At 40.2% G+C, this 117,777-nt stretch overlaps 7 protein-coding genes across 8 annotated transcripts; 2 read left to right on the top strand and 5 right to left on the bottom strand.

Moving 5' to 3' along the window:
- Positions 1–8,436: 8,436 nt before the first annotated feature.
- Positions 8,437–14,247, top strand: LOC114547305 (interleukin-6 receptor subunit beta). Its single transcript, XM_028566610.1, has 10 exons — positions 8,437–8,534; positions 8,973–9,055; positions 9,417–9,648; positions 9,893–10,081; positions 10,225–10,329; positions 11,501–11,647; positions 12,290–12,421; positions 12,573–12,669; positions 12,851–12,932; positions 13,445–14,247. Exons 1-10 carry the CDS (start codon positions 8,471–8,473, stop codon positions 14,195–14,197), a joined length of 1,884 nt encoding a protein of 627 aa, XP_028422411.1. The 5' UTR covers positions 8,437–8,470; the 3' UTR covers positions 14,198–14,247.
- Positions 14,248–17,734: 3,487 nt separating this feature from the next.
- plpp2a (phospholipid phosphatase 2a) lies at positions 17,735–40,444 on the top strand. Its single transcript, XM_028566006.1, has 6 exons — positions 17,735–18,085; positions 31,783–31,934; positions 32,093–32,355; positions 33,376–33,433; positions 38,585–38,761; positions 39,585–40,444. Exons 1-6 carry the CDS (start codon positions 18,025–18,027, stop codon positions 39,732–39,734), a joined length of 861 nt encoding a protein of 286 aa, XP_028421807.1. The 5' UTR covers positions 17,735–18,024; the 3' UTR covers positions 39,735–40,444.
- A 4,151-nt stretch (positions 40,445–44,595) lies between these two features.
- LOC114546732 (amino-terminal enhancer of split) lies at positions 44,596–52,864 on the bottom strand. The gene is made up of 7 exons (XM_028565741.1): positions 52,435–52,864; positions 48,313–48,410; positions 47,695–47,758; positions 47,156–47,200; positions 46,988–47,050; positions 46,645–46,719; positions 44,596–45,464 (listed from the first exon to the last, which is right to left on the bottom strand). Exons 1-7 carry the CDS (start codon positions 52,459–52,461, stop codon positions 45,225–45,227), a joined length of 612 nt encoding a protein of 203 aa, XP_028421542.1. The 5' UTR covers positions 52,462–52,864; the 3' UTR covers positions 44,596–45,224.
- Positions 52,865–54,568: 1,704 nt separating this feature from the next.
- Positions 54,569–83,771, bottom strand: gna11b (guanine nucleotide binding protein (G protein), alpha 11b (Gq class)). 2 transcript variants are annotated; one of them, XM_028566847.1, is made up of 7 exons: positions 82,582–83,771; positions 70,954–71,138; positions 68,571–68,725; positions 66,928–67,056; positions 62,585–62,714; positions 62,249–62,402; positions 54,569–59,799 (listed from the first exon to the last, which is right to left on the bottom strand). In XM_028566847.1, the coding sequence occupies exons 1-7, from the start codon at positions 82,715–82,717 to the stop codon at positions 59,609–59,611; spliced, it is 1,080 nt and encodes a 359-aa protein (XP_028422648.1). In that variant the 5' UTR covers positions 82,718–83,771; the 3' UTR covers positions 54,569–59,608. The 2 variants fall into 2 exon arrangements, with proteins under 2 accessions (XP_028422648.1, XP_028422647.1); XM_028566846.1 differs by lacking the exon at positions 66,928–67,056 and adding an exon at positions 65,723–65,851 and having other exon boundaries at positions 82,582–83,767.
- Positions 83,772–84,304: 533 nt separating this feature from the next.
- Positions 84,305–87,803, bottom strand: LOC114547078 (protein ANTAGONIST OF LIKE HETEROCHROMATIN PROTEIN 1). Its single transcript, XM_028566309.1, has 4 exons — positions 87,502–87,803; positions 85,783–86,331; positions 85,537–85,697; positions 84,305–85,064 (listed from the first exon to the last, which is right to left on the bottom strand). Exons 1-4 carry the CDS (start codon positions 87,664–87,666, stop codon positions 84,635–84,637), a joined length of 1,305 nt encoding a protein of 434 aa, XP_028422110.1. The 5' UTR covers positions 87,667–87,803; the 3' UTR covers positions 84,305–84,634.
- Positions 87,804–90,976: 3,173 nt separating this feature from the next.
- Positions 90,977–98,496, bottom strand: tpgs1 (tubulin polyglutamylase complex subunit 1). The gene is made up of 3 exons (XM_028566352.1): positions 98,465–98,496; positions 93,425–93,773; positions 90,977–92,195 (listed from the first exon to the last, which is right to left on the bottom strand). Exons 1-3 carry the CDS (start codon positions 98,481–98,483, stop codon positions 91,544–91,546), a joined length of 1,020 nt encoding a protein of 339 aa, XP_028422153.1. The 5' UTR covers positions 98,484–98,496; the 3' UTR covers positions 90,977–91,543.
- Positions 98,497–103,076: 4,580 nt separating this feature from the next.
- LOC114547386 (inositol-3-phosphate synthase 1-A) lies at positions 103,077–111,610 on the bottom strand. The gene is given in 13 exon segments (XM_028566725.1): positions 103,077–103,904; positions 104,097–104,314; positions 105,070–105,183; positions 105,282–105,446; positions 106,184–106,399; positions 108,081–108,230; positions 108,358–108,551; positions 109,166–109,295; positions 110,055–110,164; positions 110,167–110,215; positions 110,311–110,426; positions 110,921–110,989; positions 111,179–111,610. Coding segments are annotated over 12 exon segments (1,626 nt in total). The 5' UTR covers positions 110,958–110,989; positions 111,179–111,610; the 3' UTR covers positions 103,077–103,777.
- Positions 111,611–117,777: the final 6,167 nt, after the last annotated feature.

The following is a 117,777-nucleotide window of genomic DNA, read 5'->3' as shown; positions in this document are numbered from 1 at the left end:
TGAAAATAGGTTGTGTATAACTTATATATACATATAGGCCTAAACAGCTCACTCTCAGCGTGAAATGTAGTTCTTAAATTTAAGTTGCACAACTTAATGTATGGCAACTATTTTATTCTATGTCATAATTTGTTGTAATTCATAATTAATGTAATGACACCTGACAATAACGCCATTGCTGATGTTCAGCTCTACATCTCCACCAAACTCACTCCACTTTGACCATTGGCCTCAGTGAAATTAAATCATGGATGCAAACCAACTTTCTCAAACTTAACTGTGACAAATTGACACGATCATCATCGGTCCCAAATTCCTCTTCAAAACATCGCACAACTTTTGCTTCACCATCTATAGCTGCACTCCGTCACCCTCCTCACACATCTACACCATCAGGATGCTTCACCATCTATAGCTGCACTCCGTCACCCTCCTCACACATCCATCAGGAGTTATTTTTGACAGCAACCTCTTCTTCAAAAAGCATGTCATCAAAATCACCACAACTGCCTTCTTCCACCTTAAAATCTGTATCAGTATTATCTTATGGTTTATATGTTTGTATATTTGCACACTTTACATTTTAGAGAAAGAAGTATAGCCTACTTTATTTATCATTTTTGTATTGCATTATCTGCAGAAATTATTATATTTGGTGGTGACAAAACCCGTATTAAATATGTAGACCTACAGTTAGGTGATTTTGGCGTTGCAGAGATGCCTGCTCGCTGTCCGATTGTGATATGAATGACCACGTTCTGTCTTACACAGCAAACTAATTCTTCACTGGTAAGACCAACAGACTGTAATAACATGCAAATAAAAAAACATAACATCCTGTGAATAGGCCTAAGTGATTTAATCAGCGGAAGGTTCTAAAAATATTAAAAACAACAAAGCTATACCTCACCGATTCTCTGCAGTGAACTGACGGAGAAAGACAAAAGATACAGGCTACTTTTAAAATATTAGGTGAAATATGAGGTGAAAGTACCCTCAACTAGAGAATGACTCGCTGAAAGTAGAGAAAGTGAAACATACCTCCTTATTTTATAGATATATTCTCATTGTTTAGTTCTTTCAATTTCATGTGGATTAAATAATCGTGGAATTCAAATCCTCATTTCGGACCTCCGCGGAAAGATTTCCACGCTCGTCCAGGGGACCCCGAACCCCAGTTTTGTAACCGCACGAAACCCGGGGCACTGACGTGCAGCGGGGAGGAACAGATGTCTTACTACAAGCTGGCAGGCTACGGCTGTTGCATAATCGCTGCTGATGGACTCGGGGAGACGCGCGTGCTGTCCGAACTCCCAGCGGTAAGTGAACCAGATTTTGGCTCCAACCTTTCCCAGCCATGGGTTCATTTATCTCTCGTGTCTTTGAACTTCACCGGGAAAGTCTCACGTTCGGTAGTTCAACGACAAATGCATTTAACTCTTCAGCAAATAGACAAAGGTGAATGGTTTCACTTAAGATCTTAATAACTTAGAGAATTAATGTCATATTGCTTTTAAAATAAATGTATTCAAGTGTAATGAAGTTTGTGTATTAGTCGGATACTGATCATTTTTCAAGCAATTTCAAATTAAAAGCTTGCGGGTTCAAGCTTCTAAAAGGTGGAGACTTTTAGCTTTTTTATGTTTTATATCCTTGCAAATTAAATATATAATTGTTTTTGGACTGCTGGTCGAAAGACGCTTGAAGATATCTTGGAATAAAGGAGCTTGTAAAGGGCATGTTCACCCTTTCTGACATTTTAAAGACTAAACAATGTATTTGTTTAGGATTTATTGCGGAAACACTTGTAGCCCTAATTTCAATTATTATAAATTGAAAAGACAATGGACAAAACTGAGTAATCCGTTTATTAGGCACACCGTGACAATGTAATGCAGTTTAAACCAGCTGTCCTGCAGAAAGTCAGTGATGGAAAGTAACTTTTTTTTTTTCTGTCGATTTAAGGATTTTATAAAATGATGTAACCGTCATCTCGACCAGCTGCAACATTAAAATGCTGCTATGAACAGTTATAATAATCCAATAATATAATGAAGGGGTCATTCTGCTGTGAGTGTTTTGTATTTCTACTTGTCAAATTATGAATATAAGATACATATTTGTAAAGCTTGTGTTCAGTTATGTGGACACTGGGTCAAAGAGGTGTTGATTCAACTCTCTTTAAATATTGCTTATACATGTTAAATAGAGAGACTTAAATTGAAGTGTTTCCATGCCGTCCAGTACAGTGCCACCCCAACCAACAGCCCCAGAATGAGGGGAAGTCAACACCTCTCACTCAGTGTCATCACAATCTGAGTGTTATATGCTGTACAAAAGTGGGATTTGTTGCAGAGCTTTTACTTTAGATTGAACAGGTGTACCTGATAATATACCTGATCCTGATTTGTTCCTAATCTGGGTCTGTCCCTCATGTTTGTAGCACCAACATGATGACTGAGCTCTTACACGCAGGCTGGGTAGAAAATGAACACCTTCCAACAGCCAAACGCTGGTAAAATATGCAAGTGGCTCGTAGATTTGCTTCACTCATCAGGCCAAAAAAACAACAACAATGGTATGGTCTATTGAGTGGCTGGTAAAATTTGAACATTCGCTAGCCATTTGCCTGGTGGACAATAAAAAATTGATTTTGCACCCAGGTGAGGTTGACATACTGTTAATGGTAAAAAGTCAGACCTGACATTGTTTATTTATTTTGATTAAAGAACCCAAGACATTTACACACTCAAACCCAACACACCAACTTCAAGTCAAATTGTCTACTCGGACAAACTGCTTTTCATATTGTGCGACACATTTTCTATGTGGCAAGAGGAAAAGGTAGTGAAACTTGTTTTACTATGTTGTTCCTTTTTGTTTAGCTGTTCAGTGTGGCTGGTAGTGTGATGGAGGAAAGTGAGTGAGCCAGGCTGCACTGCCAGGAGAGACCCGTTGGTGTTATGGAGCAGAGCTGGGCTGTGGTGTGGACCTGCCTGCTGGGGGTCGGACTCACCCTGGGTAACATCCTTTCCTTTTTTAAATCCAGAGTAGACTGACTTAGTTATACCCAGTGTCGTGACGTTAGAGCTGGGCGATATGGAGAAAATCAAATATCCGGAAGTTTTTTGACCAAATACCTCGTTATCGATATTGCTACTATATTGTAAAGTTGACAATTGGTGCTTTCACAAAATATGCACACAATGAGATTTTTGATAAATAATAATCAGTTATGTTGATATAATGACTATGTGGGTAAAGGCAAATAACAGAACAGCTAGAAAAGTCTAGTGTGTTCAGAAAATGACATCACTCTACTGTAATGCGGCTTTTAAAACCAGGAAAAGACAACACTTATCGTCATATCAGGATATTACGATATCCAAAATTTAAGACGATATCCAGCCTCATATATCGATATATCGAGGATACAAATCCTGATTGGAGAGTGATGATGATTCGTTATGTAAATTAGATCATGTCACCAAGCAGGAAGTATGTTATTACCACAACCAATCCTAGTGGGATTTAACCGGTTTGGACAGCTACAATGTATTAATAGGTCTGATAATTATTATCTACTTGTTTATTTGGTTCTGACAGACAATGCATCAGGAAGTCTGGTAAATAGAAACTTGACAGTTAGCAGTTGGCCTTATTGTGAAGTTCTGTCCACAAGTTGTCCCAAACAAAACTAATAAGGGCCGCTTCAAAGAGACAGTAAAATGTTGTGAGGCAAAATTAGCAGCTCATCAAAAAAGATATATTAAAAAGGTAAATAATAGTGAAGATTGACCACCATGAACAAATGAAACACTGATCCAGCAGCATTGTGACACTAAAGTTAAGTCAACTGGAAAGGTTTCTCCAACTTAAAATGGTGTCAACGTATATTAAAAAAGTATGCGCTCAATCTACTGGTATGTAAGACATAATATGATCATGTTGATCATCCCCACACATACTCTACCTAGGTGCACGCTGAGCCTGTAAGGCCAGTTGTGAAAGTTAGATCAGGGCGAACTTCTTGTACAATCTTGTCTGAACTTCTGTTTAAACCTCAGGCCAAATAGCAAGTGAAGCACATTCATAAATATTTGACAGAAGATGAATCATGTGCATCCTACATGGTTTAATTAACCTGAGGAGCCAGAACCAACTCAGAAGCCGTCATTGGAAACAGTTTGGAAAAGGGCAGGTACTTTCAAAAAAATACTTGGCAGGTGATTGGATGAACCATCTGCCCATTACGTCCGCCCTTGTTGTTTTGAATGATCAGTCACGGCCGTCACACACACCTAAACCAAGCTGTCTGTAGCTCCTCGCCAGACACTGATTGGTTCTACCAATAATGGTTGAATTGGACTGAGATAATAATTATTAAGTTTGTCAAGGCAGATTTAAGTGCTGACGTTTGGCAACAGTTGGCTCATGGAACAGATTCACTAACAGCTAATCTATCCCACGTTACTCTTTTTTTCTTTCATTAAATCTATCTCAAAATTTCTTTCCTTTCCTAAAAGCCTGCTCTGCTTGATGCTGTTTTTCCAAACCACTGCTTGTGCATTTAATAAAATATACTACAAGCTTTATGACAAACCCAAATCTCCAAACTTCATGGAGGATTTTCAGTATCTGCCCCTCCATGCTGTTAACTCCAACCTCTCTCCATCTTCAGTCTTGCCTCCAGCCTGCCCTTTTAACTCTTCCAAGGCTGACCCCCGACTCCCTCAGCTGATTGGCTGTGTGTTCCTGCATCGAGATAAAGTCACCTGCTGCTGGGAGGCTGGAGACACCCCAACGACGGACTACACTCTGCAAGTTCATTTGATGTTACCGTAAGGCAAAACATTCCTTTAATATGTTAGAAGTCTGTGAAACTGTGTGAAACTGTGGACACAATACTTTACTTCATGCATATTCCATGCAGAGTGATCTAACAGTCTATGTATGTCTGTGTACTGTATGTATGTATGCATGCATGTATGTCTGTATGCACTATGTTGTGTTGAATTCTTTAAACAGCAGATACTATTGTCCAAGACAAATTTCCTTCGGGAAAATAAAAAACGATCTTATCTTATCTTACTGAAAAAAATACTTTTTTATTCATGTAGTCAATGTTTGACTTTGATTTAGTAACAATAGTGTTTTTTCTTCAACCTGAATGATATTCAGATACATTTACAGATGGGAGAAAAATTAAAGGGAAAAACAATGTAAAGTGTCTTGTAAGGCCAACACAAACCTCCATAACAGCTGTAGTGTTCCTGGTCACGTATTTGGTACTCTTAGGGCTGAACGCCATTCTTCAAAGAGTAAAAGTAAGTATATGATAGTATTTTAATTGTTTTTGGAGGTAGAGATGTTGTCAAACCCTTAAGTAGGTCAACTGGGATATGGTGTCTGTGAAGGCCATAGTGTATGATCATTTTCATACTTGTCACCCATTCAGTCAGCCATTGTGCCCTGTATGGAAGCATTTGCATCTTTTGTTTCGCCACACATTTATTCCGTTATTTTCTCTAAAGGACAAGGCTAGTGTTCTTTAATTTCCATATTCATATATCCAACAATATAGAATAATACCAACCTTATCCTTTAATTTGTCACCTGCCTATCCCTTATAAAGTCCCTTAATGTGTTTAAAATTTGTGCGACCAATCAATTTGTAGAGAGTTTGTGTAACAAGTGCTTAAACGGTAACTACTGTTCTTTTTCAACCTGGACCCTATTTTCCTATGTTTTTGTGTGTAAGTGACTGATATGAACAACAATCTTTAAAGTTGGTCCAGTATTAATCTGTATCCGGCAGCCACGGACCGGGCTGCAATGTAACCCTGTGGGGCAAATGTGCATCATCAATTTGGTCCACTAAAAGGATAAAAAAGATAGGCCTTTTTAAAATCTCTCTAAGACCTTTCTGTTTAACCAGAAACAGCTCTGAAGTCGCTAGCCATAAACCCACCAGACTCCATATAAAAAAAACAATACTTTTAGCGTGTATATAGCCAACATATTTTCACATGTAAATCGGTAAACTATGTTTCAACCAAAACTAGAGTTGTGATGGTTGGAAAAGACGACCCAAAGCGACTTTTAATTTTGTTTCTGTCGACTTTGAATGAGGTGTATTTAACGATGCTAAAATTACTGTTTATTTACATGGAGTCTGGTGGCTTTAGCGAACGCAATTTTGCGGATGTGTTTAAAAAAAGGATCTTACTCTTTAACAGAAAGGTCGACCTCCTTAAAAATCCTTTCTATAATGTTGTCAGACACTTAGAATATTAATCCGAGCCTGTCAGTAGCAAAACGAGCCGTTTTTGTGAACGTAAATTGCCCTATTGCACTATTAAGTTACATTCTAGCTTGTTTTTGCGCTGCCAACTGCAGCAATCTTGCTTAATACTGGACCAGGTTGAAAAAAAACAACCTTGGCTTTTAATCAATTATTGTTAAGTTTACCAAGAGAGGGTGACAAACAGTTTTTATTTACTCTTTTTATGATAGTACAATCCAACTTGAAAACTGCTTCCATTGTACATGTCTACAGCCTGTGAAGTTAAGACTTTCTGTAGAGCTGAAATAAGCATACAGTATCAACTGAGTGGCTGGTAATCAGGAAACAGACTGATAGTGTCTTAGATGTAGGCCTACCTTTGATATCTGATATAATATGTTCAGTTATTTTACACTTGGAAAGCTGAGCCTTTTCACACATTTCTTCTGATTGCTTGGTAGTATTCTACCCTATACACCTAACCTTTTCTGCACTTGGTATGGTTATTTTATCTCAAGATAACATGCAGTTAAGTTAACAACTTTTCATTCCAACATGCTGCTCGCTAGCCAAACATTTAACTGCTTTGTGTGTTCCAGGCTACAGAGGCTACTCATCTCATCCTCCATATTTTTTTATTTTTAGAAGAAAGGGCTATAACTTGCATTTTGTTGTGCAACCCTGTGCTGTAGAATAACAATAAGTGAACATTGAATCTTGATCCTTTCATCAGTGTTTATGACAGATTTCAAATTAAGCGGCCAAATTTGATAAGCCATGTCCCCCTTCATCTGTAGCAAGCTGTTGTGTTTTTGCATCTTTGCAAGTTTGTGCCAGCATTTTGGTTGATAACAATTCTGTATGCTGTATGCAAATGCTTGAGTTTGTAATCAGATTTGAATCTCCCATTCGTGTGAGTCGTCAACGATGGGTTTGATGCATTTAGATGATAAAAGTCCCACAACATGCACCTCTCGATCGTTGGGTTGGTTGGGTAATATTATAGTCTGCTCTTTTTTTGTGCACAAAATTAGTTGTGACATCGTATTTCAAATGGAGATGAGATCCCAGACATTTCTGCACAGCATGAAATAACAGTAATAACAGTATTGTGAAGTGGTTATGGGTGTGTGTGTGTGGCAGCACATGCAAATGTGAACATCTGAAACATGCTCACACATATCTCTTTGTGTGACAGAGTATGCCTTTATTATAGCCTTGTGGTTTTATACCTGTTGTGTGTTATGTCTCCTTGTTGACTATTGTGCCTAGAGAAGGACACAGATAAACATTGGTTGTTGTTTTTTTTTACATTTGTGAATGTGTTTTTCTCTGTTTATGTGTATTTGGGAATGCACAGACAAAAACACACGTTCACATGCACCACGTCTGACACCAGCTGCACGGCGAGGTTGGACGGCACATCCGTGAACTTCTGCTTTTGCATCACCATCACAGCACACGGTCACAACCAGAACATAACGTCACATCCTCGGTGTCAGTCTGGTCGGACCGAAGGTGAGGCTTCCCCTACCTGCATTCTTATTATTCCTCTATTACTTCTTTCTCACTCTTCTCTCCCTGTCTTTCTCAGTGATGCTGTCTCCAGTGACATTGAAGAGCAGCCAATCAGTCAGTGGGAGACCTCGGTGTCTGAATGTAACCTGGAGCTACATCTTCTCTGACTTTCCTTTGTCTGACACTGAAATCAAAGCTGGAGACCTGAAATCACAAATAGAATTCACAGCACAGGGACAGGTCTGCCACTCCTAATCATGCCCAAACACAAAACCACACACTACATATCACAAGATATCAAAACATCCCACATCAAGAACATAATTACATCCCATCACAGCCTGATTTCTCTGTCCTCACTTGCCCTTTTAATGTTTTGTAATTTTAAAAACAGTTGTCTCGATAAATTTGAGCAAATGTCACACAATGTAAAAAGCTGCCTGGCTTCCTTGCCTGGTTAATAAATACACCGTAAAGATGTATTATTATTATTATTATTATTATTAAAATGCTTCATGTAGCACCTTTGAGTTAATCCTCATCCTATTTGTTCATCCTATACAGTTCAATGCTCAGGTCGAAACTGTCAATGTGACAGACAACAGCTTCCTGGTTTGTCTCTTCAAGCCTGACACTTTATACACTGTCAGGCTTCGTCACCGCTACATGGGCCCACAGAGTCCCTGGAGCCCGTGGAGCAATGCCTGCCAGGGAAGGACAGGAGAGGATGGTGAGAAGAAATAGAGTTGACCAACTTGTGTTTTGTGTTTGTTGAAACTCTCAATCACTGTAGTCCTACTTAATACTGAAACCAGTGCTGGATATTATGGTTAAATGGTTTTTCAGGGAAAGCCTAGGGTGTTTTAACAAGAGTCTACGATAATGCTTGCAGCTCTAAGAGGCTGAACTTGCGCACAGTGGTGCTTTGAGTTAAAGGTCAGCATGAGATACATCACTGGAAAAGTAACACATTTGACCTGCTGGTGGCTCTAGAGGAATTTGTCACACATTCACTGAAATATCTTTACCTTGTAGAAGGCAGAATGTTTTTCTGTTTTTTACTGCTGGCAAAAGCATGCACACCACCCCCTTGTCATTGTATTCCCTTAACACTTTCTGCTGTATCTCCCTCAAATTATCTTTTAAATACCCTCCTTCCATTTACCAGCTCCATCTGCAGCACCAGCCTTCTGGATGCGAGTGAAACAAACAGACAAAAATGGTTGGAGGTTCATCTCACTGCTCTGGAAGGTGTGTGTGTGTGAATGTGTTTGTGTGCATGCGTGCGTGCCTGCATGCGTGCATTTGCGTCATGAGTGACTCCTTTTATCACTTTGAGTTTAAGAGTTTTATGGTTTAATAACTTTTGGATCTGATTAGTTTTTAATCACCATCTTCTCAATGAATATCCCTTATTTGTTTTTATGTCTCTCTGAAATGACTAATTTATCATTTTATAGTTTGATTCAAGTTGAACTGAAAAAAACTGAGATAGCTGGAGAAAGAGAGAATTTAATTTCATACAATGTTATATAACAGGATATTTTAATTTAAACCTCCATCTCACAGCAGCTCACTTTTACTTCTCGCTTTCTTTTTCCATGGTTTTCAGCCCTTGCCTCGCTTTCTATCCAATGGCAGAGTCCTCTTCTTCAGTGTGACTTGTCAGACAGAAAGCACTCAGGTCCTGATTGATTATGGAAGCTGCAAAGATTTGCACCACACGAATACATCCTGTAGCCTGCTCTTGCCTGCTGGACGATGGTCCTGTGCTTTGACGGCTTCCAACTCCGCAGGGACCTCGCCAGAAGCCCGAATATGGCTCCGTGGAGCTTCTGAGACAGGTTGGGTCTCACTTAAATTCCTCCATGGATCATGACATCAATGTTTGAATGAAGTGTTCCAGTGTTCCACTGGAACAGTTTCAGTGCTCTTTTGCATGGATTCTCCAAGTCTTTGAAACAATACTGGATGGGTGAATAATTTCAAAGAAATACTGAGATCAGAATATTCAACTTCTCAAATCAGGCATTTGTTTTTGCTGTACAAAATCCCATGCCTACAAACTTCTCTCTTCTCTTCCTTCAGAGCCACCAGCCCCAAGGCAAGTGACTGCAAATCCACTGGATGACAGTGGCTCGGATGTTCGCTGGACGGCTCCAGTTGATTGGTCAACGAGCGGCTTTGTGGTGGAGTGGTTTGCTGTCAGAGAGAAAAACAGCAGCATCCTACACTGGGAAAGGCTGAATAGTTCCTGTACAGCACTGGTCATCACAGGTAATCCAACAACACACACAACAGCTTAATGTGTAAAATATGTTCTGCCAATTTAGAAATTATGATGCACATAGTCATGAAACATATTTCTTTGCAATTCAAAAAGTAGACATACCAATACAAATAGCACTTTCATCTTTTAGAGGGAATAAAGCCAATGGAGCGTTATGCTGTTTCTGTCAAAGCGCTGTATGGTGAACGAGGGGCGGGGCAGAACACGACGGTTCACATCTATACACGCCAAGGAGGTACGTGATCTACATGGCATGGCATGGCATGTATTGTCTCATGCCAAGCTGTAAAAATAGATTCAGACCAGGACATACCTACTGAAGGTGTGGGTAGGTAAATGTAGGATAAACAGGTCACAGTTATTCTTCTCTTTAATTACTCTGTGTTTTCCTAACCAAGCTGGTGACTGTAGTTTTGGGCAAACATTCAAACAGGAGAGCATTTTTGGGGGACTATTTGTTGCTGCTGATGAACACATTTGATCATATTCACAGCAGCAGAATAGTGTATCGACTCAAAATGAACTATAGTGCCCATGTTCATCATGATGAAGTAACACGTCACCCAGAGCAATTAATCTGTTTTGGACAACAATGGACATCTATTGCACAGATAAATAAGGGTAATATTTGTTTGTATGATCAATTTATTGTTGTTGCTGTCTTTTCTTTGTCAATAAGAAGTAAATAAGACTTAGTATCAGTGACCTATACTATTTTCTCTGTTGGGTCCTTGCTTTATTTCTTTTCTCTTTATGTATTATCCAGAGTAGGACAAGGTTTTCTTCTCCTGTGCAGCAGCTTGTATAGAGTGCACCATTACAGGTTCTTTATATGTATACTTGATAAATGGTAGTCCATTCTAAATGGAACAATCAATTAGAGCTTGTTGGTCCAATATAAAAGCTGATGACTTCATGTTGTACCTTGTGTGATTAGATAATCATGAGGTGACTCTATTGCTGCCAAACATCTGTCTTTATTTGATCTAATGGGGTTGTATCAGTCATGGATACTAAGATTCGATAAAAACATCTACCAGATGTCAAATCTGATTGATTTTTTAAGTTGCAACAAGCATACGACAGATGCAGAAAACAAAAACAAGCATAAAATGGCGGGAAATCAATTCCAGCTGCTTCCAGTTTTCATTTCAATTTGGGTCATTTACCCCTCTGCTGGTATGCTGATAAAGTCATGACGGTGATCCAGACCAGGACATCTTGTTTGTGAGAAAACAATTTTGTTTAATTGTAAGCCAATATTGACAGAGCAAATGAGATCTGCTTAGCTTGTTGAAGCAAAAAGTGAATCAGATCAGTTGTTGTGAAATACAGATAGAAATCCAGCCTCTGTCTCCCAACATGTCCTGTGGTTGATCTTCATCACCCTCCCTGCTCTAATATAGCGCCCTCAGCTGGTCCTCAAGTAGTGGTGCAGCAGATCTCTGGCAGCAGAGTGGAGCTCATATGGAGTCCTGTACCTGTGGAGCTGCTTCATGGTTTCATCCGCAATTACACCATCTACTCCACAACAGCAAACCAACCAGCCAGGAGTGAGTGAAACACACACATTCAAGCCAGCTGAGGCTAAGCAGGCCGGCACTTTACGCAGAGTAGTGTTTGATTTCACGGAATGGAGTTGCATTTGTTTCAAAATCCAATATTCAACATGGAAAACCCTTTTAAGTCGGTCATCCATATTTCTTGACACTTAAATTGTAGTTCTGTGAGAACAAGTTTGTAGTTTGCTTCCTTTCTCTTTGCAGATGAGTTTAAAGATATATCACCCTTGATTGGTCTGTTGCATAAACGTGTATTGGTCTGTGAGGCATTCAATACATAAGCCTTACCTTAATCCTAAAATAAAACCTCTCCCATTTGCCTGATTAGTCTTAATCTCCATCTAATAGTCAATTCTCACCTTCAAACGTACAACAAAATATAAAACTTTGTCACAAAAAACAACCACAGAAACAGATCAGTTACAAATCATTAAGCAAATGTTTTGAAACCCATCCTTGTGAAGGTAGAATGAACACTTACAGAGAGCATATAGATATTATTTGCATCATTTTATTTTACTTCAACTGCTCATTATATTTAGTTTTTTGTATTTTTTTCTTTGTTTCCATCCATATTATTCATTACCTTGTTAAAATGTTGTCCATGTTGTACCTTTTTTTGTGTTTATTCAGGAGTGACTGTGCCTGGCCACGTTCTCCGTTACTCTCTAGAGGACCTGTCACCTGGTAACTACGACATCTTCATGCAGGCCAACACTGACGCTGGAGCCGGAGCAGCTGGGCCCATCGCTAATGTGCACATAGGTGAAGACTGGACACACACACTCACACAAAACAATACAGTATATTGCTATATCTTTAACCTAACTGTGTGTGTGTGTGTGTGTGTGTGTGTGTGTGTGTGTGTGTGTGTGTGTGTGTGTGTGTGTGTGTGTGTGTGCCTGTGCGTGTGAAGGCTCTGAGGAAATCTGGATCGTGATCTATGTCATCCTTCCTCTTATTCTGACTTCCCTGGTGCTGGTGCTGATGGCCTGCCTGGCACAGAATAAGATGTAAGATATCTGTCTTGCACCAATGAAATCACACTTTATGACACATAAACACACGCCTACTCAAAGTTCAGTGTCCTACTTTTACTGTTTTACCTTCTTTGCACACCTGTTTATCATTTTATGAAATGTGGTTTTTTTCCTTCTCATTCTGTAATCTTTATCCTAACAAATAACCTTGTAGGGTGAAACAGAAGCTGTGTCAAGACATCCCCGATCCTTCCAATAGCAGCTTGGCCCACTGGATCCCAAAAGTCACTTTGGAGGTAACCTTTTAAGTCCGGAGCCTTCTCCTATATCAACCTTCTCCTAAATCCTAACATACTGTATTTCCACACATTAAGAACTACCTATTCAGCACCAAACTGAAGACAGACACAGTTAGCGACTCGCTGGGGAGTACAGTGGAGCATATTGCAGCTAAAAAGACAGATATTTCCCTCAGGAGTTGGTAGAGACCAAAAACAGAACTTAAAGATATATATATACAGCGCGAGCGATATAGATATTGATTGGGTTCGCCAGGTGGCCAGCAACACGACTCCAAATGAATGAATAATGTTTCTCTGTAACTGCTGTATGTGTAAATAAGCAACTGTTTGCTAACAAATTCGCCATAGATACGTCAATGTTATGTTCACTTGCTGTCCGAAAGTGGCCAAAAAAATAAATAAATCAATTATTTCAGTTTTAAAGGGGGGGGAGGGGAAAACTGTATGTTACTTAAAAACATATCCTCAAACTAAATTTTACAATTTGATTTTTTTTTTCATCTCAGAGTATGAGGCGGCCTGCATTGGCAGAGAAGACCGAAATCAAATACTCTGAGGTTATTTTGCTTGGTGAAAGAGAGCTGCTGAACGCCGACCCAGATCAGGACATCAGCTATCAGAGTAATCTCCAAACATATTCCTCTGACCGCTACTCTCCGCTCCCGGTTCCAGGGGATCAGACACCTCAAGATACCAGAAAATCTGAGAAGAAGTGCATCGAAAGCTCAAGCAGAGCCAAGACGACCTCCAACACTGATCTCTCATCCTGCCCCTCCATCTACTCCAGTGTCCTCATCTCTCAGACGCTCAAATGTCCCCCTACAGCCCTCCTATCCCTCTCCAACCGCCTATCCAGTGACTGGCAGCACAGCACTGTCAGTGTTAATGACAGTAAGCTCCAGCTAGGTGGAGACAGTGAGCCGTCCGTGTCTCTGCAGGGCAGGAGCACCACCAAATCTGACTCACCTCTTTCTCAAACAGATGAACTGAAAACCTTCCGTCTTTTTCTGAAACGGCATCAAAGCACTCTCTCTTCTCATTCGTCGTCCGTCCTGCTTTCTCACCCAACTGAGGTCACATCTCCACAACACCCTTTTTCTCCTAGCCTGTATAACTTGTTACCTTCGCTGCAGCCCGACACCTTCACTCGCTCCGATGATACTTTCAATCCGTCGTTTTCACCTTTTCCTCACTCTGTTTTTGTGGATTTCTCCTACTGTCCGGTGGAGTGTGATCCTTACATCTCCCCTGCTGTTTAATTTCATGCCAGGGAAATATAAGTTCAAACATTTTTTTTACAGTGTCCATAAAAAAAATATGTACATCCCTTTTGACTTTTTATTAAAACTTTAATTCTTTTTATTTGTAAGTTTGTCTATCAGTAACGCATATTAGGCATGTTTATAATTGAACATGTTTATAATTGTTTTAAATCTGTCTGATCAAGATATTTCTTTTTCTCTGACATTTTTCAATGCTGATGTCCAATTTTCCTTTAAAGTAATAGTAAGATATTTTGGGTAATACACTTATTTGCTTTCTTGACCGAGGGTTATACAAGAAGATCGATGACACTTATATGTCTGTCTGTTCAATGTGAAGCTGGAGCCAGCAGCCAGTTAGCTTAGCTTAGCATAAAGACTTGAAACAAGGGAAACACCGGGCTCTGTCCAAAGTTAACAAAATGTCAAAACTGTGATTTGTGTTTGTACTAATTTGCTTACCTTCAAACAGAGGCTAGCTGTTTCCCCCTGCTTCCAGTCTTTATGCTAGGCTAAGCTAACCGTCTTTGTATTTATCGTACAGTCATGAATGACAGTGGTATCGATCTTTTCATAGGCAAGAAAGCTAATAAGCATATATCTCAAAACATCAAACTATTACATTAATTACACTCACTTTGTTTGAATTTGACAAGACAAAATATGAATTTATTATATTTGTGTACATGTTTGAGCCACTGTGAAGGCTTTATACTGTGTTGTGACGTTGTGCTATATGCAATGGATACATTATGTTTGACTGAGGAATGTAAATAACACGATGCTGCTTGCAACACTGTCTTCTGTACATATAGTATACTATACTGATTGCTTTATTGATGAATGTGCTATCATACAGCTAAAATCAATTCAAGATGCTCCTGAAAGCATTCCCTTTGGGTTGTCTGATATGTGAAAAACCAAAGCATTTTATGAAAAGAGGACTTAACTTTGAAGTAACTAAAACACTGCAAACAAAGACTCGATAGTGTGCCAGTTAACAGCATGTCATGTCCTGTGTACTTTAGATCCATCCTATCCCTGCTGGTCAGTTTCTCCTGGAAGCAGCTTTCTCTTTGCTGGTGCATTTTGTCTCAACTCTTCCCTCAACATATGACACCTTTTTTCTGTTACCTACCTTCAGTTTGACCTCTTCAGAGTTCTGTCAGTTATCTCATGTTGATTTGAAAACTCACATCAGATTTTGACCTTTTTAAAGCTGAAATGCTGCTGACTGGAATTCAATCTTACAATGAGCCACTTTTGCAGTGTTTGTAACTGTGATTACTTCAGAATTTAATGTATTTTTGGTTTATATTTGTACAGTAAGTTTGAAGATTAAAATTTGCAGTCAATGCGCATGAACCATATCCTTTTAGACTGGAATGTTTATTTAGTATTTTGACTTGTAGAAAAAGCACAAGCGTTAGTAATAACATTAACAATGGCTCGGCTCTATTCATGTGTCCCAGTAAGCATGACAGTGAGCCAGCATGAACAGTACCAGGCCCCTGAAACTGAAGCAGCTAAATGGATTTTAGTCACCATTAATTTTATTATTTACATTGCATTTCCATCTGTGAAGGAATGTTAAAATGTCTTCCATGGAAAAAAGCCTTTAAGTATGAAATTCTATTTCTATTTATTTTCTATTACAAAATTTTAATTGTTAACTATGGAGTCAAAACTTCTTAGTAAAAGCACACTGGGTCAGATTAAAGAGTTGAATTCCTACTATGAAGACTATACACTGTATTTAACTTGGATTAACTTTTTCCTCAACTAATGAGCAGTATGCCTCTTTAGATATAAAGCTATCACCCTTTGTATTATTATATCATGGAAGCCTTTTGTCGGCCAAGAAAAGAAAAGTTAGGAGTGATACAAAATTAATTAATAATTAAAAATTAAGACAATAAGTCAAACTCGTCACTTTTTACTTGTGTGTGTGTGTGTGTGTGTGTGTGTGATATAGTTTTTACATTTTAAGTCAAAACTGTGAGATACTAAGTCAGAATCATGAGGGGCCAGTTCAAAGGTAAACTGATCGGATTTTGGTTATCGGATTGGATCAAATCTTAAAAATGGGTTGTTCAAAAGGGAAAGAAGGAATCTGAAATCCGATTAGATCACGGAATCCAATCCTAGTTTTAATCTGGATCAAACCTTCAGTTTGTGTTGTTCAAAACTTGTCAGTAGGATTTGGATAACTTTGAGCCCAAAAAACAGGATTATCCTGATCCCAACAGGGGGTAGGATTTCAAGGTGGATTCCAGGAAGAAAATGTAGTAAAACTTTAAAATTGGTCAAATAATACATTTGTATCATTTAGTGTATACTTTTATTTATATTTTGCACTTGACTTGTGTAACCGTTGTAACAGTGATAAAGTAGATAAAGTAGACATAGGCTATCAATTAAGCTATTCAGTATAATAAAGTAAAAATAAAATAAAAATAAAAATGATCTTGTCCCCATGTCTAAACGAGAAACTGAAAGAGCAGAAGCACAGATACTCCTGGCAGAGGAACAAACAAAGCTGACCAAACTGCAGCAAACCAAAGCCAAACTTCAGATCCGCCTCGTAAAAGCAGGGCTTGGAAATGCTGCTCTCTCCTTCTCAGATGAAGAAGAACCCTGAACATTCTTTATTTTGGTAACTATTGGACATTTAGCCTTTTGTTTTGTTTTTAAGACATTTTCAAAATATCCACGATGTATTTGTTAATGTATATATTTTTTTATTTGTTGGGGCTCAGATGAGGGGTCATAAAAGAAATTATGAATGGAAGTGGATGTTTATGTTATTTTTGTGTTTTGTCTCAAAATAAGAAACACTTACAGTGACCCCATGTTGGCTCTTCTACCTGTTCTTTACATAGCTGGTAGCCCACATTGTGATATGTTTTCCCATTTAAAGCACTGGTAATCTGGATTTGGTAATCTTGAAAACTGTATCTGGATCAGGGTGATCCAGTCCAATGTTGCTTTGAAAAACCGGCATAAAAGTAAGACGGATTACTTGATCCTGAATAGCAAAAAATGGGATTTCCAAATCCGGATCATTTTGATCCAGGTTAAATGTTTTGAACAACTGGCCCCAGATGGTAAAAAATCTAAGGTTTAAATCCAAATTTGGGATTGAAAGTAAACATTTTGATTAATGTCATTTAAGCGTTTTCACCTTTATATAATTTTTCTATTCATTTCTAATCTAATTTCTAACTTGATCTGTTTTTTTTCTCACATAAATAAGTAATAGCTGTCTATCTAAAAAGTAATATACTGTTCATCAGTTGCCAACGACTTTAATCGCAAATCAATGAAGAAGTGAGTATCCTTTTTTGGCCCCGGTGGAAGTCAAACTCTTTAATCTGGCAATGTTAGCAAGGCCTCTGCTGTTAACATACTATTATACCATAGGAGCCCAAAACCTGAAGGCGAAGCAGAGAAAGTAGAGACAGAAAGTAGGGATTTTCCCTCCAACCCACGGGGAGGATTACGGGAAGTGAAATCCTTTGTGATCCTGTTTTTAGTGCGCTGTTTGTGCGGAAAGACGCGCCCCCTGTGCGTAAAAAGGCAGGACAGACAGGACGCAGCGCGACGCTTCCTCTGCTGCTTACCTGAAACAGCGCAGTTTACAGACAGGCGGGCAGGTACACAGAGGAGCGGAGCCGGAAGAACGAGCAGGTCGACTTTTCCTCATAGTATTTTTTCCCCCATTCCACTCCAGGCTTTTCTTAGATAATTCTGCCCCCTGCTTCTCCTTTTTAAAAGCGATTTATTATTTATTTTGTATTAAGTGACGCGGCCCCGGGCGAAACATGACAGAGCACAGAAAGAAGCTGATTCTTATCGTAGTGGATATTCTTTGTGTCTTTGTTGGTGAGTGACTACCCTTGTTATTCCCTACTTATGACAATATGGCTACAAATATGATTAGTTTCAGTCTGTACATGTGCTCATCTGATGTGCGTTAATGTGTGATCTTTGTGCGGCTGAATTCGAAAAAAAGACAAACGATAATAAAAAAAACAACTTATTGAAAAGTTTGCACGCGTGACGCACGGGATTGCCTAACGCACACATGATTTATAGCTCTATTATAGATAGGCCTCTCCACTTGTTGATTCGTGGCTTTCTGCAAGCTCAGAAGAAGTTACTGAGTCATGTTTAAAAGGTATCCTGCACAATTTTCTGTTGCAAAAAGATGCAAAATAGAAGTATGAATTGGAATTGATTGTACACTGCAGTACAATTCAACTTTACAAGTCATCAGTGGTCTCTATCTTGTTCAAACAGGCCAAACTGTGTGTTTCACAACAGTGAGTAAAAATGCTGCTGTTGGTCTCTGGCATGTCACATTACTGACTTCTCTGAAATCATTGGGGTTGAGATAGGACGCATCCTATCTTACCTCACTAAACTCACTATCCGGCTTTCATAGTGCTGAGCCGATGATGCACTCACAATCTGAGTTTGTTGTGTTTTCAATGCCTATTAGGTCATCTTAGTTGTGTGAAAGTAACCACAAATTGCAGTTTGGCTGTGTATGCATATTCAGCTGTCTCTTTTGTGTCTTTGATGAATCATTTCCAAGCTTCCTTTTCTGCACATTTTTTATTTTTTCTTACTGCACCCTGGGCCCCTTTCTTTTTTAAACATTAGGAGGAAGAACAGGGATCATTGTCAATGAATCTCTCTCTGTGACAGTTAAAATCCTGTTTTTGAAACTGTGTGCACAGCAGCATGCGTGCACATGTGTGTGAGACCGAACGCCTTGTTGCGACTTGCTTCTGGACTCCAGAGACAACACAAAAGCCATTTACAGAATTGACATCTTCAGCTGTTTGTGTTATCTGCTCCCATCTCTGACACCATGACGCTGACAAAGGTTGTAGTTAAGTGTGTTCCTTTCACACTGAGCTTTTTTTCTTTAGAGGTTTAAATTAGATGACCTTAGGTGTTCATGTGTCTAAGGTTCACTGTCCATGCCCTGTGTGTCCATTTAGAAGGGGAAAAAAGAGTTTTAAAGGGATAGTTTGGATTTTTGGAAGTGGGGTTGTATGATGTGCTTATCCAAAGTCAGTGTATAATTTACTGTAGATAGTGGTTGGCACACCCCCAGTTTGGAGAAGCAGGTAGGAGTACCGACACGGAAGCTTAGCAAAGCCTCGCAGAACACCGGAGTTGCTGGTCTACCATTACCTCAATAGGTTAGTTTGTTTGTGTTATTGTGTGACTTTTGTGAATCCAAACTAACCCTTTTAAAACACCAAAGTCACACAATAGCACATACAAACTAACCGATCGAGGCAGTGGTAAACCAGCAACTCCTGTGTTCTACGAGGTAAAATGAACGAAAGGAGTCTAGAGTCTTTGAAGAGAGCATCGATGGATATAATAGCGTCAGTCCCCACCGGAAATGGCTGCTGATGGCAAGGGAAAGCAGTGAAAATGTTCTAAATATAGCATACACTTAAACTGATAAAGGTCCTTTAGGTTGCTAAAATACGTTTTACATAGCTTAGCTTCCCTGTTGCTACTTTTGCCTGCTTCTCCAAACTAAGGACGTGCCGACCGCCATCTACTGTAGGCTGACTATGGATAAGTCCCTAATACAAGCCCACTTCAAAAGATCCAAACTATCCCTTTAAGCTTTAGGGATGTACTCAATGAAAGAAATGATTGGCCTTGCTGGGGTTAAGGCTGGCATAAAGGTGAGGTAAGAATCTCTCGGAAATGATTAGCTGATTTACAGTATAGAAAAAAATAGTCCTAGTTTTTCCTAGTTAGCCAGAACAAAAAAAAATCTTAAAATGAAGTGATTGTTCAACATTAAAGAATACAGTTGTGAAATCCGAGGTGTGATGATTAACGACTCGTCAACTAAAGATTTCTCGGTCCACAGTTCCTTTGGCTGACTAAGCTTCAGTTATCACCTCACAATCGAGGTGTTTCAAGCCAAGTGTGTGTCAGTCATAGGGTTAAGTTAGTCATCAGCCTTTAAAAAGGAGAAAGTTTGATTTGTGAATCACTTTGTATGAGTCTCTTAGTGGAGGGTTATAAGTATCAAATGTATATTTCCTGTTAATTCAAATGAGAAATGTTTTCTAGATGAAACTAACAGATTAAAATCAGCACTAATAAACTTAAATATTATAGTATTTTCAAAGAGATATACCTCCATATGAGTACACATAACAATATAATGTAGGGATCACTATCTGTGCTTAAGGAAACACTTTAAAGATATTTTGTAATGTAATGAACAACAACAAGCTGCAACAAGTAATCAATTGCAAGAAAATAACAATTTAGATTTTTTATTTTCAAGCAAAAAAGTGAAATATTTGATTTCAGCTTCTACAATTATAGAGTTTTCTGCTTTTCCTTGTCTTACATTATAGTAAATTGAATATCTTGGCATTTTAGACTGTTTGGTTTGACAAAATATCTTTGATTCACAGAGCCCAAAGTTAAGTCGTCAAATTTCTTTTATTTTTGTCCGATCAACAGTCCAAACCCCAAAGATATTCAGTTTACTATGATTTACACACAGAAGTAGCTATTCTTAACATTTGAGAAGCTGAAACCATCTCGTATTTTACAGACCTGGAAAATACCTTTTAAAAAAAACGTATTTATTAATAATACAAAAAATGATATATTAGTATTGTGATATAAGATTAATTTGGTTTATTTGCCAGCTCTAGTGTCATTTTTATCAGAAGATGTTACTGCTTTGCCTGCATGTGTTTTCATAAGGTTTATCATAACGGGCCAATCTAATCATAACTCATAACAGTACAAACTTTATTCATCATTTTTTTATTTCCTTCTTTTAAATACTGTGTGTGTGTGTGTCCAGATTGTAACTGATTCTGTGATTTGCTCAGTGTTTTATTTCTCCCTCTTCCCCTCAGCAGTCAAACCTCCATCCTGCCATTATCTGTTATCACTGCACACCAATACATTATCAAGAGTGTTTACACACATTATTGCACATCCAGATCTCACTTTGACACAGGCAGATGCCACCCAGCAGAATGTCTGTTGTTACACTATCAGTTATGAAATGTAGGCTATAGTTACATTTTAAATTATCAAGATTACAAGTCTCCATCTTCATCTTCTTTGTGTCTTACATGCAGTGTGTCTCGACACCACGTTATATACATTTCTGACACTTTCAAAGGCAACAACAGTATATAAATTAGTTTTTGTGATACGGATCTTGTTATTATTGTTTCCTGTTTAAAGGAATAGTTTAACATTTGGGGAAATTAGCTTATTTGCTTTTTTGGTGTGAGTTAGATGATGAGATGGAGACAACTCAATGTCTGTGTGATAAATGTGAGGCTAAAGCCAGCAGCCGGTTAGCTCAGCTTAGCATGAAGACTGGAAACAGGAGGAAATGGCTAACCTAGACCTGTCTAAAGATGACAAAATCCTCCTATCAGCACCTCTAAATCTCACTAATGAACAGGTTATATTTAGTTTAATTCTTACAAAAACCAAAGTGTAAAAACCACATGGTTTTCCAGAGGGTTGTGATCTGGACTATGAGTACGTATGTTTATGAGTATGTTTATGAGTACCGATTAGCAAGCATAAAGCCGGAAACAGTGAAATGGCTAGCCTGGCTCTCTGGCCAAGAAACAGTCCGGCACATAATGACCCAATAAGTGTTGTTTTTTTTTGTCCATATTAAACAAAAGAAAAATAAGGTGTTAATGAGCTTTAGAGATGCTAGTAAGAACATTTTGCTACTTTTAACGCCAAACTAATTGTTTCCCACTGTTTTTAGTATCTGTGCTGGGCTAAGCTAACTTTCCTCTGACCGTAGCTTCATATTTAGCTGACAGACGTGAGAGTGGTATTGGCAAGAAGGCAAATTAGTGTATTTTGTCTTAATTTGAATGCTGTTTGTACAGTATATCATGAGACACTGAAGAGCTGTTGTCTTTCCAGCTGCTTGTCGGCAAGATCGAGCCCAGCTGTTGCTGCACTCAAGGTTACTGGGATCATAGTTTCAAACTCAGTTTACTACTATTCATGACTCCGGTAATATAATGGTAATAATATAATGGATGCACAATAACTTTTTGTCCTAGGTTTGGTGTCAGCAGCCAAACTCCTATTGATGAGCTGTAGTAAGAAATATGGAAGGTGCAGGTCAGCAACAAACAAACAAATGGATCATTTACTGTCCCTTCTTTGAGCGTTATTTATTTATTTTCACCTAATATACACTACTGGTCAAAAGTTTTAGAACACCCCAATTTTTCCAGGTTTTTATTGAAATTCATGCAGTTCAATGTCTTATTGTACTCTGAAATTAAAGTATAGAACAAATAAATAATTTAAGTTAAAAAAAGATTTTTTTTTTTGGTTTATAAACCAAAATGTATTCTAAATTTTTGACTCATCAAAGTAGCCCTCTTTGGCAGATATAACAGCTGAACACACTCGTGGCATTCTTTCTACAATGGAAATCAAATATTCTTCAGAAAGTTCTTCCCAACTCTGTTGCAGAAGTTCCCATGAATGTGTGGCACTTGTAGGTTGCTTTGCTTTCTCTTTTCTGTCCAGTTCATCCCAAACCAGCTCAATGGGGTTTAAGTCTGGTGACTGTGCTGGCCACTCCATGTTTTTAAGCTTACCATCTTGTTCTTTTTTCCTAAGGTAGTTCTGGCATAGCTTGGACTTATGTTTTGGGTCATTATCTTGCTGTAGGATGAACCCCTGACCAAGTAGGCGCATACCAGAGCAGTGTTTCCTCTAGGATTTTTTTTTAGCAGTGGGGGCAGATCTGTCGGGTTAGGGTTAGGGTTTGCCTCAGTGGCAAAGTTGGCGGCCTTTCAGTGTGCATTTGATTTTTCTTGGCTTTTGGAAAAATACTCCAAGGCTCGGTTACACCAGAACGGCCAGGACGGTCATTTTGACCGTTTTGAAATTTATGTGTAATAACTTTGCTAAATAAAAAAAATACAATCCTGCTGGTACCTGACTTTAACAAAAATAGTCTGTATTTTCATTTAAAATAGTTTTTATATACTGTACATTACACAAAAGGCAAAGAAAATCCAATCACTTTTACCTATTTTGGCCATACTGTCATATTGACCGCTCGGATTTTCGCGGTTTTGTTATTAATCTTTTGCGTGGTTGAAGATGCATCTTGGTTGTTTAGTAATAATCAGAGAAACGTAAACTAGCGGTCTCGAGTAACAAGTGTGGGCAATGCATCACCGATGGGCCGAAGGCAAAGCCAGAGTCGGTAACGTAGGCTACGGCGTGGATGGTTCTGAATCAGAAGAAAAGCACCGGGCGATCGCTCTGTGAAAGGCGCGGTACACGTAGACGGTAGCTGTCTACGTGTTCATATAACTTTATACATGCTACAACTGGCTGGAATCATTGCACACATTCTCTCCAAGGAGCGCACCAGCTGTAAAATGTCCCAGAGGAAGTTCATGCAGCAACTGGCAGAGGAGCTGAGAGCGGAGTTTATCGGAGGCAGTGCCTGCCAGGTTAGGTTATAAATGTTCAAATAACATACTTTTAATTGTTATTTGGCTGTGAATTATGTTGAATGAATTTCCCCCAATATGTTTCATGAATGTATGAAATAATCACGGTTTAGCCTACTATGCCATGATATGATATCAAGGGCGTTGTATTGAATCAACAGCCACGTGCAATTTAGCTAGCAGGTGAAGGTGAAACTAAAAATGTGCAAGAACTATAGACTAATAATACAGGCTTAAATTAACTGACAATATAAGTTATACGACTTACAGTTGTCAAGAATGCACACATGCCATCTCAACCGTGTCCTCCGGACAGCCTGTCTCTTTTTTTCTTTCTCCCTTTTTTCGTGCCCACTGCCGTTGTGAAGCACGTGTACAAATCACTGACCCTGGATCCAGCGAAACAGCCCCAGACCATCACGCTTCCTCCTCCATGTTTGACAGTTGATGTCACACACTGAGGAACCATCCTTTCGCCTACTCGACGGCGTACAAAAATCCTGCGTGATGAACCGAAGATTTCAAATTTTGATTCATCAGTCCATAACACCTTCTTCCAGTCTTCAATAGTCCATTGATGAGGTTTCTTGGCCCAGGCAAGCCTCTTTTTCATATTCTGACTTCTCTTAGCAATGGCTTTCTTGCTGCAACTCGACCTGTCAAACCTGCAGCTCGAAGTCTTCTCTTTACAGTTGAAACTGAGACTTGCTTATTACGACCACTATTAAGCTGTGCTTGAAGCTGTTGTCCTGTGAGCCGCCTATCACGCAAGTTGTTGACTCTCAGAAACTTGTCTTCTGATTCTGTTGTGGCTTTGGGTCTGCCAGACATCTTCCTGTCAGAGTTTCCCCCAGTTTCTAAATGCCTTTTGATGGTGAAGAATACTGTACTCACTGACACCTTGACTTTCTTCGCAATTTCTCTGTAGGAAGGACCAACATTCTTAAGTATTATGATGGTCTGTCTCTTTTCCATTGTTAATTGCCTTTTTCCAGCCATTTTTATGGCAACACACTACTTTCTGCAGTACAATACTGTTCAAATAATGCTCATGAGGGTACAGTACCACAGTGTGTTCCATCAATACTTTTATACAAACAGAGGGGTTTGTAAGTAGGGGAGAACCTGGACGAATGAAACAGTTTTTAATCAAATGTCATTTACAAAGACTGAAAAAAAACACTGAAAGCTAATATTTAGTCACTAGCAACCTGCATCTGTCTTCTGTCAAATACAGTTGCATTTTCAGCTCTGAACCAAACCGTTGGTGAGTTATTTAAGCAGTAGTCTGACGCGTGTTTTGTTTCATTTGTCCCTCCTGGCCTGTACAAATGACACAGGCATGGGGGATGAAAGAAACCTACAGTTTAAGCTATGTACACTTTCCACAACTTCAATATTTGGCAACATATCATGAATGGTACTTCAGATAGGTGTTATTTCAGATTGATTGCTGCAGGGCTATACATCTTGGTGAATGTCTGTTAACAACTCATTGCTTTCATCGTGAAGCGCGGATCTCGCAGTTATGGAAATACCATGCACTATGCCATTTATATAGCTAGAATAATACATGTTTCCAATTATATAATGTTTCTATAGTACAAAATGTTATTTCACTCTGTTCTTATGTGGGTAAGGCCACCGTACATCTAAATAAGTTCCCTTAACGACCCCGAGGTCGAGGCCGTCAGTCTCCATAAGATAACATGGCAAAACTCGACGCCCTACCTGATAGCCCCAAATATATTTACATCGTTCTAAAACCACTTTTCCATGTCTCACCTGCATAAGATATAGTATAAACACAGATATGTGTGCAATTACTTAGAATACATGGGGTTTACTGCCTGGTCGGGACGAAAGAAACAGCTGTTTCATTCGTCCCGACAGCAACAATTGACATTTAAACCTATTTTGCTCCTAAACTAAAAATCTCTTGTGTGCTGTACGTGCTGACGAAATTTGACATTTGCAACATGTATGGTTTTCAGGATAACTGCAATGTTTCATTCGTCCTCCGTTTCAATCGTCCCGGTTGTACCCTAATCCAGACAAGTTGGAACACCTGTGGGAATTGGTAGCACCAACTTTCAAAGCTTGATCAACCTCCATTGCTGCAGAACAGCTTTACATTGTTTACCCATTTCTTGTTTTTCAGTTTTGGGTAACCTTACTTTTTTTTTAACCTCAGGCAGTTCACCATTTACCTTTTTGTACCATTTCAAGCTATTCATTGGACTTGAACTACTAAAATTTCAATAAAAAACTAGAAAAATTGGGGTGTTCTAAAACTTTTGACCAGTAGTGTACATTTTAACCATTTTATTTTCTAGATTATAAAATGACATAATGCATTGGCAATAACAAAGTGTTTTGAAAGCTTCTTTCATATGATGTATTTCTAAATCTGGATGTTGGTGCAAGACAAAGTGGGGTGAGATGGTTCAAAACTGTTGATGTGAAACAGTGTGTGTGGGTTGCCCCTTTTTTTATTTATACCGTTTCAAATGAACACTTTCTAAACTATTATCTACAGTTTCAGAGTTGTTTTTAAATCCAGTTGGGTTATAAGCTTGAATTTTTATATTAACCTACTGTTGGTACTGTTGGATGGTGGGTAAACATACCATGAAAAATGGTTTAGTAAATTTTGTTCTAAAATATAGAAGTAGAGTATATAGGACCTTCATGATTATTTTGTCATTTAAAAGAATAGTTGTTCCATCTAATGCAGTACAGGGAAAATGCCTAAGTTCCCAGAGTCCAAGGTGTCTTTAAAAATGTCTTCTTTTATCAAACCAAAAGTCCAAAACCCCAAACTATTCAGTTCACTATTATCAAAGACTAAAAAAACAGAGTCAAATAACTGAAACTGTTTTTGCTTTAAAAAATGACTTCTCCATCCAAAAAGGCGCGGATTCATTTTCAGTCGATCAACTAGTGGATTAATCTAATCATTGCAGCTCTTGTTGTGTTTTGGATGAGAATCAGCAGTGTTGCTTGTGAAACTACAAATTCAGCCACTCGTACAAGTCATTACAAGCTTTAGGATTTAACTGAACCATCTGGACAGTTTAAATTTTTTTATAGAGGTGTTGTGGTGCAGAGGCGATACAACGAGTGAGTGACTGACAACAGCTGCTGTAGTTTGTCTCTGCTGAATGTCCTTTATGTGCCATTTTAACATGTTGCTGACATGTTTAAGATTCTCCTCCCCCCACAACTGTTTGATTGACACATGCACAGACACATGCACACAGTATCTGCTTCTGCCATATACAGTATGTGTCCAAGTCAAGTGGGAAGTGTTGACTTCTGCTCCCTGGTGTGTGTGTGTGTGTGTGTGTGTGTGTGTGTGTGTGTGTGTGTGTGTGTGTGTGTGTGTGTGTGTGTGTGTGTGTGTGTGTGTGTGTGTGTGTGTGTGTGTGTGTGTGTGTGTGTGTGTGTGTGTGTGTGTGTGTGTGTGTGTGTGTGTGTGTGTGTGTGTGTGTCTTGTAAGACACGTATAGTTGAATGTATTGCGTGCAGTGGTTTCAGAAAGTCTTTTCAGTACTGTGGTGGTTTCATGTGAGAGAGGAACAAATATTTCTGTTTTCTTTGATTAAAGGTCGAAGTCCGTTTTCATTGCAACTTTGCACACCATAGTAAAATATGAGCTTCTGCAGGATTGATTGTTTAAATTAGAGACTGCTTGAACATAATGCAAACTAGAAAGTTCTCAGGGAGAACACTGAAGACAATCACACAGTCCTTTTTTAAACGTACATTAATAGCAGAAGGTGTTTAGAAATCCACCTGCATTAAGGTAATCACGCAATTCCCTTTCTCTGGTATTTAACACATTGACACATGAGATTTACTGCTAACTAAAAAGCCCACAAACACATCAAAAATATAACATCCTCCTTGGCAAAGCAGTTCAGAATACCAAGAAAAAGCTTTTTTTTCATCCATTGTCACGTTGGACTTTCCCAGGAAAAATCCCCAGCCTCACAGGAAATTGTGTGCTTTCTTCCCAACAACAGTTTTTTTTTTTTTTTTTTTTTTTTTTTTGGGATTTAATAGAAGATTAACCCCCCCAAAAAATAAAGAACAATGATAGCCATTGTAGACGGAACAGACAAAAAACAGTAACTAGGAAATGCAGTGCTGAAATCCCACAGCAATGAGCACCAACGATAAAGCCAAAATAAACAAAAGGAGTTAAATATTGGTTTTCTGAGCACCTCAGTGTGATGTGGAACACTAGTTGCGAATCCCTGTTAGCTAACAAACTGCAGATGCACAGATCTTCACAGTCCTCTGTTGAGATTCGAACCTCAAACTAATGCTCACCTACAACACGGTTACCTGTTTCTATTTCCACAAAGTTCTCAGTTATTCAGATGACTCATCTTTATTGCTGAATAACAGGAACACTTCCCCCCCCCCTTCCTGCTGGGTCAGAGGTCAAGGGGAAGTTGTACTTGTGTCTGATTCTAAATTCCATCATGTTTATTTTCTCAAAGTGCAATCGGGGGTGCGCTCTTGCCAGAAGAGATTGTGAAAGCGTAAGAGAATACTTTCTCTTTTTTCCTTTTTTATCTCTCCTGTTGATGTTATGTTACTAAAGACAAAACTCAGCAGAAACTTTTGTGCGTGCGTGCCTCTTCTGAAAAAGAGGTTTGAACTCCTTTCTACATTGTTTGCAGCTGTAAAAGTTCATCGGGGAAAAGAAACTCAACAGCTACATGTAAAATGTCAGAGTAGGATGATACATGCTGTTTTTCAGTAATACTCAACTGCTTTACTGTATTCAAAGTACAATACCAACAATTCCACACAATAAAAATATTCTGTTAGAAGGAAGGATGTAGGTAAGAAGATAAGTAAAGAGAGTCTGCACAGGTAGAGTATATTCTCTAAAACATATAATGCATGTTGTCACAAAGTCACTATAGACTTTTATTGTTTCAAATCTCATGTTTAAACTAAAGTAAAATCTCCAACCTGCACAGCAACAAGTAACTAAACTAAATTGCGTGGTCATATGCAGTAAATAGAACGAAAACAACTACTTAATGATAAAACAGAAAGTTCTGGGCAGAGAGAGAAACTGAAATAATTTCCTATGTAACTCCCTTTTCAAAACCACACATTGCTGTGTTTCTCTTTATGTATAGATTAAACAAACAAGACACATAATGTATAGGTGATGGCAATGGAGGTGTCATCTTTCACTTTGGACAGAGCTAGTGTAGACGTTTTCCACTGCCCTTCCACCTTTATGCTAAGCTAGGCTAACCACATCCTGACTCCTGCTCCAACAGTAACCTACAGACACAAGAGAGGCCTAAATCTTCTCATCTGGCTTTCGCCACTAAAGCAAATAAACATATTTATCAAAATGTCAAACTGTTCCTTAAGGCCAGATCACGGAGTAAAAATTTGTCCTTTCCCAATAATGCATCTCAGAATGGTGAGCTCTATTGTGTGTTCTTATCAGAAAACATGTTGCTAAAGCATGTACACCATTGACAAATACATTCAAACATACTAATACACAGTATGGAAGAAAAAAAAGACTAGTTACTGATATAGAATATATTCCCTATATTCCAAGAAATACTCTGATCTAAAAAAATAAAAAAATAAATAAAAAAATCTCTTTCTCACTAAATTTGGGGAATGAACCTCTGCCCCCCCCCCCCAAGCTCGACCCAGCCCCCAGGAGGGGTGGCCGCCCCACCAGTACAGGCCTATAAAAACATACCAAGCCTTCTATAATAATAGAGCAGATAAAAAATAGTTAGTTCCACTCAGATAATAGAAACTCTCCATGGGCTCGGCTCCCAGAGGCTGTTGGAGCATGTTTGATACAAATGGGAATTGACTACACACTGTCCACTCACATCTCCATCCTGGCAGTGTGTATCCACCAGAGACTTGTGTCAAACAAGCAGCAGCCTCTTATCTAAATGTTATCCTTGCACCCTACAGAATAAACAATGGTTGTGCCTCTCTTCAAAGAGAAGCTGAGAGCATGCTTGACCTGCTGGAATAATGACCTCTGAGATGGGAAAAGCAAAGGGAGGGCTTTCTTTCATGAAGATAAATTATTCTAAATGAGGAAACTGCTTGTCATTAGTGACACTTAGTGGCGCACATATTACATTAGGCAATGTTCTGTGTGATGGTTGCTTAAAGAGAGACAGTTAATAGGAAATAATAAAAACATGGCAACTGTAAAATGTTATGTTTAGCGGTGTAACGCCATTTAATATGGCCGCTTTTTTCAATACGACTGCATTAGATTGTGCAGGTGTTGCTTTATGGAGCTCATTTTTTAGCTGTCCGGCCTGCAACTTTACTGTTTTGGTTCACTCTTATCACTCTCACAACATGGCGTTGTTTTCAGCCACAGCAGGTAGCTGTTTTCACAGAAAAAGCAATAACCGTACACTGCCCGGCACCAAATCAAGAGTTTAAGAGGTGATGGTTTATTTCCTTTTTAATGCAAGAAAGCCCCCCCTTTTTATTTAGTGAGTGTGCTACCAGTATTTAAACTTATTTTTGATTATTCATACTTGTGTATGCATACTAGTGTTACTTACATTAATATTCCCGTCTGTAGTAGGAACTAGAGAAGAGCGAACACGGACTGTAAAATTCACACCTGACAGGCTACCACAGTGTTTAGGACCCCAGACTTAATTCACAATCTTGAGACGGCCACATTTGTACACATGACCTCATGTTAAAATTACCTTCCCAAAATGACCTGTCTGGAACATGTTATCCTTTCTGTGTTTATGTGTCTTCATCTGGTTTCATTTAGTCCTGCCTGTCACACACTCTGGAGGAAGGAAACAATATGTTAGTGGACATGGCCCAGTAAATATACTGTACGGTACAGCTCCAGTTTGCAAAAACAAACATTCCTCGCTCTCATTCCGGAGTTCAGTGCAACACTCTTGAAAACAGGAAAAGTATTTAAGAGTTGTAGTCTGGAAGGCTCCTGACATCATCGCTGTAGATTGGACTATTGTCACTGCTCAGATTTATGAGACCGGTTTATGTGCTTCTGATGCTGCTGTGCAACTCTGAACTCCTGAGTCTTTTGTTTGCACTTGCAGAGAAACTGTTAAACCAAATTTAACAAGGACACAACTATTTGTCACTACAAACTTATAAATACATTCTGTTTTTTGGGGGTTTTTTTTGTTTTAAAAACCTTTTTTAGAGCCCCTTTTATCTGTCATGGATGTGTTTTATGAGTGTGTGTCCCAGATGAAGCCTCAGCTCCCATGCCCTTCATTGTGTAAACCGTGCTCTGATGGCAAAGGTCATGGCTGTCCTGTCCCGCGTTTCCATGGTGACACTGCGTAGAGAGCCCGTAGAGGGGAAGTTGTTGCCACCGAGCTCGACCAACGACAAATTCATTTACTTGGCAGAGTCGGGCCAAAGCAGAAAGATTAGTCCATCAGTGTGTTCTTAGCTGTTTCCTGAGCTGCACCTCATTGTGTTGCAGCTGAAGGGTCGAAGCTGCTCTCAGGATGGACCTGAGACCTTAACTTAACACAGTCTGGCTCCCAAAGACTATAGTATCACTGTTTAAATGCCTGCATTCACTTATAAAAGTTGCATTAGCTCAACTCAAATACAAATAAATGAAGTATTTCACTTTAAATCCAGGCTGCAGCTAATTACCTAAATAATATTTTAGAATGACCATTTTCAATATAGAGCTTCTGCAACTATGTACTGTACCGGCGATTCCCAAACCTTTTTAGGCCACACAACCCCTACATCCCAACCAGGTTGACTCCCCCCAATCCTTACACCTTAATAGACATCGCAACATAGCCAACACTCTACCGGGTGAGCTACAGATCGTCCCTGTTTATGACATTTCCATGTCTTTTTCATGATGTACTGAACTATGACTCCCAACATTTACTTTAGGAAGGTTTGATTAGGTCATTGTATTATTTTAAGTTGATACTACTTGATCAGTAGAGTGGATCTAGGCCTCCATAATACAGTCGTCTCTTTTTCCTCCAGCGGCCCTGCCCTCAGCCATCCTGACGCTGATGTTTAAACCGTACCAAAGAGGAATCTACTGTGATGATCAGAGCATCAGCTATCCCTACAGGAGAGACACCATCTCCCATGGAGCCATGGCTGCCGTCACCATCACCTGCTCCATTGTCATTGTGAGTCCCAACATCTCCTCTGTCTGACTAGTGTTGTCACATTCATACATCCGTAAATCTGACGCAAAAGCTACCTTTGTTTCAGTACAAACCCATTACCAAAAGTATGCTTTCCCATATTACCTGAAAACTCTTCATTATGTCTCTTCTATCCACAGATCACCACGGGAGAGGCCTACCTTGTGCACACAAATCGCCTGCACTCCAACTCCCAGTTCAACAATTACTTGTCAGCTCTTTATAAGGTGGTGGGAACCTTCCTGTTTGGAGGAGCTGTCAGCCAATCACTGACTGACCTGGCCAAGTTCACCATAGGTCGTCCTCGTCCAAACTTCTTGGCCGTGTGCGCTCCGGTCAGCTGTAACGGATACATGCTGCAGATCAACTGCACCGGCTACCATCGCAATGTGACTGAATCCAGGTGGGATTACTCAACACTCTCCCACTGTCTTTATAATCCTTTTTATTATGAAGTAAAGTTTGATACTGTGAAGGCAGAAACTAATATTTTTGGATTCAAGTTTGAGTTCAAGCGGATGGCTCATATTTGAATTGATGACCATTTTAAGTCATTCAAATGAACTGCTTTCAACCCAGAAATAATATTTTTTTACTTTTGGCAGAGTGAGAAAATATTATATAGACATGAGCTGTGCAAGGTATTGAAATATTGAAGTTAGGAACCACATTTCTATAAGTACCCAGAGCGCAAGGGAATGTCTTGAAATTGCTTCTTTTGTCTGACAAAACCCCCATAATATAAAATGTGCAATTATTATATAAATCGCATGAAAGCAGCAAATCCTCAAATTTGAGGAGCTGGAATCAGGAAACATCATGCCTTTTTGATGGACAAATTACTAAAATAAGGAATATTTATAAAAAAAAAAAAAAAAGGTTTTGCTTGTTCTTCCTGTTTATTGTTTTCACACTTATAAGCTTTAAATATGAGAGTAGATAACCCCATTTATGAATCATAAAATAGTTTTTGTTTATTTACTGGATCAATTATCTGAACTTATTCTCACTGATCCAGCTGAGCAAGATCAACAGTTGACGTCAAGCCATTTGGATAAAATATCCACAAAAAGTCTGTGTGCGATGTAGAAAACAAACAAATCTTCACATTTAACGAGCAGCTTCAAGTTTTCAATTACTGATTGTTCAGCATTAAACTAAGTATTTAATTTTGTCAGTATGGCTCAGTTTGGATCATTATTAACTAAATCCTACTGGAACCCAGGACAGTAATACATTTTATGTTAATGCACAAGTGGAATCCCATCAAATCTCCTTTTGGAATCAATTCAGAATTGGTGTATTGGTTCTATCATAAATATGTAATTAATTTCTTTGTACATACATTATCATATTTATAAACTGGAACAAACTGTTAAATTTTTGTGCATGAATTGTATTTTCTTGCTGTGTTGCTCCTCAGGTTGTCGTTTTACTCCGGCCACTCGTCCTTTGGGATGTACTGCATGCTCTTTCTGTCGGTGAGTGTGTCATCGTCGTTGTTTGCGACTTTCTGTAGCTGTGAAATGTCTGTTTACCAAAGACACACACAAGTGACTCAAGACAGACGTAGGGCTGATGGTTGGATTGAAAAGATTCAACGGTTTAATCCCGGTTAGTGTTTAGGAGAGGGATACTGGTGAGATACCTGGGGTCCGTTTCAGGAAGGAGGTTTAACAAACTGAGTGTAACCCTGATGTCAGAGTTGATTTACCCTGAGATGGGAAACTCTGAGTTTTCAGTTTCAGAACAGCTGATATGATTTGGTTCAATCAACTCGGAGTATGTTCACGCGCGTGCACCACCACAATAAAAAGGCAGCATGAATGGAGCCATGATTCTACGATTCACCATGGTAACAACCACAAACAAATGGGTCGGCGGAAATACTCACGCGCACAAACAGCGAGTTTGAACATGTATTTCGTTAAAAAAGCAAGACAGCGGCGTTGGTGTAGGAGAAAATTGCTGCTTGAGTCAATGCGTAAGCATTAACCGTATCAATTTCATATTTAATCACAGTTAACTTATAATATTACTGGTGAAAACTGGAATTGTATTACACCTATGATTTCATTTAGGTGCAATCCTGCGGGTGAAAAAGTAAGCTACTACTAATCCCATTCTGAGGCTGCAGCACAATGATCATTAACAGAACTATAATGTATAATAATGTATTTCTTTTTAATGGTTTGTGTCCAGGGAACACTACAAAAACGTTTAAAAAATGTTTCAGAGCACTTTTCTGACGGCTCTGCATACAGTGGCTTTACTATTACAGTAGGCTATGATCCGCGTGACCAATATTCTAAAGAAAACTGCTGTTTGCAAAAAACGTAATGCGACACAAAGAATCTGCTTGGATGTTAAAGCCTGTCCACGATGGTTGATGTTAGTGATATGAGGAGGACGGATAAGGTATCTACATATCTAATGGACTGTGATTAAAAAAAATACCTCTCAAATCGGTTATGTGGAAATGAAAATGCATATAGTCGGGACTCAATATCATCTCCCGACGTAAATTCTCTGTGAAGTAATACAGCTTTTTCATCAACGGAATTGTCGACAAAAGGACATGACATGTTTGAGAAAAAAGCGTTTTATAATCTGCCTGACCTAAATCAATACGTTTTTTTTTTATTCATGCTGATAACAAACTGCATTGATGAATTTCATTTCATTTCATTTTTTATTTATTAAACAGGAAAAGATTAAAGACAATCGGGCCTGACTCAGTGTAAAACTGATTTTCAGCAGGTTCCTGCTCTGCAGAACATAAACACCATATACACAACAAAAACTCCTAGACAAAAACAGTAACAAACACACAGACCAGGAGAATGAGCAAACAGGGCAAAGCCATAAAGCTGACTTAATGGTCGCAGGTAAACCTCTCCATTAAATAGCGAGCAAATGTTAATTTAAAGGATGTTATTGACGTTAAAGTTCTGATGTGCTGTGGAATGTCATTCCAGACTTTAGTGAGCACATAGAAAAAAGATCTCTGTCCATAACAATTTCTAAAAGCCGGTAAAGGCAAAAGTCCATTTGTTGCAGATCTCGTAATACGCTCGGACCTTGAACTAGGTTTTGGAACCAACGTAGACAGAGCAGCTACAGTGTAACCATTTCAAATTTGATATAGTTACATTTGATACAGTTTTATCCCAAGGCTTAATTTAAAATTCTCAAGTGTCAAGGCATTACACAAAGATAGTGCCGTACAGTGGTGAGTCCATCCAGGAATGAATGAGGAAATGAGTGAGAGGAAACCTGCTCCCGACCAGGTTAGGTTCACAGGCTCAGTTACCATAGTAACTGACTCTGAGGTTAAGTTACCTCTCTTTCTGAAACGGAAAACCCAGAGTTTCCCTCATCTCAGGGTTAACAAATTCAGAGTTTTCACTAAACCTGCTTTCTGAAATGGACCCCAGGTCTGAACAGGCTAAAAAAAGAATCTTTATTTCTCAGGCCACCAAACTGTTTATGCTCACTGTGACTCAACTGATGATTAGTTTCCCATTTTAACTACGGGGACTGATGGTTTTAGCGGTTGCATGCTCTAGGTTTCCTGTTGTCACTTGATGTATTCATGTATTGTATTATGTTTTTTGTACCTCATTCCGTGTGCATACGTCTCTGTGTGTTCTATGTTTTACCTGGCTGCAAGACTAATTTAAGCTCGGAGACAATAAAGTTTAATTTATTACAAAGACATGACGACAACAGTTTTTTATGTACAGCATTGTTCTGTATCCTTTACAGTTTTTGTGTTCTCGCTGTTTTAAGTTTAGGGCTTCTTTCAGGCTTTTTCTGCGTTTATAATGGGTGACTTTTTTTGTGGAGTTTGCATGTTCTTCCAGACTTTCTTTGACTAGCACCAGCAGTGACTTTTTTTATCACTTTTTTCAACATGCTATACTATGACTTTTTTTGACATACTATGACTTTTTTTTATCACTTTTTTCGACATACTATACTATGACATTTTTTATGTCTTTCTTTACCTCTTACTATACTATGACTTTTGTATGACTTTATTCAACATACTAGAATTTTACTTTGTGTGAGGTCAGATAGCTTAGAGTGATAAGAGAATGATTGGAGGACAGAAGGTTGAGTCTTCAAATCTTATATTCTTCATTGAGTTTTGAGGTCCAATATACTAAGTGAAAGAGACAAATATGCCAAAAATGTAAACTTGTGTGTCCGGTCAGTTAGCTTAGGGAGGTAAGAGAATGATTGGGAGACAAAAGGTTGGGTCTTTAATCCTATGAGGTGCAATTAGTTTCAAGACCTGCTTTGCAGGAATGAAGAATACAAATAGATGAAGAGGAAAGTTGTGTTGCTGTCAGTCTCTGTCCCAACCTCTTGTTTTGTAGAGATGAATGCACTTTTCGACCTACTATACTAAGACTCTTGTTCTACTTTTTTCGACTTTCTATACAATGACTTTTTTCAGTTTTTTGACATACTATAGTATGACTTTTCATCACTTTTTCAGACCTACTATACTATGACTTTTTCAACATACTATAACTTTTTTTTTTAATAATTTTTTCGACATACTATACTATGACTTTTTTATCACTTTTTTTGATATACTATACTATGACTTTTAATCACTTTTTCGACATACGATGCTATGACTGTTTAATGAAAACATAAACCTCGGGTGAGGTCCTTTAGCTTAGGGAGATAGGATTATGATTGGCAAACACAAGGTTGAGTGTTTAAATCTTGTTTCAGGAAGTTTTGAGGTCCAACAGACTAAGTGAAAGAGACAAATATGCTGAAAACACAAATTCTTGTATCAGGTCAGTTGGTTTAGGGAGATCAGAGAATGATTGCAAGATTGGTGTTCAAATCCTATGAAGTGCAAATTATTTCTAGACATATTTTGCAGAGAATACAAATAGATGAAGAGCAACGTTGTGTTCCTGTCAGTCTCTGTCCCAAGCTGTTGTTTTGAATGCACTTTTCGACTCTTGTCCCACTTTTTTCAACTTACTATACTATGACTTTTTATCACTTTTTCTGACATACTATACTATGACTTTTTTCAACATGCTATAATATGACTTTTTTTTTTTTTAATCACTCTTTTTGACATACTATACTATAACTGTAAGTAAAAGAGACAAATGTGCTGAAAACACCAAGTGGCATGTCTGCTCAGTTAGCTTAGGGAGATAAGAGAATTATTGGAATGTAGAATGTTGCGTGTTCAAATCCTGAAAGGTGCAATTAATTTAAAGATGTAGTTTGTCAAATGTAGTTACTTTTTTTGACATGCTAAACTATGACTTTGTCGACATACTATACACTGACTTTTTTCACTTTTTTCTACATAGTATACTATGACTTTTTTAGACATATTATACTATAACTTTTAATCACGTTTTTCAACATACTATACTATGACTTTTTCGACTAACTATACTATGACTTTATCACTTTTTTCGATATACTATACCAGAGATCTTTAACACGGGGTCTGCGACCCCTAAGGGGTCCTCAGAATCATTGCAGGGAGGCCTCAATATTAAAAAAATACATTTTTTAAATTTGAATTTTGAAAGTTTTTTTCCCCCCAAATTAAAATATGTCTGAAAATATTAACATGAATCCAACATATTATAAGCAAAGGTAGCCATCAGTTAAGCTTATGTATTCACTGATGTGTTTGACAATAAGACATGATTATTGTTTTAATAGTGTAGAGCACCATAATAAGCTATGTGTAGTAGGTTTCAGGCCTACGCGTTATTGTAGGTCCAGTGTAATATGTTTTATACTCAGTTTTATACAATATGTGGTAGGGGGTACCTGCTCTGCCTCTCTTTCAGGTAAGGCATCCTTGGCCTAAAAAACGTTAGACCCCTGTACTATACTATCACTTTTCTCGACATACTATTTCCAACTATTCTCATTACTTCACCTCCCTCTTATGCATTTAAGCCACCGATCCAGTTTAGCTTTAGCAAATCAGATATTCAGTATTCACACACACATGCATTTTCTAGTTTATTATTCCCCAACAAAAGAACACATTTTCATGGTATATGCAGGAATTGTAAAGTTAAATGTAATACTTCTTAAGACCCTTTCCATTCATTTTAATACTATATAGCCTATCACAAAAAAGACATTAAAAGTTATAGTATAGTATGTCATACAAATATATAATAAAAATCATAGTATAGTATGTTATTTATTCACAGTATAGTTTGTCATAAAGTCACAAAAAGGTCATTGTATATTATGTCATAAAAAAGGTTGTAGTATAATATGTCATAAAAAAAACATGTCAAAAAAGATGTCAACCAAATACAAGATACATTTTTGTTTTATGAGGCTCTTATTCTTAGTAAAACATTTTCTTTGTAGTTTTACAATTGACTAAATATAAAAAACTAACTTAGTTGGGTCCTTATTGTTTCGTACAAATACGTACTAAAACTGACCCTTCTTTATGTAGAATTAAATGATTTCCAATGGGAAGAAGCTCATTAAAAACATAAATTACATGACCTAGACCCAAAAACCTGTTCACATGGGACCAGAATTAAAAGAAAATAAATTTGCATATTAGCTGATTTTAAACAAGAATGTTCTTGTGTGTGCAGCTCTACGTCCAGGCCCGAATGCAGGGGAAGTGGACGCGCCTGGTTCGACCGACCATCCAGTTCTTCCTGGTGGCGTTTTCTCTGTATGTAGGATACACCCGTGTGTCTGACTACAAACATCACTGGAGTGACGTGCTGGTGGGGCTGCTGCAGGGAGCTCTTATCGCTGTGCTCACTGTGAGTACGACAATGATTATAGTAGCATACATACATGCGTACATAAGGTTTAGAAAACTCAAAATTGTCTCAAGACTGTTTTTGTCTACTTGTGAAGTCCAAAACATTCTAGTTTACCAGCAGCCTGTTTCCCCAAAAAGCAGACAGAAGTTGTAAACACCAGTGGGAAACTGGTATTTGTCAGTTCCATGTTACATAAGTTTCCAGTTACCAGTATGAGTTTACCACACACGTTTATGGTAAACATATCCATTAACTTCTATCAATCGTCTTGTGATTCCATCCAAGCTACTAACAAAGACAAAGAATGTGGAGTTTATACTTAATTTTATTATTCACATTCTGCTCCTTTTCTCTAAGGTATAATTCATGTGATGTAGTTACCAGTGACAAGCTGGATGTAAATAGTCGATTTAATGTGCTCACATAATATTTCCTGACTTTATGATTTGAGAAAGATTGCCTTAAAAATGAGTTTGCATGCAACAGATAATTGGTTATGAAATGCAGACTATGAATGATGCAGCTGCTGCATGGATGGATGTTGGATGCAACAGCACAATCTAATTTAAGAATTTAGAAATGTGTACAAAGTGACCTGAAAAATAGAAACACCTCGGTTTTCTTTTTTTTGATTGTGCATCATTTCAAAGCAAGACATCTAAAAAGCTAACCCTAACCTGCTACAGATAACATTCAAAAACAAAATAAGTAGCTTTTCTATATGAAATAGCTGTTGATCAATGCAGTACGTAGCATAACTACCAGCACATCATTTTGACTTTTAAAAACACTGACATTTACTCTTCTTCTGTTCTTTAAGGTCCGATACGTGTCCGACTTCTTCAAGCAGCGCCCCCCTCGCTGCACACACACAGACGCGGCAGAGATCGAACACCTTGAACGCAAACCAAGCCCACAGCCTCCTGACTCGCAGCACGGAAACCACTACAACTACTCTGGACCTGTATGAGCTCTTTCCAGCAGCTACTCTTACTAACCTGGGCCTACAAGCTCACTAACAGCAGCTCCATTACCAAAGGACATGTGACTTATACAGAAAAAAAAAAAAACACAATGAATGCAGTAACCACTACCTAATAATCCAGACTAGACCTGCTACACTCTGCAACGACTTCCCTGTTGGAACAGAAGCTCAACCGTCTGTGTCTTTTTAGTTAGGGTGTGTGTGCTGCGAAAATATGTGCGATTGTGTTTTTTGTGTACACGTGTAGCGTGTTGTTTTGTTCGAAAGTGTGCAATGATATTGATTTTATGATCGTTTGTCTTAATTTTGTGCTGCGTTGATAAGATTTGTGGGAGAGAATTTAGGCTGTGAGTAACACCGAAAAGTGAAGCAAAAACTGGCTGGTGTTTTTGAAATTTACAGATGTCTTCAGCAAAGGTTTTTCTGTCTCATGGACAGACAAAACCTTGGAGGATGAATGTTTTTCTACTTTGTTGCTTACTTACTGCAATCAGAGAACACATATTTTACACTGGAGCAAGACTATATCTGCCTGTCCCTGCCACTTTTGTAATTTTTCTCTGCAGACATCTATATTGAACTGTCTTTAGAAGATATACATGTGTAATGATGGACTATATACATGATTTTGTATAGTGCTAACATTTTTATTTTGTTTATTACTACTGTATCTAATAAATTGTGTAGCTTTTTAAGAACGCATTACCACTACTTTACTGTGACGTTACACAGCAACTTTGTGAGCTGGCAACATTGTTCTGGATGTTTTTCTTCTGTTTATATAGACAAACCTTACTGAAATGATTGAAAAAAAGACAGCATAACCATTCCATAAACACTTTTTTTTTCAGTTTTCTTGAACCTCTGGTGCTTGTGGAACAAATTGTGAATCTGCACATAATGTAATCATTTCTTTCCTTCAGCCTGTTGGTTGTTTAGTGTAGCTTTCTCCATAAATATTAGCCAGCATGTCGTCCACGGGTTCTTACTTCGACAGCAAGAAAAAAAAAAATGTAAAAGGAGTCTTTTTGAGGTGAAGAAAGTTAATACTCCTTTCTTTCATTGAGCTATTCTCTGCTGTGTTCTTGTTGAAATGCAGGGTTCATGTCTGGACCTGCTGCTGATGGCTGTGGATTCCTCACAGCAAAAGGAATGAGGCTGTTAGGCCACGTCAGAGGTGTTCCCACACTTGATGAATATTTTATGATCTCTCGTCATCAGTATGATCTTCACTATAGGGGGCTATGTATTGCAGAATCATGCCAAGATCTGCTTTAAAGGGTTAGTTCATAGAAATGACTAAATATTTTCCCACGTCCCACTGCTACCGTCTAGTCACGTAAGTAATTTGGGTTGTTTTAAACCAGGTTTTGAGATATTTGCCCCCACCCCCAAAACTTTGGAGGTGAATTTAATTTGTGGCGCTCATGTCAATGAAAAAAATACATATTTTTCCCGGTTACTTTGAATTATCCACACAACTTGCTAGACACACTGATAAATCAGCCAGGTCAAGATTGATTAGAGAAACAATGTTGCCGTTTAATGATTTGTCCACCAGAGAGAACTGACAGGTTCATTTATCAACTGTAATATGACCTGCTTAGTGCGTGTCTTAATTACAGTTCAATCGGTGTGGCGGTGATTTAGCCTCTGGGGGCTAAAGGCCAATATTTTCAGCTAACTTTGTCTGCTGTTTGGTGCTGGAAACAAGGTGGATAAGAGATAAACCAAAATGTGCTGAAAGACACTAAAACACTGAAGAACTGAGGGGAAATGACAGCAACCGATGATAATTCTCTGTGGGTTCGTCACTATGAGCAACACCTTTCACATTACGCAGTCATTTGATCCATTCCTATAAAAGAAATATCGATTAGAGCAGCTTTGAAGCCAAACTTTTAATGCACTCATTAAATCTGACAAGATGGTTAGGTGCTGACTCATAGATTAAGATGTTACTAATCCAGAGGTAATTTTTATTTTTTTAATTACACTGTGACTCTGCATGTCCCTGTAATGAAATTCATCCCTCAAAACGCTAACTTGTATCTGAGTCAACCAAAGCTCATACCACAAATTATTGCATCTAGCTGCAGAGGAGTTGACTATCCATCTAAACATTTGTTCTCAGGCTCCCAAAAGCTACATTTCATGACTCTAAGCATCAATGAGTCAGTGAAGTGATTTTGATGTTGCCTTTGTGTCCTTCTGATTGCTTCACTTTTTTTTCTCCCACAGACAGTTACCAACCAAAGATAAATGACCACTCTCAATCACATCTTTTATTTGTAAGGCACCAGAGAAGCTTCCTTACTGCTAAAAGGTTGATTCATTCTCATCAGAGTACACAGTTGCTTGTTTACATCTTTGTATTTTTTTTTGCCCCAGGTATCTTAAAATGAGACTGTGTTCATAAACACATTAAACTGTTTTTTGTTGCACAAAAAAAAAAAAAAAAAAAAAAAAAAACTTACAAACCTAGAAAACAATGTTAAGTGTTACTGCCTACTGAGCGAATGGGAGGGGAAAAAAAAAAACAGGAAAAACGACATGGTATACAACATTGTGCCTCTCTTAACTGTAGGCTTGTAATGCACACATACAACACCAAAGTCTTCCATGATACACACACGTTAAAAAGCAGCTTTGAAACATACAAAAATGCTTTAAAAAATATGTATATTGATATATTCATATGTATACAAATTGGCCCTTCACAGCAAAAACAAACACACATACCATTCATATGTCTGAGTTTTGCCAAAGGAGGTTTTCTACAGAGACGGACGTCAGCATAAAGAGTGCAAATGACTAACTGATCGGTTTTCGCACTCGATACATTGAGGTCAATTCTCCAGGGAGAGAAAATCATCAGCTCCCTAACACTAGCACAGACAGGAAGAAGAAGAAGAAAAAAAAAAAAAGCACTGAGCCACAACTTGAGCGGCTTTCAAAATTAAAAACAGAAGAAAAGTTTAAGCTCTGATCTTGGACGCGCTCAGACGTTAAATGGGGAGTTGTCAAAGCTCTGGAAAGCACTCACATTACAGGGGAATAACAGCTAACACCAGCAGGGTAACGGTGCTCGTCCCACAGTCAGGAAATGACGACGAGAAGAGAACAGTGAGAACAAGGTGACTGGCCCGGACCACTTTAGACACTAAGTAGACATCTGTCTTGTGAATGTAGCTTCATACTAATGATCAATGAGAGTGCACTGCTGCCCTCTGTTGCCTTTAATATGAACATTACCATTCCTCGCCTCAGCCGTGTCCCAATTCCATACTACATACTAACTGCAAAAACTTGTTTTGTTTATAAAAAAAAAAAAAAAAAATCAAGCTGTGCTTTATACTCAGAAGAAATTATACAACACCCGCTCCATTGGAGTTCAATTGAACCACGACTTTAAAAAAGCCACTGCCAATTCAAATGAACATCAAAATCTAGTTTTTTTTTGTCTGCACACAGATGATTTTGAGCATACTTTATTTTATCACTTTTTAAGTGTGAACACACTGCTTAGTCTAAAAGCTGGGCTACGCTGGAAAAGAACTAGTTTGTATGAAAGTGTTACCCGATCGTGTCAGAAGGCTAAAGTGTTTATAGCGGTTTGGAATGGCCGCACTTTAAAGTGGGGTGACAAGCCGTCATAGAGGAGGGGCGGATGGTGTTTGCTTGCTGTGCTACGGTGATGATGGGGGGGCCTTTAGTGGATTTCAAAACCAAACAACATACACATTTTTGAGAAGGTTCACACTAGCCTGTTTCCAGACCTCTATATCACCATCTACAAAAAACAAAACAAAAAAAAAAGTAGATAGTATATACTACAATTAGCATGGAGTGTGGAATTGGGAAAATGCTCTAAATATAGCTGGAGTTTCTTTGCAACAGGCCACAACAAATTTGGTCACCCGGACAAATTCTAACTGTGAGAATCTCGTTTAGATATGGTTTTTTTTTTTTTTAGGGAACGCTTGTTTGACGTTGCTTACAGAGCTTTAGCAAATCACCCTGGACACATTCTTCATTAAAACAATGTGAGAATTAAAAAAAGGGGAGATCTTTCCCTGACAATCACACACAAGTTAAACAAGACAGGAAAAGACAGGTGCTTGATACAGTCTCAGTATAAACTGAAGTGCTCTTCTAACTTACAGAAATACAGTACTCGTATGTCTCTTACGACCGTCTGGTTCTGAAGTTTAGATCCTGTTCAAGTTTGTCTTGGTCAGTTAAAGAGTGGACCAGTACGAGGAAGGGGCAGGTATAAGGGTGGTGTGAGAAAAAAAAAAAAAAAAAGGTGCTTTAAGAAAAAAATAAAGTTAAATTAAACAAGTGTTTTCTCCTTTCCGATCACAGTCACTCGAGCACACGCAGACACATTTTGAATGTTTAATTAGCTTGACTTGAACTTCACGAAAACAACATGTCAAAATAAAGTCAATTTTTTTCAGAGCTTAAATTCTTGTCATTTAAAGACGAGTCATGGTCCATGCCACGAAGCGCGCGTAGCGGCAGCGGCAGCTAGGCCTATGAAACACAAGTTAACCCCCAAGACTACCATTTGTACAAACTATAGGTTTTTATTGGAATAAAATCCCATTTATTGGGGATTGAGGTACACAGCTAATGCATCCAGTGGTTGGTCGTATGAAAATGCAAAACAAACGGTAAAAAGGTCAGTTGGTTGATGTGTGAAGGGTTTTGAATTCACCAGACAAGTGTAATGTCCCTTTAAAAACATCCCATTTAATGTCAGACTAAGATTTAATTTGGTTCCAAATACAGAAATGAATGGTATCACTCTCCAAGCAGCTCCAGCCAATATTTCATTTTTGGGGGAAAAAAAAAAAAAAAAAAAAAAAAAAAAAAAGGTAATGGAGCTGGACGTTGTGAGTGGAGGGACAGGAGTTAGAGGGAACTTAGAGGTTGTAAAACTGCTTACTGTGACTTGCAGACGGGACAGTAAGAAACAATCTGAAGGACTGCAGAGCACGTAAACAAAAAACACTGGATCTGATAACAAAAAGAATTAAGAAATTTAAACCAGTGAGAGGCAGATCTGTGTAAGGGACACTGCTGTTAGCTTTCATCCTCAGCTCTCACTCCAAATCGGAAAACATTTATCTTGGTTAAGCCTAACAACAATGGCTTACACAAAAAAAAAAAAAAAAAAAAAAAAAGCATCTATTTAAAGTCTAGAAGCCTGAACTGAGTCTATTACCACTAAATAATAACATTTAACTCTCACTCTCAGCCATTCAGCAGTTTCTCTCTCTGCACATCCAAAAATCTGTCCTCTCTGCTTGTCATCATCCCTGCAGTTACTCTTCTACATCAACACTCAGCAGACAGGCAGACAGACTTACATCAATCTCCATTTACATTTATATTTTTTTTTTTTTCTTTTTTTAAAGACACCTCACCTCACAACCACCCCCTCCAAACCTCCTGGCTGTGTCTGATCTAGTCTGACTTGTCCCCGTCCTCTCCTCGGGGTGCTCTCTCCGCCGCTTCCCGGGCCTTGTCCTCCTTCACCGCCTGGGCCTGGCCGTGGGAGTAGTTGGCCAGGATGGAAGAGAGGGAGAGCAGGCCGGAGCTGGAGGAGACGGCAGGCAGGGTGGGAGGGGTGAGGCCCAGGGGCAACGGGGCCACAGGCAGGGCCAGGCCCTGGAGCTGGGACAGGTGTTGCACCTGGAGCTGTTGCTGAAAACACACACACACGGTACAGACACGGTGAGCTCATAAGTTACGATTAGTGCTTAACAATGCAGTACAATGTTCTCATTTAGTGCACATTTATATAAACATTAATATTCCAGATTATTTTGCTTAGCATGTGTTACGTTATGTGCTTCTGTGTTTTAATTAGGACCTGACAATGCAGTGTAACTATGTCCTATGTTTGTATAGTCATATCGACAATGTTTCATTTCCTGGACTGTTCCGGTGCCGCTGGAAATTCCGCCGAATGTCCCTCATTACGGCCGGAAGTCCGTCACCTTCCGGTTTTCTGTTGCACAACTAAAACAACTTTTGAACCTAGACGTTCCACCAAAACAAGTTCTTTCATAAGGCTATTTTGCAGTGCCACCGTGGCTCCGTGCGGCGTATTGCGCCACCCAAGCCCGACTGTGATAGGTTTAAAAAAATAAATAAAAAAAATAAGGCCAATAAACCAGAGCACGTTTTTCTCCCATCCCGGAATGCTGTGTGGACTAGCCAGACCCTCCTATGCAGCGCCGTGGAGGAAGATCTTGCAATGCGAGATTAATGTTTGTAGGAAACACACAGAGAAAGACAGTTCCTGACAGAAAAGGACTCCGCCTTTCTTGTTTTTCCCCACAACACGACATCTTTTAAAACCTGAACTACAACACACCAAGGAGCAGGCTCGCAGAAAAGTCAACGAGAGCACACGAGGAGGCCGTCCCTCCCGATGACTGACGCCAGCAGGCTTCATTGTGTCTGGGCGAGTCAGTTTAACACAGCTCAAACCCCTCTAGAAGTAGGAGAGACGTGCACTCATGCAGGCAAGTTTAGTCTCATTCTCACAATGAACGCAACACGCAGGAAAAACAAAACACGGGGGGTAATGCTACGAGCTAAGTTAGCCTTTAGTAGCTGTGTGTCTTCGGTATACGAGCCCAAAGCTTTTCACAAACATTAATAATCTTTTTATTATTGCTCTGCATGCTTATACATTATTTCAATACTTTTTGTAATTTTTATCTTATATTCTTTTTTAGGATAACTGATGATGGAAAGCCTTTTGGCTTGACAATGACTGGTTTTATGTATTGTTTGATTTAGTTTAGTCATGTTTGGGTTGAGACACAATCCCCCCAATCATCTATACCCACTTACAGGGTGGAAAAAAGCTCACCCGTATAATGGAGTTCATCTCAGGGGGTGTGACTTGCTTGGCTCTCTCTATGGCGCCCATGACTTGCTGTTGATGCTATAAACAAAGACAACACATGGTCATGAACAAGTTGACATCTAAGTGCATTAACATGGCTGAAAATCCTAAAACAAAAAAGGGGACAGCTGACAAGATTGGACACTTTTTGTAGAAAAGTCAGTCACTTCAGATGTGCTAGTTATTTATAAAATTAAAAGAATAAATAGTAAAATATGAGGCTTGTTAAAAACCATTGATCATTACAACTAGAATGTAGATTACATAAGAAAAAAGGTTTGAGAAATGCACATGGGAGAGTTCTTACCTCTTGTGACAGGTAAGGCAGCACCTGCGCACAGATGCCATTCAGTCTCTTCACTATTTCGGCCTGAAAAGATAAAAAAAAAAAGGAGGGAAAAAAAAATTGTGAGACCAGCAAACTACCAGATCTGAGCTGCTATAAGAAGTATTCATTACAGGAAACAGTGATTACCTGTTTGTGCATTTCAATGTTCAGCCCGTAGGACATTTCATAGTACTAAAAAAAGAGGCAGAAAAAGACACATTATAATGAACTGAAGCTTTGTACTTTCTGTACATTTTTATACACATATAGGCTACACAAAGTAAGAATCCTTCTATATACAGCACACAGTGCTGGAAAAAAAGCATACACATGTAATTTTTTGATTTGTGTACATTTATTATACTGTATATGTGGATTACGTACTGAGAAATTTAGATGGTTTTGTTGTGTGATCTGTAATTGCTCATTGGCTATTAGAGAAGCTTTAAAAGCATGACTCTGTTACTCATATGATGAGGGAACCCGACTAAGACACTAAGTGAAACGCAATCTGCGATTATGTATGACTGAACCAATAAATGGAGTCGATCTAGACATTCCTGCCGTGTGCTGGATTTTCTCTGCTTATACTGCAACACTAAGTGACTATGGCCTATATATTAGGAGGGAAAAAATATCAAGATAAACTGCCACATCTCACTGACAAGAGTTAGTGCAACACTTACCATGATATAGTGACGCTGCATCTCTGACTTTTCAGAAGCCAGTTTATCACACTCCAACTTTAAACTGGACAGAGAGAATATAACTATTAAACAGAAGGTCAGTTTGGAAACCTACGTATCTCTTTGAAGGAACAGTTTGAGATTTTGGGATATATAATAATCTAAGACACAATGATCCCTCCCTGGCTCTAGCATCATCTAACTCTCAGAAAAGAAGGAGTGAGCGTATTTCCCACAATGTCTAACTATTTGTTTAAATGTCGTTGCACTATGCTGAACCTCCTAATGCCAGCAAACAAACGTATTCAGATATGGTTTATTTGCTAGATTATAAAAGCATTTAAGGCTGGGTTGAACAATATGGCTTTTTTTTTTTTAAAAGCCAGTAACAATAACCAACATTTTTCTACCCAATACAGGAAAATGCCAATACAGACATGCAATTGTAAAAAGAATTTGAAGTCATACCTACGTTAAGGCACATGTTAATCTTTTAAAGTCATTGAAAAGAGCTATTCCACCAAAGTCAATTGCATTTGCCATAATAATTAACTATGGGAAGATGTTTCAAACACTAATTATATGAAGTGTGTGTGTATGGTTGCATTAACCACATACCTGTGGTACTGTGCTTGGAGGAACTGGAACTCATCCTTGATGCGATCACAGGAGTCAGAAGTGGTGAACTTGAGAGGTTGACTGGACTGAGAGGATGCCTGGAAAACAGAATATGATCCGTCTTTATAAATTACATTCACAAAGATCCCTGCATTCAGGTCGAGACTCACAGTCTGAAACTGTACTTTGGATGCTTAATAGACACGATTCACTTCTTTCACGATGCATAGGTGCCGATTCGATTTGTATTGCGATTTTCATTTGTGATTTTCTTCTTGTTCTTTTCTTCTTTGACAACAAAAGTTGAATAATACACTTCTAGAGACATTATATCATGAGACCTTTCTAAAAACTAATTGTTTTCTAAGAAGAAGTACATAACATGCATTTTATAAACGGATATGATGTAGTCGCCGTCAGCGGTAACGTATAAACAGAATATATTTTAGGTGAATCATTGGTAAAAATAAATCGAGATACATTCGTGAATGGATTTTTTCTCCCAGCCCTAATGCTAAAACATTTCCCAATCAGTCAAGCAATAAAGGAATTAGACGCGTCCTTTGCAGATACTGGTTCCAGTTGTTTAGAGGCCGTAGTTTGACCTCAACACTTTGTGAGGATAGCTAAACGGATGTCAGCCTAAACTGGGCTTCATGTCGGAGTGTGAGTGTACAGTATACATTGAGATAAACAAGGAGACACTGTGTTTAATTTGCTGACAAACTGATATGCAACATCTGCTTTTAGAAAACCACAGGTCCACCACAGAGTGGTGATTGAGGAAATGTGTTTAAAGAAGGCGAGATTAAAACGTGCCTGTGCTGACCATATGCGAGACGTACTTAAAGGCTGCATTAGAAGTTTGGTTATGTATAGACTACACTTAAACCATTAATCCAAAGCTTTAATCCAGAGTTTATCCAGTTCCCTAAACCTCATTACTCTCTAAATAAGTGGCACAAGGGCAAGAGGTTTCCAGTGGGATTATGGGAGTGAACAGAGAGGATAGAGTCACCCGGTTACATGGTCAAAACCTTGCATCCAAAATACACAGTGCACAAAAATATATTGTACTGCCGACACTATTATTCTCTAACATTTTAGATACTGAACAATGAATTGAGTAATTAAAAGAAGTCAGCTTAATCGATAATAATAAAACATAACCACTAGTCATAGGTAGAGCTTAAAAAATAATTGTAAAACCTTTTATTTAAAAAAAAAAAAAAAAAAAGAAAGAAAATGAATGAACAATTTTGGCAATCAATTGTTTGAGTTTTTTTAATCAAAAAAAAGCTAAATATTCACCCTTTCCTGCTTCTCAAAATGTCAGAATAAGTTAGGCTATACGTCATTTTAAATCACTAACTTTATGTTTTGAAATGTTGGTTGGGTAAAACTAGTTGTTTGAAGATGTCACCTTGGGAAATGTGTCAGGTTTTTCACTATCTTTTTAGACTTAAACGTTAATCATAATAATGAGAAAGAAAAATGTTCTTTGTTGCTCTATAAAATGATCATCATTCATAGCTCTCCAAAAACACATCAAGTATGTTTGGAGAGCAACAATGACATTACAGTGGTTCAGATTCTGTCCTATAAAAGCCACCAACAGTTGAAACTGGTCTTGACTTGACTGAAACTGCCTTGACATGTTTCTTTAGGAAGATCTTTGATACAGGCTTGCTTTAAGAAAGAGGAACAGCGATCACATGTTGAAACCAACCAACAAGAATATACATGTGCTTTCTTTTAACCAAATATTCTACCTGTAACCTTATATGACCGTGATGGGTGTTTGAGTTGGGGCTTAGGCCAGTGGTCTGTGTTATTGCGTGCATGCTCGTGCAGCGCTTCCCGAACCCGCGGGTCATTTCCTGCAGTTTGTCTGGTTAGTAATTAAATTCTTACATTAGAAATAACAAAATAAAAAAGGCCTGCAATTAGAGGTTGACGGAAATAAGTGTATAGAAAGTACTAGCCCTACAGTATGAAAACTATACCGTGCTGACAGGTAGAGCCCTCAGAAGGATGCCAGTGCCGCGGCAGAACGCAATGACATTACGCACAACTGTTCGCTGTTTACCTTGATAAAATCGCCTGAAAACGACGCCAGAAAGGTGCCCATTTTTATGAAACAGAGCAGCTAATATTGGTAGCGAGAGTAACAAGTCAGCGGACTGCAGAGTTGTCACTGCTGCGCACCGGGTGCATTTGACAGTAAATGACAGCATAACGCAGTAAAGACTCTCACACTTGGCAGAAATCGCAGCACTGTGTTGCAACATGCGTCTTTCAATTTCATTAAAAAAAGGTATTCATTTTTAAGAGATTCTGTTATTTTACAGTATTGAACAAAAAAAAACTAGTATACCAGTGTTTTACCCAGAAGCATTCATGTTGAAATTTTAAGAAAAACAAAAACATGGATGGTAACGGTGATATATAGCGTTACCACCCAAGCTTCAAATTATACCATGGAATAAATTTAAAGCCATACCGCCCAGCCATACCTGCAACAAAACAATTATTTTCATTATGGGTTACTTTCCTCAATTAGTAGTGTAGAGAGTAGTCCGATTGTTCGGTCTAACCAACAGTCAACACCCGAAAGATATTCAGTTTACCATCATGGTAGTCTCGTTTTGCCAGACCTATCTCCACAGCGCTGTGTGGAGTAAGGTCTGGCTACATCACAGATGCGTTCTAATTTCTTTAAACCAATCACAAATCGCCTTAGGCGCTATGTTCCCGACGCAGCGAAGGTGGCTCTGCTAAATGTTCTCAGGAAGGAACATTTGCACCCGCAAAAGAAACCACATACAATATTAAATGTAGTTTCAGTAACGTGAGCTATTTAGATTTGCTTGATACAGGCTTAAATTTATTAATTAATTAAGCTTAATTTGCTCTTGTACTTCGTCCATCAGTACCATAACGTCCTACTTAGATAGTAAATGGCGGACAGATATTCTTTGTATATCTTTAAAATCATCCACCGAAAGAACCAAGCAGGCCTGCCTTATTGCACGATCCAAATTTTCTTCAAAACTTGCTCTTTACAGAGTGCGGTTTGCTAACTCGAAGTTTGTTGTCGTTTCCCGAATCGAAGGGCTTTAGATTACCGCAACATACAAAGAGCAGAAGAGGAGGGTGAGGGAGTCTGACATCTGGCACGTGATGTCAGGCTTTATCCTGGAAATGTACTTCCGTTGATCCAGACTTGATGGTGAACAAAGAAAACTAGCATTCACATTTAAGAACCTGGAACCAGTGAATTTTTTGCATTTTGAAAGTTGACTCAAATAATTAAGCAATATTTCAAAAACAGCTGCACGTTTTTGTTGATTGTTTAGAGCTACCGGGGCTAATCGGGAAGTAGCCGAGTCTGCCGGTGGAAGTCTCTAGTGCGCCTGTTCTATGGGCCACACTATGCGGAAAGCAGTGCCGATTTTAGATGCCGCAGTTGAACTTTTTTTTTGCCACTGATCAACTCTCATAGAAATGAATGGGGCCCCGCCTCCAACACTGTATACAGCTCCTATTATACATCCATGTTCTATAGTCTTTGTGTCCGTATGCGGAAGTACCATCTGTAGTTCGAGCAGCAGCCTTATATATGTCAATGGCAGCAGCCCTAGAGCCAGCAGAAAACCACCGTATGATGCGTTTTGCGTCATCCAGCGTTTATCTGCTGGCCTGTGAGTAGGGAGAGATGGAGGGTAGTTTAACATAGTTCATTTACACATACTACCAACATTATATTATAAAGTTAATTTAATATCGTTAAAGTATCCCTTTAAATTAGCTATTTTGACTAACAGCTAACCTTAGCTAACGGCAGACTGTTTGCAGCCAAATACAGGAAATAAAGTGCTATAGCTAGTTTTATATAGATTAATTTGAAGTGTTCATGCAATCTCTCTCCACTGTAGAGGTTCAAACGTCGTGAGGAGATAATATGTAGAAAGGTCTGGCATTGTGAGCTGACAGCGACCTGCAGCCATAGACTGTTAAAACTAGCCAGCAGAGCTATTATTATCAGCTGTCGGTTGCTAGCTAGCTGCTAGCTCAGCTTGCTTAGTTTGCTACTGGGACAAGTTCAACTAGGCAACTTACCGAGTGCCTTGATTGAGGAAACATCATGTCAGCAGTGAGTTTCGCCGTGTTCCCTTGGTCTAATCGAATTACCGGGCTAGCTGGCTAAGCTAACAGGTCCCCAGATATTATTAAAAGATTGGAGACGCTATTCGCACTTTGTACTCTGTCATCGTTTAAAATAACGTTAGCTAACGCGAAAGCAGCAGGAGCCGGAGATCGTTTTCTGGTCTTCGCAGTTAGGAAAACAGCTGCCTCCGAAGGATGAATAGGCGAACAAAAAAAATAAAAAGGTCTTCAAAGGAACAGCAGGTTTTTTTGGAATAACGTTAACGATACACCTCCCCGGGGAAACCCTGGATGTTGACACATGAGCCCCCGACTTTCCTCTGCTTTGAAGAGAAGAGCAGCATCACCCGGAAAACAAACCGAGCGGCGGAGGAGCGGGCGCCCCGTGTGACACAGAGCTGAACTGAAGCGCTCATCACTGCAGCCAGCAGGGCCGCAGCGACAGTTTCTGACTGGGGCCCTGACGCACAGTCTGATACACAGGGATGGATGGATCATCCACTGGGCTGAGCAGGCATCTCAGATGGGCCCCAATTGTCCCAGATTCACTGTGCATCAGTTGCTTTTAGTAATTTGATCAATTACAAATGTGTTAGGGAAGGGAATTAGCACCACAAGAGTTGTGTATTAAGTGCCTAAAGAAAGGCCATGTATTGAACTGGGGCCCTTTGTCAAAATGTAGTTTAAAGAATGATAATAATAATAATAATAATAATAATAATAATAATAATAATTAATAATAATAACAATAATAATTTTACTTTATATTATACTTCACAACTTTACCTAGGAGCCAGTGTAGTAAAGTTATGTTTATTCCACTTATCACAAACTAATTGACACACGGAATATCTCTGGTATTATTCTTACTGGTGGGACTCTGGTTTCTCTGCCCTGTGTATACTGTAGACTGAATGGGAACTTGGAGTGAACAGGGTAAACATGCAATGCACAGAAGATGTGAGATCAATAGCTGCGCCCCGCATCAAATTGGCACCCCCAACCCTTACATGCACCCCTTATGCCAAGGCACAGCAACAATCAAATACAATTTAGCCTACAACATTTGACTGCAGTCCAAGACGGAAAACACGCACAAGAAACAAGATATTATAACTTAGGATTTTGATTTGATTTGATTAGACATTTCAAAATTTACTTATAGAATTTGTTTTGGTTTATTGAAACAGTGACAGGCGGTGCAGTTTATGGTGTTCTTGGTCCTTAATTTCAAGGGGGGCATCGCCATGCATATTTGCCGTTAGGACAACTAAGAGTTGCCTAAGTCAGACATTTTCCAATCCTACACATAGCGACTATTTTGTTATACCATCTTCAAATCCCAAAATGTAATAGTGCCCCAAAAACTAATTTGTTTTGTCATCCCAAACTATTTTATAGCCCCTCACAAATCCTGCACGTCTCGATAGGTCCATCCAGCTGACAGCCAAGAGCTGGGAGAGTACCCAATATAGCACCATCAAATGTTCTGTTCTTCCAGTTGCTATTGGGTAATATAACTAAACCTGAAGAGTTTACATTTTAAATTCCTTTGAGGGCCCCTGGTGGCTGCTTTATTTGCTTACACCAGGCCAGCTGTACTGCAGCCATACAAATATGACATATTTAAAAAGAGAAAACAGTATGATGACCAACCAATCTTCACCATCAGAAAAGCTTGGTTATATATATATATATATATATATATATATATATATATATATATATATATATATATATATATATATATATATCTCAGAAGTCAGGATAATCTGAACACGGTCATACCTATAGCCTTAGAAATGCAGCTATAGCAGGACAACCAGACCTTGTGATATCTGATAAATTACGCAAATGAAATCACAGAAGCCAATAGAGGTGGCCACGCAGGAGCAAACAAGAAAACCATATGCTCCCATTGGAAATGGGTTTTTTGTTAAATGTGAAACTTCAATAACATCACAATACCGGATACTCGTTTCTGATATGAATAAAAAAAAGAAATACATATTGCAAGATAATCTCAGACTTCTACAACTTAAAACCTACACAAATCATGAAACCCACTCAATACACACACACCATGAGCAAGTATAGGAACAAATTTATTTCAATTTAAAACAGATACCTTGTCATTATGTTTCTCTCTTAGAAGGCGGCAATGATCGTAAGTCATGTTCATGTTTGAATGAGGATCAGGCAACAGTGGTTGAAACAAACACATGAAACACATAAAAAAATATGGCAAGTTATGTAAATCAATAATCGATAATAACCAACTGATTGAACTCCCCTTCATCAAGAGCTCTGCTTCAATGAATACATCAAAGCCCTCACTTCAAACACAAAATAAACAGCACATGCAATTATAATTACAGTTTCTTAAAAAAAAACAGTAGATTATCTTTTGAATCTTCAATCTTAAATACAGAATAAAGTCTTTGTGTGTACTTAATCATCTACCCTTTTAGTCTCTGGTGTGTTTTATTTAAAAAGGGGGGGGAGAACCATCTCAGGTGGTGGGGTCCTTTGATGATGACCACAGCGTTGGCACTTAGAGAGCCTGGCTCTAGAGAGAGTGGGGTTGGCACACTCAGTATATTACATCATTTACATTTGGTTTACATACAAAATAAAGAAAACAGCATTTTATACACCACTACACAATTGACCTTCAGGTTTCATTGGAGTGAGGAACAATAAATCAAGTGGTCCTAAATAATAGAGTTCTGGTAATGTTTTTATACAGGAAATGGAAAAACACACACACACAAAAAAAAAAGGGAACAAGATTTACATTTTGAATATGCACTGACTCCATACTGATGTCCAAAAGATAAGTTTGATTCCACTTATTCTGAAACGCCCACAGAAAGGAAAAAAAAAAAAGAAAATCACACAACCACGGTCCCCCCCCCTCCCCCCCACATAGTCACAGAGCATGCTCAGACACCGTAGAAGGACCGGCAACACCATCTTTCATTATTCAAGGCAATGAAAGGCAATAAATAAGAGTGTGTTGTAGTGAAAAACTAATCCAGTCTTTCCACTGGTCATTGCTCAAAACAGACAAGAATGAAAGAATGAGGAGGAGATTTAAGTTTCATACAGACCTGCCTTCCCTCTCTCCTGCTCACATATGGTTGAGATAAAATGTGTCAAAAGCACACTGTGCAACACTGGGCTGCTAAAACACTACCAAACCCACACTAACAGCCAGTCAGCCCTTCACCATGTGCCAGAGTTGTAGTGTCAAGTTTAAAAATACAACATGGTTCATCACCATTAAAGTGAGCTGCACTCAACACACAGTAAATTTTAACACAACTACTGATAAAATACTTGGGTATCCATATACTGGTATATCGTTCCACTGAAATACTGACAGCAGTCTAACGCTTGGCTGTCTGCTTTCTTACGCTCAAGGTTAGGGTCATTTTCAGCAGACAAAAAATGGCAATTAAGGACCACACTGGCGTTTTGAAAAAATATATATTTTAGCCCCATTAACTTAGTGTTGAAACTTTACATCACTGCTTCTCATTTTTTAAGCACGCCTTAAGTTTTTAAATTGATTCTCTAACTTTTCAGCGATTAGCGATTGAGACTGGCCAGGCATAACCGATAGTTTATTTGTCAGTGTCATACAATTTAGTGTTACAATGTTATTCTGACTGTTTGTTTTTTTTTTACCTTAAAAATAATATATTTCCAATAACAATTTCAAATTTTCAAAGAAAAAAAAAAAAAAAAAAAAAAAAAAAAAAGAGCACTAGTATTGGATAAGTACTCTGTATCAGGAAAATAACATTTTGATTGGTGCATTCCCACTTAGTTGATCAGAGCTTCTTTGATTGCAACAAGAGTGTTAATGCACTATTGCACATTAATGCAAAAAAAAGTGACTAAATGTCAACCGTGGTATGGATTCTCTCTCAAAATCAAGTTTAAAGTTAATTTTCAAACCTTACTTGCACGAACGGAAGCTAATAGCAACGTAGTAAATCAATTTAGAAACCGGAGAAATGGTCATCAATAAAGTATGCGATTTGTAGTTAATGGGTTAAAACATGCCAAGCCACAAGCATGGTCATTAAGTCAAATACTTGGGGGAAACATGCAATACTTGTCCTGGTAGTAGTGTCTTTAGGGATAAGTGTTTCTATACTGCATGAGGTATTACAAATAACACTGTGATACCGATGCAAACAAATAAGTAGTAGTAAAAAGTTGGAGAGCCAGATACTGGGTCCACTTAATTCACCAAAGGGCCAGATACATAAAGAAAACTGATTAGTGTTGGTAAACTCTCTACACATACACCGTATGTTTGCATTAACACCCTGCCTATACCAAGTAATCTCCATTCATAAACAAGGATTAGTAGTGGATGACTTGGTACACTGTGGTCCTGTACTCCACTCCACACTGTCCACACTGATGCACTGTGATAGCCCTTAATGAGGATGAAGGATAAGTCACCTGTAGAAAAGGTCAAAGACCAAAAAAGTATTTCTGCACTTCACTGGCACTATCAAAGCAAGCCTCAAAAAACTGGAAATTAACAATGCAAAAACCGACAACGTGTTGTGTTAAAATTACAAATAGCAAGCATGGACCGCGTGGGTCTTCAATCACGGATAAAAAAGTCCACCTACGTTCGTACTGTACATTTTTTCTAGGTATGCATTACAGCGCTGCATCTATAAATCGAGAGAAAATACAAGTTTCTTTTTTTCTTTTTAAAATCAAACAAATGTGAGGGCTCCTAAAAAAACACTATTATCATGGATGGAGATGTGATGGAGAAGTACAACTGGAAATGTCTCAATAAGAAATAGAAAGCAGAGATAAAGTCCTTACTATACCAGACATTCAGTTTTTTTTTTGTTTTTTTGTTTTTTTACAGCAGTTCAGACTCAAGTAGGCTCCGCCATGAGAAAAGGAGCACTTCAACATGACAGAATCAAAAGCAGTCAAATTATCAAACACCTTCAAACCTGGTCCATAAATTAGATAAATTAAAAAAAAAAAAAAAAAAAAAAAGAAATCTTTAATTACTCTTAAAATCATCTGGTCACCACACTGTGAAGATTTTATACCAGCCCTAGTTAGTATACTCTGGAGCCAGAGCTGTAGCAGTAGTTCGGAGTCATGAGGCTGGTTGGGAAGACCCTCTTTTCTCTGACCATTGCTCCTTGCCGATCATTTCCTCAACACCACTCAGCTCTGTGTAGTCCTATTAGTCAAGTTAACAAAATCCATAATCACAGCATAACTACTACCATAAATTCATAGGAAAAAAAACTGTATGCTAATGAAAGAAGTTGATACTTTTTTTTTTTTTTTTTTTTTTTTTTTTTTTGCCAAAGATGGTGTACCACAGAGCGTTTTTGTACAGGAGTGTTTTGTGTATATGTATTTACAAACGAATATACACAAACAACATTTGCAAGACTTTAGAGTGTCTTCTGTGAAAGGTTCATAGCCCCCCCCACCCCTTCCTCTCACCACTCAACAGCAAGCAATCTTTATATAAACAAAGTGACTATACAGTTAAAAAAAAAAAAAAAAAAAAAAAAAAAGTAAACAAAAGCACATCCTGATGTGTCACCATCAGGAAGTGTGTCTGATTGGACGGCTGAGTGACGCAGGTGTGACGCCATCAGAGATGTTACCGCATGGATTCCATTTACACCCCGGGGTGCGGGCGTGTTTAATTTACAGCTTTTATTTCGCTAAATAAGCTACTTTGCAGCCCGAGCTGCAGATGTGCTCTGTGGGCTGATAAACACTGATGACATCACGCTCCCCTCCACATCCGCTTCCACCAATCAAGGAGGAGCCTGTATCGCAAGCAGGGTCCTCTCACCCGCTACTAGCGTTTTGTAATAAGGGTGTGGGGGTGTATCAGTGGAGCCAGATGCTGTGAACGTCACATGGAAGATTGTCCCTGTGAATCCATACAGAACACATCTGGAGGAGGGAAGCGATGTGATTAACTTAAAACAAACAAAAAAAAAAATCCCACAGAAATCTTTAAAGGATACTTATGTCAAGTTAATTTCTGGTTGCTTCTTTTCTTTAGATGCCTTTGTTTTGCAAAGTTTTTATACATTTTCTCACCACTTCTTATCACCATTCCTTTTAGCCATTATTTGTTAAATAGAAGTAGACGCAGCAACAAATTTCTATCATTAAAAATATTTTAAAAATCTCAGCAATGAACAGATTTTGATTAGCTATGTCTTGCCCTCTCGTGCTGTTTGTCCTAAGTTTGTTTACTTCGTAATATATAATTCTATTATTTTTTTTTTTTTTTTTTTTTTTTTTTGTGATTGCGATGCTCACACTGGTGGGTACATTCATAGATGCGAGATGGACAGAGTCCTCAGCCAGTCCCCTTGTGTCCAGCGTGCAACCTCACTTCCTGACTGAGTCACTCTGTCCCAAAAAAACATGATGCCGCTGGCTGCTTTCTTAGGTGGTTTCAGGAGATACAGTATTTACTTCCTTCCACACCGATAGGAGCTCAGAAAGGATCTGATCTCACACTGCTGAGGGTTACTCCGGGAGGGCCAAAGAGGTTTGATGCCGCGATTCACCAAAACACAGCTCCTCGCTAGTCAATGCTGCCCCAAATACACACACACACCCACACACACACACAACACACAAACACCAAAGTCCTCTTCAGTCACTGTACAGTCCGTGTGAAAGGTTTGTGTGCCAGATACAATGTGCCAGAGCCAGCAGTCAGGGCCAAATCTAAACCACGGAGCAGCGTGGGGAGGAGCAGGGACTCCGACACAACAAGCTGCCGAGCGACAGAGAAAAAGGTCGAGCTTTGGTGAAAGAGGAGGGGCGGGGTTTGCAGGTGGAAGGACTTGTGAATGTCCTGTACTGGAGGGGAAAAAAAGGGTTCCGTCAGGGTGTGTGGGGGTGGGTGTGTGTGTGATGTATGTGTGTGTGTGTGTGTGTGTGTGTGTGTGTGTGCGTGTGTGTGATGTGTGCGTGCCGGCATGGTGTGCTGTGTAATTCATGTGAACTTGAGTGCACAATCCCAAAGAGGTGTGCATTGTGCAATGGGGGCGGGGGGGAAGAGATGTGCGTCGTACATGGGCCCTCACACCAGATTGTACTCTTTGAGATTGAGCTGTAGGATGGTGTCTTTGACAGCTGCAAACACAAAGCGGATGTTCTCAGTGTCCGTGGCACAAGTGAAATGAGAGTAGATGATCTTGTCGCTGTCTGGGTTTAAGTCCACAAACATCTTGAGAATGAACTCTCGCGCTGCCTGTGCATCTCTCTGGGGGCCTGAGAAAGAGAAACAGACAAGCCCATGCAAACAATGATTATATTATTACATAAATTGACCATAAAAACTGTAATTTAAAAAAGGAGCGGGTCAGCAATTTGGGAAATATGCTTTTTTGCAATTGATATAACTGTCATGTCTGTCCACAGTATGGAGCTGGAGAAGCTTATTTTAGAATAAATACTGGTGGGAGGGGAGGGGGGGACACAGCTAGCCTGGCTCAATCTTAAACTGTAAAACTCAACTTATTGTGGATGGATAAAATGATGTTTGTAAAGAAATAGTTACAACCTCAAACTGACAGATTTCATTCTTAGGCAGTGTCCACATTTAGAGAGTAGCTGCTCCTCCAGAGCCTCTCAGTGCTGGCCTGGCGTATCCGGTACCTTCTACCCGACCTCAACAGGGACAAAAGGCTGTTAGCCAGGCGGTTTGGATCTTTCATGATTCTCCTAGCATTTTTTTCATGCAACATCTGGTGTAAATATCCTTTAGGCAGGGTAGGGCACCGCCTATTGTATGTTCAGATGATCAAACCACTTTCTGCAGGGCCTTGAGGTCCTGTTCAGTGCCGTTTCCGTACCAAGCAGTCCCCGTCAGGACGCTCTCAATTATGCAAAAGTAGAAATTCCTCTGTATTTAAGGGGATACCCGAAATTTCCTCAGGCGTCTGAGGTGAGACAGTCTCTGGCTTGCCTTTCTCACCACTCAGTAGAGAGTTTCGGTGCCTCATTTTGATGCCTGACTTTACACTACACCTGACAGCATGTAACGTTAGCCTACCTTTAGCTAGCAGCTGGATTAATCACGGTTAAAATGCTGACAGCTAACGTTAAACAGTGTAAAGTGTGACTGTATTTCACTGTGGAGGACTTCAACAGCGGGATGTAACAGTCTGCACTGCAGCGCAGCAGCTGCCGTTGTCGCAATTCATAGATATACAGTATGTTTATATGGTCGGAATTAAACAACACAGACGGTGCGTTCACTTGCAGCTGCCATTGTCGGAATTAAACAACACAGATTCACTTAAAACAGGTAGCCTCGTGGTGCATTGACAGTAATTGTAAAATACCCTTTTCCCATCTGGGGTTCAACAGCAATTTACTGGTGAAATAAGTTATTGTTATAACGTTATTACGTTATTATTAAATCTTTAATTTTGACCATGGCCTTAGCAATAAACAAGTCACTGACTGTTGTTTACTACCCTTATTTTTTTTCTTCTTCTTCTTCTTTTTTTTTTTACTTTATTGAAAAGTACCGGTTCAGGCACCGTTTAGGCACCGGCACCATTTTAAAAGTATCGATTTAGCACCGGAATCGAAAAAAAACCAAACGATACCCAACCCTATTCATAAGTAGGTTGCTGTCTTGATACCAGCGGGTCAGGGCCTCTACTTCTGTTAGGTAGGCCTTTCCATTGTTGTCTGTGATCAGGCCCACCACAGCTGTGTCGTCAGCAAACCTGATGATGGTGATGGAGTCAAAAGTGGCTACTAAGTCATGTGTGTGCAAGGGACTCAAAACACAGGCCTGGGGTGCTCCGGTGTTAAGGATTAGGGTGGAATAGGTGGGTCTGCCCACCTTCACCACCTGGGGTTGGCCTGTCAGGAAGTCAAGGATCTACATGCACAGCGAGGGGCTTAATCCCAGGTCCTTGAGCTTTGTGACGAGCCTGGACGGAACTATTGTGTTAAACACTATCTTTAGTCAATGAACAGCAAAAGCACATAGCTTCCTTTCTTTTCCAGGTGAGATAGGGTGGTGTGATGTGTGCTATGGCGTCTTTTCTTGACAAAAGCTCCGTACTTAAGACGCAGGTATGAAAGACAGTGATATAAATCTCCTACTCCTAAATAGCAAATAAGTGTATTTCCCAAAATGTTGAGCTACTTCTTTAAAATGCATGCCATCACTCTGTACCCATATTACACACCCTTTGTTATAGACGGACAAATAAATTGATTGACATAACAGATAATCGACAGATTGGTTAAAAGTGGTAGCATCAACGTAACCAATTTCAGAGTGGTGTTTTAACTGCGTTTTTGAGACGCGAGCTTGTGACCAGGAGGTTGTCGGTTCAATCCCCAGATCGACAGGATAAAATCTGGGTGGGGAAAGTGAAAGAGCAGCGCTTGTCCCCTCCCTCATTACCACCACTGAGGTGCCCTTGAGCAAGACCCTTAACCCCAACTGCTCCAGTGGAGCTGCTCAGTGGCCAGCAGATCAGACTGTGGTTGTACTGGGCAGCTTCCAGGTATGAATGTGGAACTGTGTGAATGTGATCAGGACGTTCCTGCAAACGAGAGGCTGGCTCTCAGTGTACCTTCCCTGAAAAAATAAAGGTTAAATAAAAAAAATAAAAAAATTACATTAATTTATCTAAGGGGGTGGGAGGTGACTTCCAACTGTACACTGCTAGACACACACACACACTCTCACCATCAAACTCTGGGAAATAGTCCACCAAGTGTGAGTAGGAGATCTTCTCCTCCAGCAGGTCCTTCTTGTTGAGGAAGAGGATGACAGAGGAGTTTTGAAACCAGGGGTAGGTAATGATGGTCCTGAACAGAGCTTTACTCTCCTCCATACGGTTCTGTTGCAGAGAGAAGGTGAGTAGTGAGCAGAGTCATGTTGTTTAGTTCCAATTCTTGACACAGCTAGTTAATACTGCTTTTGTGTATGTGAAGATACATGCGTTTTTTAGCAACATAGTGTTTGTTTTTTTTTCTTCGTTTTTTTTTAATGAATTGTCAAGGTGTTTTTACGTCCACCTACCTCGTTGTCGGACTCCACCAGGACTTGGTCGTACTCACTCAGCGCCACCAGAAACATAATTGAAGTGACATTCTCAAAGCAGTGAATCCACTTCCTTCTCTCTGACCTCTGACCCCCTACATCCACCATCCTGACAGCAGGAGGAAGGTGAAGAGGAGGATAATAGAATCAAAAAGGGGGGAAAACAAACAAAAAAAAAAAAAAAAAAACGTTAGCATATATCTCTTGGTGGCCTAGATCACGTTCAGTGATCCATTTTTTTTTTTTTCCCCCAACAGGACAGAAGTTCAAATTCTCAATATCTTGGAATGGCTTTAACGACAGTACTTTGTTCACTTATGAATCAGGCTTTGAATCCATCAAGATAGTTACATTACAAAAACTGAATTATGGGTGTATAGCAGAATAACTATAAAAAGAGGAACAGATTTGTTTCAGGTCCAGCAGTCCTAAAGACATTCTCTGGTGTACGTCTTCCTTAAACATTTTCAGCACATGACCCAAATAAAGATATAGCCGCTCACCCTGGGACCCATTAAATCATATTTTTTTACTATCCTTTATTTTTGGATTCTGCAGCCCTATTAACTTCATTTTAAGCAAACTCGTTGAGGAAAAAACTAAAAACAACACCTGATGGATTCAACACCTTAAGAAAAGGATCAATAAAAGTCACAAAATCTGGTCTCAGAGCAAACGTGTGCAAGTTTCTATCTTTGGCAAGAAACTAAAACAAACTAGAAAGGGCGTGAATAGGCTTTTGTTCTTGTACAATAGGTGAGTCATGCATGCCACCACAAATCATGAAAGCGTCCTGTTTGAGAAAGATCTAGGATCAGTTTTTAAATCAATGCCACTCATTTTAGGTAATTGTGTTATTTTCATTGTTTGTCAAAAGTCCAGTCACAATGGCTGAGCAGAAGCAGCTCTATTGCAAGACCAGAAACTACACATTTGTTTTAATATTATTATTATTAATGAATATGTATTAATTATTTGAATCTTCGCCACAAATAATGAATGAGAATCTGATTTGTATGCAGACAAAAAAAAATAATTTCATAGCTAAAATGGGTATTTTCTGTCAATGTTTGCAGAACACGCACTACTCCTGCCCCCATCTTAGAATATGATATATGTATAAAACCAATTATTCTCAACCAATATACAAAAAGAATTACAAGTGTGGTTCAACTTTGGATTTTATAGCGAAGACAGAAGGTGTTGAAAAATCTAAAAACCTGCCGAGCAGCACTGAAATACACAGGTAGCTGTGTATCAGATTGTCGGGTTATGCATCCGACCTATGCAGGAAGCGTATATTCTTGAAAGTAATATATTCCCAGAATTAATCAATGAGCGGCATTCATGTGGTCACACACTACATCTGATACTAGATCAGTCTGTACTTCTGTTGCTTTGTGTGCTACAGTGAAAGTAAAGGGTCACAACACATTCATTTATCTGCTGGACAGCTTTCTCAACCTTCCCTGGTGTGTGTGATAAAGCACCACACACAAACAATTTGTGAAGTTCTGAAACACACTTTGAGAAGACAAATGGGGGAACAAGGGGGACATAAAATGAAGGGACAATAGAATGAGATGGAGAGGGGCACAGGAAGAAAAGATAGAGTACAGACGAAGGACAGGAGGCAGAGTTGAAATGTTGATGAAAGATACAGGGGGGGCACCTCTGATGGTGAGATCCTTTTCCTGGTAGAAGGACGCCTCCTATGTAACCGAACGAGAAGCTACAATCTGAGAAAATTGCATCACAAGAAGACTAAGGAAATATAAGAGACAAACTAATACAACTAACAAAGAATTGGCAGGAAAACTTTAACTTCAGCACATGGGGCTGTAGGTAGACAGGCCGGCATTCGCTAAAGCCATTGACAGCAATCGTGGCAGAAATACTGACTGATGGATGTGTGAATCCTCATAAGGTCTCAGCTTCCCTGAGCTTCTCTTCGACAAGGTCACCCTTCACTCGTCAGGGAGTTGAGGTCCCAGTTTCATTAAGCCTTCATTTGTGACAGCAGATTCAGTAAAATCTTTTCGGTCAAGAACCTTTGAAGTCAGGTCATTAGTAGGGTTGGGTACCGAAACCCCGGTGCCAACACGGCACCGGTGCCTTAACGACCGGTATCTACCGGACCGCATAGCAACGCAGATTTCGGATTTCGGTGCCTCATTTCGGTGACAATTAAATGCGTTTAGCGCTGCTCTCTGAAGCTCTGAAACAGACGTTCGAGGCAACATGAGTATCGCTGCACGTGACGCTAGTTAACACTTCACTTGACAGCAGGTAACGTTAGCCGTTCGCTAGCAGCTGGATTAAACACTGTTAAAGTGCTGACAGCTAAACGGTGTAAAGTGGGACTGCATTTCACTTAGGAGGATTCCGACAGCGGGACGTTAAGCAGTGTGCAGCTGCCGTTGTCGGAAAAACAACGCAGACGGTGCATTCGCTTAAAACTAGTAAGCTTCGTGGTGCATTCAGAGTTACTGTAAAATACCCTATTCTGCTATTTTTTTAAGTATTGGTTCAGGCACCGGCACCGTTTTAAAACATCCTGTATTTTGTTGCCCCTCTGGACGCGCAGGTGCATGCCTCAAGACCAGGTGCAACATGGTCTCTGAGAGAGCTGCACAAATCTAATCTAATGCACAATGCAAGGGTGCCCCCTTGTGGTGGCCCAGTCCACTGTGGTCCACAGAGACCCAGGGCCAATATAGGCCCTGCAGGACCTGCTGCCCAAAATAACATTCCTCCACCGGAGAGGACGACCTCGTTTCTTCTGCCAGCCGGAGAGGAAAGGAGGAGAGGAGGAGGAAGAGAGGAGGTGACCCATTTACAGAGACCGGGCACCAGAATGTAGGACTTTGTGTTCATCAGGGGGATTGTGTTATGTGTGGTACAATTGCTGTTGGTGGCAGGAGGTAAAAAGAAAGTGTAGGACTAGGAGGAGACCGTAAAATGGTAATGACTTTCATTTCTATGATTGGAGGGCAGGGTTAAAGGAATAAGAATGGGAAACATGGTTTGCTTGGCGCTTTGGATAAAAACACATCAGATAGCGTATGGGTTAATGATGAACAAGGAGGGACTGAGCCAAAACAGGCATCTTTCTACCTGAAAATGATGCTTTGCAAGTCGAATGGGTACTCTATGATTCCTGTAGTGGGGATGCGCACCCTGAGCACATCCTGTTGAGTGGGAAGATAGCTGGAATCTGCAATACGATCCAGATCGGAAAGATAACTACAGGCAGGCCAGTTGAGGAAAAGAGAGATAAAGAGAAAAAAAAGAGACAGAAAAACAGTTATATAAAGCGTGAGCAATTACCGCAACCCCCTGCCATTCCAGGAAGTGTGGATCAGTCCTGTTGAGGAAGCTTCAGAAAAAATGGCTACATCTCAGAAACATAAGGGTGTTAGTACGTGTCACTGGTCAACAAACACTCTCTATCCAAAAACTACCATAAGACTTCTGGGATTAGCTCGCAACTGCAGCTTTGAGTTTACTTTACTCTCTTAAATTGACAATTATAGTCAGGTCAAGTAGTTTGTGGATTATGTTGCAGACAGTGAGGTGGCATCAATGACAATAGTAGCAGTGACTTCAGCAGCAGCAGCAACTGCATTAGAAAAAGAAGGTTCAGGCAAATAGGATATCAAGGATAGCAGGAAGCATAATCCATACTTTCCCCCCCTCCCCCACACACAAAAAGATGTGTAAGAAAGCCATTTCAAATTTTAAATTTAATTTCATAAAATTTCAATTCTTCTGCATTTCAAATTGTGCCCAATTGTTTCACTGGTTGTATAAAAACTTCCTGGAGAATCTTTGACATCGCTAATCCTTCTTCATCTGTTATTGAGTGGCTGCTACAGTGCAGCATGTCTGGCCTTAGTTTTGATCCTGGAGCCAGAACATTAGCACAATTCTGAACACAAACCACTGATATCTATCCGATATCTAATGTAGACCTCAGGCTCATTTGTTCTAAACATGATATTGTTCTCTGTAGGACAACTGTATCTATTCAGACAAATGGGCTCTTGCCAAGTAACAGGCCTTGACCATAGTAATGTGAGTGCATTTGCAGGTTTGTAATTGGGTAGTAATTGCACTGACTATTGGGATGGTACCCTTGTATACAAATCATTAAGAATTCTTTCCAATTTTTGGCCCATTTGTTTTATCCATTTTTAAAAAGGGTACAATTGTTAAAAATGTAGCCCCTGCTCAACTAATGTGTTGTTAATCCTGGTGACATCAGTGGTTTCTGTCCTTCTAGCCGCGGTGATACTGCAGTCCTGGTGCCATGGGGGTACCTGAAGATGACGTTCTCCAGGTCAAACGGGTATTCTATAATACCCGTGGTGGGAACACGGACCCTCAGCACATCCTGCTGGGTGGGAACGTATCCCTCCGTAGTCACACGGTCTATATCGCTAAGGTAACTGGAGATATACATGAACAGTGTGGATAACACTGAAATAAAAGACATATTTAAGGATTTTCTGATCTCTCTCTCCCTCACTCATACAAAAACAAATACATAGCTTACATATTTACCACAGCAAGCACATCTATATGTACATGCCTGCTGACTTGAAGCAGCATTAAACTGAAGTACAAAAGTCCACAACCAGGGGGCGCTACAAAGCGAATCAGGTGCCTTTAGAATCAGGTGCCTTTAGCCGTTTAACCTGGGGTCACATTATTACAATGTAATTATGGCAAACACACACAACCACAGAAGAGGAGGCTGACACATTTGGCTACAAATCTGTGGCTAGGAGTATATATCTTGTACCACTGGCATGCAGACATTAAACACAAAGCCATTAAATTAAATCATGGTGAAATGACAGGCAGGACTCCGGGCCTTTCCACCCAGTCCCCTCAGTTGTACGGAACCCCAGTGACACATGCACTATTATCTAACAATCATCATATACGGTTGATAAACATCCATGTTGGACAATAATCAACAATTACAGCCCAATAGTGGCCATCGTACCTGTGGCTTGTAGATTTTTCATACCAAATTGTTAATGGTAGGCTGCTGATTATTCAAATTTGTCAGCCAATACCATGTGTAGACAAAAGACTAATGTGCTGCCCTGCCCAGTACACATTCCAAAACTCACAAGGAATTATACACAGGTAGTTACACACAGAACATACACACACGCACAACCTGCCACCAACAACACATCCAAACACACCCTAATTATCATCATTACTCTAAAAACCGTAAACAACTGTCTCACTGCCACACGTGACATTAAAAAGGGGAAAAAAAAAAAAAAAAGTGATTAGGCTTTTTTTTTTTTACATACATAACTAAAACAGGTATTTGAAAAATGTCAACCGCTACATGTCTGTACATAATCATTGTGGGGGGGAAAGGTTTTATTTATTTTCCTGAATTTGGTGAACTGCCCTTTTTAATATTATCCATATGCATGCAAAAGTTGACTGTCCCATTAATTTAAGCACAGACACACGTACATTCAAATCCTGGATGCATATATGGTTGCTACAAACACACACAGCTTTTCCACATAATCCATTATTGTACAGTTAAACCAGACACAGGTTTGGGAACTGAGACAGTATTCTTCATTATTAGGCACCAATTACTTTTATTTACTGTTGTCATTTTGGATTTGCAAAATGATCCCAATCAAATCATTGCAAATTACTCTACAAAACGCTTATATCTACAAACAACGATCCAATAAGAGAATATCCCAGGATTGTTCAGAATCAATAGTTACTTTAACACTGATAAATCTGTTATCAGTTCCCAAACCAGCACCACAGACATACGCTGACAAAAATTACATAACTCACTCACACATTGTGTCCCAGTCACGCAAATAACATTCTTTAATCCTAGACAAACATTATACCTGAAGTCTACACAGAGAGACACAAACACACACAGACAGAGAAACAGACGTACTATTTAGTGGAGTCAGAGAGCTGGTACTCTCGGCGGCGGTCATAGGCCTCCTGGATCCCTGGGTCGGACCACAGACATTTGATAGCTGCAATGTAGGGATAGTCAAACCCATTGATCTTCTCAATGTCCACCTCCTTCACGAGCATAGCATTAGACTGGAAAAACACAGGCAAGAGGAAAAAAAGAGGAGATAAATCGAGATGTGGAATAATGATGAATGGGGAGGAGCAGTGCAAAAAAAGCAACAAGATGTATCAAGTTGTTACTTAAGATATTTGAGATGTATGTACAGTAGGTAACTTCCTCCACTGTCCGTCTGGACCTGGGGGCTGATCCTAACCACCCACATATTCTACTTATTCCAAAGACACAGTTGGTCTAACTGGGGGGGGAAAAAAAACAGATGAAGAGGTTGTAGGATGATATAAAAAGGGCAAAATTCATTGACATGAAAATGAAAAAATTGTGCCAATTTATCAAGACTGCCTTAAGAAGAAAGGATTCTCAACCCATACATGATAGAAATTAGATTAGGAGTCTAGATTAGAAGTCTCTCTGTCTGTCCTCTGATATTCTTGACACTTGCATTACGTACACACTGTGTAGTGTATTAAGAGGGGACACCTATTAACGGTTACACCACAGAAACAGCACGCTGGGTACAGGTTACGCTCCATCACTCCCTACAGTTGAGGAACAGATGAAGAAAGAGAGACCTCAAACATTTCAAGTATCAGCGATGTAACTTTCAGAATAGCCCGGTCCAAAATGGTTAGCCGTTTGCAAAGAACTGTATATATTTTAGCACTGCTAGGGGGCGCAACTATATCCATATAATATCAAATATATGCGTGCATGGCATTGTGTATTGCTCAGGTCCCAAGGAAGCACAGTGTCGAGTGTGAAGATGTTGTCGAGAAAGCTGCCAACACCGGAGGCCAAGCAAGTGGCCCGCTCCGAACAGAAACTTTTGAATGGGCACTGCACTAGTTGAGACAAATATGGTTTTACTTCATGGTTTTGATTTTCATTTTGAAAAAGGAATAACAACCCAATTACGCAAGGAACAAAGCTAAATGAAAAGAAGCTTCCACAGGGCTTTAGTTGGGAAAAAAAAAAAAAAAGTTTGTCTTCTAAAATATAACCAATGTTCTGATACAATATTGCAACACAGTAACATATAGGACAAACCAAAAATGTAATTGATGTTCCACTACAACCACCTGTGTTACTCTAGACCATTTTGTAGTTTTATGTGTGTTTTGAACTCATTCAACATATTTCTTTAACAAAATTAAATAAGTAACGTCTCTTTACATAACATATTTGTGCCACTAAATTATCTGTGGATGGCAACAGTGGAAAGCATCCTAGGATCTTCTTATGGAACATGACATCCGTTTACTCTTTTAATTTGCAATATTGACTATACTGTTCATACATAATGTAGACCAGTATTTTTAAATACTGATCCTTGTGAAGGAGTGCACTGGTGGATTTTTGTCCTACTGAATAGCAGACTACATTCACCTTGCATTCCAGATGTAAATCAGACCTCAATTATAGAGGTTCACAAAAAAACATCAGCAAAGCTCTAAGGACTAGAACTGAGAACCACTGTAGAATATAATAATAGACTTTAATTACGTAGTCGTTACCGGAAAGGTAATGCAAATAAAAGTGAGTTTTTGTTTAACTACATTTTAGTGTCGTCTTTTTCGTCAACAATATTGCATGTTACGTAGACATTCTGTGTTTAATGACGGTGGTGCTGTCTCGTCATTATTATCATTAATGAATTTAAACACGTTCATTTCCAAACAGGATTAGTGGCTTGACGGTTAACGTTGAAGTAGGAATTTGATTTGTGGTGGTATTTTGCGGACGGTAATATTATTAGTGTTATAGCCTAAGTTAGCAGCACACTTAAAGAACCGGACCCAGGGTGAGTCTGAGAGCTCTCTTTGCCCGTCAGCTCCAAGATGATGTTATGTTCTGCTGTGTGCTTAGAAGTGGTGAATTTACAGCTCAAAGCAACTTAATACAACATTGTTTGATATCTAGTGTTGGCAAAAATGCCTTTTTAATGACTTTGCTCTTAGTGAATTTAAGCTGGGCTTTTATTGTGAAGGGTAGACATGGAAGAGCCAGCATTATTAGTCCTGAGGCTTGCTTAAAATTAAGCCAATTTCTGATTGTGCATATAGCCTATGGTGTTTACCAAAATATATTCTCATGGCATATAAAACACTGTGCCGTGAAGAAGATACCAAATCCAGTAATGACACCTTTAAAATAATCAAAAGGGGACTCTGGAACAAATGAGCATTAGGTCATAACACAAAGCACATTCTATATTTTCTTTTTGTTGGTCAGTCCTTACCCGATTCTGTTCAAATTTGTAGGGGATCTTAAGGGTCTCAGTGGCGCGGATCATGGACTGCATGGAGGTGAAGATGTTTTGGTAAACAAGCCGGATGAAGCCTCTCTTATCTTCGTCTGAGTACCCGGCTCCATGAATGATCCTCATCTGCTTGATGAAGGTGCTCTTGCCACTTTCTCCCGTTCCTGAAAAGGGAGGCATATAGTTAGAGAGTACAACAAACTTATGTTGTGGGATGCACAGCTCAGTTAGTAGAGCAGGCGCACATATATAGAGGTTTACTCCTCGACACAGCGGCCGCGGGTTCAACTCCGACCTGCAGCCCTTTGCTGCATGTCATTCCCCCTCTCTCTCCTCTTTCATGTCTTCATCTGTCCTGTGGAAATAAAGGCCTAAAAAGCACAAAAACTTATCTTTAAAAAAAGAAGAAGAAAAATAAACTTATGTTGTGGGAACAGTGAGATGGCATGGCAAAGACCTGTAATCACATCCAGAATGCAAACTGTCAGACAAAAAGACAAAGAAAAAGGAAGCAAGGGGTGTAACATTGCATATAAGCATTTCAAACCATTCTGTTAAGATGTGCAGTCTTGTTTCTGACAGTTTTCAGTAATATTAGCAAAATACACTCTACACTACATTTATTTATCAAGGAGACCAAGATAATGGGAGGAGAGTAAGACAAAAGGTGTGGTAGGAGACATCCTAAGAATAATATTCTTCATAAACCTACAGATTCAAGTCCTTGGCCACTTTCCAAGAAGTCTAGGATCTATGCATCAAGTGTTAATTTTTTTGAGGTAGTAGAACTTATAAAAAATCAATTCAGATCGATATTTGGTACTAAAATTAATTGAAATGAAGTACTTTGTACTGTAGACTCATGCCATTTTTCAGGTAGTGCTGCTAGCCTTAAAGAGCCCCTATTATACTCATTTTTACCATCATATTTGTACTCTTGGGTCTTCTAGATTAGGTATACATGCTTTGATGTTCAAAACACATATCGGGTTTCTCATACTGCCCATTACTGCAGTGCGTCCACCTGAAACACTGTCTGAGCTCTTGGCCCATCTTCCTGAAAAGCCCTGCTCTGATTGGTCGGCTGGACCACTCTGTTGTGATTGGTCAACCAAATTCAAACAAGCCAGTGGGCGGCCTGAGCTGGCATTCTCAATTGATGCCATCACTAATTGAGGAACTTCAAACAGGAATGTGGGCGAGACGTTTTCAGACAGTTGAGAAAACGTGCTGTCTGTGGGAGATAGCGCTCCATTTCTGATTTATATCTCTAATAAACACAACAGTTAGAGCCCAACATTAGACACTGGGGTTGGGTGATGTCAGATATACTGTGAGACAATAAAATGTGTCAACTGGTAGAGACCATGCCATACAGTTTATATCCATCCCGTAAATATCTATGGATGTGTTAGACCATTTGCGGATAAAGTAGCAAACCAATGACCAGGACTGCTTTATTGTAGTGTCTGAATTTTTTTTTTCAGACAGACATTCTGTTAATTAAATACAAGAAACTGAGCCTGACATACATTGTGATCAGGATTTCATTCATATTGCCCACTCCAATTAGGCGCAAACCCCCCGTCCTCTCCAATCAGTGGTTAACTCATTTTGAAACTAGGCTCCCCATTTGTGCAAAGATGATGACAACAAGCCAAATCTGTTACCCAATACAGATGCTCCATGAAAGGCAAAATGACCAAAAACTTTGATGCCAGTTGAAGAGATCCAAGACATGTTGCAGCCTGTTTGTGTATCTGATGTTTAATCAGTGTGCATTTGGTTCTGTTAACAGGATTTTCCCAATCATTATAAGGCTTAGGCGCAGCACCAAAGCCTTTTTGGGCAACACCTAAGTCAAATGAATGTAAAATCAATGTGAGCATTAAAAATAACAAATACTTTCTTCAGATCTAATGATTGTAGTTGGTCCCCAGTGGACTTCTTCAGCAAGTTGTGTCTTTAAGCTTTTGGAGTGTTATTTATTTATTATGTTAATATAATATAATCAAATAGTAAGGTAATGAGGTAATAATAATTGTAAAAATTATGTGAAATTGCATTCATTTTTATTGAAAAGTGTAAAATTTTCATGGGAGGAAGCCTAAACCCCCCCCCCGATCAAATACATGCACCTAAGTCTTCGACAAACCTAGGGAAATCATTAGTAAGGCAAATCAGCATAAGTTGGTTAAAATTAAGCCAGTAATTGTCCAATACTTCTTTCAAAACTCGATTAACGTGGGATGTCCATCTAATCAGTTTTACGCTTTATGAAATCCTTCTACTGAAATTCCAAGTTGATTAACTAAACTGGTTAGGACTGCTGATTTGTCAAAGTGTCCTTGTCTGGCATCTGGATGTTGCCACACAGTTTGGAGAGAGAACAAATAAAAACAATTTCCAGAAAGAAGAGGAGAGAGATGTGTGTGTGTGTGTGTGTGTGCGTGCGTGTGCGTGGCTACTACAAGCTAATTTAATAAAGATTATTAAGACAACTTGCCCTACATTCAGGATCTAACACTAAACTGCCTCTGCCAAACGGTGACAGCAGGGGTCGTTGTCAAAAGGCTGCATTCCTTCAGTGATCCTCCCGAGTCCATATCTGGCTGTAAGATCATCATTTCAAGTGGTGTCAGGTTTCCAGATTTTACACATATGGTATGGAGCCCAAGAAAAGGCTTTGGAGTACAGGCCTACGCTAAAATATTTATTCTGCTTCTATTCACCAAAACCCCATTGATTCAAGTGGAAAAATCACAACCTCAGCATTGAGAAAAACGCACGTTTCAAAGCTTTTCAAGACTGACAGTGGTTGCCAAATAAACCCCCACTTGGCTTGGGGGTCTGTTGGGTCTAACCCACATTTCACACTAGTCCTCTATGTTCTACATGCCCAGGAACAACACCTTCAGGCCACACACAAAAAAGAAAAAAAAAGAAAAGCTGATGGCATTTTAGTCCTCCGTTAAATCAAAAGAGATCCAGCACATCCATAATATCTGATGAACTGAAAGGGAAAGACGAGGAGGAAAAAAAAACACACACATATACACTCATCTCACCACCACCTACATTCAAGGTTTTTGAAGAGCAGCCATATTTCTGTTACCATAGCAACCCCTCCTCTGTGTCCCTCTCTTTTTCGTTCCTGTGTTTTTTTTCCCTCCTTCTCCTTTTTCTAAACCCCTCCCATCCACCCCTTCTCTCTCCTCTCTTTTGTAGCAGACAGTAAATATAACTGCAAGCCCCTCAGGCTTGCTCTGTGCTCTTCATCTTTTGGTGTACCACAGAGAAGAAGGGCCTCGGCTCCACAGACACTTTGGGGAGAAAAAGCTTGTCTGAGGTCAGAACACCAGAACAGGACTGTGAAAATGTTGGGAAAGACATCAGTTTCTCCGCTGATGCAGGAAGAAATGCCTTAATCTCCGATATAAAATTTGGATTTCAACACTGTGTCCATAAGGGGAAATGACCCTCCTCCATCTTCTCATCCAACAAAATGCCCAATTTCGGAGAACAGAGAATAGATAGACTATGATTCACTAAAACGATCTTTATCTTTTCTCCATGGATGAATCAATGTTTTGCGGTGAAAGCTACAGACTAGCGCCAATAAGTTAGTCTGCCTAATAAGAACTGTGACTGACCAGCTAACAAAAAGGAGTCAAGAACAGAGAGCATATTCTTTGTATTGGGCTGCGGCAGTAATGTCCTGGTAGGGACTGCTTTAGCAAAAAAGGAGCCTAGGATCACTCTCCAGCTTGATGTCTGATTTACTTCTCGTGACCCCGTCACAAGATCTCCCTCCGCTGTGTTCTCTTAACTGTTGTGTCCCTCCTCTCACCAGACAACACACTACGAGCCTCTGTCTTCCCCTTTTCCACCCCAGATTGTACAAGCACCAGCCACAGCCATTGACATGCCCCCAACAGCTCTACCCCACAAATACACTCTCTCTCCCCTCCCCTTCTTCACAACCCCTTCTAACCTCCCTGAGGCTAGAAATATGCCTCTCCATTTTCATCCCTCTCCGTCAAGAATTTTGGATATTCATAACTAGAATCCATCCATTCTTTTTCGGTAATGACCTAGAAAAAGGAGGTCACCTTTTAATAGCTCACACACTACTTGGGTTTGATAACGCTTTCTGTCCCAGGTAGCTACAGAGCGTGTGAGAGGAAAAGACAAGAGAGCTCGGAATCAGATTATGCCCCAATGCAACAGCGCAAGGTACACTACACATCCCACACACAGACACTGGTCTTTTGTGGAGCGGATGCGTTTCTTGGAACAGAGCGAGAAGTCTCAATCAGGGGTAACCAGACAATAATGAGCATGAAATTAAGACAGCCTAATGAAGAAGAACTAGTGAAATGAAAACGGTATGTAAATAGTGACAGCTATCTATCATGTTAAGTCGCCAAACGCTGTAGCTGCATCCTCCGTTGCCAGGCTAGCTTTCATAAGCCTTTACATAACTGACACACCGCTGTCTTAGTGCAGCAGTTTTGGTTGAGTCCCAGGTTGTCAGTCTATCAGGTTATGTCCGTGTGTGTGTGGATGGCCGGTTTTGTTAATACTGTCTGCTCATATCCTATAATTTCTTTCATTGTGCTTCACATGCAGGCCACTAAAGGCCTGCCAACCCCAGCTTTCCATGAACAAGAGATTATCAGCATCATGGCTAGCCTGCATGCAAATACACACATAAATATAATGGTCCATTGGTATGAATAGCGTTGGCTTATCTGGGTTTATGAACTGTCCTTTCAGGCAGCGCTTGACAATCCAATCTCAGCAGGGAGAAGACATTTGCATTGACACAACAGAGGTTTAATATTATCGAAACCTCAGAACTGACATCAGCCAGATGTTAGTCTTTTTATCAGAGCCCTGAAAAGATACTGTATGAATCAGGCAGTCACAAGGCAAACCAAAATGTAGCGTGGGTCTCAATCTTTCACTAAATTCATCTTGGAAACTGGGCTCTGGCATACAAAGGAAAGGGATTGAGCCAAGGCAGCCTGGAGCTACACAACACACACACCAGCTGCCTAACCAACTGTAGACACACATGGATCCTGTGGTCAACCTCAAGGCATGGCTGTTACCTTCACTGTGATGGCCCATTTTCTTTCATTTTTCCTGCAATGACCTGAGCAACACACACAGTGCAGGACTCCACCAGCGAACACACGCAAGCATGAAGACAAAAGAAAGATGACTCTCTCTCTCAGCTCTAATGCAGCCTTCCAACATGTGTTGCTTGCTGTCAGGATATGGGGACAACACTACTGCTTTGTGCGGATGTCTCTGCATTTGCTGAGTGCTCCACGTGTGTGGGTGTCAGAGAATATAAATGCTAAAGCATGCACTGCACATTATACACACACTTGCAAACTTACACACCTTCATTTGACCACCTTAGGATGGCTTTGTCTGTTCACTAGCAAGTATGCGCTGAGTGTCGTTCTGGTCGAGTGGGTGTGGGTGAGCAAACGAACAAAAAAAAAAAATATCCAATACAGGCTTTACAAAAGATTTGGAGCAAGCAGCAGTATTTTTGTCTGCAATACGCACTCTGTGCACGCCTGCTACAAACTACAAAACAGACAAATCCTAGATGTTGACATTATTTCTTAAGCCATAGCACTTATTTTAGAGAATCTCATCATGGAGATCTCTATGACAAAACATCACTCCATGTCCACACATGGGCATAACATGTTTATTACACATCTCTGGTGCATTGATTTAGATGTATCCACACCACACAAATTTCCAACTACACTGAAACTGAAAGATGAAGTGTGGGGTTTACTGTACGCAGCAGCTGGTGGAAGTAAACAGGAATGAACATGCCACCCTGTCAGCACAGAGAGGGCTGAAGATACTGGCAGTGAACTTAGAGGCAGGCTATGTCACCGTCCTGTCTGGGGACCGAGGTAGCAGCAGTATGTGGGACAGTCACCATCTAGCCTCATTCACCCCCATATCTCCAGAGAACTAGCCAAGACCCCATTTAAGTGTGAGTGAGTGTGTGTGTGTGTGTGTACGTGTATATGTATGTATGTATGTATGTGTGTGTACTGGTGAGCAATATGATGAGCAATATGAGCAACCATGTAATAGACACCATGTTGTAGAGAGAGAAAGCGTGTGTGCGAGGCTGGCTGAGGTGAGGTTGACTGCCTGAACATTTACTGGAATGTTCTGTGTTGGAGAACATACCGTTCGGGCTGGGCGATATGGCTTATTATTAATATCTGAATATTTTTCATAGCTCATGACATTTTAAAGTGTTTATTTTTAATCAATATCAAAATGTCCTCGTATTGTCAAAATGACACTCTGAGGTGGCCTGCTATGATTTTGAAGTGAAATTGGTCTGTGGAAACAGGAAGTGTCTCAATTACATTGATATGTTATTATTTTGTTTTATACATTTATTTATGTATTTTGATCTTTTTATTATTGACAGACGTCTCCATGAAACCAAAAGCAATCAGCACAAATGTACACTTTTCATGTCAACAGAACATTAGATTAATAAAATTAATATTTTACTTTCTCCAAAGTTACATAAAAAGACCATCTTTGGGGTGCCCTGAAATCCTAGGGGTTTAAGGCGCTGACCATTAACTGCAACGCACCCGGGTTGAGTCTGGCCAGGGACCTTTGCATGTCATTCCTTATCTCTCTCTTCCCTCATTTTTTGTCCTCTTTCTGCTTCCAACATCCTGAACAAAGTCATGCAATGACCCTTCAAAAGAAATCAAAAACTTAGAGAAAATCAAAATGAGACCGATATCTGCCTCTACCAGCGTAGTGTTGAACCTTCCTGTTACCAGAGGTTAATCTACCTGGCATTGAAAATACTTGAGGAGAATTTATGTTTGCAGTAGTGGTGGTAATTTCCATATTAAAAAAAAAAAGTGTTAGATCTGACCATGATAACGATTAAGTAATAACCATCTGCATAGCTCTACATACACACACACACACACACACACACACACACACACACACACACACACACACACACACACACACACACACACACACACACACACACACACACACACACACACACACACACACACACACACACACACACACACACACACACACACACACACACACACACACACACACACACACACTATTGCCATATATGATCAAAATAAGACAGCTCGGCAAGAGAAGGAAGGTGAGCAATAAGCATCAGAGCCTAACCCCTGATCCTCTCCCTGGTTCAATCACACGGTTCCTCTAAAGGATGTCTTAACCTGGTAACAAGACATACTGCTGAGACAGGGAGGATCAACAAGAACAACTCAATCAATGAGCACTTGGCAAGCGGCTGTACATTAAACCTCTGCCTGGGATGCTGTGCTACTGAGCCATCCACAACATTTTGGCTATTCAGACAACTTTTGCCCCAGTCAGACCCTTTTCTTAAATACAGTGCTTGACAAATTCTCTGATGACCAAAAATGCCTTTCTGATGTCATTCTAGGTTGTTTTTTTTTACTGATCAACAGACATTCTGTTCCTCATGTTTCATGTGAAACCCACATTTTCGAGCAAAGCGAATGCCAACTGGTACACTGACAGCTTGACTGGGAGCTTACACTTTGCCTCGGTCAGCACTTAGAGAAACCCTAAAGCGTTGGCCTTCCATCTCACTCTACTGACTGTTCACTCGCTCCAGCAGTTCATTTACCCGATGCAGCAAAGGCCATAGCTACTGGACCACTGTGTTTTGACCAAGTAGAGGCAAACCACTGGCCTGTGGAGCAGGAAGCTGTCGGTATAGCCTGATATGGCCTCAGTCACAGGCAGCCAGACGGTGGGCACTGCTGCAGCCCTGGCAGAGTTGTTATTTTTCTGACCAAGTGGTTAAAGCATGATGTTGTTATAGCTTTTACCTACAAAACTAACCCTAACATTAACCCACACCGTATTCTTAGTCTGGAAACTTCATGCCTGGGTCTGGCATGAAAAAGAACCAAAACAAACCTCATAACGGTTTTGTGAGACATGTCCGTTTTGGCAATGCACCCTGGCCATATAGCAAACCCTGCCAGGAAGGGAGAGGGACACAGAGGGAGGGTGGACCTCAATTATTGTGAGAAAAACACTTTGTTGGGAAAACGCTAGAATCTATCAATCTAGAGCTGAAAGATTTAGCAGATTAATCAATTAGTCTGTCAATTTGCAACCATTTTAATAAGAGATTCATCATTCAAGTTATTTATCAAGCAAAACTGCCTAACACTCTGGTTCCATCTGCTCCAATCTAAGAATTTGCAGCTTTTCTCTTCTTGTAAACAGACGCAGAGTTTTCCCTGCCACGGTAAGGTTTAGGTGCAGCACCCGAGCAGTTTTGGGCAGCGCCGAAACCAAATGAATGTAACTAAAAAAGACTTTCTCACATCTAATGATTGTAGTTGGACTTCTTTAGTTTAAAGTTTTGTCTTTAAGCTTTTTGAGTATTATTAATTTGTTATCTGCTCTAGCTTTTCCAACGTTTTGTAATAATAATGGTCCAAAATGATGTGGAAAACAAAGGGACACAGACAACAAAGAGATGCCAAAGATAGACCCAAAAAAAAACCTAAAGAAAACATAAATGACCAAAAAAAAGACAACATGACAACAGAGAGATGCGAAAACCTACCAACAGACAAAGGGACATTGAAAAACTTTTGAGGAAAGGTTACTAAACCCAACGCTAAATACGTGCCCCTAAGTCTTCCACAAAGCTAGGGAAAACACTTGCATTTTAGACTTCTGCGCAGGCAAAACAAGCAATTTTAAGATGTCACATTTAGGACATTTTTTTAGGTATTCTCTATTTTAATGTAGGCGAATGCAACTTCTAATAAAATGTCAGAAAATAGTGAAAAGTGTTGCCACAATTTCCCACGCTGACAAAAATAACCCATTTAATTTCATATAAAACAGAGAATAGCTACAACACATCTCACTGGAGAACCTGGAACTAGAAGCTAATGTTTTTTTGTTTGATAAATGACTCCAATAATTGAGTAATTAGATTACCAGAATTGTTGTCGAATCATTTCATTCTGATCAACTAATCGCTTAATCGTTTGAGCTCTTTACTAGAGCTATAACGATTAAGCGATTAGTTGTCAACTCTTAAATTAATCGGCAACTATTTTGATAAATCGATTAGTCGGTTTGAGTAATTTTTTAAGACAAAAGTAAAAATTCTTTGATTCCAGTTTCTTGAATGTGAATATTTTCTAGTTTCTTCTCTCCTCTGTGACAGTAAACTGAATATCTTTGAGTTGTGGACAAAACAAGACATTTGAGGACGTCATCTTGGGCTTTTGGGAAACACTGATCCCCATTTTTCTGACATTTTATAGACCAAACAACTAATCGAATAAATCAAAAAAAAAAAAAAAAAAATCAACAGATTAATCGACTATGAAAATAATCGTTAGTTGCAGCCCTACTCTTTACTATATGAATCATTCTAAAATATATCCCAACACAAAACATTAGATGTGAGCTGAATTATGACACCTTAAAAAGCCTCAAAATATTTCAGTACTAAAGCTACAGCAGCCCCTATTTACACATTTAAGTACAACCAAAACTGAGAATCCTTGGCCAGAAGGAGCCGTCGGGCACATTGCATTGAGCTTAGCTGAAATGTACAATCTTATCTCCTGCACATGCACTGAACGGCAGGGTAGCTCATGACCAAATAACTCCCACCACATTCACCTGAGATGGATAAACGTCCAGTACTCAATATGCAGCTCAATATCTCTCTCCTTTAAAATACACTTGATGGAACGTGGTGGTTACATGTTCAGAAACAGAGGTTGTGTCTTCTTCCTCCAGTGAGGTGTGGAGAGGCCGGCAGCTCACTGAGGGCTGTGGGCCTGAGAATAATGCCAGGGGATAATAGGAGTCAGTGACATCTTAAAGCCTCAGCAGCGGATGTGTTTAACCAAGCCTATTAAGACCTAGACTAATCCTGCCTTACACATCCTTATCCAGTTGTCCACTGACAGCCTTAACTCACACAGTATGGGCCACTTAGGCCTACACCATCCTGATTGCAGTTCTTACTTGATTTTTGCCTTTCACACACTTGCTGACACTTTCATAAGTGGTTTTTAATGTCTGCTGTCAAAATCAGGAATGTGCTGGAAATACTAAAACACCAGATGCTAAAGCTATGTTTGATACGGAGTGTAAATGATTTTATTTTCTAAATCCTGAAATCACTGTCAACCCAATCCTTATTGATCATCTGGCAAGAGAAATATGATTGCAGCACACAAGCAAACCATTTCAAAACTGCGACACAAAAACAAACACGCCCCCTTTTTACCCGCTCACCTTGGCGATTAACATGTATGACACAGAACAGAATATGTCCCATCAACAGTATGGCTCTATTGTGGCCTACTTATCCGAGCTGAGGTATTCAGCGGGGAAATGAGAGGAGACACACATGTCAAATAACCAGGGCTGCTTTTGATGGGCGAGAAATGGGAGCAAACGTTTTTTGAAACTAAGGATGCAACCTAGATCATTCTAATTGTCCTAAAAATGGACACTTGCTTTTTTTCCAAGGAGCTTTCGCACTTATCTGTTGTTTAAGTGGCTGACAGCACGCACACTTAAGTTCAAAGTTAGCAGATCATGCACACAAAATACGTTTTCCTGAAGGCGACACAAGTACATATGTGATAAAGCACTGCCTAATGTTCCTTTTTTGTGTCCACAGAACTATGAATCAATGCAGTACAGAGCAATTTATTCAACAGCAGCTCCCACCTGCCCACACACCAGCTATAAAAATAGCTAACCTACTCAGCTAGACTCCAGGATGAGGGGGCAAATCCCCTCAGTACCCTTGTCCTCTGGAAGGGTAGCTTTGTAACACTGGGTGCAATGTGCAGACTAATAAATAAGAGAAATTGATAAATGAATGAATGGCACCAAGCAAGGTCTAGTTGTAGCACCTGAAGCCTCAACCAGTTGTACAAATGTTATGCAATCTGGTAAACGGTGTAAAGCAATTGAAAGCTGCTGCTCCTTCTTTTATTATCAAGTGTACATCTTCACATTTTAACCACCACCAGCTAGCAAACCTCAGTGGCAGTTTTGATGCTGGCCGACTGATTAGCATGAGGGCTAGTCAATAATTTCAAACTGGCCCACTGACAAGCATGTTTTAGGCTGTAAACGGGGACATTTTAGTAACTTCGATGCCAAATGAGCTGTCGTCTGCACACACACACATACAGGCAAACAACGTTACATATAACTTACTTAAGTAAAGAAACTGTATGGCTGGCTAGCGAGTTTCTTGCAGCTATGCACCTAAACAAGCCAGTTAACTGATTTTTACTCGGCAAGCTATGAGACAAGCCACGCATTTCGGAAATCATGCCATAACGTTACTCCTACTGAAACCAGGCTTCCAGTTAGCAATCTTAACTAGCATATTTGCTAGCTTTGCCAAGAAGGCCCAAGAACGTTAGTTTTCCATACAACGACACAAGACATGACAATAAACATGCATTTGAGAATTAGCATGCCACGTACCGAGAAGTAGTAATTTCAGCTCTCTCCTGGAGTCTCGCTTGTCTCGGCGGAGTTGTTTGTCAATTTCTGCATTGATTCGTTTCGACTCCTTCGCCTCTTCGCTCAGGCAGCAAGCCATCATGGACTCCAGAGTCATCCCCTCTGGTTTTGGCAGCCCGGTTAAGACGGGACCCGACACACGGTTTCAGCTTATCCCGATTCCCCGGTCCTCGCTTCGATCCTGGGCGAGGAGGTGATCTGTTGGGCTGGACGGATGGATGAACGGGACTGGGGGAGGGGAGACTAGCTATGGGCCTCGCTGTCAAGTTGTCCCCCCAGCCGAGAACAACTGCGACTTCACCGGGGTGTTCTCGTCAAATCACGGGAGATTCGGACATGGGAGTCAAGAGACGGTGGGGCCTCCCCGAGATGCTCTGCCTTAATACAGCTAACGTTAATGTTAAAATGACTGCAACTGCCACGGATTAGCCACTTAACACCTGGTTTATATCATTAACACCCACTGTTAATTGGTGGTCCAATTCTATATTTTCGTCTGTCACTGTGGTCCAATTCTGTCTTCCAAATCCGCCAAAAGTGGTTCAAAACTGCAGTGTCGCGACATCCAACCCCGTAACAGTTGTTTTCTGTGCAGTCTCACCAACGTAGGCTAGCTAGTTCACGCTAGAAAAAGTAGTCGTCCTTGCTAGTAGCTAACAAAGTGATAACCGTTGTTGCACTACGCCGCAGCAATGCGCCCGTTTTCTAAGTAACAAAGTTACATTAGCTAACCTTGGCTAAATTACACGTAACGGCCACGAGAGCAGCCTCGATAGCCCGCTAGCTCACTTAAAAACGCCTCAGCTAACGTTGTGTCAACCCGCAGTGATTGAAACAGAAAGCTGGTTGAAGGAATTTGTCCGCCTAGCTAGCGATAGCAGGGCAGCACCCCATCACATCCTGACTCATTTTGACGGTAAAATATACGGCTACTACCACAGCCCGTAAGAGAGGATGGAATGCGTGCCGGACCGGTGGCTTTTGCCAGAAATGTATTTGCTGTAAACAGCTGGCTTTCGGGTAGCTCGTCGCTGGAACAAGGTCGGCACACACCAGTCTGATGCCAAGCAAGGAGGAGGAGATACTGTGGTGTTGAGTGACAGACGGAGGGTTGCATGAAACAGGTTTGTGACAGACCAATTGAATGGACGAGGCGGGTCCTCGAGGTAGGATCCGACTGTCAGCACAAGTTAGGTCATTGAGAAGATGCACACACAAAAAAAACCAATAAAGAAGGACTGTTTTTTACGTTTTCTATATCCTAGGCAATGCATATGAAATCATTGCTAAATTAAGTCCACCACCTGCTGCACAATAGCCTATTCTGCACTGCTGAAAAATATATTTCAAAGTGTGGTGTAACATGGAATCTGATCATCAAGCCAGAATGCTTCTCAATAAGTAGGCTAGATAATCCACATCACTTCATCAATAACCTGCAGAATAATGCAAGCAGCATCAGACAAGGCAAACTATTAGCGTGATTTAGGTGGACATTTGCTGTGGTAGCAGTGACATCTTGTGGCCTTAGAGTTGAGTTGCATGTAACGCCTGTTCACAGTATTCATTCTACATATATTGGTATCCATGTGTAGCAAAATAAATTTTGTACATTTTTCCACAAATGTTTACACACAGATGATCCCAATCAAAGATAAGATGGAACCATAATCAACAAACTCACTTTAAACAAAACTGGAATCTTTATACAATGATGCACATGCACTACATACAAATTTACAAAACAAAATAAATGAGCACAGGGTCAAGATAGATAGAAACAGTCTATAGCCATGATAGCAGCCCCTTTCAGACTGTGATACTTATTACACAATAGAAAACAATTGTTTGATAGCTGAAAAAAAGCTACTTCTGCCTTTAGTGGGCCAAAACATGTGACTATTGGCCAGATGGAGGCACCAAAGTAAAGACATCTTAACTTTGTGTGCCTAAAAAATGTACAAATGTTTACAGGATTTCAAAACATTATTCTTCATGTGAAGGAAGCTTTTTTTTAATTATTCTGTTCAAAATAGTCACAGAAGAGGTGTCGGACCTCCTCAGCATAGCTTTGGTCAATGCTGGTTGAGGGGAACTGCTTGTGGCTGGGCTGAGGGCTCTCTGCGTCGGCCGACTCCACCTGCCACTCTGCTTTAAAGGCGTCCCCGTGGGACTCGCATATGTTGTGCAGAATGCAGCAAGCTAGAATCATGGTGGGCACTACGTCCAATCCACAGTCGTTCCTCTTGCTTAAACACTGCCAGCGTGCCCTCAGCCTCAGCAGCGCCTCCTCAGACACACGCAGCGCTCTGGTGAGCCGCCGATTAAAGAGCCGCTGTGGCTCTGTCAGTGCTGTGTGGCTGGCCCTCCTGCCCTTTTCCTCAGGATAGGCCTTCATCAGCCAGCTCTGGAGAGGGTGGCAGGCCTCACCCAGCAGCACATACCTACAGCAGACACAACAGATGGTTTTCAGTCAGTTACAGCACACACTGGAAGACCCAACGTCCTAAAGTTCAAATCGGTTTATTCGGATAAACCCCTTGAGATGTGTCCTCTTGTTTTCGAGGTGGTCCCAACATATAATACAATCATTACATGACAACAAAAGGACTCAGCATTGCAACATTTCAGCTGTTGACTTGATTTGAAATATTTAAATCCTAAACATGATGGCCTTAAATATGTAGTGTAAAAAAGAAATGATGTATGGTGTAATACAACATTTTGGACATATAAGAATGTACAGTCTATGAATGAAGTCCAAATGTCTGTTTTTTATTATTATTACTGAGCACAGTGAGGTGTGTGTTGTTCTATTGGCTCCAATATCTCAAAACCTTGTGCAATGTGAATTTGACCTACTTAGTGTTAAACTGAATCCTGACTGAACCGACATGCTGTTGACTTTATCTTTACCTAAGTGGTGTTCCCATGAAGATAGGTGGCGGGGCAGGCGACAGTCCACCTTCTGCAGCTGTGGCCCACAGCGATGAGTTCTGGAAGATGTCTGCTGGGTCCGTACCACCTGGGAAACTGGCACATACATCCCAGAATTGCCCCCTGCCACTAACAGCCACCTCAAACACAAAAGAGACAGAAGTCAAAATCAGACAACTAGTAGCAAACATGTATTGTCAGCAGCATTTGTGGTTCACTCTCTACCTGAGACAGCACTGAGAGCCAGCCAGCGGGGTTGGCATAGTCAGACGCGTTATTTGATGGGGTGATGATAGCTGTGTGGAGTGTTGCTATGGTGGCGACGCAGTGAGGAAAGCCCCAACTGGACAGGAAGAGCTGGGCTGAATCCTCCAGTTCCTGCTCACTGGGGGGCCGCAGGTAAATGGAGCTGAGGAGCGCCACGATGGCGTGACACATGTCCCTAACACACCTGCACACGGTGGACTTCCCCACACCAAACAGGGTGCTGATGGTGCGGTATTCGATGTTGGATGCCAGGCGCCACAGAGCCACTGCTACGCGTTTCTCCACCGGCAGCGCCAGGCGGAAGCTAGTGTCCTGGCGAGCCAGACGGGGCCTCAGCTTGTCACAGAGGTAAAAGAACGTCTCCCGGCTCATACGGAATTTATCCAGCCAATCAGAAGGCTGGAATTCTGTCATCACCACCCGCTCCCACCAATCAGTGCTTTGGGTGGTGGTCCAGGGACGTGTGCGGATGCGGACGTTGGAGTGGATACCTCCTGCTATCATCATCTGGGGAGAAGAAGAAGATCAATAACAAAATAAAGACTTACTAATTCACAGATCCCACTAGTTACATCTAACAAACGGGAAAAATATTGATTTTATGGCTCTGTTAAGACTATCACTTAATTATTTTTGAACTGTCAGTGCTGCAGACGTTTTTGAAAGGATCTCTCTGCTTTTGTAATTAGCTTTTTCTCTTAAATGGGAAACTGTTTTGATTTGCTTAGACTACAGCAAGAAAACTAAGGACACATTCTACCTGATAAATGTTATTATACTTGAAGCCACATTCTATATCCATAAATACACTAACAATAAGCATTTTTCCATGCTCTGGTTGGGGAAATTAAAAACTCAAAACTGTGGCCGGCTTGACTCATTGGGTAGAGCAGGCGCACTGAGAAGTTTATGCCTAGACGCCGAGGTCTAGGGTTTGAATCCGACCTGTGACAATTTCCTGCATGTCTTTCCCCTCTCTCTCTCTCTCTCTCTCTCTCTCTCTCTCTCTCTCTCTCTCTCTCTCTCTCTCTCCCCCCACCCCCTCCCCCTTTCTCACCTAGCTGTCCTGCCAAAAATTAAAGGCAGAAAAGCCCAAAAAATAATCTTAAAAAAAACAACTCAAAACAATTACAGTAAGTACAAAAACCATGTCAAAACATACAACGGTATGCATGTCTTTTATTTATTCTGTGCCTTTTTGGTAAGACCTGTGTAGCTGCTTTACTTTATCTTTGTTGTTTGTAAAACTGCAACTTTTCTGGTATTTTAGGCTTAGGGTTGAAACAGTTAAGTCGATTAATCCAGAAAATTATCTATAATGATGAATCTATTTATCATTTCAGTGGGGAAAAAATGCCAAATTGTTTGTGTTTTACATTATAGGAAATTCCATATATTTGGGGTTTGGGTTGTCATTTAAGACATCACATTGGGCTATGGGAAATTGTGACGAGCAAACTATTTTATGACATTCTTTATAGACAAGAACATCAATCGCTTAAACTTGTAATTTTTTTACAATCCACAAATCTGGTGTTTAGATATTTTACCCCAGGAAGTGTTCTAGCATAGCTTATATGGCATGTTAATATAATATACAGCAGTAGGCTATAGCCTACATGACAGTGATCAGAGGGATTTGGGCATAGAAATTGGGACAGAAAGGGAGGGACTGACCATGAGCATCCTCCTCTGTCTCTGGAAGAAGTATTGCCGATGCCTGATGCGTCTTTGGATCTCATTGCGCCTCTGGATGTTGGCGTTGTTTAAGTCTCTCCTGCGCTTCAGCAACATGTAAGTCATCAGGAACACGAAAGACCGCATCGGCTCTTCTTCCTCCATTTTGACAGGTTCAATCGGGAGGCAGCACGCAGTGCATTAAGTAAGAGTGATGACAATAATGTATATCCAGCGGCTCAGGTGTTGTTACAGGTAACGCTACTAACGCGTCATTTCACTATACATTTCGCTATTTAAAAAAAAAAAAAAAAAAAAAAAAAAAACTGGGGTAAATCCTAAATCGGATCTGCTAGAATGATCGACGTAGTTAACTTTAGGCATGAGGAGTGGGGATTGGTTAGGGTTAGGGTAAGAATAACAGGGTAAGCCAATCAGAGGCAGAATAAGGCGGGCCACGAGGCACGTCCTTTGACGTCGACACGTCTAGAGGATCCGATCTAGCATCTACCGTAAACTGGTGTAGGCCACTTCCGCTTTCCTCTTCTTTTTTGGTCATTTCTGTCTTTACTAGATAGGAAAGCTGAGATATAAAAGGGGGGGAGAGAGAGAGAGAGGGAGAGGAAGACATGCAGGAAAACCGTCACAGGTCGGATTCGAATCCTGGACCTTCTGCGTCGAGGATTAAACCTCTGCATATGTGCGCCTGCTGTAGGCTACCCACTGAGCTAACCGGCCACTTTCCTCTTCTTCTTTGAGGTTTAACCGCAGTTCACATCCTCAATGCTGCATTACTGCCTCCTTCAGGTTTAATTCCCACACATTTTCCATTCATCTTAAAGCCTCACCTCTCCCCTCCCTGACGGACATCTACACGTCCCGTTGCCCCAGCAGAGGTGAAAACATCACCAAGGACAGCTCCCACCCTGGCTTTGATCAGTTTGACCGGATGCCCTCAGGGAGGCGCTACAGGTGCATCAGAACAAGGACTAACAGCTTCAAGAACAGTTTCTTTCCAAAAGCCATGACCACTTTGAACTCACACATGCACTGACTTCACAGTCTTACCCCCAACCCACGGACTTTCTTCTACCCACCTACTGTGCGATATTGAATATTTAATACTTTTGATAATATTGATAATTCTGTGCAATTTCATTACTGTGCAATATCATTACTTCACACTGCATATTCAATTCAATTCAATTCAATTTTATTTATAGTATCAAATCAGAACATAGGTTATCTCGAGACACTTTACAGATAGAGTAGGTCTAGACCACACTCTATAATTTACAAAGCCCCAACAATTCCAACAATTCCAGTAATTCCCTCAAGAGCAAGCAGTGCGACAGTGGCGAGGAAAAACTCCCTTTTGGGAAGAAACCTCGGACAGACCCAGGCTCTTGGTAGGCGGTGTCTGACGGGCCGATTGGGGGTGTGATGAACAGTGGCAATAGTAGTCACATTAATAATGGAACAGTGACTGGATGTAGCGGGAAGCTACATCCAGTAGCAGTAGTGTTATAGAACTATAACAGCGTAACTATAACAGCGTAACTAAGAGAGACAGGTCATAAGGAGAGGTAGCTTTTTCGGGCTTAGAACTCTCCCCCTGCCGAATCGGGCTTGGCTGGCCTGCCTCCCTCTACTTTGTTATGTATTATTAATCTAACAATTATGAAGAGAAGCAGGTGGGCCAGTTAGGTGAACACTGCAATTCCTCACTCCCTAACTATAAGCTTTATCAAATAGAAGAGTTTTAAGTTCATTCTTGAAAGCGATTACAGTTTCTGCCTCCCGAACCCAGATCGGGAGCTGGTTCCATAGGAGAGGAGCCTGATAGGAGGCTCTTGCTCCCATTCTACTTTTAGAGTGCTCTAGGTGGGACAAAAGGGCATTTGGGAGCTCTTCTATTGGGATATGATGGTGCTTAGACCATTTAGAGAGCTTTGTAGGTCAAGAGAAGGATTTTAAACTCAATCCTGGATTCAACAGGAAGCCAGTGCAGAGAAGCTAATACAGGAGAAATATGATCTCTTTTCTTAGTTCTTGTGAGAACACGCGCTGCAGCATTCTGGATCAGCTGGAGAGTCTTAAGGGACTTATTTGAGCAACCTGACAGTAGGGAATTACAATAGTCCAGCCTGGACGTAACAAATGCATGGACTAGTTTTTCAACGTCGTTTTGAGACAGGATATTCCTAATTTTGGCAATGTTACGAAGATGAAAAAAGGCTGTTCTTGAGGTTTGTTTTAGATTGGCATTAAAGGATATATCCTGATCAAAAATAACTCCTAAATTTCTGACAGTAGTGCTGGAGGCCAGGGCTATACCATACAGAGCAGCTATGTCTTTAGATAATGAGGTTCTGAGGTGTTTAGGGCCCAGCACAATAACTTCAGTTTTGTTACAGTTTAACATCAGAAAATTATAGGTCATCCAGGATTTTATATCTTTAATGCACGCTTGAAATTTAGCTAGCTGATATATATCACACTGTATATAAAACCACATCTATCTTTATATTTTGTATATATGTATATAGCGTCTCAGAACTGTGCACCTGTGCAACTGTACAACAGGAGTTGCTTTTAATCTCGCTGTACATTTGTATAATGACAATAAAAGGCATTCTATTCTATTTAGCTACACCCACGATGAACCTGAGTGCTGCTGCCATCTAGTGGCTGAAACTGAGTAATGTTTCATTAAAATGTAAGAAATGTTTTCAAATATGTCACCACTAATAAGTAACTCATATGGCCATTACTCTGAAATACACATGTAAACGGGTTGGCCCTTGTTGGCTTCTGTGACTCCAGTCCCAAAGTCCCAAATCTTTTAGGGTTTTAAAATAACTCCAACTTTGTGCCATTCTCCCTCAGTCCCTCTGACTCGATCGGCAAATCAGTGGAGCAAAAGTTCTATTACTGTGGAAATATGTTTCAAGATTAGTAATGCTCTTTTTAGGTGGCAGGAGTCAAAATGAGTCAGCCTCAACATTTGTTGTGTTCTAGTTTCAGAATGATGAAGACAGTTGGAGAACAATTGGATGAAAAATAGGATGTGGGCTCAACAGGATGATTCTTTTCCTTGGCAACTATCTTGTTTTTCCCAAATGATGTACAGATTTTTTAGGCATTCTATTATGAAATGGCATGAAAAATAGTGCATAGCTGCCATAAATGGAGCTTGCCCCTAGACCCCGCCTAGGTTTGGGCTGAGCCCCAAAGGTTTACAATGTCTGGCTCTGCCCCTGGAGGGCTCAGTGAGTGAAGGTATAAGGAGAAGAGAATTAAAAGCTTTTTATTTTAAATTTCTCACGACTTCTCATCTTTGTTTCGCCCACCTTCAATTCTTTCTGTAAACTTCTTTCTTTGCTCCGATTTGTCAGTGTTTGGTAAGGTGTGATATGAGCACTTTATTTGCATTCTCTTTAATGGCACACTAGAGATAAGAAGTTCAAATAAATAAGTGAACATTACATGTTTATTCCCCAAAATATCTTTTGCTACAATGCCTTCATCAGGATAGCATATGTGATTTGCTCCTGTCAAACTGGGTAACTGTTTCTAATAAATGGTTAACAAAACAACAGAAACACTTAAATACAACAGCATCACAAACTACAGCCTCCAAGAGGACATAGAGCCCCTAATCAACATCCCTTTCAACAAAAAAGGAGGATTTATAATAGGGTTGTTGTATTGGATTGCATAAGACGTAGAACAGTACAGATTTGTACTTTCTAATCTGAGCATTTCACGGCAAAGGCTGAAAAATAATGGAAACTGTCAGGAACACACAGCACGGTAGCTGCTTGCTGATTTTCTAATAACCGACAACAAACAATATGTTTTACAATTAGTGTTATCTTCCAAACAGTGGAATTATAGGATTTAGTGTCTACTTGAAAAGAGGTTATATCTGTGAGTGTAGGTTCGAGGTTAGAGGAGGTACACAGAAGGTAATTATTTACTGTAGGATATACTTTAGATTGTTGTACATTCATAAATTATGAGAAAACCGACAAGAAACCTAGGACACAACTTTCACTCGAGTGATGAAGAGCTCTGCGGCTGCGTTCTCAAACTCCTTTGCGTCCATATTACCACCTGGGCCCCGTGTCTGTGCTCCAGCCATGGCCTGACCTAACTTGTAGGGAGAGATCTTGGCACTGGCCTCCAGGTAGCGTATAGCCTTTACGTTAGCATCCAGACAGGAAGTAGCTTTAGTATTAGCATTAACACAGGAGATTGTCTCACAGCCTTGGGAAGTCTCCAGGGCTTCCTTTAAGGTCCCCAGCACGGCCAGGCACAGTGCCCGCAAGGCAGGCCCTTCGTCCGGGCAGCACACTTCAGCGTAAAGCCTCTGAGCCTGCCGGATGTAGTCTGAGAAAACTGCACATGTGAGCACACCGTGACGGAAGACATCATAAGGGACTGCCTCATGGTCTTGGCAATGGAGGCGTCGGAGGAGCGGGGCGGAGGTGGAGGCCGGGACTCCACCCTCACTGCACAGGCACTGCAGAGTCTGTGTGTAGAGGCCTCCTCTCACTCCTCCTCCTCCTTCTGTCAGGCTGTCGGTGCCAGGGACATCAGGGCCTTCACAAACCTCAGCAGGACGCCTACGGGGCCCAGTGAGGTTCAAAAGGTCGTAGGCCACGCGGACGTTGTTGCTGAAGGCAGATCTGGGTTTAAAATGAGTTAGTAAAAGAAAGTTAATCATTGGTTTCTCTGTAGCAGTGAAGAAGGAAAAGCTTGTCATTGATCAATGGACCAATTAAATGTCATTGATCTCAGATACAAATATCTCAAAACCTGGGCAAATAAGACCAGTGCTACCTGTATGGCTAAATAGATCCAGAGGTAATTAAGAAAATATATTTCTTTTGTAATTTGGGTGAACTGAACCTTTAATTTACACATTATCCATACAAGATTTGAAATACCAGATTTGTTGCAACGTTCTAACGTGATGTCCTTTATAAAGTGTTTAAAAGGTGGAACTAATGGCTTTATTAATGGGTAATGGATTTGTTTACACATGCTTTATAGATCCATTCATTAACAAGAAAAAAAATGTAATTAACATTATAATATAATATTATATAATATATATAATTAAATATAATTAAATTAGAATTAATAGTCATTAATAAAGGGTCAAGAGTTTATTACTTTCTGTTAAAGTGTTCTTAAAAAAAAACCTAAGTCTGCAGTACATTTAAATAATTTGTTAATAAATTAATTATGGCCCAGCTGCTCTGCAGTTCTTTTAAAAAAAAAAAATCAGAAGTCAAACAATCCATTGGGATATGTCTTCCTGGTGAATAAAAGAGATAAAAACTACCATGCAGCCACAACCTGGCAACCCTACTGTTGTTCCTATTAATGGCTTAAAATTGTTATTTGAAGCATTAGCAAATTATGTATCATTTACTATTAAGCCATTAGTTACTATTTATAAACCCTATATGTTGCAGTTTGTTATTAGAGCCATTGTCTATAAAATATTATACAGCATATTAGAATCGCCATAGATAGAATTGCCCGTATTGTTGCACCATAACCATTGTGGTCAACATATGCCTGCATATTGTGACATGGTATTGTGAGTTACTCTAACACCCGTGCCTAGTCATTTTATCACATATTGATCAAACCTGTTACACTATAGTTTTCACAGTGACACTAAGGCTACCACAGAGCAAGAGAGAAAACGAGCTTAAAACTGACAGCTTGCATTAATAAATCAGTCTACCAGACATCCAGGGGTGCCAAGCAAAATTACGAATAGGCGATTCATTTAGATGTCAGCACAGTGGTAGACACATAGGTTCCATTAGAATTATATTTGGTTCATTAGGAAAGAGTCAGGTCTGGTTTAGGACCGTAAATCTCTGAAATGTGCCCACACCTCTGGGAGTGGTGCGCCAGCCTCAGGTGCCACAGCGCCCGGTTGAGATGCTGCTGCTCCTGCTGCTCCTGCGCACCAGCGCTCAGATGCCCGTTGCTCAGCTGATCCCCATCGCCGCATCCAGCTGAGCCGGTCTCTGTCACGGAGGCGAGGTTGCAGAAGTGGTCGGCTAGGAACCCGATGGGATCGTCCGATCTGGCCTCCACCATCTTGAGGATGGCCCCGCGGAGCAGTTCTCCCACCCCTGCCTGCGACAGAAACTCCCTGTCGCTGTCCGATTTGGTGGCTTTGCCCTCGGGCATCCCTGGAGGAGTAGCCCCGGACCGGCGCTTTTCCTTGTCCGCCATAGCTGATGACGTCCCGTGTCGCAGCAGCGGCAGCGGAAGTGATTTAATGCCGTTTGAAAGACAGGAAACGGACCAGTTATATCCATTGATGTTTATTGTCCATACCGTAAGAAATTTTTAATTGCAATATACGATGATTTACAACAGCCGAGAGCCCCAAAACAAAAGACGTGTCTACTGCATAGACAGTATATAAGGTCAACTGTCTACAAAATCACTCCGCTCTGTTGGTCTGGTTGCTAGGGACGCTGTCTGACGGGCCTGTGTGCGTCCTTATATATATATGTCAATGTGTGCGTCAGGCGTCAAGTAGTCCGTGCAGGGGCGTGCGTAGAGATTCTGAACCCGGATAGGGCTAGCCTGGGCCCCTGTAAATTCCCTTTCCTCTCACTCCTTGTGAAATATTCTACAGTTTTAATTTGATAAATTGAAGAATATGGAATAAAAATAAAACTGAAATGTACTAAAAGTTGTATTTTAGTGGTGCATAGCCTTCTCTCAAACATTAAATGACCAACCAGATGAGATGTCATACAGTCCTGTAGCAACTGGCTGCTTTCTCCTGTTAGTAATCTAGCCATGTCCCACTTGACGTTAAGCCGACTGGATAATTTTTAGGTCTTCTTTATCTTTTATACTAGTACCAACAATACAAAAATCCTGCATGATGAACCGAAGATTTTAAATTTTGATTCATCAGTCCATAACACCTTCCCTAGTCTTCAGTAGGGGAGAACCGGGACGAATAAAACAGTTTTTAATTAAACGTCATTTACAAAGACATTGTAAAACACTGAATGCTAATATTTAGTCACTAGCAACCTACATCTGTCCTCTGTCAAATACAGTTGCATTTTAAGCTCTGAACGAAACCGTTCAGGAGTTATTTAAGCAGTAGTCTGACGTGCATTTTGTTTCATTCATCCCTCCTGGCCTGGACGAATGAAACAGGCATGGGGGATGAAACATCCAGTTTAACCAAGGGGGTAAGCTTCGCTTCAGAACTCGAACCTCCTATGGCGCCATGTTCATGCTACAAAGGTATCACCTCCTGTTAGCATTCCATTGACTAGCATTCATTTTGACGTCACTTGACAGCAAATAACTTTACATCTGAAGCTTTTAAAGACTCTATTTGTCCATTGTTTAGTTCTAAAGAAACACGACAATGTATAAAAGAATCCATTACCTTGTATCTCATGTTATGGCACCGTAGCAGACGTTTTTGTAAAAATAGGCTAACGATTGTGTCACATAGTAGAGGAATTACCGTATAGTGCAGGAAAAGCTCGCGGGCAGTTTCGACTTACATGAGCTGTTTAAGTTTAATTACTAATGTTAACTATCATTTTAGTTAGCAATAATTAGCCTGTGCCCATGTTATCTCCTTACATATACCTAAGCTCTCCGTCTCTGCAAGATTGGGAATGATTGAGATTTCTCTTGGCACAGCTACCAGAAGACTTACAACTTTCAGACAGGTTGCTCACGTCACATTTACGTTGTCTCTCTCAGTTGGAGGCTGCGCAGTAAAGCAAGAGATCACCGGAAAAGTGCTTCTAATAGCCTTCCCTGGTTTATCATCATGTCATTTTACAATTATTTTAAATTCTACTCAACAACCCTGCAGCTTTTAAAAATTTAAATAACGCCTGGTGATCCCGATCTCCTCTCCCTCCCGTCTGATCCCAGTATCCCTATTGGAGTCCACTCCCCCCTCCTGAACCTTATCTTTAAACACCTGTCTTTCCACCTCATGCAATGTGCAATACAATATTATTTGTTCAGCATTTTCTTTAACCCCACAGTTTTCACAGTTCTCACTATTCCTTTTCCCCATTAAAAACAAGGTGCCATTCAGTCCTGTGTGATCCACCCTGAGTCTTGTCATTATAATTTCCTCCCTCCTGGTCCTTTCCGTATAATTCTTTATACTGACAGATTTTTGTATTTTATAATATCTCCTTCCTTTTCTGTCGTCCTCCCACCATTTCTGCCATATTCCAAGGCCTTTCTTCTTAACCACCGCTTTTCCTAATGGAATTGGAACTGTTATTCCCTTTAGTAATGCCTCTTTAGCTAGTTTGTCGGAAACTTGGAATACTCCCAACATTCCTGTATTGACTCTTTTGTAGGGTTTTCTTTTCCACTTCCTTTTAATCTGATCCAATATGCCAGCGCAAGTTTCTCTCTCCCTAAATGCAGAGGTGTCTCTCCTGCTTCTATAAGTACTGCGTTAATGGGGGTTGACTTAATAGCTCCAATGCACACACATAATGCTCTATACTGTAATCTATTATTTTCTTCCAATACTGTTTTTGCCGCTGCTCCATAAACTATACAACTATAATCTATTGATGACCTCATACATGCCCTATATATGTAAATTAATGACTGTCTGTCTGCACCCCAGTCACATCCGGCCATAGCTCTTAGAATATTTTCAACAACCTTTTTGGATTTAGTTTCCAAGTGCTTTATGTGTGATTTCCATGAATACTTACTATCAAACCATAGACCCAGGTACTTAAATTCATTTACTTTCTCCATTGGCAGCTTGTAATGGCAAATTTACATTTAAGCATGATTCTTTAGCATGACTTTATATTTTTGTCTTATTTCTGTTTAAGTTTCTCTCAAAATGCTGAAAGGGAGTTTATCTCATTCCCACATGTAGATTCTGATTCTAATTAAGTGAGAATCACAAAGTCTGGAACATAATGTGAGCACTGTTTATCTGAACCGATAAAGGTACAAGGTCACAGTAAACTATCTTTCTCTGCCTATTCAGTCATCCCTCGCCAGTTGAGATGTACGGGGCATTTGACCTCAGGGTGAAAGTAGGGCAGAGGGGAAAGAACGAAATGGCTCGGAGATGTCTCTTGTGTTTTTCAATTGCCTTCATGTGTATCAGATTGCCTGTGAGAAATGTAGAGTCGTGATAAGCCAAGTGCGTGTGTGCTGTCACTCTCAAGATGTATTTAAGCTCAGTGTTCCTGTTCACTCGTTGAAGAAACATTTCCACACTGGGCTGCTGTCTTTTTGTGAAATCGTGTTCCTCCTTTATTTGCAAATATATCTTAATAAAATACAAAAACCTACCTTGGTTTAGTCTTCGACTGTCTGATTTGTTTCACTTCTCTAAACTTGTAAAACTTTACTCCTGCTGCCAAGAAACTTCCACAACAAGCAATGTTAGTTTTTCAGCATGGCACTTGCGCTTGCACCTCTGATCCAACCTTAACTCTAATTTTCCTACCTGTCAAAAAGTCCATAATCTAATTATACAACCTTCCTCCAATACCCATACTAGTAAGTTTAATAAGCAGTCCTTCCCTCCACATGGTATCATATGCCTTTTCAATGTCAAAATACACTATTGTCATAAGCTCTTTCATTTTCAATGCCTTTTCCACCTCATTACTGACCCTAACTAGAGCATCTGTTGTGGAGCGTCCTTTTCAAAATCCACTTTGTATATTAGTCAGCAATCCTCTCTGCTCCAATATATGAGATATCCTGCAAACTAATATCTTCTCCATCCATTTGCATAAGTGAGATGTCAAAACTATGGGCCTATAGTTACCGGGATTAGCTGGGTCCTTACCGGGTTTGTTAAATGGTAGTATTACTGCACTTTTCCAACTATTCGGTATTATTCCATCCCTCCAAATTTTATTAAAAAGTCTTAATCTCCCGGCAGGGGAGAGTTCCAAGCCCGAACAGGCTCCTCTCCTTAAACTGCCTGTCTCTCTTAGTTATGCTCTTAGTTATGCTGTTATATGAGACTGTCTGGGGGACTTCCTTCCTTCCTTCCTTCCTTCCTTGGACACTCTCCTTTCCTCTTTCCTTTGACTGCTCTCTCCTCTAACTTTTCATCTCTGTGCATCCCGTCCCACGGGATGCCTGCTACTAATCGGGCTCTGAGGAGTTTACTCCACGGAGTCCTTGTGTTTCGATTTTTTCTCACCAAGCATATTTCCTTGGAGCACGTTGGCACCAAGATCTTGGTTGCAGCTGTAGCCGTGGTCCTGCTGCACTCCCTGCCAAGCTCTGCGGTGCCCTGCAGTGTCATGCTGCGTCCTGCTGAACCCTGCTGCTTCCTGCTACGTCCATCCATGCTCTGCTGAAGTCACTATTCCTTATCTTTATTGTGACTATTATTGCCACTGTTCATCACATCCCCAACCGGCATCGTCAGACACCGCCTACCAAGAGCCTGGGTCTGTCCGAGGTTTCTTCCTAATATGGAGTTTTTCCTCACCACTGTCGCTCTGCTTGCTCTTGGGGGAATTATTAGAACTGTTGGGACTTTGTAAATTATAGAGTGTGGTCTAGACCTACTCTATCTGTAAAGTGTCTTGAGATAACACTTGTTATGATTTGATACTATAAATAAAATTGAATTGAATTGAAGTGAATTAATATCAATTGACATGATTCTACTGGTAGCTGTCGGAACATGGCAAACATAATTGGTCTTGTCCTGGAGCTGTATATCCAGTGCCTAGCAAAGCTATGTTGAGTTCAGACATAGTAAAATCCACATCCAGTGTTGACAAACTATCCTCTCTTTTCAACTTCACATCCTTATTCTCTCTGAGTGCAATTTCTTTCTGCTGCTTATGAATAACACTGCAGTGATCACCACTATGTACTGCCACAAATGCCCTTCCTAACACTTCTGCCTTACCTTTATCTGACACCACCATCAGTGGTAATCGAAAGGAGGTATCTTGCGGCCCGTTGGCTCCACCCCTGAGCCTTTTATGGACTTCCTCTTCCAACAAGGAGAGGCTGGGATTAATTAGGTGATTGGGGTTTTGGAGGGAAAGGGGAAGCAGGTTTTGAACTGGGGACAAAAGAAACAGAGAGAGAAAAGGAGTGGAGCTGAGTGAGACAGGGTGGTGGAAAAGGACTGAGAAGTGAACTGAACTAAAACTGTGTGATTAAGTGCTGTGACCTGGACTGGCTGACTACCCCCCTGTGTACCGAACTGTTCTGGACAAGGACCCGTTTGTGGATTAAAGACGATGTGAATGGATTGTGGACAGTGCAGCAGTAGATGGTGAAGTGTTGTGAAAATTCCCCTCATTGTCTGTAATAAACTTTTCAACTGCTTTCCAACTGTACTCCTGGTGCCGGCTTGTCTTATTGAACTGGTGACGTGGACAACCACACCCCTGGGCGTGCCACATATGGTGGAGAATGCGGGCAAGCCGACCAGCCTCAGTAGGCCTACCTCACCGTGTCACAGAGTACAATGGAAGCGCTGGTACAACAGTTGGTGGAGTCGAACCTAGCACAGCAAGCTATGCATCGAGAGCTAATGGAGGAACAACGTCACCAGGGGTGTGGGTGTCCACGTCACCAGTTCAATAAGACAGTCCCATTTAACAGGGTAGCATTAGGGCCAAAAAAAACAGCAAAAGAGTCATTTTCAGCCCAACCAATGTTACATACCCTATTAAGAGACCTTAAAGTGATGGTTCGGTGTAATTTACCCTAGGGTCCTTTGTACCATGACCTCGAGCCAAACACCCCCCCCAGAAGCTTTTTTTCACCTGGGTCTAACATTGGGTGAGTTAGCGTAGAGTAGCGTTAGCAGCTGAATAGCTTAGCGCAGGGGCTAATGGACCCATGTTTGTATCTCGTAAATGACCCCACTAATAATGCCTGAAATGATACCAAAAAAGTTTAAAAAAAAAAATATTTTTGTTGCATCTCTTTTCGGTGTTTTGTAGACGTCCCTAAGCACTCGTCTCACAGCAGCAACAACAGCAGAGAGCAGAAGCCAGCAGGAAAGTGTTATTTACATAAACTTCTGGTGTACTTACAAACTTTCCAATCCATCGTTTTATGAGTGCATAACCTATATGTACTAGTGTAGACCTTTGGTATCATTTCGGGCATTATTAGTGGGGCGAGATACAAACGTGGGTCCTTTTAGCCCCTGCGCTAAGCTATTCAGCTGCTAACGCTACTCTACGCTAACTCGCCCAATGTTAGACCCAGGTGAACAAAGCTTCTGGGGGGGTGTTTGGCTCGAGGTCATGGTGCAAAGGACTCTAGGGCAAATTACTCCGAACCATCACTTTAAGGAACAGCGTGAAATACCGTATATAACCATTCTATCACCCCTTTAACATGCCATTCACAGGTATTCACTAAACTGTCTGATACCAGTGTAATATCCAAACATGATGTATTGCCCCTATTCACATCTATTCTTGTACCCTGTCCAAAAAAAATAATCTTTTTTTGTTTCATCTATGTCCCCATTATGGTTGTATGATTGTTTTGTAGACGTGCATTCAAATTGCCACACCATATTTCTTTCCCGTATACAGTCACTGCCATTTCATTTAATCTGTCAATAATTAAAGCAGTTAACAACATCTAAACCATTATACACTCCATATCCTCTGGGCATGGGAGCTCCCTATATGCCAGCCCATCCTTGAGAACGGTAGCACACCCTCCACCTTTTTGATTATTAGGCCTATCATACCTTAAAGAACTGAACCCTGGTATAACAAAATGTAGTTGGGGTCGTAACCAAGTTTCTTGTACACATACTACATCTGGAACTACATCAAATTTGTGAAGATACTTTCTAAATTCTTGACCATTAGCTATGAGGCTTCTGGCGTTCCACTGTATGTGAATTACCATAATTAGCATTCTAACTTGTGTAATTTTCAGTTTTCAACAATTCCATCTGCTTTTTCACTTACACCAAGGAATCTTTCTGTGCCTCCACAATAACCTTATACCAATGTATAATCACCAACTTTACTTGTGATGTAACCTGCATGTGTATTGGTCTAGTTCTTGATTATTGATACTAATGTTTCTTTGGACCATTCTACTGGTGTTTTTGGGGTCACTGTCTTTAGAGCTTCTGCATAGACTTTACTTTGAATCTTATCCCTCTGGGTCTCTCTTTTAGCACCCAGTTACAGCATTTTAATCTTTGCATCCTTGTCACATTTACCATTCAGCTGACCACCACATCTACACCTTAGTTTTCCTTTGCACTGCTGTGCTATGTGTCCCAATCTTTGACATTTATAACACCGAAGAGGTTTGGGGATGTACTCTCTCAACTGTAATTTTGCACTGACTTAGGGACCCAGGTGAACAAAGTGTTTCCTTCAATGGGTTTACTTTTTAGCCGTGTGGCTTCAATCACTTAACCTCCCTGAATCTCATTTTTGACATCTTCCATCGACATACTCAGTGGGACTCCTGAAATCACTCCTCTCACTTTTGCCATTGCTCCTGCGATGTGTGCCTTCATCCTTTCCCCTTGTAGTGAAGACATTTTGAGAATCTTTTCTTGTTGTTTACTGGTTGCATGTATCGGTACTCTTTTATTGCTCATAAACCGAGCAAATTAAATTTTACCAATCTCTTTCTCAATCGCCTTGGTAAGTCTGATCGGGTGGTAGTGTCCACCATCCTGATCAAACTCAATAATAACTTTCCAAATGTTTTCTTGAGCGTTCTCCACATTACCAGTTTTCTGTTTCTCAAACTGATTAGATCTCGATTTCTTGTTTGTATTTCCCTTGCCAGTCTCGCTATATTCTGACCAACTTTTATATATTTTAAATGTCAGACACCACTTGAGCCACGGTGAAACGTTTCATGTGTATGGTTGAAATGACAATAAAACACACTTAAGTAGACTGTCTCACTGTCTGTATGTCTGTAAACGGTAGGCGTGGCTTGGGAGCATACTCTGAAGCAGCAAAGCAAGTGCATTCTGGGATTTGGTGTCTTTCATCCACATGAGCAAAAAACACATTTTCTGGCTTTTCTCGGCCTAGAATAGCCTGGGTAAACCCCATAGACAGTATATAAACTGGACCAACAGATCCCGTTGCTCTGGACGGAGACCAGTGAAGGATATTAGAAGCACTTTCGGTGATCGCTTAGCGTTACTGCGCAGCCTCCAACTGAGAGAGACAACGTAAATGTGACGTGAGCAACCTGTCTGAAAGTTGTAAGTCTTCTGGTAGCTGTGCCAAGAGAAATCTATCATTCGAATCTTGCAGAGACGGAGAGCGTAGGTATAACGTAGGAGATAACATGGGCACAGGCTAATTATTGCTAACTAAAATGCTAGTTAACATTAACAGCTAATGTAAGTCGAAACTGCCTGCAAGCTTCTCCTGTACTATACGGTAATTCCTCTACTATGCGACAGTAAGTCGCTTGGTTATGACATGATCGTTAGCCAATTTTTACAAACACGTCTGCTACGGAGCCATAACGTGAGGTACAAGGTAATGGAGCCTTTAATACATTGTCGTGTTTCTTTAGAAATAAACAATGGACAAATAGAGTCTTTAAACGCTTCAGATGTAAAGTTATTCGCTGTCAAAGTGATGTCAAAATGAATGGCAGTCGATGGAATGCTAACGAGAGGTGATATTGTTGTAGCATCAAAATGGCGCCATAGGAGGTTAGAGTTCTGAAGCGAAGCTTACCCCCTTGGTAAACCCTGACGAACTTCTGCCAAATTTGAGATTTGCCCTGCAAATCAGTCTGGCGAAGAGCCCATTCAAACCCATTTCCAATGTTCCCAAAATCGTGGCACCAATCACAACCGCTGAGGCGGGCTTTACACCAATCACAACCGTTGAGGCGGGCGCTACGCGACGACGAGCAGCTTTTTGTTTACATTCAACATTACGGCTACCGAAGCGCAGCAACCAGCAACCAGTGCACCCAGAGGCATTTGAGTGGCGTCCGTTGGTGATGCCCCTTTGGAAATGAACTGTCAATGAACCTTTCCCAGACCCACTCTCAGTTACTATTGAGAAGGGTCTGGTGTCAACCAGGCTAGGCCAAGAAGCCACCAATTTCACATTTCTTCTACATAAGTGACCCAATTTATAGATATATTCGTCTTTCCAACGGTGAAACATCCCTTAAATGTGTCTAAACACAAGCAGAACTGTACCAAAATACAATACCAATAAAATTTTGCATTTAAAAAAAAAAATCAGCATCCGATTAAAGAATAGATGTAAACAAATTACAACTTACCAGACATTCAGTACCAGCACACCAGTTTTTTATACTCTGTGCACAAGACACATTTTAGTCAAAACTAAATCATTGACTATCTGCTATTTATTTGTCATTCCTCATTACCATGATTTTATATATACAGTAGCGTCATATGCTTGTCTTTACTATAATAGCTATTATCAATTCACGGAAATAAAGCATATTTGAACTTAGGAGGAAAGGTGAAAAAGACCAATACAAAAATGAATGCCTCAGATATGTTAAGTTCAAATAATATGTTAAGGTTTATTGTATATAGCCCATGTTACTCAATGACAAAATAGTCAAAACTGCATCCACGTTTTCAAAAACGTATCTTCAAACAAAAACATATGGATGGCTACAGTAAAGCAGTGATTAAGACAATAACACAAAATACAGTAAGTTAAGAAGATGACCCTCATTCATCAAACAACAGATATTGCTTCATTAAGTTTTTTTTCACAGCTGCACAATTAGCATCACATTTGCTTGTTAAACATATGAACCTATTCCTATGAACTATACAGTACAATTGTATTCCACATATGCATTGCACTTGGAGAACTTCTTGAATATTGATACAAGCAAAGATGCATTTACTTTATATATATATTTGAACAAAATAGCCTGCTTTGAACAATGTTCCGCTGTGTGGGGAATAATGTAGTCTAGGGGCTTCATATAGGCCTCTGTTGTTGCTCAGTAGCTATAGCAGAACTGCATGTATGACATGTAAATGTTGCAGCACCACGCCATTGTTTAATAGGCCAAGACTCGATTAATACCTTGATTTTAAATGCATCTTACATTAATGTCAAGTTTACTCTGCAAAGTTGTCAAAGTTGTTATTTTCGCAACAATAGATCAATGAGGGCCTTTGTTCTTGTTATACACGGTGTCAGTTGTACTGCCAATTGTAGTTTACAATTGTATTACGTTTTTAGTTCCAATTATTTTCCAAAGCAGCCACATGGCCATTCATGTTGGAGATATGTGGATACAGGAAGTTTCTCTGCAGCTTGTGCTCCAACAGCATGTGGTTCTGAGGAGGAAGGCCGAGGCACGCTCTGAAAAAGACAAGAGACGGAGATTGTACTGAACTTCTGTCACCAAATGAAACACAAGAATTTTACACCTATATATATGCAAGCCTTAAACGTCCTTAAAAGCATAATTCTTCTGTTGAATGTATAATGCAATCTTTGGGGAAAATGTGTGGTAATGCAATCTAGGTAACGAAACCAAAGCCTTGTTCAAACCTCATGATATTTAGTATGCAGGCCCTCTGGCGGAAAAAGGCGTTGATGACCGGTGTCCCTGATGGGACCAGGGGGGCCTTGCAGAGGAAGGAGAGCACTGCTAAGACACTGTGGAAAGACAGGAAGTCCTCCTCCCCCTGGGGTCGGACAGTCACACGCTGACAAAGCTCTGTCAGGATCACCAGGTCCAGGATGATTGGGCTGGCTAGAAGAGAGTCCTGTTGCAAAGAAAGAAAGATGAGAATGGTGTAATAGAGGGAGAAGGGAGTGGCTAAACACACATTTATCAATAGATAGAACTCCTACAACATAATGTAGTCCCTTGCACATGCAAGAATTGTATTTACCCTATCGCAGTGTCTTTCTAAACATTACCACCAGGAGTCCCCAAATCTAAACTTTTTTAAATTCCACACATTAAGGACTTTAATGCCAACTACACTGATGCAGATCCAATGACTCCAGTGTTTCAAGTGTTGTTGCTATTGTTGAATCAATGAGTCAACCAGTTAAGATGAACTTACTAGGTGTTTTAGTTTTTTGTAAATTCAGCATTTATTTGCTAGGAAAGAACATCTGAAATGTACATATTTGTTTGCTTTTTTTCTTCTTAAAGCCACTAATGTAAAGCATTTTTTGTGTGATTGCAGAATCTTTCAAAATTATTTTTGGTAGCTTAAGTTGTTTATAGAAAAATGGGACGATCCCAGGGAGAAACCGGTGCAGTAGATCTGTTTTTCAGCCAGATAACCAGATTAGATGTTATCTGATGTTTAGGACTGATGGTGGACTAAAGCAATTAACAGTAAGCTCTGGCACTCCTGAGCCTCTTCCTCCACAACTACATTTTGAACGTTGAGTTTAGCAAGCAAGTAGCACTCTGGACTCTCGTATTGAAAATTGTTCTACTAGGCTAGATTTTCCTGTTTCAGTTACATGTTTTATAGAAACGGAGCTACTACGGATCACTGACCTCACAGGTGTTGTGCAGTGCGATAGTATTGGTCCCTCCCATCATTATTTCAGATGTGTATTCATCCATGGCACGCTTGCTGTCTCCCACATAGGGGACATATTTAATCACCACCTGAAAAAATCACACCGAGACAGTTAATGAGTCTGACCAGTTGTTTTCAGTAAACGTCCATACGGAGCTCATTATCTTTCTGTGTCTGAGTCACTTACACAGTGGTCAGGTTTTTCTCCAGGCTGGTACAATATGGGGTTTGACTGGACCATGTCATCCACCACGTTGCTCTTGGAGATCTCTTTGGAGCGGAACTGCTGTGGAGCCGACAGGTTCTTCCCGTCATTGTTGCCGAGGTGATTGTAGCTGACAATGGCGGTCGGCTGTCAAAGGGAAGAGGAACTTATTAAGATGTCTTTGTTCAGAAAATACATGGTACTGTAAGCTTTAAGTTGGCATCTTTATTCTCTGGTAGGACAATCACAATCACAGTTGTTGTGCTGTGGCCCAGAGGTAGAGTGGGTCATCCTTCAACCACAAGATTGATGACTTGGTTAGATCCCCGGCTCCTCCGGCCCCGTGTCAAGACACTGCATCTTAATCTTAGGTGGGGTTAAATGCAAAAATGGAATTTCACTACATTATACTATAAGATTGTATGTGCCGAATAAATGTGTGAATATAAATGTTAATTTCTTCTCACACTGTTGCTGTTCCTGAAGCTTCTTCCACTTTTTCCCCTGTTATGTTCCTTAAACCAATGGTCTAAGGATAGAGGGTGTTGTATGCTGTACAGATTGTAAAGCCATTTGAGGCAAATTTGTGATTTTGAGCGATAAATAAGTGATTGACCTAACTTATGTTAAATAGTATATTCCCATTTGATGCACACATGCTTTTACAATTATGGGACCAGTATCAGTTCCTCATTTTAATGCACTAATTCTCACTTTAATTCTGGTCTTAAATAGGAAAGATCGTTCTCAAATCATGAACCCCCCTATTTTAGTATTCTTAGTTTTTCTATTATAACCACATTAGTGGCAACTCAATCTTATTAGTATCAGATCATTACTTCATGGATCCCCCCTTCCTTCTAGCCATGCATTCTTTTTCTTACCTTGATACCTGAGCTGACCAGAAAGTCCACCAGCACTGACTTGATCTTTGTCTGACCAGATTTGAAGTCATCTCCTCCAATAAACACCCCTTTCTTCACGGCCAGCTCTATGACGCCTGGTACAAAAGTGTTCTGTGGGGAGCCGTTGATGTAGGCACAACCCTCCAGTATACTGGCCACTGCAAACAGAGTGGAGGGAGAAATCGCTGCTCCAGCCTAATGGATGTACAGTAGTAAAAACAAAACTAGGTCAAAACCTATTATATGGCTGGGGCGTGAATGGTCAATATGCCTTACTGTGGCCAAGTTGTTATAGGGATAGTAAGTGGTGGTGTCTGTAATGTGAATTTAAATATTACATTGTTATCTCTGCAATTGTACTGTTACAGCAAACATTTCGGAGTGTCGTTTATTTTTTCCATGTGCAAGAAAATCTCGCAAGAAAACACACTGATAATCTATTATATACAATATAGATGACATTACATATGATATAATGGATCGGATTCTGATAAATGATCAAACTGGCATCCCCTGCTTGCCAACGCTTTTAAATTTAATTTTATGCTCCTGTCACTGCTGTTCTTCTGGAGTTTCAATTACCCCAATTTTTACATGATGAAAAACCAAGACCTGCCCATCCAGTATATTTATTTACTGCAGGTTGTGATTGTTACACACATTCATTTGTCTGAAGAGAGATCGACAGAGGAACACACACACACACACACACACACACGCGCACACACACAAGTTTGAAAAAGGCAATGGTCAATGGGGAAACACCAACACTGACATCATCACACTCATTCCGACCAATGGTGGAACTTCCTCACTCAGTGACAGAGTGACAGAGTTTTGGGGTTGTAGGACTGGTCCTACGGTCTTATGGTCCAGCCAAAAAGAGATAATGACCGTTACTGAGTGTATCATCATATTACAGCTTGACTCACAAGGTCCACATTTACCTCTCCACATCATCTCTATGGCACATCTCTATTGTCCATTTCATGCCTATCTAAAATCGAGGTATTTGCTGAAGATCATAAGGCCGGCCACACACTGGCTGCGTGGCGTGAGCGTGTCAGCTGCGTGGCGTGTCCGTTTTTATTACGGGTCCCATGTTAACAGGTTAGAGCTTGCACACTGCCTGCGTGACACGCACGTCTCAGGCGGGGCTCGAGCCGCACCGAAAACGCGTGCATGCTAGAAATAGAACCGACGCCTATTTTTCATGCAACACGCGAGCGTGTTGGAAGTGTTTCCAGGCAAAATAGAATAGAAAAAAATGTTTGTCATTTTGACACCAATACATATTAATAAATGAAATGTTGATGTTTGAAAGTCTCTAGGTTTTGACATAAATGCAGATATAAATGTAATTTTAAAAAAGATCAATACTGCTGACTGCTTGTGTGCAGTAAATCAATGGGAAACATACATGTGTACAGACAAGGCCAGCAGACACGACGCAGCAAGTGTGTGGCCGGCCTTAGTCTGTGGCCGGCCTTAGTCTGTGAAATAGACTATTATTGTTGCTGACAGTATTACAAGCATGCTGAAGACAGGAGATAAAATATAAACTCACCCATGAAGGACCAATCATAATTTTCTAGCTGACTCATTATGGCATTTCATCTACAAATTGAAATTGAAGTGCTAATCTTCTCATCCTCTAAGCTTTATTCATCACTAAATGGGATGGAGGATTACTGTTTGGTCCTCAACATTAGTAAGAAATTAAAGTTGAATTCATGACTATCAACCAAAATCATAATTTAGGTTGGTTTCTAGGACAGTTAAAGTTAATTATAATTCCTACTGAAACCAACTTAAGGTTTTGTGTCTTTAAAAACGTACACTTTCGAACCAAATTCTTCACGGCTCCTGCTCTCACCTGGATTGCAGCTAGCAGGTTCTCTGCAGTGTCATGGACCCCAGGTATGATATCACAGAAGCGCTCAGTGTTGGCGGTCCAAAGAACAATGATTTTGTCCACATTACTCGACTTCTGGAAATCCCTTATGTCAGCTCTGATCTGCTCTACCTGGAAGACAATTTACTCTTTAGAGTCGATTAAAAATTACATATAAAGCACAACCTTAAATGAAATACATAGATGGAGAAGAGACTCCAGTTATCATAAATCTGCTGGTCAGTAGAACATGCATTACCTGCTCCGCCATGCTCCCAGTAAGGATGTTGTCTGCCCGACTCTCTTGGTTCGCAGCAATGAATTCTGGGATACTGATTGACGGTCTGGGTTTCATGCGGCTCATGTGTGGTTGCAGTTGCTTTTGTAATGACCAGTCAAACACCTGAGCTCTCTCCATCGCACTGCCAAGATCCATTGAAGAGATATCCCAGCCTAAAAACACAAAAAACAAACAAAAAGGTGCTGGATTCCTTTTGTATCTCTCATTTTCCAGAACTTAAAGGGTAGGGGTGAGTCATCCCTTTCATCTTATAATAGACTAGAGCAACTCTTTGCCTTTTTAAGCTCTGCCCTTATGAAGTAACAGACTAGATTGCATCAGAGGACACCATACTGTAGAAGCACATCTCTGACCATCTTCACCTCATGGACAGACTGCCCATGAAGCTGCCCTAGGCTCAGATTTCCCTGCTGTTAACGCTGCTGTTACTTCACTTTCCCTCTTAAAGTGTTTTTTTAGATGAAACGGGCAGGCATACTGGACTGCAGGCTGCAAAGTGTGTTTACCCCTGCGACCACCAGCAGCCCTCATCCTGCCATGTTGCTTATACGTCAGCGGAAGAATTTGCCTGAACACAGAACTAGTGCTTTAGCACACACACACACACACACACACACACACACACACACACACACACACACACACACACACACACACACACACACACACACACACACACACACACACACACACACACACACACACACACACACGTCTCAGTTTCTGCACCAGAGGTTAGACCTTGATCATCTGCAACTGTCCATACCATCAAAGACTATATCGTTAGGGTGCACCATGGGTAGGAAGTCACAGAGGGGCATGTTGACCTCGCCCTCGAGGTCTGATCCCAGACAAATAGTAGACGCCTGCAGGAGGGAGCCGAAGTAGTTTGCTTTCTGAAGAATGTGGGAGAAAAAAAAAAAAAAAAACACTGTGATTTCATTCCCTGTAAGTAATGTATAATCTTTGGTGGTTTTATGGTTTATTACAAGTATATTAAATCCTTTAAATCTGAGAAAAAATGGCTGAAATGGAAATCACAGGAACCAGCTCATAAAAGTAACAATGTATGCCCATATAAGGGGAAATCCTCAAGACCAGAGTCAGTTAAGCCCTTAACGCTCTAATGAACATGTTAGCATAACCATCTTATAATGAGTTTCTACCACTGTATTTAAGGACAGTGGGCTATATTTATAAAATATGACAAAGTAGGCTCTCTATTAGCTCCCTAGTGGTAGGCTAAGGTTTTCACATCAAAGTATAGTCTGGTTATAAAGGGTTCATTCACCATCTAGAATTTTTTTTTTTTAAAAGAAGAATCGTTGTGGTGTTTGCATGTTTTAGCTGCATGCTTTATACAAGGATGGTCATTCCAAGCAGGCAGTCAGTGGTTTGCAGTCATTTCAGTGCAGTATGGAAATCAACTTGCAGAAGGTTGTTTGAGAGGGTAACATATTCAAAGTTAGATATGTTACTGTCAAAGGGAAAGTGATTTGATATTTCAAACTATACTGAAATTAATGTAAACAGCTGATAACATTTTGAATTTACTGAAAAGGATAGCACCCCAAGGGGGTCCTATACTCACTATTTGTTCACTATTATTCACTATTTGTACGAGTGTACAGGCGTGTTTGTGTCACTCCACCCACCTTCTCTCCAGTCTTGGTTCTCCAGGTGAGACCGAGCTTATTGGCCAGTACAGCTGCTGTGACTGTGGTCCCGTTGTTGCCTCCCCAGCCAACCAGCATCACACCCAGACGGGCACACGTCTCTCTGTGCGGAAGGTCAACTCGGTAGTGCGGGGAGTCACCTGTTGTTTATGGAGCAAAATTAGAGGGAGACTGTACAGATGACACACACAGACGCATATGTAAAAACAGCTGTATGTCAGAAAGGTCCACTTACTGTGACCTTGTTTCCCTCTCTGTGAACTGATGTGGTCTGGTAGGGATACTGAGACACAATGTGTGTATCTGTGTACCTCACATTTGGGCTGTTGATATGAACGTTGACAGACATGGCTGCAGAGTCAGGGAAGAGAGAAAACTTAATTTGTCCAAGCTCTTCCTCTGTAAGTGGAAATGGCACTATGAGTAATGCATTTCCTCAACACGTCACAACATGTTACCGCATGGCCTTTTGAAAAAGGAAGAGATAAGTTGCCTCTGGTCTTGCCTAGTAATGGTCAGGTCTGGTCATGCCTAACTAAACTGACAGAACTGGATTTTCTTAGTAATTCCTGCCAGACCATATTGGGCTACTTCTATCAAATAAAAACGGAGAAACAGATACCTTAACAAATGAATGACTCGTTTATATGAACCTAAACTAAACCCGGAAAACCCCCTTACCTTCAGGGTTTGAGTTTTAAGCTTGAGTTTTGTAGGGGTATAAATTTACTAACGTTCGGGTCGGAGATGAAAAAAAAAAAAAAAAAAAAAAAAAAAAAAAAGGCCTAAGTACGCACTCTCATCAACAGGCATGGTTGGTGCAATATTCTAGTGCGTAGGCCTACCTGGTGGCTTGATGGTGAAGTGCAGCCATACTGTCATTCACGATAGAATATGCTGCGTACTGCGTAGTTCTTCTGGAAAACACGTTTCTTTTAGCCATTACCAGTTACTACTTACCTTGTAACCTACTAATTACATATGCATAAATATGTAATATATAAAAAGCATGAGCTGATTAAAACAATGGTTTTTGGCAATGCATTAGCGACCCCCACACTTGCATGATTTTACTGCTTTCATTAAGGCTAAAGAATGCTTACCTTCTTCCACTTCAAGTAAAAACGTCTGGAAGTAACTTCGCTTAAATGAAGCCGGTAGCGGGGTCTCTCGCTGATAAGTAACGTTGTTTGAATGAAGTCGGTCCCGGTGCGTCTCGCTGAAGTAACTTCGCAAACGATGACCTGGGGTGTCTCGCTGATAAGTAACTTCCCTTAAATGAAGTCGGTCCCGGTGTGTGTCGCTGATAATTCTTCGCCTGTTAAAATGGAAAGTTCCAGTACCTTCTGTCGGAAGATGCCAGCGGTGCTTGTAAGAGTGCGCAGTACTCTCAAATGATTATATCCTCCCTCGGTCGACGTATTCAGTGCAAGTGCCAATCAGACTGCTCAGTCCCTCCTCTTACATAACACGCGAGGATGGAGAGGCTTGAGAACCGGTTGCAAATAAACCAAGGGCTGGGTTTTCTATGCATTCCTGCATAACTATTACGTTACTGCAACTCATGATCGAAACTACACAATTCAATAGAGAAGGACAAACCAATTGGAGAGGTGTTTTGGTTTGGTTTGGTTTATTTATGGATATAGAAAGACAACAAGGGGATCCAAGGGATAACATGTAAAAGCGAGAAACACTTTTTTCCAACATGGTCCCTGATGTAAGCGAACAGGACATACAACACATGCAAACACATACAGTCATAAGGTTAAAACAATAAAAAATAACACTACACATTGTGGCTAAAATATTTGCCATATTGCAAATGTCAAAACATTACAGTCGTAACACAATGGCAAATGTTAAGGTGCTTTAAGTGCTGAATGAAACCCCTTTATACAATCAACCAATCACTTAGCTTATCAATCAATTTTATTTGTCACATGATATTGTACAGGTACAATTACAGTGAAATGTAATTCCAACAGCTCCTTCAACTTGTGCATGATTCACTATAAAATGTGGGGCTGTTTGGATCTTTAATAATTCTCCTAGCATTGTTCTTGCAACATCTGGTGTAAATATCCTTTAGGCAGGGTAGGGCACCGCATATTGTATGTTCAGATGATCACACCACTTTCTGGTCCTGTTCAGTGCCGTTTCCGTACCAGGCAGTGATGTTCCCCGTCAGGACGATCTCAATGACGCAGGAGTAGCAATTTCTCAGTGTTTGAAGGAATACCCAGAATTTCCTCAGGCGTCTGAGTTGAAATGCAGCGGCCAGGTCAGACCCTCACTGATGTGACCACCAAGGTACTTGAAGCTGTCCAGCCTCTACACTGAGGACCTGTTGATATTAAGCAGGGTTAGTTAGTTCCTTCTCTGCTTCCTTCAAATTCCACTATCATCTTTTTAGTCTTGCTGTTGCCCCACCCAACAGCCAGGCCTGCACTACAGCCACAAATAAGGAAGATAAAAAGCATAACCTGTTTGCATTGAGAGGAAAAGTGTACTGGGAAACAAATAATTAAATTATCATATTATCTTTGAAGGACATAGATTATCTACTCCTCTTTAAAAACAATATAATTTGTTTTACATCAGTACCTTGCTTTTTAGTTAGTTTTTTAGTTATGTTTCTGCTCTTTGACAGTGCTTTTCTAGGATGAGACCTTAGGTTCCCTGACTTTTACTAAACAGAACATTTTATCTCCACTATGCTTTTAGATTTTGCCTGCAAGCTTCATCCACATGCATGCACTCCTTATATCGATCAAAGTGACACTAACAGATAACTGAACTGACCTCTACATTCCTCAGAGATAAGATACTGAGTGGATCAGATGGATATTGCCATGAATGGTAAACATCAGACGACTTGTAATCATGGTAACTCATGACATAACCTGACCTCTTGCCCATGTCTTTCAAACTGCAGCTCCACGTTTGTAACGCAGGCTTTGTTTAAAAGCACCAGGATACTACAGCACATCCAGCAGCACCACCAGGACTCCAGTTCCGTGGAAATAATCAGTTTTTAAGTTAAATCATTTCATTTCATGGGGTGCTGGGTTCGAAAATGGCTTGGGGTCTGGGCTGTGTTCCTCACTGCAACTGCAGACTCAATGATCCAGCGTGGCGTGGCTTATTGGTAGCAGATGATTCCTAAAGTGGGTTATTTCTGAGGACAGAGATCTTCCAGTTAGTCACATCAGGAAACAGGAAAGACACGTAAATACAGACTCCAGAGACAAGAAACTACACTAGGTACAAATATCGAAGGCTGGTGAATGAGCATACTCAGTGGCAAGCAACAATCCGGCAGGGAGAGGAAAGTCAGACTGGTGTTTGAAGGCAGATGATGGAGCAGGATGAGTCGCAGGTGCGCTGATTGGAATAGGTGCCAGGTGTTGGGAGAGAGGATACAGGCATCCTACCTTTCCATGCAATCCAATATAATCCATGGACGATATAATCCATAGCAATGCACGTCATTTGCTGTATCCACAACAATCCATACATGTTTGAGCCATATTTCCTTCTTGCAGGTGTTCATGTCAAATCTTACACAAATCCACAATAGCACTAGTTATCGCTAACGTCCGTAAAAAGTAGGTCAACCTAAATGTTATCTCAGAATTAAAAAGTAGTAATCCAAAATCGGGTTAGTTGACATTGCTTCTTGAGCAGTTTGGTGGCCCTTAACCCTTAACCAGGGGCGAAAGGATCAGACCTTTAGGGGGGCTCAGCCCCTAATGAGAATTATGACCCTAATACAGTGCCTTGCAAAAGTGTTAAACATAATATATTTATTGTTAAACAATAAATATACCTTTTGTATTCAATTATAATTAAATTATCTTTATTGAGAAAAATGTTCTTGTATTTATTCATACTATACTGTACTGCAAAGTAACTTATCTGTTATACTGTTTAACTGTGTTAGTGTTGCTGCACTATCCTGATCATTATAGCACTAAATAGGAACAACCAAAGGTCTTCTATATAATTTAAAACAAATACCACACTGACTAGACCTTGGTTAAGTGTTCTTATAATGGATGTAAGTATGGTGAACAGCAAGCAAATATTGATTATATCATAGCTGCCAACACTCCCGTTTCTCCCGGGTTTCTCCCGTTTTTTAGCTCTATCTCCTGGACCCCTTCCGGTTTGTTATTTCTCCCGGGAAACTCCCATAATTTGCATGGATCCGGGTCCCATAGGGAGTCCTCAGAGTCATTGCAGGGGGGCCTCCAAATTATTGTTAATTTTTGAACGTTTAAAAAAAAAAAATTAAAAAGTCTTAACATGATTCCAACATATTATTAGCTAATATAAATCCCCACTGATGATAGGCTTACTGGCCTATAGGTAATGTAGTCACTAAGGTAACCATCAACAGATACAGTTCATCCCAAAGTACTGACTGTTCCACATCATGATTTATAAAATAATTCATAAAATCATGCTGACAATTATTAGGCTATTTGAATAGCTTGAATAGTTTAGTATTCTATGCAAAAAAAGGTATCTATAAAGGCTTTAGGCTGCCCTAAATATACAACTTCATTTTATACAATATACTGTATGTAGTAGGGGGTCCCTGATCCGTTTCTGTTTCAGTTAAGGGGTCCTTGGCTTAAAAAATGTTGAAGACCCCTGGTCTAAATAGTGATGTAGATCAGTAATAACACAGTATACATGAATAGACAGACTATATACATGCTGAAATGTAGTAAAGAGTCAATATACAGTTTGTGGAGTTTATGCAGATTGTGGAGTACAAAAATTGTGTGACAACAAAGATAGGAAGAATAACAGTTGAGCATACCAGGGCAGATGAATAGTGCAAAAGAATGTGAACAGAATCTGATAAGCAAGGGGGCATGACAGAGAAATGGAATGCAAAAAGGGGGTGCGAAAGCAGAGCATGAATGATGGAGAACAGTTAGCACATACAGTGATTGGACAGGAGTTCAGACAGACGTACCTTGAAGGGAGATAGTGAGATAAGGGTTTTGAGTTTCAGTTTTTTTTAAGTGCATTCCAGTCATTTGCAGCTGAGAACTGTTAGTGGTGCAATACATGGGGCTGTTGGATTGTTCAATATGTCATTGTGTACTGCATAGAATATTTGGAAATGTGTCATTTGTGTAATTTGTAGGCTATTGGGATTGTGCAATAAGTTAGTTGTGCAATACATAGGCTATTTGGGTGTGCATTATGACAGTACATTGTGTCATTTGTGCAATACGTAGGCTATTGGGGTAGGGCAATATGTTAGTTGTGCAATATCTCATTGTGCAAGGGCTGTGCTACACTTATTGCGGAGAATGCAGCCCACAGGGTGGTTCAATTAAAAAATGCCAATGAAAGGAGTAGTTAATGTAGCCTCGTGAGACCGTCCTGATCTCGCAAGCTCCAGTTTTCCACTCGCAGATCAGTCTGGCATCTTGAGATAGAGAAAATTTGGAGCCGTTAGCCAAACGACCGGGCTAATCAGCGTTGTTTTTGAGGCGGGTTAGGTGGTGATAGACAGATGGTTTATCCAATCAGCTAACCAGTATTTTCAGACAGCGGTCCGGGAACCTGAAATGGTGCCTTTTATTCCTAAATTCTCGTTACACAAACGGCAAATCTCCTTTACCGACATGTTGCTTGCTTGCTGAGCTAACGCGCTATGCTATGCCTGCAGCAGCAGGGGCGGGCTTGTGGTTGTATTTTAATACCTTCGTGGATCTGATTGGTTGATTTGGCCCGTCTATCACCAACATAGGTGATAGACAGATGGTTCATCCAATCAGCTAACCAGTATTTTCACCCCTTCCCAAAAGTTCTCCAACAGAAAGTTCCCAGATGGATATGCCGAGCAAATGCGAAGCAATCCATCTGGCGGAGTCAGATTATAGTTAATGTGCTTACTACAGTATAGGTACCTGTCTAATGTATATGAAAGCATGTTTAGTGTTGCATGAGAGTATGTTAAGAAATGGTTATTTTCTGTAGTTTGTGTTGTCTTTGTAAAGCTGCGGAACGGACAGAGTCCAAAACAAATTTCCTTTTGGGGACAATAAAGTATATCTTATCCTATCTTAAATAAAGACATTCAAAGATCTTAACTTGGACTCTGGGAAACCGTGATGGACATTTTTTCACAATTTTCTTAAAACAATTAAGAAAAACACTTGGCAGCCCAGTTGAAAATGAAAATATTTTCTGAGATCTGAGCCAAGGACACTGACTGGAGAACCTAGTACATGTTTTTGATTGGGGGCGGCACCTGGAAGAAACCCACGCAAACATGGGGAGAAAATATACAGAGAAAGGCCCGGAACAATCTGGATTTGACCCCAGAACCTTCTTGCTGAGGACACAGTGCTAACCATTGGGCCACCATGCTGCAACAGAGAAGTTTCCGTACCAGGCAGTGATGTTCCCCATCAGGACGCTCTCAATTATGCAGGAGTAGCAATTTCTCAGTGTTTGAGGGGATACCCTGAATATCCTCAGGCGTCTGAGGTGAAAGTCTCTGGCTTGCCTTTCTCACCACTCAGTAGAGTCAGTATGCAGCGGCCAGGTCAGACCCTCACTGATGTGAGCACCATGCTCACATCCTCTCCACTGAGGACCCGTTGATATTAAGGAGGGCGTAGTTCCTTTTCTACCTCCTTCAATATCTATTATCATCTCTTTAGTCTTGCTGTCATTCACAAGTAGCTTGTTGCCCCACCCAACAGCCAGGCCTGCACTGCAGCCAAAAATAAAGAAGATAACAAGTTTAACCTGTTTTAATTAACATTATATAAAGCTGGATTGTTGTTGGTCACTGGAAACTGATTTTCGATATTGTTTTCTATGTGCAATATACAGTATGCCTATCTGTTGTTTGTTCACTTATATTACCTGCATTTTAAACTTTCTATTACTTTGACAACGCTATTAGTGGTTACCAGAAATGTTCACAAGTCATTTTTTGAAAATCCAAGTCGAGTCTCAAGTCTTTGAGCTTGAGTCCAAGTCAAGTCTCAAGTCTTTGAGGGGCAAATTCAAGTCAAGTCTCAAGTCTTTTGCAACGAGTCCAAGTCTCAAGTCTCAAGTCTCTGGCCATCTGATCTGTCCCTATAGCTACCATCCATAAAGTACAGTATCAAAATCAGTTGTGGGATAGCTTTATGGTGTCTACTTAACACATCCCTCTAGCCCTCGGACCTGGTGAAATATTAACCTAAGTTTACACAGTGTTTGGATAGCAAGGCGTGGGACCTGAACATGTAACTGACAACTAGTGTATGCTCTACCTCTATAGCAAACAATCTGGAGAACCAATATCTACTGTATAAACAGAAGGGGGACGACTAGTGGACAGGTGATGTATGACATGGTCTCTGAAACGATGCACTTCCTGCACTATTTTTTGGCTTTTTTTTGTAATTACAATTGAATCAAAGCTATTAGCTATTTGTTTTGCTCTAATAAGAGGAAGAAAGGGGGGAAAGGTGTATTGGGAAACAACAAACAATTAAATTGTCATATTATCTTTGAAGGACATAGATTATCTACTGCTCTTTAAAAACAATATAATTTGTTTTACATCAGTATTTTGCTTTTTAGTGCCAGTTTATCACAGTTTAGTTGGAGCAGAGAAATAACCTTGGACACCTGCATGTTGATACCAACATCATGGAACTAATGATATACT

The sequence above is a fragment of the Perca flavescens genome, chromosome 20 (genome assembly GCF_004354835.1).
Source record: "Perca flavescens isolate YP-PL-M2 chromosome 20, PFLA_1.0, whole genome shotgun sequence".
Taxonomy (NCBI): domain Eukaryota; kingdom Metazoa; phylum Chordata; class Actinopteri; order Perciformes; family Percidae; genus Perca; species Perca flavescens.
This window is presented reverse-complemented; position numbering and strand designations above follow the sequence as displayed.

What these genes read in the sequence shown, in the direction of transcription:
- LOC114546732 (XM_028565741.1), bottom strand. Translation starts at nt 52,461, where the DNA reads ATGATGTTTCCTCAATCAAGGCACTCG. An exon ending in TTCCTCAATCAAGGCACTCG is followed by an intron (nt 48,411 to 52,434) that starts GTAAGTTGCCTA and finishes TCTGTTTTCCAG; the next exon opens with GCATCCTCTCAGTCCAGTCA. An exon ending in TGCCTTACCTGTCACAAGAG is followed by an intron (nt 46,720 to 46,987) that starts GTAAGAACTCTC and finishes CTTTGTTTATAG; the next exon opens with CATCAACAGCAAGTCATGGG.
- tpgs1 (XM_028566352.1), bottom strand. An exon ending in CTGGCGCACCACTCCCAGAG is followed by an intron (nt 92,196 to 93,424) that starts GTGTGGGCACAT and finishes TTTTAAACCCAG; the next exon opens with ATCTGCCTTCAGCAACAACG.
- gna11b (XM_028566847.1), bottom strand. Translation starts at nt 82,717, where the DNA reads ATGACTCTGGAGTCCATGATGGCTTGCTGCCTGAGCGAAGAGGCGAAG. An exon ending in CTGGAGAACGTCATCTTCAG is followed by an intron (nt 62,715 to 66,927) that starts GTACCCCCATGG and finishes TCCTGCTGTCAG; the next exon opens with GATGGTGGATGTAGGGGGTC. An exon ending in CTATTTCCCAGAGTTTGATG is followed by an intron (nt 59,800 to 62,248) that starts GTGAGAGTGTGT and finishes TCTCTTTCTCAG; the next exon opens with GCCCCCAGAGAGATGCACAG.
- LOC114547078 (XM_028566309.1), bottom strand. Translation starts at nt 87,666, where the DNA reads ATGGAGGAAGAAGAGCCGATGCGGTCTTTCGTGTTCCTGATGACTTAC. An exon ending in GACAGAGGAGGATGCTCATG is followed by an intron (nt 86,332 to 87,501) that starts GTCAGTCCCTCC and finishes TCTTCTCCCCAG; the next exon opens with ATGATGATAGCAGGAGGTAT. An exon ending in GGCTCTCAGTGCTGTCTCAG is followed by an intron (nt 85,698 to 85,782) that starts GTAGAGAGTGAA and finishes TTTGTGTTTGAG; the next exon opens with GTGGCTGTTAGTGGCAGGGG.
- plpp2a (XM_028566006.1), top strand. Translation starts at nt 18,025, where the DNA reads ATGACAGAGCACAGAAAGAAGCTGATTCTTATCGTAGTGGATATTCTT. An exon ending in CGCAATGTGACTGAATCCAG is followed by an intron (nt 32,356 to 33,375) that starts GTGGGATTACTC and finishes GTTGCTCCTCAG; the next exon opens with GTTGTCGTTTTACTCCGGCC. An exon ending in CTCTTATCGCTGTGCTCACT is followed by an intron (nt 38,762 to 39,584) that starts GTGAGTACGACA and finishes CTGTTCTTTAAG; the next exon opens with GTCCGATACGTGTCCGACTT.
- LOC114547305 (XM_028566610.1), top strand. Translation starts at nt 8,471, where the DNA reads ATGGGCCCACAGAGTCCCTGGAGCCCGTGGAGCAATGCCTGCCAGGGA. An exon ending in TACAGCACTGGTCATCACAG is followed by an intron (nt 10,082 to 10,224) that starts GTAATCCAACAA and finishes TTCATCTTTTAG; the next exon opens with AGGGAATAAAGCCAATGGAG. An exon ending in CATCTATACACGCCAAGGAG is followed by an intron (nt 10,330 to 11,500) that starts GTACGTGATCTA and finishes GCTCTAATATAG; the next exon opens with CGCCCTCAGCTGGTCCTCAA.